Raw genomic sequence first — 144,179 nt, forward strand, 5'->3', positions numbered from 1 at the left:
TCAGAAGGTGCTGAGTAATTTTCTACAAAAGCATCTGAAGAAAACATTGCAGAATTGCAGGTTAACGTGCAATCATTTCTGGAGTAACACTTCAGTCATTGTAGTGAGTGTGTGTGTATTCATGTGTGTGCTATGATTTGTTTAGCTGTGTCTGATTTAAAAATCTTAGTAATCAGTTTATAAAGTTTTGGTTTTTTTACGTTTTTTATTTAGAGTGAAGATCGCAAGATTAACCCTCAGGTGTCCCTCTACCTGCTGTCCCAGGTACCCCGAACTTTAACCCTTCTCTACTCTAGTCTTTAACATTAACACTCAGAAGATCCTTTCCTCAGAAATAGTCAAATAGAACCGTTTTCACATTTTGTTTTAAAAATAGTCTCAAAATTTTGTAAATTTCCTATTGGGATGAATAAAGTATCTATCTATCTATCTATCTATCTATCTATCTATCTATCTAAAAAACGTTTGACTGGTTGTAAGACACATCACTCCCTTTATATAATTTATTTGTTTTTTTATTTATTTGTTTTGTTTAATATATTAACCTACTTGCAGTTTATGCATTTTTTTAATTACTTTTGTTAAATTAATGCTTAATATCCACGTCTGTTAGAAAGTTTCAGCTGTCTGCAAGGTCTTGGTGCTATAAATGAAAGCGTTTGGACTCGTATAAAAAATTCTGTTAGCCAAAATTAATATTGATATAACACACAAAAAATATAAAAATAGCATCTTAAAGAGATTATTGTTAATAGAAATAATACGTTAATAATAAGAACTGAGTGTGTGTGTGCACCTGCGTTCTTCTGCTCCTCAGGTGTTCCTCATCATACACTACCAGCCCCTGGTGAACGCTCTGGCAGACGTTATACTGAACGGAGACCTGTCTGTGTTCATGCCCCAGACAGAACAGAACACACACAAGAGCTCAGTGAGTCTCTCTCTCTCTCTCTCTCTCTCTCACACACACACACACACACACACACACATATAGCTTACACACTCATATAGCACACACTCTCAGATGCAATATGTTAACATAGTCGCACATACACACAAACAAATGCACCTACAGCATGTATACGCACACAAGATCTCAGTGAGTCACACATACATACAGTAACACACACACACACACACACACAGCATGTATAAATACACCCATGTTCTCAGTGAGTTCTACATACATCCATACATACAGTCCAGAATAATCCAGAAAAAAATATGATACGATACAGATGTTATAAATTGAGTTGCATTTAAAATAATTATTTGATCTCCATGCAAAACCTGACTTAGAACTTGGTGGAGAAACCCTTGTTTGCAAGCACAGAGGTAAGACGTTTCTTAGATTTGCACACATCTCAGGATGGATGTTGGTCCACTCTTCTTTACAGATCTGATCCTTACAGATAAGGTCTTTACTAGTGCCTTGTTACCTTGGTGGTATGTTTTGGGTCATTGTCATGCTGGTAGACCCATCCACTGCTCATCGTCAGTGTTCTGGCTGAGGGAAAGAGGTTCTCATCTAAGATTTTACAATACGTGGCCCAGTCCATTAGCCCCTCAATGCAGCAAAGATGGCCTGTACCTTTAACCGTTACGTTTCCACCTCCATGCTCTACTGTAGAGGTGGTGTTCTTAGTGTCATAGTCCGCATTTTTCTTCCTCCAAACATGGCGAGAAAAGTTGATGCCAAAGAGCTCAATTTTGGTCTCATCTGACCACAGCACTGTCTCCCAATCCTTTTCTGAATCATTTAGATGTCCTTTAGCAAACTTCAAACGCTCCTGTACATTTGCCTTCTTGAGGAGGGGACCTTGTGGGTGCTGCAGGATTTTAATCCATGGTGGCGTATTGTGTTACTAATGGTTTGTCTGGTGACTGTGGTCCCAACTGCATTGAGATCATTCATAAGCTCCTCCGGTGTAGTTCTGGGCTGATCCCTCACTTTTCACATGATCATCCTTACCCCATGAGGTGAAATCTTGCATGGAGCTCCAGACCGACTCGGTGGTTATTTTCGTATTTCTTCCATTTGCGAAAAATCAGTCGTCTTCTTCTCACCCAGCTACTTGCTGATGGTCTTGTAGCCCAGTCCAGCCTTGTGCAGGTCTACCATCTTGTCCCTGACGTTCTTTGACAGCTCTTTGCTCTTGCCCATGGTTGTGGTGAGGTTTGATTAGAAGATAGAGGTTCTGTGGACAGGTGTCTTTTATAAATGTAACGAGTTGTCGTTCTTAAATTGACAGGACTAATCTGTGTCTAATTTCATTGTGAGTTGGCAAACCTCATAGGTTTCAGCAAGGGATCAAATACTGATTTTCCCCATTGTATACACTTTACTGTGTCACTGTGTTTGTGTGTGTATATATGTTAATGAATATGCACACACACACACTCAGCTAAATCACACACACACACACGTATACAGTTTTTATATGTGCATATAAACACAAACGCGGCAAATTGCTTTGAAGAGATGCTCCATGTATGTGTTCCTTTAAGTAGCATGCTGACACGATTACTTATATGGCTTAGTACACTAACACCAGTCCATCACACACACACACACACACACGCACACACAGTGGAAGAAAGAGCCCTATTATAGAGTCCCTCAGGAGTCATTTAACACTGGTAGTAATTTAACACTGATGAAGTGCTTGTGCCGGCTGAGTTCTTCGGATTGTTTCTGCTTCTGCTGAATGGATCTTTTTCTTTTTTTCTTTCTTTTTTACAGTTAGTCACACCTCCAGGTATTTGTGGTAGAGGTTATTAAATTTTTTGTCATATTGTCATTAAGTGTGCACCCACGACCCACATTTCCCTGCAGTAAATGGAGGGAAAATATGATATCAGTCTCGGAATGTGTCAGCACCTTAAACCACGCACAATGTATAATCACTAACGTCTAATTACTCTGGACTCGCTCATGTCTACTTATTTAATGTTAGTGATCAGCTTAGCTCAAGTTTCTATCACACATCCATATCACAGTCTTAGGACACCTTAGAAACCATGTGATTTGAGATATTATCCTTTGTTAGATTTGCTGATTAAAGTGCTCAGGACTGATGGCATAAAAAAGACAGGAACATGACCAATTCCAGCGTTCCAGGTGTAAAGAGAGTATGGAAAAGCAACAGCAAAATAATCTAATGTATAGCACAATAATAAAATCTGTGTACTCGGGAAGTGGCATTCAGGAGAACTAAGAAGGATGTTTTATTTTTAAGTGATTCTACATCCATTAAAAAATATGAAAATAATGATAATAGCACCCTTTTTATATAATTCTTTAACAAATCGCCTGCCACATGGCCAATATTTTCATTGCTCGAGGTGTTTGAAGGGATCTGCATGCTGATTGATGCAGAATCATCAGCACTTTGTTAAAAAACTGTTTCATCTTTTTAGGTTATGTTTTCTTTGGACACTTTGGGCCCCATAACACCGATCTATCATCATGTAAATACCCGAGTCTATTGGAGTACCGTTTCTGACTGCGCACCTCAGTTCATGACCACAATTTACCTTCTTCTGACTACTTCCTAGACCAGTATCCAGTTCAGCACCTTTGGGATGCGGTAGAAAGAGAGATTCACAGCATGAAAGCTGAATCTGAAGGATCAGCAGGATTACTGTTGTGTGTGTGTGTGTGTGTGTGTGTTTTGTTTAATTAGCTAAATCTATCCCTAATAGTAATCCATCACGTTCAAGTGCCACGTGGAAGAAACTCACCGCTGCTTCCAGACAGCAGGAAATGAAATCAGGCTTGTGGCTTTGTGTGAGCTTTTGTTATTCTCCAGAGCGCATTTACATTGAGGTAACACGAAGCTGCTCTGATACCGTCGGCTGTTTTTTGTATCTTGCCTCACCAAACTGCATGTAGGAGGCTTTGAAAGTGGTCATGTGGTGCCGTCCCAAAGTGCACGGGTTGTGTTTTTCATGCATATGCAGCTATGCAAATCGTGCAGTCGAGCTGTCCCAGATGTTTCATGTAGGCTGAAGACTCTCTAGCAGAATTTAAATTGTCTGTTTATTTGTATGAAGTGGAATTTTTCTGCAAACCTGCATTGTTTATTTCAAGCAGGTGCAGTATTCAAAATACTTAGCTTATTGCCTGGTGTTAGACTGTCATGCTTCGTGCTGTATGTAGATTTTTCTTAGGCGTGCAAGCTAACTGAGAAAATGTTCATCATCGTTACTACTGCACTTCATTTTGAAATCTTCACCATTTTACCAATAAAATAGTTGCACTTTATTTTCACTTCGCCTCTTATAAACTTTAACGTTCATTGTTTTAAAATGTTCCTGCATCACAGGAATATAACCAACGAGGTGTGATGAAGCAGAGTAACTGATCTTCCTGAAAGTGTTTTATTTCTCTTAAACTGTTGTGTGTATTATATATTGTGACAATGATTACACTTTTTTATCTATTAAATGATGACACCTTGGACTTTTTTCCTCCGCTTATTCTTATATTAATGTTGTGAAAGGAGTTAGTTCCTGTATTCACTTACGATTATAGCAGCTGTAAACAATCCTTCCCTCACCAGCTTCTCTTTTTTCCCCTCTCCTCTCTCTCTCTCTCTTTTGAGCTTAAGACTTGTTGTGTTTCCGAGAAACGACAGATATCGGACCTGAAGTGTTTGAACTCCTTCTTTATTATATATGTAAGGCTTTGAACCCACTGTATAACCTTTTTGTGGGCAGGTTTAAAAAAATACTCCAGAATAGGAAATGTGTACCACTGAGAAATGATTGTGAGAATAATTAAAAAAAGAAGAAAAAAAATTAAGAAATTGTTTACTGATGTAAAGGATGACGTGTTTACTTTTGTTTTGTTTTTATTTTTAACTGGGTAAACTGTAGTAAATTATAAAGAAAGGCACCGCAGTGAATGTGTATTCATGGTCTGTCTCATGTGTGTTTGTATGCAATTGTGTCATGGGCTTGTGTCACTTGGGCAAGCTTCATCCTGCTGGTTAAAACAGGAGTGAAAGGAACTGGGGTTTCTCAGAAACCACCTCATTTCTGGGCTGCTTCAGAGACACTGTGATCAGAAACCTCTTCCCTTTTCCTGTCTCACCGCCTCAACCGCAGCAGCCTCTGCCGCGCACTGCTCTCTGCCTACCAGGAACCCGTGAGTGCGCCCCAGTTCCTCAACACCCTCGAGAAAAATCTGAAGAATAATAATAATCATATTAATAATAATAATAATAATAATAATAAAGCAGATGTGTGTTTGACACTCGAGGAGTCAGGATTGGGGGAAATAGGAAAAAAAAGCTTTCTTGCTGATTCTAAAAGTCAAATGGAAACGTGTTTACAATTAGCCTCGTCATTTTTCAGCACACGCCAACATGCTTGTGATTTACTGTCTGTTTTAGGGCGGAGCTTATTTCAGGCAGCTTTATTTCAGGCAGCTGAGTCATACATGATTTAAGGTTGTGAGAATGTTTTGGGATTAATCCGTTGCCAAAAATAAGAGCAATGTGTGGAAAGTGCTTCTTTTCCCCGTAACTCCAATCATGTCCAATTGTCCAATCCAATCTTTCACAGATCGCTGTGTTGTTAATCGAGTAAGTCTCTCAGTAATTACATTTTATTTATTTATTAAGGAGTTTTGTGATGATGTCAGAAAATGTCCAGCTTTCACACTGACTGTTCTGAAGCGCTGGCACTAGTGACTCCTTCCATCCTTCAGTGTTGAATAACCCTACAAGTAAACCTCACCACCTCATTATCTCTCCATCATTATATATATTGCAGATAAGCTCTTCTATAGAACGAGGATGAGCCTCTAACGTCCATGCTTCTGTTATTGGAATCTAATCAACACCTTCTGACCAATTAGAATCCCGAAATAGACGTGAGATCTGAACTTGTGAAATCAGGCTGTTGATTTCAGTTCTGCTTGTTAGTTAAGAGAAGCAGCTGCTGAGGAAATGTGTGCATGCATGTTCATGTGTGTGTGTGTGTGTGTGAGAGAGAGAGTTGGAAGCATTCAAGCTTTTTTTTTTCTTTGTCGCTCTGCCTTTTGCTCAGATCTCAGCAGCTGAATGCAGCATAGCACCTCTAACCTACTTTGCCTTTCCCATAAGAAGAAGCAGATGCTTCTGTCTGCCCAGCAATCACACACACACACACACATCATGTGACTATCAGTACCCGTGATGCTTTGTAAAGTTCTGTACACCAGAATTTTTATTAATCATCACTTTAAGATAAACACAGGAAGCATGACTTTTTAACAAGTGTGTCTGCTTCGTTTTTTAACCCTGTACACACAATCCGGCGCTACAGCTAACAGCTCTCGCATATCTTCTGTCCACGAGTCTCACACCTGCTGCCTGGTTTGCTGGAAATGTGCTTATAGCCCCCTGACGTCACACCCCTTACTAGTTTCTAGAATAGATTGGTTCAGTCTCGGGTTATAGTTTTAGTTTGACTTTCCTTCATGAAACGAGAAGGTGATGTGGTCTGTCTCACAGACTTCTAGCAACTACGCTGCAAGTCTACATCAGATTAGCACACCTACAGAAGCCTTTTTTAATTTTCTTTTTATTTATCAGTCACCATCGTACTGAAAAATCAGTCCTTCATCGCTATTAGGCATGCTTAAGACAAACTGCCGTGACGTCAAAAGATAAAAAGAAGTTTAAAAACAAAAGTGAACCCTTGCTGTGGTGTAAATGGTATAAAAAAAAAAAAAGGGGAAAAAAAGATCAGAAAAGTTTCATCGAGACAAGAGATCAGCACATACCCCTCCGTGGGTGTGATCTCACTTCCTTAGCCAGTGCATATCTTCTTAAAAATCTCTCTTGCTGGTAAATAGCTTTGCCACCTGTAAAGGAGCAGAGCATTAGATGTGTGACCGCATTCGAGCCACAGGTAGCTGTTATGAGTGAAGTGTTGCACTGTTCCATTTCCACCGTGTCATCATGACCCATAAGCTTGCTGCCTTTGGTTACCGAGCTCAAACACCTCAAACAACACTAACGGCTGCAACCACAAGCTGATTTTTATTTATTTACTTACCTTTACCTTTTCTTTTTATTGTTAAAATACAGGTAGATATAAATTTAACACAGTTTTAAACAGGATGCGGACTTTTTACCCGAGTGGTTGGTGGAGTGGTCAGTGTTTCATTTTTCTCTAACAGCAGTTCTGACATTAGTGCATCTCATGCATGCTTTACATTGTGTTAATATAGTCAGTCTAGCAAATAAAATACGTGAGGAGTATGGAAGGAGTCTCCAGGGTATATATATGTATATATGTGTGTGTGATATGTATATATACATATATACACACACACACACACACACTTCCAAGTGAACTCTGTCGGAAAAGTGATTTGACTCAGAACTCACCTCTGTGTGTGTGTGTGTGTGTGTGTGTGTGTATATATGTATATATATTTCCTGGCAAAGATTTGGAGTTTGCATGCATACAGGTGTGTGAATTCTGCTTTTTACCCCAGCGTGGAAAATCTTTTCTATTGCACCACCACAGCAATGCTCAAACTTTTGTCACGGGTCCCCGTGCACTTTTATTTCTCTCACCATTTCACCGGTGACTTCCTTTTCCTGTGAAGGCTTTTGAAGTGTTCTGCGAACAGCCAGACCCCACGAAGTCCCGTGGGGGCTGCTGCGTCTGCCCCCTCGTCTCAGAAGGACTGTCAGATTTTCAGGGTGTTGTGAGGCGGGGTCGTTCTCCATCACCGCTCCATGCCCTGATCCTCATCCCCATCTGCTTCCTGTTTTCAGATCACACGCGTGCGTGTTTCTGAGAAGCCAGTAGCTGGGTTCCTAGTACCGGCCCTTCATGTGGCATTGCGCTTATCAGGGCTGCCACTGTCATTTACAGTGCGGTTTACAGAATTTCGGTTTCAAACACTGTTTTTTCAGGTCCTCGGCCTATTTCAGTGGACCGTTTTTCTTTTTTTTTTTTTCTTTTTGCACTCTGCCTTCTCTCTCTCTCTCTCTCTCTCTCTGTGTTTGTGTGTGTGTTTGTCAGGAAGAAAACAAAGGAAGTGTGTACACGATAAAGATCTTACCTTGATTTTTTTATGTGTCTTTGCAGAAACAATAAGAATTAGACATGATGTGAACCAGCGTCCAGTACGATTTTTCATGGTGTGATTGAGGTCATTGCAGAATGTGTGTTTTGTTTCATGTTGTGCTAGAGATTTATTATTACACAGGGAACAGTCCACACACTCGGTCTGTACAGGATCAAAGGAATTATTTTTGCACATTTTGTGCTTTCATCTCCCTTTATGATGTGCCTTTATGAAGTCGTGTGTTCAGGCAGTCCTGTTTTATTCTGCTGTTTGTTGTTGTTGTTGTTTTAAATATATGATGTTACTTTAAAGTACATTGATCTTAAATTCCATTTTTGTCCCATGAGCCACACAACAGCACTTGATAAGTGCTTGACCAGTGGGTTTTACAGGCATTTAGCCTTCACTCATTTCAGTCTGTACCCTGACTCAAACTGAAGGTTTTTTTTTTATTTGTATGTTGAATTGTCTGTCATTGAACTGTACTTTGTGTATTTTGACGTGTTTTCAGACAGACATGTTTTCTGTTTTGTTTTTCTTTATCCAGTCCAGTGCTGCAGTGCGACGCTTCACCAAGCCACCAGAGAGTCTGGAGCGCTCGCTGGAGATGAGTCGGCATCGAGGCAGGAAGAAGGCACAGAAGCGACCCAACTACAAGAACGTGGGCGAAGAGGATGAGGAGGAGAGGGGAACCGAGGAAGGCCCTGACGAGGAGAAGGAGAAGGCTAAAGGTACAGAGGCTAGCTCAAAGGCCAGCAGGACAAGTGGGGACACGGAAGGTGAGTGGCCCCGGATGAATGTCCCACTATCACTGACTGACCCTCTGTTCTCCAGAGCGCCCCCTACAGCTCTCTGAATTGGCCTCGGAGTTACGCTAACACATCTGAGTCTCTGCAACTTCACACGTTCACCTTAACCCAAGTTGAAGCCTTTACACTTTACACCTATCTGAGGTCACTATTTAGGTAACTTCTTAGATCTTCACGAACATTTAGGACCCCTCCAAATTTTCATATTTGTTTTGCTCAGGACTTCCTCCATTTTGGACCGTTTTATTTTTCCTTAATTACTGTTTGCAGACATTTCATTGGCCGTCGTTAAGATTTAAGTCAGATTTTGAGTTTGTCGAGTTTAGATGTTTGCTTGTTGAACCTGAAATCAGAATGTAAAGCCGCTTTACTGATGCCACTGTTACACATATGAATTGCAGAACCTTCTGCAGAAGCTCCTCCTGCTTTAATTCACCCTAACAAGGGTATAACACGATGGGCAGTGGACTACATGTCCACTATCTATATGAAAAAGCAGCAGAAAGTGGCTGAATAAGGTTTTTTTTTTTTTTAAAAAGTTAGTTTACATGAATATTACCAAACACTTCTTACTTACTAATGTGTGACAAGTCGCTTGTGTACTTTTGTCTCTTGAGGGAGTGGCACAATGGTACTTTTGTCACTTGTGGGCGTGTCCTGTGTAACAGTGTAAGCTTAATATATCACTCTTTTTTTTCCTTTTTTTTAACACAAATTAAATAACTCACTATTCAGTGTGAAAAACACGTTAACCTTGTTCGCATTTTAGATCAGTAAAGGGCCACACTGATCTCGCCATGATTTATTTTTTTCTTTTTTTTGCCTCTATATTTCCTGTAACAGGATATGATTAAAAGAAAACATGCTTATAAATTTTCCTGCCGTTAATTATTAGAACTGAGAAGTACTGACTCAGCACTGCTGCTATTCAGAAATTATAATGGGAATAAAAGTTGTGTAATCTCCATCCTGTTCACTCAAATAGTTTGCTTAGACCATCAGAATAACCAAATTCAGAAATGTTTTAAAATTAAACGTTCCTCCTAATTCACCGTGACCTTTTTTACGTCACACACAAGTGTGTGCTGCACTTTGCTTTCCCAGACTTTATAGATTTCTCAGTTCCACTAAATTTCCCAGTAAGAAACATGTTTTTGATTTTCACTGGAACTCTTCAGAATTGTGTCCAAACAGAGTCAGTTCCCATAGCTCTCCTGCACCAGTATGCTCCATCCTGTCCATGTGCCAGTGGTCCACATTCATTCTGTGCTGTCCACCTCATCGTCATGCTCATGATGTCTTGATAACATTCTGAGAACTGTGTGTGTGTGTGTGTGTGTATATATATATATATATAATGTGTATATGTGTGTGTGAGAGAGAGAGCAGAGTATTTAGATAAAGAAATCTTCCAGCTGAAAACACCAACATACTGGTTTCTTCTGTGTTGGATAGTAAGTCAATTTAAGAGACATTTTAAATAATAGTTAGAAGGTCATGTTTGAAAAAAGGTTTGTGGTTGACGTAGTGGGCACTCTGACCTGTTGATAAACAATATTTTAAGGTGAGGCTGTTGAAGATGTCTAGACTGTCTATGTCTGTGGTTTGTACTGTGGGAGTTGTGCAGAAATAACACCGTAGTGAAGCAGCACCAAAGTTTCATAATGACATGTCCATCTCTGTCCTGCTGCGTGAACTTTACTGGGTTGTTATCTGTTGTTTTTTTCAGTAGTGATGTACATTCAGCTAGTAAACAAAAATCCGGAGTGACGTTTTCTGCAGTGTGGTGTGATTAGCCTGTTTATTCGTGTGTGTGTGTGTGTTTGTGTGCACAGAGATTGAGATGGTGGTGATGGAGAAGTGCAAAATCTCAGACGTATCCACACTCACGGAGCAGAACATCACGGACGAGGAGAAAACCGCCGCAGCTGCTGCAGGAATGGAGGGACAGAGGAGCAGGTGCTCCATGTTAATAGTGAATGTTCACGAGCCTGAGGGACAGAGCCTGAGTGGACCTGTAGCTGTGGCACACACAAACAACTTTGTGTTTTTATAAATGAATCAATGGCTAAACATGAGCTAAGAAATTTGTTAGGATGTATAAATGAGTTTGTAGGTTTATAAATATCATCCTGCCCCTTCCCAGACATTCTTATCACAGTGATTAAATAACTTGGCTTGCTGAATCCCAAATCATTTCCTGTCTACTGTACTGTATGTGCTCAGTACTGACAGAGCAGCATATCAGTGTTGTTCTATTGACTTCCAGTCATCATGCCAGTGTTTTTTTTTTGTTTTTTTTTGTTTTTTTTTAATGTTATGGTCAGAAACATCATCACAGGAGTCACACAGATTTTTAATTACCTGGGTCTTGATTAGACCTGGATCTGTCTTGTTAAACAGTCTCATTGTTTATTTATTTGTTTATTTTTTTAGAAATTAGTTCTGTCTCAAGAGTGATGTTAGACAGATGGTCGAGTTTCTCATCTACATTCTTACATTCGGTTGAATTATAAGCTGATAAGAGAAAGTTCTGGATAAGGTTCAGATATTTGGATGATTTTTGTGTCTGATGGGAAGAATATGTGAATGTGTGTGTGTGTGTGTGTGTGTGTGTGAGGCAGGCCCTTCTTGGACATGGTGTACAATGCTCTTGACTGTGAGAAGGAAGACTACCATGCCCTTTTTGTTCTCTGCCTCCTCTTCGCCATGTCTCACAGCAAAGGTAGACACACACACACACACAATACATACAAGGGTCAGTCATAACATTATGAGCAGTGCCAGGTGAAGTGAATAAGACTGAGTATCTCCTCATCATGGCTCCTGTTAGTGGGGGGGATATATTAGGCAGCAAGTCAACATTTTGTCCTCAAAGTTGATGTTAGAAGCAGGAAAAATGGACAAGTGTAAGGATTTGAGAGAGTTTGACAAAGGGCCAAATTGTGATGGCTAGACCACTGGATCAGAGCATCTCCAAAACTGCAGCTCTTGTGGGGTGTTCCCGGTCTGCAGTGGTCAGTATCTATCAAAAGTGGTCCAAGGAAGGAACAGTGGTGAACCGGAGACAGGGTCATGGGAGGTCAAGGCTCATTGATGCACGTGGGGAGCGATTAGAAGGCTGGCCCGTGTGATCCGATCCAACAGACGAGCTACTGTTGATCAAACTGCTGAAGAAGTTAATGCTGGTTCTGATAGAAAGGGGTCAGAATACACAGTGCAGGACGGGTCAGGATTGTTTTGGCAGCCAAAGGTAGGCAGGTAGTCATAATGTTATGCCTGTGTATATATTATATTATATTATTATCATTATTTCTTTGAATAGTTTGCGCCTAATCTGCAGCATGTTTTTCCTGTCATTTTCACTTAACATTTAATTTCACTGTTTTAAATTGTCTTCATTTGTTATGAAACACTGTCTCATAACTCTGTAATAGAAATAATAGCATTAACATCATAATAATAAATATAAATATTATAATGTACATGCATTTAATGAAACATGAAACATCAACAATGGATTATGTGCCTTACCTTCATATAGTAAGGAACTCTTACTAACCTTTGACCTCCAGTGGAGCTGACCTGCCGCTGATAAGGATGGTTTCCGAGTTCCTATGATCAAATTATCTACAAAAATAAACTCCAGGATATAAAAACCACAGAGTGTGTAGGGCAGGGTTTGATTAAACTCGCATGATTGTGTCCTGCTGACATGTTACAACCTGGATCATCAAACAAGAGTGAACACTAATCATTTAAGCCAAATAATCAATCACTTCTTATATACACATTAACTGTCTAGAAAATGGCCTCAGAACATTTACACATCAAGTATGAGAGCGTTTATAAATATGCGTGCCTATACAAATTAGAAAACGGAAAACAAAAAAAAAAGCCTCTTTCTTGAATAAACATGAATTTTTACATTAGTAACCCTACCAGTAACCCTACTTGTCCTGACTTATACCTGTGTGTGTGTGTGTGTGTGTGTGCAAAACCCAGGTATAAACCCAGAGCTGCTGGAGAAGATCCAGCTGCCAGTTCCAGGTCAGGAGCGGAGCAGCTACAGTCATGTTCTTGTGGAGAGACTGATCAGAGTCATGAACCACGCTGCTCTCCCAGGTGCACACAAACCTACACACACACACACAACAAAGAAAGTTAATTTAACACATGAAGACATTTTGTATGTTAGATTTTAGATCATTACCAGAAGCTTGGAAAATGTATTTTTATTTTATTTAGTTATTTAAAAGTTAAAGCTAATAACACTTATAGTCACTTTAAAATAGAATAAACTGCCTTTAATAAAATGCTACAACAATGAACTATGTGGCTCTCTTATAGTAACGTACTTTCCCTAAGGCTTGTCCTTCACTGAATCTGAACCACTGCCTCTGCTCTTCAAGAAGAAAAAACTTTGAACTGGATTGATTAGTGATTTTTAACATGAATATTTTCTGCTTTGTCGCTGTTTCTATTTCTCATCTGTCAGACGGGAGGGTGCGTCTGGCCACCCTGGAGCTGAGCTGTCTTCTCCTGAAGCAGTCGGTGCTGTCCGGCTCTCGGTGCATCATCAAGGACGTCCATCTGGCCTGTCTGGAGGTAGGCATCCACCCCGAACCGCTCCTGCAGGAAGTGGCTGTCGGGTAACCTCAGGGCACGCTGCAGTACAGTTTCTGAACAGATCACTACACAGCCTGTGTGTGTTACATACACAACTAGAAAATGAGTCACTGAGTCTACTTTAAGGTAAAGCAGGAATTTTTCAACCTGAATTTCTTGATCCTGTAGGGAAAGTCCCCCTGATTTTAATGACTTCTTTTACTTTTACTTTTTACTGGTAAGAAAACGGGTGTTTACAGGAAGTTCATCATATTTCTTGCAAAAGTCTTATGCAGATGTAGTAAAGCACCTTTAATAATAGTGAAATTGAACATTTTCTCTCTTACAATAAAGAGCAGGGAATAAATTAGACAAAAATACTCTCAAGCAAAGGACTGAATTAATCTCTGTTTAAAATAATTACTTTGTATATTACAAAAGGTATGGATATGGGCAGTATATAAAATTAAATAAGATAAGACAAACCTTTATTCGTCCCACAGTGGGGAAATTTCCATGTTACAGCAGCAAGAAAAAATGTGCAAATATGAAGCAAATATATATCTATATATATATATATATATATATATATATATATAATATACACAGTGAGGGGAAAAAATGATTTGATCCTGCTGATTTTGTACGTTTGCCCACTGACAAAGAAATGATCAGTCTGTAATTTTAATGGTCGGTTTATCTGAACAGTGAGAGACAGAATAACAACAAAAAAATCCAGAAAAACACATTTCAAAAAAGTTCTACATTGATTTGCATTTTATTGAGTGAAATAAGTATTTCAGTCAAATATCATTCAGAAAGATTTCTGGCTCCCAGGTGTCTTTTATACAGGTAAGGAGCTGAGATTACAGTAGGAGCACTCTCGGGGAGTGCTCTTAATCTCAGCTCGTTACCTGTATGAAAGACACCTGTCCACAGAAGGAAGCAATCAATCAGATTCCAAACTCTCCATCATGGACAAGACCAAAGAGCTGTCCATGGATGTCAGGGACAAGATTGTAGACCTACACAAGGCTGGAATGAGCTACAAGACCATCGCCAAGCAGCTTGGTGAGAAGGTGACAACAGTTGGTGCGATTATTCCCAAATGGAAGAAACACAAAAGGACTGTCAATCTTCCTCGGTCTGGGGCTCCATGCAAGATCTCACCTCATGGAGTTTCAATGATCATGAGAACGGCGAGGAATCAGCCCAGAATTACACTGGAGGATTTTGTCAATGATCTCAAGGCAGCTGGGACCACAGTCACCAAGAAAACAATTGGTAACACACTATGCCGTGAAAGACTGAAATCCAGTAGCGCCCGCAAGGTCCCCCTGCTAAAGAAAGCACATGTACAGGACCATCTGAAGTTTGCCAGTGAACATCTGAATGATTCAGAGGAGAACTGGTGAAAGTGTTGTGGTCAAATGAGACCAAAATCCAGCTCTTTGGCTTTAACTCATCTCGCTGTGTTTGGAGGAGGAGGAGGAATGCTGCCTGTGACCCCAAGTACACCATCCTCCAGGTGACAGGACAACTGCACCGCATCAAAGGGACGATGGACGGGGCCATGTACCGTTAAATCTTGAGTGAGAACCTCCTTCCCTCAGCCAGGGCATTGAAAATGGGTCGTGGATGGATATTCCAGCCTGACAATGACCCAAAACACACGGCCAAGGCAACAAAGGAGTGGTTCAAAAAGAAGCACATTAAGGTCCTGTAGTGGCCTAGCCAGTCTCCAGACCTTAATCCCATAGAAAATCTGTGGAGGGAGCTGAAGGGTCAGCCACAAAACCTTAATGACCTGGAGAGGATCTGCAAAGAGGAGTGGGCCCAAATTCCTTGAGATGTGAGATGTGTGCAAACCTGGTGGCCAACTACAAGAAATGTCTGACGTCTGTGATTGCCAACAAGGGTTTGGCACCAAGTACTAAGTCATGTTTTGCAAAGGGGTCAAATACTTATTTCACTCAATAAAATGCAAATCAATGTAGAACTTTTTTGAAATGTGTTTTTCTGGATTTTTTTGTTGTTATTCTGTCTCTCACTGTTCAGATAAACCTACCATTAAAATTACAGACTGATCATTTCTTTATCAGTGGGCAAACGTACAAAATGAGCAGGGGATCAAATCATTTTTTCCCTCACTGTGTGTGTGTGTATATATATATATATCAAACAAACAATTGCAATAGGTTATAATCTTAAATTGTTATTGCACAAAATCTAAATGATTGTAATTGCACAGTGTATTATGTTGCACAGTGTGTATTATGGCGACTGGTTGACTGAGAGCAGCTCTGATTGTAAAGTCCAATAGCAGTAGGGAGAAAAGACCTTCTGTATTGCTCCTTCAGACATTTAGCATGGAACAGTCTGTCATTCAGAATGAATAAGCAATCTCAAAAGAAAGGATTTGGTGAGACGAGAAGCATGATCAATTTCCTGTAAGTTCCCAATTTCCTGCTAGGCAAAGTGAAAGTAAACAGAAATCCATCTAGAAGAATCCCATAGACAATCCAGTAATTCAGGTTTGTATACAAAAATAAGCTAACAAAGAGCTTTTGTTTATGTTAACGGGAATTGTAAAGCACATGTTGACCAAACACGTGAAAGCATGCATCATGCATTAGAGGAAAAGTACTAAGATAGTGTGATGAAGCACTGTTCCCACCCTGAAGTGGATTCTTTTTCTCATTTACTGTAATCAGAGTGACACATTATACTGTCACCCCATACTAATGAACCAAAAAAAAAAACAAATCTGCAAAATCATAAACTCCTCTGTCTGGAAAAACTTTGAAAAATTTACATTTCTGCCTCTGAAAGCTCTGGTAGTGGAGAGTACTTCCATAAACATTTAATAACCCCTTATAAAAAAATTCTTTTAAAGATTACATGCTTTATAAATAAATATATATTTATTAGTAATGACATATTAGAACAAGTGCAATAATATAAACCCTCACTGCTCTCAGAGCTGCTGTTATAGAAGAAAATATTCACCACTTTCTGACCAATCAGGATCCAGAATCCAGCAGTGCGGTGGGATAAATTTCACAATACCATTACTCTTTTTTTTTTTTTTTTTCCACTTCTCAGTTTACATTGCCAAGTTGTCTGCTTCCATTTCCTCAACAAAAGCTATGAAAGGCTGCCAGACATTATGAAATGTCCCAATAGACCCTCTGACTGTCTAATTTTAATAATAATAATTTTAATAATCCAACTTAAGATGACCCATGACTTCCCTTATCCAGTGGCTATGTGTTAGTGGAACATGGTCCTTCCATTTAAACAGTCATTTTAATGAGTCTCCTAGCCAAAAAGAGAACCGAAGGCCAGCATGCTAATTTCTCTTTTGTTGAGAAGGGTGTTTTCTGGGGCCATACCAAACAACGCAATAAAAGGGGATGGTTCTATTACCTCTTCAAATACCTCAGAAAAGCGTTGGACTTGTCCAGAACACGTGCAGCAGAGTGGTGGGAGCCTGCTTACATCGATCACACAGGGTCTGTGTCGGCCTTCATCTTAGAAAGTCTGACCTTAGACCAGTGCAGATGGTGAATAGTTTTGAATTGTATTACAGCATGTCTAAAGGCATATTGATGACGAGAAAATTCCCTGTATCATTTTGTGCCAAATGATGAATAGCCACACACACACACACACACACACACATACATTTTACTTACACAAGTTCTGTTATCTTTTCCAGGGTGCGAGAGAAGAGAGTCTTCATCTTCTACGGCGATTTTACAAGGCAAGTGTTTTTGTTTTGTTTTTTGCCGAACATGCTTTCATTCTAGAAATAATAATAATAATAAAATGATTTTAAAAATATTTTGTTTTGTCAGTCACCTCGCCTGGACTTCTTGTATTTTTAGCAATAATAATAATATTTAATTCTACACGCCTCAGCACATCTCCTCAATGCAATTCTTTTGATTTCGGTTTGGATAACCCTGACAGATCGCTGTCCAAACATGTAAGATCAGCAGCGCCCATTCCTCGAAAAGACAACACACACTGCTCATAGGTGTGTGTTAGTCAGTATATATCACTATGTATATACACTATATTGCCAAAAGTATTCGCTCACCCATCCAAATAATCAGAATCAGGTGTTCCAATCACTTCCATGGCCACAGGTGTATAAAATCAAGCACCTAGGCATGCAGACTGTTTTTACAAACATTTGTGAAAGAATGGGTCGCTCTCAGGAGCTCAGTGAATTCCAGCGTGGAACTGTGATAGGATGCCACCTGTGCAACAAATCCAGTCGTGAAATTTCCTCGCTCCTAAATATTCCACAGTCAACTGTCAGCTGTATTATAAGAACGTGGAAGTGTTTGGGAACGACAGCAACTCAGCCACGAAGTGGTAGGCCACGTTAACTGACGGAGCGGGGTCAGCGGATGCTGAGGCGCATAGTGCGAAGAGGTCGCCAACTTTCTGCAGAGTCCATCGCTACAGACCTCCAAACTTCATGTGACCTTCAGATTATCTCAAGAACAGTGCGCAGAGAGCTTCATGGAATGGGTTTCCATGGCCGAGCAGCTGCATCCAAGCCATACATCACCAAGTGCAATGCAAAGCGTCGGATGCAGTGGTGTAAAGCACGCCGCCACTGGACTCTAGAGCAGTGGAGACGCGTTCTCTGGAGTGACGAATCGCGCTTCTCCATCTGGCAATCTGATGGACGAGTCTGGGTTTGGCGGTTGCCAGGAGAACGGTACTTGTCTGACTGCATTGTGCCAAGTGTAAAGTTTGGTGGAGGGGGGATTATGGTGTGGGGTTGTTTTTCAGGAGCTGGGCTTGGCCCCTTAGTTCCAGTGAAAGGAACTCTGAATGCTTCAGCATACCAAGACATTTTGGACAATTCCATGCTCCCAACTTTGTGGGAACAGTTTGGAGCTGGCCCCTTCCTCTTCCAACATGACTGTGCACCAGTGACCAAAGCAAGGTCCATAAAGACATGGATGACAGAGTCTGGTGTGGATGAACTTGACTGGCCTGCACAGAGTCCTGACCTCAACCCGATAGAACACCTTTGGGATGAATTAGAGCGGAGACTGAGAGCCAGGCCTTCTCGTCCAACATCAGTGTGTGACCTCACAAATGCGCTTCTGGAAGAATGGTCAAAAATTCCCATAAACACACTCCTAATCCTTGTGGACAGCCTTCCCAGAAGAGTTGAAGCTGTTATAGCTGCAAAGGGTGGACCGACGTCATATTGAACCCTATGGATTAGGAATGGGATGTCACTTAAGTTCATATGCGAGTCAAGGCAGGTGAGCGAATACTTTTGGCAATATAGTGTATATTTCACTTTCAGCTCATGGTTTCAAGTATCATGGTTTTATTAAGTTTATTAAGGGCCCCATGGTGGCAGTTTGGCAGTGCTGGGGCTTGAACCCCTATCTTCCAGTCAGCAACCTAAAGCCTTAACTGCTTGAGCTACCACTTCCCCAATTAATTCTGCTTTGCAGAACAGGTTTACTGAAATCTGGGTCTCGAAACAGTAATTGTAAACCAAAGTCCTTTTATAATCATCTCCAACTGATAGCTTGACCTTTTACTCTTTCACTTTCAGTGCATTTCATTCTCACAAAACTCATCTTTCAAGTGTGGATATACAAAGGAACTGTGAAGTTTTGTTGTTGTTGTTGTACTGGACATGTTTGTGCTCTCCATTATACAAAAACAATACAAAATATCTGTCTTAAGAATGCAAGCTGGCAGAGTGTAACAGAATATTGTGCCTGAAGCGATTCATGATGGTGTGATCCAAGAGCAAGCCCGGGCCATCCATTTTTAAACGTGTGCTGCTTTTCAGGGCACAAAGGATTTAAAAACGAAAGCATGTATTATGTGCTAGAACACACCCTGCTTACTATGAACACCTCCTTTAGACTTGCCTGAAAGTCTACTGCTGGCAGTAATTATACTTTTATATCTACAGCATTTTCCTCAATTACTGAAGACACTCCCTATTCCGCTGTTGAATGGATTCTGATTGGTCAGTAGGTGGTCAGTAGCATGGCTTCAAAACTGTACTGTAGGTTTATATTAATGTGATTGTCCTGTTATATTATTTCTAAGGTCATTTAGAGGTCTTGAATTGGCACTGTCAGTATTCAGTATTATTTTTTTAATGTGTTAAACAATACACATTGCCACAAGATATCTACACCGATCAGGCATAACATTATGACCACCTGCCTAATATTGTCTTGGTCCCCCTTTTGCTGCCTGAACAGCCCTGACCCGTCCTGCACTGTGTATTCCGAAAGCCATGCTGTTCTCTCTATCAGGAATTATCGGATCTTCTTGTGTTGCATTTTCTTTTTCAACAATCCTTGTTCTCTGGAACTGTGTTATTCCCGCCCTCAGGGTGAAGAGATCTTCCTGGATATGTTTGAAGATGAGTACAGGAGCATGACGGTGAGTCAGTTTTGTTTGTCGTATTTTAAAGCCAGTCACTCGTGACTGTGGGCTTCTGGTGTGTACATCTAAACTGCTACAAATAAAACATTTGATACCTGTTAACTGGACACAAACACTGTTTTCTTGAGACCCTTGTTTAGTCATGGATGTGTGCGTGTTTGTGTGTTTAGAGCAAGCCTCTTAATGTGGAGTATCTCATGATGGATGCGTCCATACTCCTGCCCCCGACTGGAACGCCACTGACCGGTATCGACTTCGTGAAGCGGCTTCCGTGCGGAGACGTGGAGAAAACACGTAGAGTGAGTGGGACGCCGGAAATCCACCTACAAATATCACATACTTTGCATATTTTACATTCTGTTCTAGATCATTTATTTTTAGTATGCAAAGCACGCACTGTCCGATTAGATTCAACACGAATTCCATATAATATTCTCTACAATTTTTTTAGGCACAGTCGTATTATATCACCGCAATAAGGATGTTTTTTTTTTTTTTACATCTGCTATGTTCAGATCACTGTTGAAAATTTTTGAAAAAATAATGTTTGTCGACAACGTTTAGAAAAATACATTTTTAATGAAATTGGATAATATATTTAAAAAGCTCATAGACTACAACTAAAAGGTTAAAAGGTATTGTGTTATAGTGTTCTATATATAGGGCATCAGTACACTGGCAAATCCAGTCCAGGAAGATTTTTAGACTGATGAGATTTCGTGTGCTTCACTGTCTTGTGATGTGAAAGAGGCGGAGCTTGTAGCAGATGATGGACAATGCCAGGACAGTAATAAAAAAAAATCATGGAAAATGAAAATGTGTTTATACTAAACATGGTCAGTTTCACACACACACAGTTTAATTTCACAGTTCTTGTGGGAAAAATGAGACATTCTCCATTTGCAGAAATCCCCGGAGATACCGCCGTGCCAGGTGTGATATCAGACATCTAATCTGCCTGCTCTTGTTTCTGTGATATTTCCTAGTAGTTTCCTTCTCGTACAGGATGAGACTGGGTGATTTATTAATTTTATTTATATTTATTTCTGTCCAGACTGTTGATATAACCTGAGGTCTCCAGACTTTAGTTGGAAATGTCATAACATATTAAATACTTCTCAACACAATCCCAGCTCAAGTTACAGGGTTTTTTGGCAATGTTATGCATAAACATGGCTCAGAAATCATCGTTGGATCTGGTGCTGATTTTGTTGCAAGCTAAAAAATTACTTTATACACTGATCAGCCATAACATTATGACCACCTGCCTAATATTGTGTTGGTCCCCCTTTTACTGCCAACACAGCCCTGACCCGTCGAGGCCTGGACTCCACTAGATCCCTGAAGGTATGCTGTTGGATCTGGCACCAAGATGCTAGCAGCAGATCCTTTAAGTCCTGTAAGTTGTGAGGTGAGGCCTCCATGGATGATTTTGTCCAGCACATCCCATAGATTTGGAGGAATTTGGAGGTCAGGTCAACACCTCAAACTGGTTGTAGTGGTCATCAAACCATTCCTGAACCATTTCTGCTTTGTGGCACGGTGCATTATCCTGCTGAAAGAGGCCACAGCCATCAGGGAATACCGTTTCCATGAAAGGGTGTACATGGTCTGGAACAATGCTTAGGTAGGTGGTACATGTCCAAGTAACATCCACATGGATGGCAGGACCCAAGGTTTCCCAGTAGAACATTGACCAAAGCAGGACACTGCCTCCACCAACTCGCCTTCTTCCCATAGTGCATCCTGGTGCCATGTTACCTAATGATGGTCATAATGTTATGCATGTTTGGTGTAAAGTACAGTAAAAAACTACTCTTTCTCTTTTCTAAAAATAACAGACTTTTTTCCTGACCTGACGTTTATACACTCAGTAATGCTAAATCTTCATTTGTTGAGGATTTGCTGTTTCTAAACCCATGATACAGCAGCTTGAACTTTTGGAACTTGGCACAAAGGGTAACTTTTGGGCCAAACCCCTCATCACATTTAAAATTATATAATATAATATAATATATAAATTATATTATATAATAATTCCCAGATCTTTACATTATTCAGGACTAATTTAACGGTCTTTAGAGTTTCAGGTACATATTTATTTTTTGTACAGAAGCCAATTAGCAGTCAGGAAGTTATGTGTATTGTGGTCTGGGGCAGTTAAATGTCACAGGAAATTTATTTTTGGGTTTAACAATACACATCACATTTGGTTATGCTCAGTCGATCTTTTTTCCGGAACGCTGTCCCGAATTTGTTTCGATATCTTTTGTTCTTTTTGATAATTTTTCTTTGGCCATGTTGGCTAAGGTTTATGCCCTGAAAAAGAAAAAAAATAATAGAGCCTGAGGAGGTGAATGAGCCCTTTGTCTGCAGTGAGTGTAGAAACCAGTCTGTTAAGCCCTGTTTATGTATTTATGTGTTATGAATTTTCTCTACGTTTCTCCACCCTGTCTTGTCATACAATTAACAAGGAAGGCATTCAGAGGTCACTTTCAACTCTTTATTTATTTGCGCTTGTGAATGAATTGATAAAAATAATTAAAGCTCTCTGAGCCTTCAGAGAGAGCTTTGAAGATTAAGATCTTAAAATTTTAATAGAAGCCATAATTCTGCATCTTGGTGATAAATCAAGATGTTGCTTATGAGAGCGGTGATGTTGAGGAAAATTTTACTCGAGATGTTGAAACCAAGAATCTGACATTAAACATTTCTTATAATGAAAAGGACTGGAAAATGTCAGACCGCACACGCCATAGGAATCATTTGGGTTCAGCACACCATGACTAATGTGCTTAGAACATTTCAGTGAGAATATGGCTTTGTCCACTGATGTATTGTAGATGGATTTGTGTTACGTTTCTGTTTTTTTTTTTTTCCTGTCTGCTTGCTAGAAGTGTCTTGTTTGCTGTGTTAGCAGCTCTCTGTTCTTAGGAAAACTAACAGAGACGTTTGGTAGGAATCCATCCTTTGGCTTTTATTTCTAGCTATTTATAAACACAAAGGTGAAAATGGGTCACTACACGCTGATTACAGAGAAAAAGGAGCAGCTTCAGGATAAACCTGTCTGGTATCTGAGAAACACAAGTACTAAACAAGCAATTAACGCTCAACGGTGAACAGCCCGGTCATCTCCTCCCCTGTGGTCTGAGCTAATTAATCCAGAGGCTCAGCAGCAGAGTGCAGCGTGTCCCTGAAAAGCTTCCAGAGAACTCCGGCTATAATTTAGTTCTGAGAATTGTAAGCTGCCGGAATTCCTGATGGGATTCATTATGTTCACTCTTGAAGGCTCTCACGTTATTGTGTCTCCACCTGCTTACAAAATTTGGCTTGGCTTGGCCCTTTACTTCCAAGGAAGCCATCAGGAAGGCTTTTAGTTTCTCCATAAAAATCCATCAGCATGCAGCTGAGAGAGCGTGTTCATCGTCAAGGCATGTCTATTTATAGAGCATGTTTAAGTCCTGTACAGGCATAAACTTTCAGCATAAACATACAGAATCCCCCCGAAGGAAAAGTAAACATAGGAATAGTAAGAAGCGGAGATTAGGACGAGGGGAGAAATGTGCTTCTAAGTGGAAAAAATGTACAGACTGTGAGAGAAAGTAAGCTATAATTACGTTCCGTAACACGTAACTGATTCAGAGCATGTCTGTCCTCTTCCACATACCTAAATTTCACAGACGCTCACAATTGGTTAGTGTTGCTGTGATGGACAGGGACAGAGCGTATGCCCCTCCCACCCTGAGAATGCGGTTTATTTTGCTCCTCAGATTCCCAGGTGGTTGCGTATTTATATCGAGATTTGATTTGATGATCTCTGGGTCACAGGGTAAATTCTTTTCTGTTGAGGCACTTAAGAGCTAACACTTATGCTTTATTTAACTGTTTTGTTTTCTCCCCTCCACAGGCCATCCGTGTGTTCTTCATGCTGCGGGCTCTGTCTCTGCAGCTGCAGGGGGAACCGGAGACACAGCTGCCTCTGACACGCCCCGAAGACCTCATCAAAACCGATGATGTCCTCGACCTCAGTGAGTCTCGCAGGCTTGTGACCTAGTTTGTTTACATTTTTCCAAATTTAGGTGCCAAATCAACAAGTCCACAGAGCAATTACATTATTAACATATCATTTGAATATTCAGATACAAATTAGAGATGTTTCAGAACCGTTGAGTTTATCCCCGCCTCCTCAAATCATTTTAACCCTCAGGTCACTTTATTTCTGCAACATTTTGTGCTCGGTTATGCACTTGACATTTTTTTTTTTTACACTATAATTTAACTCCTTTTGTCCAGATTGCACGTTGTAGGAGAAATCACAGAGCTCTGATCTCTGACCCTGTTTTCAGCCTGATACTGATCAGAGCTATCAGATCAGTGTCCTTATCTTTAATCAGGTCTTATCCACTTTATCCTCTCATCACTCAGGCAGATTTCTAAGGCAAGCTTTTCTTGATTCTCGATCTGCAAGCTGATTTATAAGAAATCATTTCTGTAGATTATTTTGAGACTCTATATCATCTGGTAATCTGGTACGTTCCGTCGCAAAACGTGCCAGAGAGACGCCTACTTTCACAGGAAAGGAGCCATTTGCGTGCCAACTGTTTTAAATGTATTCCAGCCCTTGATTTAAAAACAGTCATTTTGTGATTATTATCTTGCATGAAATAGATCATTCTGCCACAGTTCTGAACAATCAGTTGGAAAGGGTTCGAAAGCTCGTAGCCAGGTAAGTATGAGATGTGAGCAGAGCCTCTGAGAACCTTCCAAGAACGGATTCTTTTTCGATTCCCAAACTTCCTTTTCCTTGTTAAAGTATGTGGAAGTAAATTGCCATTTCTTGATTGAAATTTTCCCCACACTTTGGTCTGATCGCTATTCCGACTCGCAGTAGATTACGGGTCGAGTCGTAACTTATTTATTTTTGTGCTTCTGCTGGAAAGCCCACACCTCCATCCACCACCTCCATCTCCAAGCCACTGTCTTTTTAGTTTTATTTTTCTACATCTGTCATCACCTCTCTGTGTCTGTGGTGTCTCTGAGATGTATAATATTTCTTTTTATATCTGCGCACCATCATTTTTCCAATTTAGTCAATGAACATTTCATACTGTACACCGCAAACACACCCACCTCTCGCATCCCCTTCATTTATTTCAGTCCTCAGCTGAGGCAAATTGACCCAAGGACCTTTTAAGGAGTGTGAAATGTGTAGCAGGCAAAAAGGAAGGGTGTTTTTTCCCTCTTGTACCTGAAAATGAACCAAAGACAGTGAGTTCCAGGTGGAAAAATGGAGGGATTTGGATGGAGTTCATTGTGTATACGAGTTTACATCATAATTTGTGTCCATGCTTTTCAACTTCATAGCATAAAAATAAACATGTAAATATTTTCATTTGCAGATGACATAATTTACTTATTTAAATATAAGCAATATATAAATTAATATAAAGTGAATACTGTGACATAAATCCAGTCCACTTAACACAGTGAGGCTCTCTCTGTTTGTTAACCCTTTCTGTTCCGCTCTGTGTCACTTCCTGTGAGGTATTCAGGTGTGGTGCCCCCTCAGACACTCAGCTCTCACTCTTACAGGTAGCGAGTGGGCGTGTGGGAGAAATGACTCACTGCTAGCGTCCCACACCAAGGGGCTCGCTGGATTTAGCATTAGCTCGACAGGCGCTGTCGTGGGCAGTGTTAGCATCGAGCCTTTTTCCTGTAGACCTCAGTCCTCTAACAGTAAAAGTGCTAAAGCTGCACCTACACACACTAAAAAAAAACTAACCATCTCAGCCAATTTTTGTTTTCAGCTGCTGATGCAGACTCCTCCTTTGACTTCACACACTTGACAGTTGACTTGATGGGGTGATCGAGTCAAAATAACTTCTTTTTACACCAGAGTGCTGTTAATTCATTCTCTAAAACAAGGTCACAGGTTTACATTAATGCTCTTGTTTTCATTTGAATCTTTGGCATAATATTTTATTTATTTTTAATAGTTTTACAGCATTTTAAGGAGGCATATGTAATAATAATAATAATCTGCACATTGGCGGTAAGAGTAGCTCAGCTTCATTACACTCTGAATGTTTTCACCATGTTGCTGTGTTTTATTCCTTCCTTCCTTTCTGCATACACTCTTTAAAGCCCACACCTAAAATATTAACTATAATTCTAGAGGCTTCTAAGAAATCGTAGCCTCCTTAGGCTCCTTGAAATGTAGCAGGCCAGTCGTCTGAATTGTTATCATTAAGCTAGGACTTTAGAAACGTTTAGCTACACAACATGTGTCCTAAGCTAATTTGCATATTAAGCATGATTGGTTCACAGCCCTGGTGTTTATTTAATGACATCATACCCCATGCTCAGCCATAGCTCCGCCTCCAAATCAGTGTATTACAGAAATACTGGTTTTTGACATCAGTACTTTAATCGTTTAATTATATGTGACTTTTTTTTGTCGCTGACATCACATTCCTGATAAATTCTTTGACATTAAAGAGGCTGAAGTCATTGTACTAACTGTTTGAGGAACCAGGAAGTAATTATTTGATATCATTTTCTCATGAACTAATAATAATAATAATAATAATAAAAACCTTCCACCGAAATTACACAGTTTTTTTTGGTGTGTGTGTGTCTGTGTAGGTGTCCTTTTTTTCACTTGCTGCCTTTTCTTGAGCATCTGTTGCATCACAGACTGCTGTGTTAAAGAAAGAAAAAAGAAACAGTTATCAGATTTCCATTTCTCAAAATTACAGCGAGAGCTGATCCCCTTCTGATTGTTCTTCACCACTTCAGTGCTGTCTTTCAAATCAGATCTGTTATGAGGGGTGTGCATTAATATACACGCCCCTGAGGACCTCCAGTAATGGGCACGTAGATGGAAAAAGCCCTTCAGTGACTGAGCAACACACACACACACACACACACACACACACATACAGGCAGATGCAACTGATGTCATCTGTACTATTTATATACTTGCAGGAAATGTCACTTTATTTCTGTCTCCTGTGCTCACACACACACACACACCTAGAGTGAAGCCTATAGCTAATCAGCATCTATTGTGCATTTAACATAGTTTTAAATCATCTATATAAAATCTTATTTGATTAAAGATTTTTTTTTAAGTCTTTAAGTGATATTTTAAATTGTTAAAATAATTTGTGTTTAAAAACATTTTTTCTTTAAATTGCTTCACTTAAAACATTCAATGTTCATTCTCGTTTTTCATGTGAGAAGCTAATAATTGGGATGTGATGGCAAAGTGGTTAAGACATTGGGCTAATGATCAGAAAGTTGCGAGTGCGATTCCAAGGACCACCAAGCTGCCGATGCTGTGCCCTTGAGCAAGGCTCTTAACCCTCAGTTGCTCTGTTGTATAAATGAGATGTTCTGGATAAGGTCTTCAAAATGCCGTAAATGAATATTCATTATTAATATCCATGATTATGGAAATTAGCTAAAAAATGACCCCACATGCTCTCCTGTGATCCGAATCTTATAATCTCTGTTACCATGGCAACCATCATCTGCTGATCACTATCATCAGTTTAGTTAGCTAGCCGGGTCATCTCCTACTTAGATTAGCTTTAAGATTAGCTTTCTCCTCTAAGCTAGCGGTTGATCAGATTATCACTCACTTGTTTGGTAAACTTGTTTTTCCACTAGGTTTATTTTTTACTTGATACGCTAGCTTTCGTTTGCTACGTTTCCTTCTACTCAATAGGGTTGCTTTATGCTTGCCATGTTAGCTTTCATTTGCTAGGTTAGCTCTCTATGTCCTGGGATTAGTTTCTATTATGTTTATTTTTGCTCACAGCGTTGGTGTTTCTGTGCTTTTTTGGATTCTGTGTTTTTAATCACCAGGTTATTTTTACTCACAAGGTTAGCTGTGATTTTAGGTTAGGTTGGGTTCTCTTTGCTTGCTAATTTAGCTTTTGTTGACTAGCTTAGCTTAGACTTCTTAGATTTCTCTCTTGGGTAAGCTGTTGTGTGTCAATTCAGGTTTCAAGTAAGCGCTTAAACAAGAATCATGAGACCGAACATCACTCCTATGGCTGGTGAAGCTGGAAGGTTAGCCCCGCCCACTTGACATGATCAGGCTAGCAGTTCTAGTGAAATGTAGTGACTTCATTTGAAAGTGATTTGAGTCTCGACAGAAATCACATGATCAGCCTGACGTGTGAGGAAGCGATTCATTTTATTTCCCTTTTATTCAGAAACATGATTATTATAAATGAAGTTCTCCCCCTTTCTCTCTGTCTCTCTCTCTCTGTCTCTCTCTCTCTCCCCCCTGCTCTGTTCCTTCTCACAGCTCCACAGAGCTTCACTCACTCGGAGTGTTTAGGTGGCTCTCGAGGAGAACACGCAAGTGTTTCTGTGAAAAGCGTTTTATGACTCAGTGGAGTGTTTAGAAAACTCCTTGTGTTTAGCGTGACCCAAACCGACCTGAGCTCAACTCAGACATCTGACATCATCTTTGGGGGTGGGGGGGGGCTGCGGGGGGGGGGGGGGCTGCGGCTGTGTTACTTCGAAATAATGAATTTGTTGAAAGTTTACAGGAACATCACAAAGTACGTGGAAGTTCATGAGATATGTTACCATGGTAACATTCCATTTAAAATACAGACATTATGTCGATAAGGTATAACGTCATCGCAACCTTGAGATCACTTCTGACTTTAGGTATCTCTTTAAAGAAGAATCGGATATATAAATCTAAACCCTGTCATCAAGGTGGAGGAAATTGTTTTTTATGTACTTATTTACCTGCCCGGTTGTTTGGTTATTTATTGGTTTATTTTTTTGTTCACTTACTTATGTATTTAAGTGTTGCTGCTTATTTACATATTTTTTTTGTTTTACCTTCTTAAATAATTGTTTTTCGTTAACTTATTTATAACCTGATTATTTGTTTTTCTGATTGCGTACTAAGCTACATACTTTGTTTCATGGTCTATTTGTTTGTTTTTGACTAAGACATTGTCATTGTTGTTTATTCTGACACAAATCCAGCACACGCTATTCCTGAAGCGAAACACAAGTGAGCATGATGAAGAGTTTACTTTTCACTTTGGCACATTTTCTCCACGTGGTTATTGTATGAACATGCAGAGTCACCTTCGGTTGCGTTTCATGTTATTCTACTCTAAGAGTCATCTTTTGTTTCTTTGTTTTTTTTTTGTTTGTTTTTTACGTGACCTAAATTCCTAGGTCTAATTTCATTGAGTCATGTACACACAGCGTCTTTGACTGTATGCTGTATGTAATTATCTGAGCTGAACTTCCTGTGAATCCTCATCATACATCATACTAACAAAACAAAACAAAAAAAACCCTCTAGTGTTTGTTTTTGTTCACAGATAACAGTGACCTCATCGCTTGCATGGTGGTGAGTAAAGACGGCGTTCAGGCGCAGAGGTTCCTGGCTGTGGACGTCTATCAAATGAGTCTGGTGGAACCCGAGACCAAGCGCCTGGGCTGGGGGGTTGTCAAGTTCGCAGGTCTTCTGCAGGTAAACACTCTGACTTTCACCGCTGCAGTTACGTAGGTTTAAGAAATGTGTGGTGAAGTAGATGTGTGTGTGTGTGTGTGTGTGTGTTTTTTTTGTTTGTTTTTTTATGGCAGGACATGCAGGTGTCCGGTGTGGAGGACGACAGCAGAGCCCTGAACATCACCATCCACAAACCGACATCCAACCCTCATGCCAAACCCGTACCCATCCTGCAGGCTTCCTTCATCTTCGCCGATCACATCCGCTGCATCATCGCCAAGCAGCGTCTGGCTAAAGGACGCATCCAGGCACGAAGGATGAAGATGCAGAGGATAGCAGGTCAGTCCGTCACCTCCAGCATGTCTTTGTTATTAAAAAAAAAAAAATAGCTTTGGTCATGTTTCAGGATTTACTTTGTTATTCATCTTTCACAAACTGTTTGTGATTGAATTATAATCTATTTATTTAACTGATTTATTTAATACACTGACTTATTAACAGGCTCAAATGGCTCTTAGGATGTGTGAAAAAAGTTTCAGTTTTGAATTCTTCTTGATCCCTGATTCAGATCAGTTTGTTGTTTATTTGCTTAAACCCTATTTTTAGCATATGAAGCCACTTTTTCATGTCATATAATAAACATCAACATCCTTGTATTGGGACACCCCTCCAAGTCACTGAGTTCAGGTGTTGTTTTTCAGGGGTTGGGCTCGGCCCCTTAGTTCCAGTGAAAGGAACTCTGAATGCTTCAGCTTCATACCAAGACATTTTGGACAATTTCATGCTCTTTGTGGGAACAGTTTGGGGATGACCCCTTCCTGTTCCAACATGACTGCACACCAGTGACCAAAGCAAGGTCCATAAAGACATGGATGAGTGAGTTTGGTGTGGAGGAACTTGACTGGCCTGCACAGAGTCCTGACCTCAACCCCATAGAACACCTTTGGGATGAATTAGAGTGGAGGCCTTTAGAGGGACGTCTGCCTTTACATGCACATAAATGTAATATGGAGTTGTCCCGTCTTTTGCAGCTATAACAGCTTCAACTCTTCTGGGAAGGCTTTCCACAAGGTTTAGGAGTGTGTTTACGGGAATCTTTGACCATTCCTCTAGAAGTGCATTTGTGAGGTCAGGCACTGATGTTGTGATGAAGAGAAGGTCTGGTTCACAGTCTCCACTCTAATTCATCCCAAAGGTGTTCTATGGGGTTGAGGTCAGGACTCTGTGCAGGCCAGTCAAGTTCCTCCACACCAAACTCACTCATCCATGTCTTTATGGACCTTGCTTTGGTCACTGGTGTGCAGTCATGTTGGAACAGGAAGGGGTCATCCCCAAACTGTTCCCACAAAGAGCATGAAATTGTCCAAAATGTCTTGGTATGAAGCTGAAGCATTAAGAGTTCCTTTCACTGGAACTAAGGGGCTGAGCCCAACCCCTGAAAAACAACACCTGAACTCAGTGATTTGGAGGGGTGTCCCAATACTTTTGGCAATATAGTGTATATATGTTTTGTGCGAATGAATTAATCACAATATTGATATGAGCTTTGAAGAAACATCAGTGTGTAGAGTCAGTGTGCTCTTCTGTCCTGGTTGTTTTTAGATAATACACAGCTTGGTGTGTAACAGTATGGATGTGTTATAAAGTCATGTTATACACACTTGTATTATTTCCTAGAACAGCGCCTTCTTTAGTGTTTCTGATATCAGCATTTTGTCCCTTGTTCATTTAGCGCTTCTGGATCTTCCCGTCCAGCCTTCATCTGAAGTGCTAGGTTTCGGCCAGTCCTCTTCTTCTTCCTCGTCCTCGTCCACATCCCAGCTACCCTTCCGCTTTTACGACCAGGCAAGGCGAGGCCCAGCGTTCGCCTCCGTAGATAAAGTTCCAGGTAATCTGATTAAAATGGCCTTCTTTGTAAAAGCTGCTCTGCTTTGTTTGTGTGTGTGTGTGTGTGCATGCACATGCTCCTTTCTAACACTCAAAGCTGTTGTACAATCTGTATAATTTAAAAATAAAAACATATGTCAAATTTATCTAAATAAAAACTGTGAATATTGTTAGTTAGATTCACACACACACACACACTTATTTTTGTGTTCAGTATGTTTGCCTTTTTCAGTTTTCTTCTTTCAAACATTTTTCAGATCCTATTTTCTCTTCTACCTTTACTGTGTCCTAAATTTTACCCATTCCTTCAGATTCAGATTTAAATGATTGGAAAAATACAGATAAAAAAAAAAACTCATTTCAATCATCCTTTGGGTTTTTATTCTGTTCTCTGGTATGTTAATACTCTTCAGAGAAAGCTTCACATCCTAAATTTAAACACTGACCTCGTTCAGACAGTGTGATGTCCATTCCACAAATTCTACAGCAGTTGTTTTTATTAAGTAAATGTGAACCGGTGACCTGTCCTTTTCCAGCAATTACGTCTTACTGCAAGCTTCATCTCTCTTCCTCTCAGACTCCAAACAAGTGACCCACTGTTTTAGATTTCTCCAGAATTTCTGAAGCACTTCTCCATCTCTTGCTTGTGGTTTTCAGCGTATTGTTTCACGGCTTCCTTCGAATCTGTCTCTGGCTTCACAGGCTACTGAGGTCCCCTGTATTTACTTCACACTTCACATTTCTTCTTTTTTAAGCCTCAGAGCAGTGAAGTAAAAAAACAAAAAACAAAAAACCACCCTGGTTTTTAAATGGCAGTTTATCTTGAAGCCTTCACAAGGGAGCATATTTTACTTATGGAGATTTAATGATTAGCAGAGACTTATCTGTTGGTAAATCTGTATTTAAGAAAGTAAATAGATAAAAGGCATCTTGATTATATTTTTGTTTAAACTGAATCGATAAGAGGTATCTCTCTGACTTTATTAACCGATGCGTATCTCTGTGACATTCTTCACCGATACCGATCTGGTGTTATCAAGTTTAGCCATTGTTTCAGTTTTGGTTAAAATAATGCTAAGAAATGTATCGATACTTTTGGTTTGTGGTTTTTCTTTTTTTTTACATTGACGTAGACATTTGGCGTAGGGAAGTCCTCAGGTTTTTGGCTTAACATCGAAATAAAACACTGATTCATCTCAGGAGTGACGTGACACCTATCATTACACACACCACATGTTCACCACCAGCACCAAATCACCAAGAAAAAGTACCAGCATGAAGTGAAAAAACCCCATCTTCCTGTGTGCGTGTGTGTGTGTGTGTAGTTGGTTTGGTAATCTGCCCTGGTTTTTACCTTTACACTGTATAGTTATATAGTGCAGGGGTTCCAAACATTTTGGGCAAACAATCCCAAATGCCAAAGTATCACCTCTACGCTTCACCCACTTCTCCCCCAGATCACTCGCTCTACTGGTGTGACATAACATCTGTGTGTTCATCTCAGACATGTAGACAGTTAACATCTGGTTTAACTCCAAAAGAGGGGAAAATAAACGTTTAACCGAAGAAGATTAAAGGCTTCTACCATGCCAAGTCAAACACTTTACCAACAGCATCAGTGCTGATAGTTTTATTATTTAATACTGTTGTATTAGTTGTATTAGCAGAAATAAACATCTGGCAACCCAACAGCAGGCTAGAATCAACATTAAAAAGTCACAATTATGGTAGTTTTGCAGTTTTGAAGATGATGGGTCGATTCACTTAATGGTTTCTTTGGAAATTCAATAGAGTTGCCTGAGGTTTAGTAATCTTTTGCTACTGAATAATTTCTGCAAGAGACCGATGTGCAGAGCGTGTAAGAAACTCTGCAGCGAATCTCAGATTGTTTTCAATCATTTTGTGCCATTTATTCTAAGCCTTTAATAAAACACAGTGATATAATTTGACTAGAGTGTACCAGTTTCTCACGGCTTGTTGTGTGTAAATAGTGGGAGCTACCAACCGTTCCAAGAAGTGCTAGGCCTCATTCCAGTTTATTTGCATGAGTCTTACTAATGAATTACCACTGTAAATGGTTTTTTTTAAAAATGTGTGTGTGTGTGTGTGTGTGTACGCGCAGGTTTTGCAGTGGCCCAGCAGCGCAGTTCCTCCCTGAGTTCCAGCTCCAGCATCACGGCTCAGTCAGACTCCATCAGCACCAGCGGCATGTCTACACACACCACTCCAGGTAACACACACACACACACACTAGTTGCCTCAACTGCCACTTTCGACTCTTTGCACTTCCTCAGATCTATTAGACAAACACTGTTTCCACACATTTCCCACGGGTTAAAATTTATTTTCTTTATCATCTAACACATAAACAGGAATTTTGTGTGATTAGTTGGAACTGTTGTGGCAGCAAAATATACCTATTTACACCGTAAACGCCCCGCTGAACACACTGCATTGTGTACAAAGTGGTGCGTGTGTGTGTGTGTGTGTGTGTGTGTGAGAGAGAGAGAAATGTCCTAAAGCAATCAGCAGATTTTAATGAAGCTGAGCTCAGATAAGTGCAGCTCTAGTTCCAGTGGCCTTATATTATTAATATCTTTGTTCAATTTAACATTTTACTTTTTTAAAGCAATTAGAAAATTAAATTAGTGTAATTACTAAAATAACAGACAACAGTAACAATTTTCTGTTGTGATGTTTTTTGTGGGCAGAGCTTAGGTGAAGGCAAAATGATTTTTAGAAGAAGAAGAACTGAGGGCATGAAGCCTTTATCACCACACATACGTTACAGCACAGTGAAATACTTTTCTTTGCATATCCCAGCTGAGGAAGTTGAGGTCAGAGTGCAGGGGCAGCTATGAAGCAGCGCCCCTGGAGCAGAGAGGTTTAAGGGCCTTGCACGATTGCCCAACAGTGGAGCTTGGTGATGCTGGGGCTTGAACCCCGATCCTCCAAGCAACAATCCACAGCCTTAACCACTTGAGCCCCCACCGCTAGTTATCAAGTTTTGTTAGTTTGTTTTTAAACAATGACTGGTCAAAATCCCAGTTTATCAAGGACCAAGAATGTTATTTGAAAAAATGAACTTTAATGGACGGAACCAGATTGTCCGACCCGTACACGCTCACTCGATGGATGGACGATGTGACCGGATGACCTCAGGTTGAGTGACCTGACATCTACTCCTATCTGATAGAAAAACCCAGCACTTCTGGCAGCTGTGGAGAGGGAGATGACCCAAACAGTTTCCTTTGTCTAGTCTCCGGTCGTTATCTACCAGTTAGCTAACTTGCACGCTAAATAGTTCCCCAGTTTCTGATGAGGTGGACATGCATAAGAAATATTTAGACACGTAACCACACCATAAACCACACCAACCAAAAACAATAGTTTCTTTAACTTTATCTGATATAAAGTGTGCGCTGCAAACACCAGCATTTTTAATAATAGTTTCTGTCCAGTCCACTCGTATTATTGCATTTGACCACAGCTGTGGTCGTTTTTTGTCCGGCAGTGGCAGCAGGTATGTAATAAAACTTCAAATTTGACCCTCTGTCGATTCTGGCACACAACAAGATAACATTTGTGTTCCTCGTGTAGCTGGACTCTGTACTGGCCTCCAGTTTTCCCTTTGTTCTGCCTCCAGCTAGCGTTGCGACATCATCGTGACGTCAGCCTGAAAAGGGTCTATAACACTGACCGATTAAAAGAAAAAAAAACTTAATTTCACAGTGAGGCCCGGAGTCGTGTCGAGAGTTGACCCTGCTCTTTGTTTGTGCTTCAGTGTGTTCAGCTCTCCGTCCAGATTAATTTCATGTCATGCATGGGTTTTTTTTTCTTCACATTTAGTCACTTTGCCAGTTTTCCACCCTGAGACATATCCAAGTCCATGCCCTGTGGTCATTATGGGATGTTAATTCCTGCCAGATGCTCTTTCCAAGGATTCCACAGAACAGCGCTGTTACAAGACAACAGATGACTTTTTTTTCCATTTGTGTATTTATAATATTAACAACAGAGAAGAGTACTAAATATATCTAGAAATGCAATGAAATATCTAGAAAGAAAGAAATCCATGAATACTGATCATATACACGGGAATTTTGGACCTGCATTTGAAATAAACGGCTAGCATACGATCAGCTAAAATATAAAATAGTTAAGCGTTATACCTAAGCATTTTAAAAAAATAAATGTGTTGATCTTAGGAGAAATGTCACCATTCTGAGGGTGTTTATTATCTGCTCCTCTCACACTGGGTCCTAATGTGTGTGTGGTTTTGGAAAAACCTGAAAAACCTTCAAGCATCTAGACACTGCAGGTCTCCAGGAGAAGACGTTTGATGAGACAAGGCAGCATGTTGTGGCTTCTGTCACGTCTCCTACACAATTTCAGTCTCTGAACCAGGAGGCGTTTGACTAATTCACACATCTGGTTTATTTCGTTGGTAATCTTTCTTTTTTAAACCTTTGTGTAGACATGACAGTTAGGCTTAACAAAAAAGCAGAGTGACCTTTAGGTAAAGCTTGAGGCTCCTCCTCCTCCTCCTCCTCCTCCTCCTCCTCCTGCCTGCTTTCTCAGGAAGCTCTTTCTCTGAAGATGAGTTCACATAAACACAGTGCTGCTGCTACAACGATGCATCACCATGCAACCGATTTATTTCTTTTTTCTTATTTTTTCTTTGCATGATAACTTTGCATGCTAAACCTACACCATGTGTCCAAAAGTATGTGCACCCCTGACCATCACACTTATTATACTTCGGTTCTTCTCCAAACTGTTACTGAAAAATGGAAACAGACAATTGTGTAGAATGTCTCTGGTGCTCTAGCTTTACAATTTCACTGGAACTAAGAGAAAAACAATGTTCCAGCATGACAGTGTGCACAAAGAGAGCTCCACGAGGACATGATGTGTTATGGTTCTTCAGCAAATCCAAATCCAGCAACACCAGATCAAAATCAAGGGGAAATAAATGTGATATGGGATGCGTATGAGCAGATAAGGGTGTTGTCCACATAATTTTGGGCATATACTGTAGTGTTTGTCCTGATTAGTTTTCCGCTTGTCTTTTTTCCATCTGTTTTATGATTTCGTTCTTTCCCATCCTCTGTTCTCCTCTAGTCAGGTCTGGAAGTGAGGGCCGGAGGTGTACGTTTTCTCTCTCGGACGATGCCGGAGAGTGGGTTTAGACCTCCGCACTCAGGCATGTCGGCATGCCGCTTGCTACCTCTATCTGCCTCAGCACCTCAGCAGCGTGTGCATTAACATCCTGTAGACTTCCTCAAATTGCCTGTGGTGATACTCAATAAAAAAAAACAAAAAAAACAAACAGACTCTCATTTCCTCTCAGATTATAAAGTATATCATTGGTGTGACTGGAATGTGTGCATGACCCGTTCACAATTAAAGGAAATAGATATATAAAACGAGAGAAATATTTCCCAGAACACATGCTCACTAACGCTTTAAGAATTTTCGCATTGGTTAATGCCTTTCTTCAGTACTGTTTCACCCTAACTATTAACATCAGATCAGCCAAGATGTGCTGAAATATCTGAAATTTGCTTCCTTAGTTTTCTGACATATTTTCAGAGCTAATGTTAGTAACAGGTCATGCAAGCTCCACCAGTTTACCCGTTACGACCAGTTTAAAATCGTCACACATCACCGATGTAACCGCTGCTACCGTTTAGCCCTGTTCAGACGGTGTTAATTCTCCATGCAGAGGTGGAGTAACATCTTTATTACGAGTATCTGTGGGACTTTACAGTATTATTTTGAACATCTCTTTTCCACATAGAACGTCTGACGCCTTCGTAAACAGGAACAAAACAAAGATAATAGAGAACAATTTTATCTCTTAGTTGTATCACTTTCTGTATCGCTCTCCTCAGCACATCGAGATTAGACCGTAGGTAGGAGTCGCAGCCTGGAGTTTAAAGACCAAGCTTTACCTTAGAAATGATTTCGGAGATAAGTTTCGGTAGCCGTTTCATGAGAATGTCTCGGCTGATTTTTTAATTTTTTTCTGTTTCCTTTTGTATTATTACCGTTTTAACCGTGTGAACAGCTTGCATGGGCTTTACTTTAAACTGAATTGGATAGTTGGATCTGATTGATTTCTAGGAAAGGAGAGAAAAAGAAATTTGCTTCCAGACATGTCATGTCAGTGCCACACTGAGAATATTTTAAGCCCATTTCTGTATAAATTATGTTGAAACATTTTCAGCATTTGACCTTTCACCACACACCAGTGACTAATTTACCAAATAATACCTCCATCTTCTGTGAAAACTGCATTTCTAGGAAAAAACAGTCAGATGAGTTCAGTTGTAGTAATTAATAAAATCCAGAATTATTTTTTGTTGTTAATAAATGCAATACTTTTTAAAAGCATTAAGCAGCATGGCTTCCAATGTTTTGTTTTTTTTCTGCTGTGTCTGTGGGCACAGACCCATTGTACATATCCCATGTTTCTAACCGGACCTGCTCTAACTGTTTTAGTGCCGGCCGCACCCCTGGCCCCGAGCCTGACTCCTGCGGCTCAGCCCACCATCTCCCTGCTATCAGACACCAACACAGACTCGCTCAGCGTCGACTCGCTCACCCTGCTGCCTCCGGCAGACCCTCCCTGTCTGCGCCGCTTCAGCCGGGATGAGGCCGCGCCCGCCGACACCGACGCTCGTACCACGCCCGACCTAAAGAGCGCAGAGGACAGAAAGGACATCTTGGCAGCCCCGGAAGAGCATGGAACTTACACCACGAGAGAGAAAGACAAACCCGATCATCCCGATTCTGAACCAGCAAAAGTTTCTGAACCCGATGTAACCTCAAGGTCAAGAGAGAAGGTCGAGACGGAAATTTCTGCTCCAGACCCGGAAGAAAACCTGGATCTGGAGCAGGAGACGGAGATAGACTGAGACACTTTTTTTTTCCTTTTTTTTTTTGTTTCTTTTTGTTTGTTGAGAAACCAGCTGAAACCTGAATGTCAGATTTCTGTTTGTTCATCACAGCGGTGGCTTTCATCACGTTCCGTGCCTCCTCTTTGTTTAAGAACATTCTTGAATGCAACATTTTTTTCGCCCCACAACAGTAGGGTTATTGATCGTATTTTTCAAAGCACATCATTGTGTCTGCTCTAAGCACCATTGTGTGTGTGGTTTTTTTTTCTCTCTCTCTCTCTGCTGTGGTGCTGTGTGCAGGAGTGAGTTCTGAGTTATGACTGCATGAGTGATTGAGTGGGATTAGTCTGGATATGTGTATGTTGTCTGATTGATTGTGTGACTGAAGTGAGAAAGAAGGAAAGGGCGGAGAAGGAAGAAGAGTGTGGGTTTGTTTTTATAAACATGTGGGTGAGGGAATACCCGCTCGCTTTTATCAGTCTTTACACTGAGGAATGTACCATGAGCTCTGGGTCTGTCCGGCGGTGCTCTCTCCTGGACGGCTCTCTCGCTTTGACTGAACACACATTTGCACTTAAAGAGCCGCGATTTTTTACTCTTTTTTTTTTCTTTTTTCAGACTGTAAGTGGAAATCCGGATGTGAACACGCCGTCCGCGCGGTCAGGAGAACTCGGAAAGCAAATTTACTCACCTGTAATGGTGTATGCAAACGCAACGAATCCCACACCATCAAAAATGTTCAAATCTGGTTCTAGATCATTACACACAGCAGTGTTTAAACACACTCGAGTCTCGGCACTCAGCTCGACCTCGGTTACGCAGTTCTGTTTTATTGTTTCACATCACGAGGATTGGTGTATTTGATCTAACGAGCTGTATGTGATTTTTGGAGCAAAAGGAAAATGTAGATATTCTTCCCAAACTCAAAACTCAGCCTGCTGAAAATGCTGAAGATGTCAATAAAAAAAAAAAAAAAAAAAAAACGGTCACTTTGATTAAAACATTAAAACAGTGCAGATTTTATATAAACACGGCTCGTTTATTATTTTCCTCAATATTCTGACCTCCATCTTTTATCGTTCATACCACAGATTAGCACTTCATCAGGTTTCCTCTGTCACAATGTGGCCCCAAGTTAGAACCCTATCTCAGAGGTTTAGAACGCTCCGTAAGTGCACCAAGTACCAAGAAATTAAATGTTTAAACCCCTGACCAGTATTCAGAAGGAAAAAAATGACCATTCATTTAGAGTTTGTTTCAAGGTTTGAAATTTATTTAAAAGTTTGTTTGTTTGTTTTTTAAAATAATGCACACAGGAAAAAATTGCAGGGAATAAACTTTAAAAAAAAAAAAAAAAAAAAAAAAATTAAATTTGGTCATCAGGATAGTTTTGATTTGATCGTCATTTTTATCGGTTAATGTTTGTTGCTTTGCCTTATGTTTATCTCTGTCTGGTTTCAAGGTCATGAATATTAATTAAGCAGTGCACACAGCAGGCACGTGATTGGCTGAAGAGAGACTGCGATTAGATTACATCAGGTTTAATTACAAAAGGAATTTATTTATTTGCATTGCTTTCTTAATAAAACTACACCTTGTTTTGCGTATTTGTGGTATGAATTGTAACTGATGGGATAAACACGCTTCATGTTTTTACTTAACACACGATCTGTACATTTATTGCTCCAGATTCCACATACAGGACTGACAGTGTGCTCGGTGTGGGCGGGGCATACGCTCTCTCTCTCCTGTCAATCACAGAGCCACTTGCAGGGTTGTAGGCATGATTATGGATAGCACGCTTCTTCGTAAAACCCGGATGGAGGCTGGGAAAAAATGGCGGACATTTTATCAACACATCCATTTTCAACAGATTGTGACACTTTATCGCTCAGCACCACAACTGGTTTTCTCCTCACCACCATCTCCGAAAACCCTCTGAAAAATGTTTTTTAGAGAAAAGCGCAGCAGAAGTTTTGTACGGCCGTGATTGATGACTTACTCTTTGCTACCTTTAATTTACCTTTAAAAGTTTCCTTTTTTTTGTTTGTCTGTACAGAAGGTTTTTCAGTCTCGCTAACACCACGTTACGTTGCAGCAGGACGACCAGCTCACGATTCCTCTCATGAATAACCAGAGAAGGTTGGGCGTCAGCTTTCAGCTTAGATCTGCAATAACGGTAATTTATATTTTAAGGAAAAGAAATAAACAAACTAATTTATTTCACTCTAAGGTCCTATTCTCTCAAAAAGAACAAAAAATTGTTTGGGATTTTTATCACTTCTTATAAAGCAGCATATAGACATAAAGGGTGTTTTCTGTTCTTCTTCGTTCGATATATTTTCTCTCTGGGCTTATTTTTAATTTTTAAAAGGTTGCCTTTAAAGCAATACAGTAAATGGTGTGCAGTATTTTCACTGTCATGTAAAAAAAAAATGTCATGTCCATAAATAAGGAAAAAAACAATTATCAGATGACGCGTTTCTACGTTGTGTAAGCTGCAGATTGCTTTTAAACTCTTATGATTGCTTTACAGATAAATATAATAGACATGCAATAAATTATTCTGCATATATAACAGCCGCACGTTTTGTACTACTTCACTTTCGTGGTTTTTTGTTTTTTTAAAACTCTTTATCTTTGTTAAAACCTCATTACAGCTGCACTTATCTGAACTTGTGCTTGTGCCCAGATTTCCCTTCACTTCCACTGAACTGCTGAATAACTGTTTACTTCCGAGTTCTTCAGATTCTGTTGAATTGCACAGCAGTTTTTTTTTACAGCAGTTTCCCAAAACCATTGCAAAGTTAAGATACTCTTATCTGATAGAGAGAGTTCAGTTCAAGCTTTTGAGTCTGTGAAACATCTGTTTTTTTTGTTTTTTTTTCCCGTAATTCATTTCAGTTTCAGTGCAAAAATAAAAAGCCAAAACGAGTGCAGGTGCCAAGCGCCGAATGTCACGGACCTTGTGTTAAGCGCGGCTAGTTTATTAGTTTCGGTAACAAACCTGAGATGATTCATATCCCTGTCCTGTCCTTTTCTCATTGTATATATAACAGTAAAAGGTGGAGGAGTTTCTGTGGAGGTTGTTTAGGGCGAGGACCTAATCGAATACTAAATTATAGCTATTGCTTATTCTGTGTCAAAACTGTCGCTGTTCTTCATGAGGCATCCAAATGGAAAATGTGATTCTCGCTCTACAGTTAAACAAAAGCTTTAGCCTTCCCTGGAGATCCTCGTCGAATCCTTCGTGGAGTAAAACGACCCCTGAAAGGTGGAGGAATTTCTCTGGAGCTTGTGGCTGCTGACTAATTGATTAATTAAATACCATTTAAAGCCGTAATTACCTCCCTTTATATTAAAACACAAGACACAGCAAGATGAAAGGGTACGATATGAAGCGTACGATCCTAGCAGTGTCCTCTGATCAGAAATAATGATCATGTAGTGAAGTACTAAAGAGATGTAGAAGAAGAACTGAGGACATGAAGCCTTTAGTATTGCTACACATACGTTACAGCACAGTGGAATATTTTTCTTCGCATATCCCAGCTGAGGAAGTTGGGGTCAGAGCACAGGGACAGTTATGATACAGCACCCCGGGAGCAGAGAGAGGGTTAAGGACCTTGCTCAGTTGCCCAACAGTGGAGCTTGGTGATGCTACAGGGCATGAACCCCGATCCTCCCATCAACAACCCAGAACCTTATCAGCTTCAGATTCAATAAAAATAAAGAAATAATAATTGTTTTATGATTGGTAGTAGAATGTTGGAGCTGCCAGGCAGGAGGAAAAGAGGAAGGCCAAAGAGGAGGTATATGGATGTAATAAATGAGGATACGAAGCTAGTGGGTGTAAGTGTTGAGGATGCAGAAGATAGGGATAGGTGGAGAGAGATGATTCGCTGTGGAGACCCATGAAGGGAAAAGCCCAAAGAAGATTGATACAGCAACCCAAACTGGGTTATAGGGTGCCAATACTTTTCATGTTTCGTTATGATTAAAATGGACATGTTTGTTAAATCATTACCCACGGCCTTCAAGTGACCTCCAAGCCATCTTCACTCGAGCTGACAGTCCTGCTGTCCTGGAACAGCTTTTTGTTGGCAAACAAACAAGGATGTGTTTAAAAAAAATACTGCAACACAATTTCATCTCTGTATCACTTCCTTTTAAAAGCAACCATAGTGCTTTTTCTAGGTAAAAGCATCCAGGAAGTAAAAATCTATGGATAAACCCGGACTAGATTTGCAGAACCCAGCAACTCGTTTGGACACGTCTGTTCTCATGCCTGCAACGGCCTTTTCAGTTAAAGGAAATTCATATGGGCAGCTCCCACTTCCAAGCAGGAAAGAAACTAGGATTTTTTTTTTTTTTTATGTGGCAAAGGAAGTGCTGCTCTTAGCACATGATTCATTAAACATCCTACAGACATGTTTGGTTTTCTTTTAATAATACTGAACAATGTTAAAATTATGTCCATATTTCACAATTACTTTTAATTACAGCGTTTCCATAGCACTTTTTAAGCAAATAAAACGTTTTTCCAAGATAATAAAATAAGTTTTATATATCGATTAAAATAAAATTTTAAAATAAAACTTTAACTCCAAGCTTAATGCTCCGATGTTATTTACATATATATTATTATATTATACACTGATCAGGCATAACATTACGACCACCTCCTGCTTAATATTGTTTTGGTCTCCCTTTTTTGCAGCCCTGACCCATCCTGCACTGTGTATTCTGACCCCTTTCTGTCAGAACCAGCATTAACTTCTTCAGCAATTTGAGCAACAGTAGCTCGTCTGTTGGATCGGATCACACGGGCCAGCCTTCACTCCCCACGTGCATCAGTGAGCCTCGGCCGCCCATGACCCTGTCTCCGGTTCACCACTGTTCCTTCCTTGGACCACTTTTGATAGATACTGACCACTGCAGACCGGGAACACCCCACAAGAGCTGCAGTTTTGGAGATGCTCTGATCCAGTGGTCTAGCCATCACAATTTGGTCCTTTTGGTCAAACTCGCTCAAATCCTTACACTTGTCCATTTTTCCTGCTTCTAACATCAACTTTGAGGACAAAATGTTCACTTGCTGCCTAATATATCCCCCCCACTAACAGGTGTGTGTGTGTATATATATATATATATATTCTTCTCTTTCTAAAAGAAGAATAGGAATTAACATGTGATGTAAATGAGAGACAGATCATTTCAAATGAGAGAAATATGTTTCTGCTTTAGTAAGTGTGACTTATGAGGTTTTATAAAGAAATTGACGTACGTAGTCTAATGACACATCATTGACAGACAGAGCCATGAATATGTTTTGTAAAATGTTATTTTTGTAAAAGTGGGCGGAACCTAAAGCTTCTTCAAAGTTAAGTTTCCAGCTGAGGTTGCAGTTCTGTAAAAACAGAGAATAAACATATTTCTGCTGACTTTTCATATTCTACTACTGCAGCGCAAGAGACGATAATGTCTCACCCTCCACAGAGCTGGCCTCTGTTAGTAAAAAGAACAATTATAATGATGTTTATAACCGGTGCATGCTCATCATGGACTTAACCACATGTTTGGAAAGATCTTCATGATTGTAACATGGAGTGAGCAGATCACCATGCAGGTCAAGATCCTAATCGTCTCCATTCACTGGAATCTCTATCAATTACTTGTTATGAAGCACGAAAAGGCCTCGAGACCCAAACGCTGGGCTGCATGACTCAGAGCTGGTTCTGTTCCAGGAAAAAGTGAGATGGTGAGAAAACCCTGCAAGTGCTATTCTGTGAAACAGAGAACTTGAAAAGAAGATGCTTGCTTGAAGAAAGCTCATGCCATTCCTCGAAGATCGAAGTCTTCTCACCACAGCACAAAAAATGTGTGGTGTCTCATGTTCTGATGATGCTTCATAGATCTAGTTCTTCTTAGAAGTTTATTTTTAAAAATGAAGAGCCTTATATAGTCTGGACATCGCTAAAACCAGTTACTTCCTGTTTTTGCTGACGTTGCGATTGTTGTTTCTTTACAAGCCTCTCTCTCTCTCTCTCTCTCTCTTGACTAAGTGACATACAATAGCTGAAGTCCTAGTCCTGAATCTGAAGATAAACCTGTGATATGGGAATCAATCATGACCTTCTGACCATGCAGACAGCGTTTAGTCATAATGTTGTGAATCTCATAACACAGGATCACCTTACAAACTGTACAAAGTGCATTCCTGCATGTAGAATGGGAATGTGAGATCAGTGCCATTCCCATAAACCTCCAGTTCCATGGAGAAATTTAATCTGTTCTACACACACAGACAAACTGCTAAGTGGTCAGCCAGAGCCAGGTGCCTTTGTCTTTTACTGACCAGCCATCAGAGATTCGGAACAAAAACATGTCTGTTGATACTTCTTTTTTTTCTTTTCTTTTTTTTTCTTTTTAAATACAGTGTAGACTTTGACTCTTAAAAGCAGATGCTGTTGATCTGAAAATGACAGAAATACGTCTGTTATCTTAGACCAACTTCTTTTAGCAGACCTGGAATTCTAATATAAACTATTTAAAAGCTGGAACTTTTACATCTACACCGATCAGTCATAACATCATGAGCAGTGAGAGGTGAAGTGAATAAGACTGAGTATCTCCTCATCATGGCTCCTGTTAGTGGGGGGGATATATTAGGCAGCAAGTCAACATTTTGTCCTCAAAGTTGATGTTAGAAGCAGGAAAAATGGACAAGCGTAAGGATTTGAGCGAGTTTGACAAAGGGCCAAATTGTGATGGCTAGACCACTGGATCAGAGCATCTCCAAAACTGCAGCTCTTGTGGGGTGTTCCCGGTCTGCAGTGGTCAGTATCTATCAAAAGTGGTCCAAGGAAGGAACAGTGGTGAACCGGAGACAGGGTCATGGGCGGTCAAGGCTCATTGATGCACGTGGGGAGTGAAGGCTGGCCCGTGTGATCCGATCTAACAGACGAGCTACTGTTGATCAAACTGCTGAAGAAGTTAATGCTGGTTCTGATAGAAAGGGGTCAGAATACACAGTGCAGGACGGGTCAGGATTGTTTTGGCTGCAAAAGGGGGACCAACACGATATTAGGCAGGCGGTCATAATGTTATGCCTGATCAGTGTATATACTGTATTATAACTCCCTGTAAAAGTGTGAGATAAATTAGGAGATAACGTTTTTTTTTTCTAGATGAATCTGGTCACTCTTTAAACGCTGGAACAGGCGGATTGTGTAAGATGGAGGTTATGTTAAAAACAAATATTTCTACACATTTGTGACTAATTTATAGTAAAAAATAATAAATATAAAAAAGGTTAAGGTTTTAATCTTAATCATGAAGTTATAATCACACCGAGTTAGTCTTGAGTTTAGGAGCAGTGACCTCCATCAAGTGTTTTCAGTCAGTATATTTGGGCTGTCAGCCCTCTTCTGGTCATATCTCAGCATCTGAATTGGGTCAGAACTCTGGCATGGCTATTTTGGTTTATTGTCTTGTTTCATCACCCAGCCTCTGATAAGCTTGAGGTCACGTACTGTCGCCCTGACGTGCTCCTGTAAAATGTTCTGAATGAAGCAAAGCAGCTCCAGACCATGATGTTCCCTACACTGTTCTTCAGAGTTATGAGGTTCTCAGTGCCTTATGTTCCTCCAGAGCATTACACATTTTTTCACAGAACATTTTGTTCAGCCTGCAGTTTGTAGAGTCTTCTGCAGAGCTTCTGCTGTTACTCTTGGGTCCTGTTTTATATGTTTCAGGATTGCTTATGTTCTCAGTTGTAATCTTTGCAGGACGCCTGCTCCTAGGGAGTGTAGCAAGACTTCTGAATCTTTCTCCATTTCCAAATAGTTTGTCTTGTCATGAATTTTCTTTCTAGAAATGCGGTTGGAGCGCTCCACGTGGAAGTTTACACATTTAACAGAGGTGTATACGTCATCTCTAATGAAAGTGCTGAGATGTAATCTTTAATCCCCCAGAGTATGACCTACAGTTGCCAGATTGTCAAGATGGCTCCCTCACTGAGAACATTCCGTGTTCAGAGTGAGGTTTAGTTCTTCTTTATAGATAACAGGAAGTCCTGCTGTCTCCTACACCACATCACCATGTCGACATTTGTGACATCACTGAAGAAATAAAATGAAGAAATTAAAAAAAAGACAGCATCAGACACCCAGCAGGATGATTTGGGGTACACACACACATTGCTGAACTCTTACTGTCCTGCAGCAGAGCTTTAACCTCACCGGACTCGTGTATTCTTGGTTAGAAAGCAAGTTCTTTCCACTTGGGTTAAACATATCATCAGTGTAACATGTTTGGTAAAGTGTTCACACTGTGTGAATGGTGTGAAAACCAGGTCCTGAGAAGTCTGAAGCTCTGATGCGTCACTAGCAGCGGCGGCATCATCTTTTAGAAAATGATGTAACTGGATCCAGTAAAGCAGCGTACGGTCATGAAGATGTCTGAGAACCAACATCCTGAGATCTTACTGTAGCTCTTTCTTTCATGAAGGTTCATAATAAGAACGAAACCTCGTTGGTCGTAGGTGAATGAAACAGGAAGGTGGTAGTGTGTGTTGCCTTCCTGGAATTCGCTCTTATGGTCTGAATTATAGTAGGGTGAAAAGTACTAATCCCTAGGGGTCTTCAGTTGTGGTTAGAGCAAATGGAGAAAAAGAGGTTACAGTGTCGAAGTGTGAGTCAAATGGTACAGTTATGTATTTCTTCAGAGTGTGTGTGTGTGTGTGTGTGTGTGTGTGTGTGTGTGTGTGGAAAATACAGCTATTTAAATTTCACTTGAGTTTGAACTGACTGTTAAAAAGTTCCTATCGATCACACTAAACCTTCCACAGAAGGAAGTTTATTTTTTGATTCTGATTCAGTTTTCTGAACGCAGGGATATTTATAACAGAAATGTTTTCTCTGTGCATGTGACGTATAGTAACGATATTAAGCTTGCAGCCAGATTGAAGCTTCATAGCGAGGTTATACCTCAGGTACCTTCGGTGAGGCGTTCTTAAAAGTCTTTACATACAGTAGTGAGAGACACAAAAAGAAAGTCATGAATAATTTATATTTTTTATCACGTATGTGCTTCGGGTAACACCTTATCTGAGGCTTCATAACGTATTCATATGCACTGTGTAAATATTTTACATTGGATATTTTCTGCCTTTAAAGGAAGCAGCATGGGTGTAACGTTACTGTTATCACACTGTTACCATGACGATGTGTTTTCATGCACAATTTGCCGGCGTAATTGTTTGTTATTAAAACATACGTTTTTTTCCGTTCTTGGTTACATTTCGGTTTGTTCTGAGAAAGAAGAAGTTTATGTAAGCTCCGAGTTACGCTACAGCAGATGTAAACAGATGTTCCCTAGACACGCTCTGTTTCTTCTCTCCGGATGTTTTATTTCAAGGATACGATCGTATGATCCCTGTGATTTACAGGAGCACGACTCGACTGACTGAGCTGCCATTAAATAAATTAATCAACATCCTTCTCACCAAGTGACCTTCAGGCGAGTGATTACGGGCTTCTTAGTGTTTGTGTTTTATTGTGTTTATGTAACGTGATTTAAATTCAGTTTTTTGTTCAGGTGATGGTGTTAGGAATAGAACACACACACAGAGAAAGAGATCCAGTATAATAGCATGAGTACTTTATTTTGTGTGTGTGTGTGTGTGTATGTGTGTGTGTGTGTGTGTGTGTAAGAGGTTCTTCAGGGAAACACAGCAGTCTTCTTTCCTGGAAGTGATTTTGCACTTTCATGTCTGTTCTTCACCGTGAGCAGGTAGAGTGATGCCTCGATTACACACACACACACACACACACACACACACACACACACACACACACACACATACACACACCTACAAAGTGTATCTTGGGGCTTGAGAAAAGCTTTAAATTCATTTATGTATTCATCTGTGCTTTATACAGTGAATAAAAAGGTAGATTTATTTTCTAAATATTTTAAGGTTCAATCCAGAAGGTTGTTTTTCTCAAGGCCTCAGTTTCCTGAAAACGAAATGTAATTATATTTGGAAATTAAACTAACCGGTGATGTAAATGAAATCAATTTTCTTTATTCTAATTGACCTGTTTTTTTTTTTTTCTTTTTTGTCAGAATGCTGTGGAAAGCGTCTGCATTCTCACAACTCCACAACTCTTTGTTCCCCCTGTTTATATGATTATACTCAGAAATAAAATCCGGCGAGTGTTAAACTAAAACACCATCACATGCCCTTTCATCTGAATTCACTCTTCGTCTGAAATCTTTCACCAGAACTCTCACATTCGTTCGACTTCTTCGGAAGATACCAATCCAGACCCTGAAAGATTTGAAAAAGATAACTCACAGCTGCTTTGTTCTCAGGCAGATTTCCGTCATGGGCCACCACACTTAGTTTCACCCCGGGGTGCTTCTCAGTAAGCACTTACGCTTTCAAGATAGTGTGGTGATTCAGAAAAGAAAAAAAAGAAGAAGAAGGAGAAGAAGCAGGAAGCTTTCAAGAACTCATTCATGAGTCACAAGAAATTCATACACTGTCATTATGTGCAGAACGTGTAAGTAACATCAACTCAGAGGGAAAACAATTCAGGAAAATAAGCTGCGTCTTATAAATCATTCGAATGGATGGAGTTGTTGATGTCAGGATGTTTCACAATGAAAGAGGAAGATAAAAAAGCTAAAAACAAATCTTCCTCATAAAGATTTACTTTTATAACTTGAAAAATATATGCTATTTTTTTTTTATCTTGTACAACAAAAAGACTTAAAATTAAATTCTCTAACTGTACAGTATATTGTACAGCTATAAAATAAATTTTTATAATTTTTAAAAATACTACAAAACTTTAACCATTAGATTAAAATATCTATTTAAAAAAAACTGTAAAAATGACTTAAAATAAAATTCTCTAACTGTACAGTATATAGTACAGCTATTTGAAAAAAAGAAAAGAAAAGATAATAATAATAATATACATATATATATATACATATACTTCTTTGTCTTCCATGTACACAGCAAACAGATCTGAGTGAAAGAAATCACTTCCTCCTGCGTCAAACACTATTACCACTGATCAGCTAGAGTTTACGGTACGGCAACACCCAAGACACAAAGCCTTATCTCGATCTTACTCACTTTCTGAGTAAAGCAATTTATTGCCACTGTGAGTGTGTGTGTGTGTGTTCCTTAACAGGCTCCGCCCGCCCTCTGTTTCTTGTAAATGTGTGTCTGAGCCATGAAGAGATTACGGTCACCGAAGCTCTGCCCCTTAAACCCTGCTTCTACTCAGATGAGTCAGTCTAGCACGTGTGTCATTTCAGGAATGCAGGTACATCAGGAGACGTAATCTAGACGACGAGGTTGTTTTAAAAAAAGCAACAGAGTAACAATGACATAGTGAGAACATTTCCCTATTCTCGGGAAGGGCTAGATCCACTTTCAGTTGAGTGACAAAATTACTAAGAAGGTCATCGAATATAGACCAAATACACTGGAACCAGTAAAGCTTACTGAATGGAATTGTACTGTTCCAGTCAGATTCGTTTTTTGATTAGTTTTTGCCGCGCCGTGGGTGACAGAGCAGTGCCTCTGGGTGACGAAATAACGCCTGAAATGTTCTTTTCCTCAATGAACTTCAACACTGCGGGATAGTGTATAGGGTTTAAACAGGAGAGATTTTTACTCTTCTCTATGTATCTGTAAAAGCATCAAGATTCCGCTCGTTCGCTTGGGAGGGTTTTAAGCTTCCTGAAATTCCGGGCAGCACTCCTAAAAGATCCTTCAAGAATAGCTTTGTTTTCAAAGTGAAAGTACAACTTGAGATGTTCATGATCTGAACAATGTTCATTGTGTGCTCTTTTGGTTGTGAGGGGAAAATCTAACATTCCCATATTTGTTTGTTTTCTCCCCTCCCATTGCAGACAAAGTGAATGAATAAAAAAGCCAGATGTGTTTTTCAATGGTTTAAAAATACATTTATTATTATTATTATTACTATAAAAATACTGGTAGAGAAATGGATGTTTTTGCACAGCAAAAATAGAATCACAGGAAACACTCAAGGCCCCTGCATAATAGTGTAAACATTCAACGACGTTGTAAACTTTCAACTGTTCAAGTCATTCCAAAATGTGCTACAAAGTGCCTGTTCGGAACCGTCAAGTATGGCAAGCATGTTTCCGTAGCGGTGCGTTAATGCGTCCGAGCCTTCAGAGCCGATACGGAAAAGAGCGGAGGAAGTCTTTGACGATGGAATTGACCGGAAGCTGATCAATAGCCTGCGCTCCGGACGTTTCCATAATCTGTTTGCGGCAGAGTTCCTGCAGTGAGCGTACACGCTGCTTTCTGTACGGACAAAGCAGGCTCTTCTTTGTCGAGCTGGAGTAGTGTTCCAGCAGCTGGAAGAGCGTATCGAACGACTCCTTGCTCCCCATCAGACTGAAGCGCGAGCTCTGGAAGTGTATCCGAACGCTGACTGGCCCTGGAGGAGCCCTGTAGCTCAGTGTAAAGAAAACGTCCCTCTGTTGGCTGTCCCGGATCAGGAAAGTTCCCACAGGTTCCTTTTTGAGCTTATGGTGGGCTTCTTCGACCGTCATTGGCCCCCAGTAGAATCCGCTTTCCTCCAGCATGGATGTGGTCTCGACGATGGTTTTGAAGTCGCTCTCACTCCTGAAAGACCGGAAGTGAGTGTGGTTTTCTGTGTGCAAGTGCGGGGCTCGGCGATCCGCTGAAGTGCCTGACGTGTCTTCCACGGCGCCGTGCGCTACCATCCTACAGGGAAGACCAGCTCCTGGCGCTGTCTTCCATAGCGTAGCGTCATAAAGGTCATCTAGGCGAGGAGGTCTGATGGGAGGGAGGAAAGAGAAAGTATGTGAGTCAGCCGATCAGGACTGTGATTTCAGACATTTAACAGCCGTGAAGTCAAATTGGAAATCTGCTTTTCATATTCAAGTCAAGATGCAGAATAACTCCACGGATCTGAGGTCACTTTCTGTTTCCTTTAGTTTCAGATCAGGAGCAGGAGCAGTGCTGGAGTTCCCATTTCACTGGAAATGGAAAGGATTTGTTCTTGAAATGTAGCTGATTCTCATTAAATGACACTTGGAACTGAATAAGATCATCAGGATTTAGATATCTGGCAGCACTCTGAGGTTTGGATGGTAGCTAGAGGCCAGTAACTGTAATTACACTGTCTGAGAAAAAACGCTAAAATAATCATTTCCATCCTGACTCCTACAGACATAAAACACTCTTATTTTTATTAATTCTTTTTTTTTTTTCTTTTTTATACATGAATAATTCCAACCACGTTCATTACATCTATAGGAACAAAAGGATTGTAAGCGGAACAAAGCATTCTTATGCACAATTGACCTCAAATCTGGGTACAGCTCAGAACACGCCAGTCTAAATGGAGATAAAGTTGATGTTGGAACATCTCACAGTGTCTGAAATTTCATCTGCGGTGTTTAGAATCCGTCCCATCGTGGGAACAGACAGCATTCTATCCCCTAAAGAAAGGGGTTTAGGTTTCATTAAAAAAAAACTTCCAGGAGGAACTCCTCAAAGACTTTTCCAGGAACTCGCAGGAGAACGTTTTGTTTTCACGGTGAAAAGTTCTTTGCGGTGAGACTCGACTCTAACAACTAAGTCATCTATTAACTCGGTTTATATTAACAGTGATCGATTAAAATCGGATTCTAAACTTGTGCTAAAACTAGGCGCACACACATACACGCGCGCGCGCGCGCACACACATTCACCGCGGCTCCCTGGCTTCAGTTACTCCTGTCTAGGCGATTTTTATTGTCGGGTTTTCGGAGGGGAAAAAATCATCTCAGCGCTCTTACCGTTCACAGCCTGAAACAGTGAGCTGGAGACCGTGGAAGCATGGCGTCTGATCGGCGTGTGTATGAACTCCACAACGCGCTGAGTTAATTCCATTAGCTTTTCAAGCCTGCGGTCCTCGCGTGAATCTGATCTTGGGAGCGTAGCAGCGTTATAAAGCAGCCTAAGCGCCACCCCTCCTCACCCTCCCTCCTCGCGCTCTCTCGCTCTCTCTCTCTCCCTCTCTCTCTCTCTCACACACACACACACACACATGTACACTGCGTTTCCCGGAAAGTTTGCTTTCGCTTTAGCTTGAAGCTCTTCTCTGAAATCGTCAAGTTCTACTTCAAACCGCAGTGCGCGCGCCACTCTGACAACACGCGATCCCTGGTTGCCATAACGACCGAGCGCGTGCGCGCGCCTGTGTGTTAGAAAAACATGTTTCTTGCTCTGTGTTTATGCATGCACGGATATACCTTAGACATGGCCAAAAGTTTGTGCACCCCTTGACTATTGCACTCATATCTGATTCTTCTTCTCCAATCTGCACACAATTCTATGAAGTATTTCTGTTTTTCTGTTGAATTTCTCTTCAGTTCCTTCACTGAAACTAAGAGGCCTGTTCCAGCATGAGAAAGTGCACAAAGGAGCTGCACAAAGACATGGCGTGGAGGTTAAGCTTTAGGTGAAAGAGCTGTGTCCTGCACAGAGCCCTGGATACCTGGAACACAGACTGCTGAAATCTGGTGTGTACTGTTCTACAAGAACTCAGGGGTGCACTGGCCATATAGTGCGTGTGTGTGTGTGTGTGTGTGTGTGTGTGTACCTGTTGGAGCATACATACAGTATGTTAAATCCTATGACCCTAAAGTAGCTCCTAAGTAGCATGAAGTTAAGAGTAAAAATAACACCCATAATAAAATATGAGCCTCAGAGAGCTGCATGTCAGATATTCCCAGTGTTCTTTAACACTGTGCTTTATACACCTACGTAGACGAAACATCTTCACCACGCTTTATTATCCAAGTTTTATTTCATCTCATGTTGTGTCACTGCAGGAGATAATCGAATGTTTCTGTATCTGTTTGTGCATCATGTTTATTCGAGCGGATATTTGTGCAGAAATTCTGTGAAGTTCACACTACGTTGTGTCGCCAGACTATTGCGTTATAACGGCTAAAAGTGCTGTAATGAGAACAGAGCTGCTGTTACTTTCATTTCTTTTTCCTTTATTTTCTTCTTTTGTCACTCGCTGTGTTTTCAGACCTCTCCACCCAAACACGCCACAGTAAATACAGGTTAATTATGGACTTGGCACGCCACACAGTAAGATGAACCTCCAGGCGTGTGCATTAGGACGTGTACATACATGAAGTTAGTTCTCTTTTACAGCTGCTTCTAACAATGATTTCATTGTGAAACTGAAATGCCTCACATACACGCATCTCTAGTCAGTTTGAGTCAATTTGCCTTACTTCATATAGCTGCTTTCATTTCTGTCGAGTTTCTCAGAAATGCTCATGTTTACTTGGTGCTGGATTGGACATCCCTCTTTTACATATGGCGTATGAGATTATATCTCAGGCACAGCAGGCATCGCATGAGTAACTGCAGTTCCTCTGAACATGTGGCTCACTTCTAAGCAAATGGGCCTTTCTGGGGAAATCGGGATTTTTGTCATTTATTGTATTGTGTTTGCATATGAATTAGTTTTAAAACCCCACATGTTGGATTTATTCTGCATTCAAGAATTATTATTATTTATTTATTATTTAGAATTATTATTAATAATAATATTTTTAACAGAATTTACTTTTACAAAGCATGCAGGTTAGCTCTTAAATATTTTTTGTATCCTCCTTTCTTTTGTTTTGTATTATTATTATTATTATTATTATTATTATTATTATTATTATTATTATTACTACTACTACTACTACTACTACTACTACTACTACCAAGGTGAGTGCAAACCTAAAAAAGTGTGAAATAATTTTATAAATTAAATTTTTTTGATAGGTTTCTCACCTTAAACCTGATGCACTGCAGCTGTGACAGCTGTTTAAAAAGGTTTTTATTTGATCCTTGCATTAATTATTCAGTTAGTTAGTTAGTTAGTTAGTTAATTTTGCATGCATGAACCTAACTAAAGGAAGAAGTTACTGGGTCACAGTGCGGATAAAAGCTGTGTGTGTGTGTGTGTGTGTGTGTGGCTAAGTTTGCGTGCTTGTGTGTATATATCTGTGTGGTCTCTGTCTTATCATTTCACACTTATTTTACAGGAAAGTGAAAGTGAAAGTTCAGCTGTTCTTCACCATGTTACCAGCAGATGTCAGTGTTTCCCGAAATTCCCGATTATTATTATTTTTCTCTCCTAATCGTGTCTGTATCTGTTCGTACGCCATTAAGATCTCAGATCAGATCCTTTAATGCAGAGCTGGTGCAGGAGGAGGAGGTAGATGCAGGAAGTCATGTGCAGTTCATCCCGTGTGTCGTGTCACCAGACCATTGTGTTATAACACATGCTATAAACAGGCTATAATGAGATCAGAACCGTTGTTAGTTTCATTTCTGGACAGCAGAGACGTTTAGTGTTTTTTCTCCTTTGTGTTCAGATGTAAGTTTAAAGCTCCACCCAGACAAGACACAGCAAACCGACTTTAATGATCGTTAACCGGGTTTATTCTCAGAAACGGATAACAAATCGCTGGTTGAGATCTTACACCATTGGTCATTTTGATTCTCTGCCTGGATTAGCTTCCAGGAGTATTTCTGTCATTTCCCCCAAAAAATGAAGTTCAGCTAAACTTCTACTTAATCCAGGTTTAAGTGTTTAAATATATTTATTGTCTACGTTTCTGAAAAGATTTTTCATTTCATTTTGTTTCTTTTAATCAGCACAGTAGGATGCTTTATTTAGAATACAAAGATAAGATTTAGATTCAGTTCTTTGTCTCTTTTCCTTCGGTCACTTTCACATTCGACAGAGTTCCCACAAGTCACATGACCTACCTTCAACTCTCAAACCATAAACCACGTCTGCGCTCTTCCTTTATTGTAAAGCTCTACCTGTTACACGTCTAGAACACCAGATAGGCATGATGGATTGTTATGTAGAGGAGCCTGGTGGAGTTTGACCTCCATCTGTGCTTTGTGTTTTGTTTCCTTTAACTCAAGTCAGTGCCTGGAAATTCACAACACCGTGAGAAGGTCCAAAGTCATACCACATAACACATACCCTGAGCTGCTTTTACTTTTTATTTCTTTACATTTCAGACTTTAAATCAAGAAGAAACTAGAAGCCCGGGTGCAGCAGTGAGTTAATTTCATTTATTAGTTAACACGTCCTAACCTGTCCTTCTGAGGGAGGGGTGTAAAGGATTTTTGGTTTCTAGGTGGAAGAGCTTGTGCATGTGTTTTATAGTTTATCTACAAAAACAGAAGAAAATTTCCCTTTTTTTCCAGGGGCTGCTTCTGAATATTTAAAGGCCTCAAGCAACCACAATCATTTTATTTTAGATGCAAGAAAGAAAAGAATTAATACTTCATTCGCTTGGACGAGGAAAAACAGTGAAATAAAATACAAGCAACTGAACAAGAACTGTATATCCACAGAATTAAACCTCTTAAAGTAAATGAAATAAACAAACAAACAAACAAACAAATAAATAAATAGCTCTGAAAATAAAAAATACATAAATAAATAAAAATACATAAATAAATAAATATGTATCAGCACTTTATCATCATTTCTTCATTGGCTGTACTCCGATGAGCTCGGGTCCTCTGATGTTAGAACCCTATTTAGAACCCTTTTTCTGACAGGATGGTTTTTACACTCAGTTTCTGGGTTTGACATAGAACCTCTAATGTTTCCCCAGAGCAACAACCCTTTACAAGTATTTAGAGATTGAAAAAAAAAATGGTTCTTTACGGGCCCATCAGATGAGTGTTTAACTTCCAAATAGGGTTCTACTTAGAACCCGTTCTGATAGGAAACACTTTGCTGTATGTCGAACAGTTCTTCAAACCAAAGGACATTTAAAGGTTTTCTTTTCTTTTAATATTTGGAGCCTTCTCTGTCAGGGTAACACTTTGGGTTCTACAGAGAACCTTCTCCATTTTTAAACATAATAGACTCTAAGGGCGCTTTAATGGTTGACTTTATGATTACGGATTATTGAGATGCTTTCTGATAGCAAATGAAATTTAGTCAGACAAATGAAGAACTTAAGTATAAGGGTTCTAAGAGGAGAAGTGAGGAGTTTGTCGAGCAGGTTGCTTGGTGCATTAACTTTTTACTAGTTGAGTCGCTTCATGTGAAGAGGTGTTCTTAGAAAATAAAAAAAGTTCCTTAAGGGTTCTTTGGAAAAGGGTTCTGTCCTTGATGTAGAACCTTTTAGGTCTCCCCTATTGATGCAAATGAAAGTGTTGTATTTTTTTTTTTTCACTCTGCTTTTCAGACTGCGACAGGAAGAAGAGTTCTGAGAAATTCAGGTGTGTGCAAATAAAAAGTCTTTCCAGGAATTTAAAAAGACGATGCAGTCCTGTTAAAGGGACGGTTACAGGAAACACAGGAAGTGTCTTGAAACCACATGACTACTTCTGCTACTCAAAAACAAAACACCAAACCAAATCACCAAGTGACAGGCAGTGATCAGCACCTTCTGACCAATCACAGTTCAGAATCCCCACACCACACTGGAATGCTGAAATTCCGCTGAAATCTGGGAAATTACTTCTATGCTCTTGAAAAGAACTTCCAGGAACATTGATATTTAGGAATGATTTTGTTCTTGCCATAAAAAATGAAAAAATTTCCACCTTCAGCATAATTCTCTAAAAGTGTTTTCAATCCAAATGTTCCTGAGCGGTTCTTCTGTGACTCTGAGGAACCATTTTTTGGTATTGTTTTTATTAAGAGGAATATTTCAGCCCTTTCTGTAAATTACTCACTCAGAGTCTTCCTGCTCTGTGTATTACAGTATATACCGGCCATCACGTGACTTCTGGCTTCTGTCTGTTTTTGCTGATTGAAAAGATAAATTATCAGAGAACTCAGGTGTCTCACACACACGCATAAGGCAGGATGATGTGGTCATGAGTTGTACAATGATTTATAAAGGATTTCTTAACAGTTTACTGGGTGATTTATGTTTTTGGGGCCACATCAATCTGAGAGTCTGAACAGTTCGGGGATGACCCCTTCCTGTTCCAACATGACTGCACACCAGTGACCAAAGCAAGGTCCATAAAGACATGGATGAGTGAGTTTGGTGTGGAGGAACTTGACTGGCCTGCACAGAGTCCTGACCTCAACCCCATAGAACACCTTTGGGATGAATTAGAGTGGAGACTGTGAGCCAGGCCTTCTCGTCCAACATCAGTGCCTGACCTCACAAATGCACTTCTAGAGGAATGGCCAAAGATTCCCATAAACACACTCCTAAACCTTGTGGAAATCCTTCCCAGAAGAGTTGAAGCTGTTATAGCTGCAAAAGGCGGGACAACTCCATATTACATTCATGTTCATGTGAAGGCAGATGTTTCAAAACTTTTGGCCAGACTTCCATCAGGAATCCTGTAAAAACTGGGAGAGAAGGAATATCTGCTGTATTTTTATACCTAAATTCTAATTAATTACTGATTATTCTGTGTATTAGGAGAAAAATCCTTCCAAATTTTCACACTTCCTGTTTTTGAAGATTCTGACTCATCCATGTGCGGTTTTCTGGAAGTTGAATCATGTCAGCTGGACTTATTTCTGGTTAAAACAAAACATTTCACTACTCATCCAAGCAGCTTCTTCAGGGAAGTCGGCCTCAAGGACACCTAAAGACCCACCAAGACTTTTACATTCTCTGCCTGTTACCCCACTTTACTACACTCTCTCTCTTTACTCGCCTTCTCATTACATCCTAACAACTTCCCTTACTCCTAACACCTCCCTCAATCTCACCTTCGCCTTGTTCCCTTAACGAGGCTGTCCAGGGAAGGGGGGGACCCTTGACCCTGAAGGATGCTCGGATGAGTAGTGAAACTTAACTAGAAAGAAGTTCTATGAATGACCCAACTTCTACACAAATACTGTTGCACTGTTGCGCCACCTGCTGGTCATTTTTTCACAGAATCCTGTGCAGTCAAGTGAACAAATTTGCATCCAAATGCTATTTGTTCAGTTAAATAAAATACTTTTATATGCATTCTTCATAAATAAATAAATAAATAAATAAATAAATAAAACCCAGAAACTTCTTTTTCTATTGATCATGTACAGTGTAATCTATATATTTCTTAGGAGGATTGTCCCACAGTGTCCCAACAATACTTGAAAGAAGTAGAGAAATATCTGTATTTTTCTTCTTTAAAATAATCTTTTTTATCTTTTGTGAACCTCCACAGGAAGAGATGTGTAAACCCCCCAAAACTCTGCATGAGTCTTTAGTTCCCACCCAAACTCCACTCTTATCTCCTGCAGCTTGTTATCATGGACAAAAGGCTACAGGGGGGAAAGCGCGCGTTTTTTCTTGCAGTATCATTTAACTTTCTTTGACCAGAGTGACTGCTGGGGTCTCGACTGGACACACAAGTGAGTAACCTCATCTAAAATACTGAAATATTGCACTCTCTCATTGTTTATTATGGGTTATAATGACAATTAATCGGAAAATGCAGTAGTTTAGTAGTATTTTAATATAACATGATACATTTTAGGTCATGGTGAACCTGTGTGAAACATTTTCTAAGAAATTGTGAATTTACTTATGAATTTAAACCTAAAATATTATGTAAAGGCGTCTTCAAATATATATAGTACAGTACAGTATAGTACAGTATATATTAAATTTTTAATTACAGTAACACTGAAAGGTATGTAGTATAAATTAGTATATAAAGTATATATTATAATATAAATATAAAATAAAATATAAAAAAGTATATATTATAGTATAGTATAAATTAGTAGTATAAAGTAGTATAAATTAAAAGAGGGCAAAAAATTTTTAATTTAAACCTTTATTTTGTATTCCTATTATTTATTCGCATATCTAAGCACATTTATACTGTATTAAAACTATTGCCGGAACTCAAGTTTTGGAATGTTGTTTTATCCGGCGCTTGTTTTACGACGCACTCTTTAACAAAATGGCTTCGGGTTGTAATACAAAAAGTCTGCACGTTTGCTAAGTAGGTGTGCTATGTAGGGTACAAGTAGTAGTTCTTACCGCGTTAGCTGTAGTGCACTTGAGATTAATAAGGGAGGCATTTGGGACGCTGCATGGTTAGCTGTTCTGAGTGTACACTCAGCTCTATAGCATGTTAAATTGTATTTAACTTAGCATTTAAAGCTAATGTCTTACTGAACGGTTAGAAAGTTGGCTAACGTGTTAAATTAGCGCTTTTAGCTTGAATGCGTACAACCGCCTCCTCTCTTTATTTTCTACTTAAATGTGTAATATTTTTAGGTTTTTGTAGCAGGTTAGTTCAACAGCTAGGAGAAAATCGATGGCACTTTTGCTGGAGGCTTCTGGTTTCTATAGAAACGGCTACAGGACCCAATATGTGAAGGACAAAAAGGGGACATTTGGGTAAACACTTGATTTTTCTTTAAAATATATATATGTGTATAGAAAAGAAAACCATAAAGTGTGATGTTTTTGGTTGCTTAATTGCAAATCAATCATCTGTCTGTAATTATCGGTGTGAATATGTGACTTTTTACGCTACGTGAAAAATATCGCGGTTTTTTACGATATCACGGTATGAAGAGCCAGCTCGGGTTATTCATAGTTAAAATAATTCATAATAATGAATCATTTAAACTGCTGACTTATTGTTAAATAACTTGTTAGAAGGACAGGAATTTATGACAAAAACTACAAGCTAATCATTGTTGCTGAAACATGTGAGTTTAATGTTAAAGATTTCTCCTGAATTTTTATTTCAGATCGTTAAAAGTCAGTCAATTAAAAAAAAAATAGACAAAAGTGTAAATGATAATTGACTGAAATCTGTTTCCGTTATTCACCAGAACTCATCCAGGTACCTTTCTGTGTTTCATCAACAGGTTTTAGTCACTTGGAGATTTATTTTTTTAAGTGCAGTCATGGTGCTGAAGATTTTCTTCCCGCGATGCTGCAACATGGCTGACAGCGGTCTGCTGGTGGGGCGCTGGATCCCGGGCCAAGACACTGCCGTGGTTCTCGCCGTCGTTCACTACCCCTTCATACCTGGCCAGGTGAAGAAGTACCTGAGCGATTTGCGCAGCCAGATTCAGGTGGATCTGACCGTTCTGGGGTCGTGGAGCTTATCCAAGGATGGCCAGAAGGAAATGGACAGCTTCTTGAAGGACCTCAGCACCATCTTCCCTCACTCACGCTGGCTGCAGCTGAGCCGTGAACCCGGTAAGAGAGGCTTCGCTTGTGAGGTGGTGTGCAAAAACGGCCACGCGCCGGCAAGTGACGAGGAAGACAAAATCATCTTTGTTCATTATGATCAGAGGAAGGTTATGCTCTCGCAGCTTCATCCCGTTCTTGAAAACGGCGCCGATGTGGAGTCTTCAGAGCTACGTGCGGTTTTTCACACAGTTTCCCGAAGCGAGCCGCTGTTCCTCCTTGACAAGTACGACGACGGGCCACTGAAGCTGACCCACTGGCAGTCGGACGGCAGGGAGGCGAGCATCATCATGGAATTGGTCAAGCAGGCCTCCGTTCCCATCTGCATGCTCCTTACCATGCTGGTGTGTTGGTGGAAATGGCTGTGGAGCTTAAGGTGAGCCGGGATTAGAGAACACTTAGAGAGGGTTAGTCACGTGTACATGTTTTTAAACAAAGATGTATCACAATACAACACATACCATACTTAACAATACACAATATTTAGCACAATTATTTATTTATTTAGTTAGTTAGTTTATAGTGTTGCCGCCAACATTTAATTGTTTTAATTAATAGTGCCTTGGTTTTGGACCAGAAATTTTAACAAAGTTCTGAAATAAGAAAACTCGATAGATACTTTGCATGGAACTCACAGATTTTAATGTGTATTATCGAACTGATTTATTTATTGCAAGTCAAGAAATACAATCATAAATTATAACTTGCACCTTTATTATTACTTTAATAATAATAATAATGTAAATATTAATCAGCTGGCTAAACTAATGAATGAATCAGTCACTTTTTGTTTTTTGGTAATGTGCTGTTTTAAGAGTAATTTGTTGTTTTTAGTGCCCTCTGATGGCCATGAGGTGAATTGCACTGGATTGCTTTGGGTGGAAATTAAGACACTTCAGATTATCAAGTTTTTTTTGGTGTATTTATAATTTTACAATTCATTCAGGTCTATAAGCATTTTGAAAAATGATTGTTATTTTTGATCCGATCTAATTTCCACTCTGACGGTTGTATTATGATGCTACAAATGTGAACCCCATTTTTTTTTCATACAGACTTCTGAATATTTGGCCAGTCTGCTTTATTTCGAGCAAGCTGTCCACCTGCGTTCAGGCAGGATACAGAACCGATCATTTCCAAACCGTCTTCTCGACCCGGAAAGCCACGACGCACATGGACTTCATGAGGTCCGAGATTCGAACCCTATATTTTTGTATTTTTTTTTTTAAAAAAAAGTCTTTTATACACAATCTAAACCTCATGTTTGTGTTTTTCTTCTCTCTGTAGGAAGGCAAACATGTTTGTGTCCTTCTTTGTGGACATAGCTCTGGGACTGCTCCTGATCTCGTGGCTCTACAGAGAGAACCGTATCAGCCAGCTCGCTAACACCTTAGTGCCGGCTGCTGATGTGAGCACTGTTTACACTCGCAACACAACACACAAAGATAGAAAGAGCTTGTTGACGCACCGCTACACCTGATTGCAGTGTTTAACGGCTGTCTTGAATCAGAATCAGGTGGGCGGGGTTTAAACATCAGGTATGTAGGCATTGACTGACGAGAAATCCTGCCTCGATGATACAGAACTGATGTCGTAATATAACGTATCACCTGTCAGACAGAGTGAAGAAGGCGTGGCCTCACACTGTATATGTCAGTCTCGTTGATGGAGGTGTCACCTGTATACCTGTCACTCGCACTAAAGGAGGCCTTATTGTCATAGAGAATTTTATCCCACGTGTACAAGTTACATTACATTTAAATCAACAATCTGCATGTCCTACACACGGGCTGTTATAACGTGTTTAAGTTATAGACTATTTGTTTCTAATCAGATTTTATTAAGATCTAAATGTACAGGAGCAGCGTTGGGTTCTGCTGCAGGTGGAAATGAACTCTGTAGATGTTATAAACATGACGGTTTACAGTAGAAACAGTATGCTTTAGATACTAAGCCGCATGCTGTGTGCAATATAAACAGGTAAAGCTGTTTGGTTTTGTCTTCCAGCATGTGGCCAAGGAGCTGCAGGAGTTGCTGGAGTGGCTGATGGGCGCCCCCGCTGGTCTGAAGATGAACCGCGCTCTAGACGAGGTTCTGGGAAGATTCTTCCTCTACCATATCCACCTCTGGATCAGTGAGTGATGGCTGTTCTTTCACAGAGAGTAGAGGTTGAATTAGAGCGGAGACGGTGAGCCAGACCTTCTCGTCCAACATCAGTGCCTGACCTCACAAATGTGCTTCTAGAGAGGAACGGTCAAAAATTCCCATAAACACACTCCTAAACCTTGTGGAAAGCCTTCCCAGAAGAGATGAAGCTGTTATAGCTGCAAAGGGCGGGACAACTCCATATTACATTCATGTGCAGGTAAAGACAGACGTCCCAGTTTTGGCCTGGCTCACAGTCTCCACTCTAATTCATCCCAAAGGTGTTCTATGGGGTTGAGGTCAGGACTCTGTGCAGGCCAGTCAAGTTCCTCCACACCAAACTCACTCATCCATGTCTTTATGGACCTTGCTTTGTGCCCTGGTGTGCAGTCATGTTGGAACAGGAAGGGGTCATCCCCAAACTGTTCCCACAAAGAGCATGAAATTGTCCAAAATGTCTTGGTATGAAGCTGAAGCATTAAGAGTTCCTTTCACTGGAACTAAGGGGCCGAGCCCAACCCCTGAAAAACAACACCTGAACTCAGTGATCTGGAGGGGTGTCCCAATACTTTTGGCAATATAAGTGTATTTTAGCATTATTTTATCCTGTTACTACACTGACCTTTTAGTTCCTTAAGAGCTCGTGGTCGCTGTTGTAGAATGGACATTATTTACATTTACATTATTTACTGTCCAGTGTCACCCAAATGAGGATGAGGTTCCCTTCTGAGCCTGGTTCCTCTCAAGGTTTCTTCCTCAGATCATCTCAGGGAGATTTTCCTCACCTCTCATTATGGATAAAATAGGGAAACAGTAAACTAAACAAATTATTTTTACTGTTACTCGATCCATACTCAGAGGCTGGAAAATGGTTTAAATAGATTTTTATTTGATTAGGATTTAAAAATAAACTCTGACATCATGGTTCAACCCTTTTTTGCGTCCTCAGGCTACATCCGTCTGATGTCTCCCTTTATCGAAATGATCCTGTGGTACGTCGGACTGTCCGCATGCCTGGGCTTGACCTTCGCCCTTTCCGTGCTGTCGGACATTGTGGCGCTTCTGACCTTCCACATCTACTGCTTTTATGTGTATGGAGCAAGGTAAGGCATGGCATGATGACATCTACATAACTTACTGTTGGCAAAGAGACAATAAAGATGGAGGATGTACAGGAAGTCCCACCCTGAAACTGGACACAAAAGAGCTCTCAGATACAGGAGACTGCAGAGACATTAGTGTTTCATTTAAAAATAATTTAATTTAAAAGTAATAAAGCAGCTAGAGTTAAATCCAGGAGAGGGGAACCACATCAGTTCTGGATGAATCTATACAACGAATCCTAAATACCCTGCATAGTGCACCGAGAGAGAGAGAGAGAGAGAGAGAGAAACAGAGAGAGAGAGAGAAACAGAGAGAGAGAGAGAAACCATTTTGGGATTTGGTTTTCATTCTGTAAAGAACTTCAGGAATAATGACCATATAAAATGTCAGTGATGGTATCCTCACAACTTTTTTGTGCTTCCATGGTGGTAAGGAGATCAGAAGATGTGGTAGATCCTGGTGGTCTCATTATTTTAGCAACAATTTAATGGCAAAGACAAGGCCGGGTTAGAGTTTATAGGTGTGTTCTTCTTTTAGAAACATAAAACCCTGAGCTTATATTGCTAGAAATATTATCTGGTAACATTATTTATAGGTTCTATTTCAGCTGTAATTCAGTTTGAGAAACACAGATCAGCCATAACATTATGACCACTGAGAGGTGCCGTGAATAAGACTGAGTATCTCCTCATCATGGCACCTGTTAGTGGGGGGGATATATTAGGCAGCAAGTGAACATTTTGTCCTCAAAGTTGATGTTAGAAGCAGGAAAAATGGACAAGTGTAAGGATTTGAGCTTTGAGTTTGACGAAGGGCCAAATTGTGATGGCTAGACCACTGGATCAGAGCATCTCCAAAACTGCAGCTCTTGTGGGGTGTTCCCGGTCTGCAGTGGTCAGTATCTATCAAAAGTGGTCCAAGGAAGGAACAGTGGTGAACCGGCAACAGGGTCATGGGCGGTCAAGGCTCATTGATGCACGTGGGGAGAGAAGGCTGGACCGTGTGATCCGATCCAACAGACGAGCTACTGTTGCTCAAACTGCTGAAGAAGTTAATGCTGGTTCTGATAGAAAGGGGTCAGAATACACAGTGCAGGACGGGTCAGGGCTGTTTTGGCTGCAAAAGGGGGACCAGCACATTGTTAGGAAGGTGGTCATAATGTTATGACTGATCGGTCTATAAACAAGTCTGAAACATCAGAATCTGAAGCTTTTCTCCAAATGTGTAACAGGATTAATAAACACTACAGCTGGGGTGTATCATGCCTGTTGAACATTTACGTGATATTTTATACCGAAACTCTCGCTCTATATTGTAGACAAAGTGTGAAAACTGGAGCATTAGGAACTATTGATGCTGAAAATCCACCAGCAGAGGGCAGCATTGGTTCTTTTCATGTTGGAGACTCTTCGACTTTTACAATATTAAATATTAAAAATAAAGAATGCTGTGGAATTGGAATACGATTGTACAGTATTCTTGGTGTACATCTAAAAATCTATTTCTTTGGCTGAGGAAGATTTCTAAGTAAAAGTCCTCACATAGTCTGTATAATTCTAATGATCAATGTGACATGCTCACATGTTGGGTGTCAGCGGTGATGACACTAATTTGCTGTTTAATCATTTAAGGCATGAGCTACCATCAGCCAGGCTTAGACTATTAATAATAAAACACTTCCTTGACAGTTTGACTAAAAAAATGACAATAAGAAGCTAGTAATAGAAGTGAAATGACATTTTCTCTCATAAAACCAGGGCTACGATTCTTTTTCTCCTCCTGCAATAGTTTGTCGATTGTCACGTCGATGTCTCGCTGTGTAAAACAGGAACCGGGTCAGTACATGATTCTGATTGGTTAATCCTGTTTCTTACCTTAGCAGCCGGGAGCGGATTAAATGATTAAATGCTAAATCAATTGTAATGCCTTCATTGACCTCTTCTGGACATTATTATAGCACAAAAATGTTATTTGTGCAATAAATCTTCTGTGACGATCTTGATAACATTCAAAGAACCTTGGTATGCTTTTTAAATTCTGCATAATAAAGTTAAGAAAGAAAAGATCTGTATGTTGTGAGCCGTCTGTCTCTCTGCAGGCTCTACTGCCTGAAGATCTACGGCCTGACGTCTCTCTGGAGGCTTTTCCGTGGAAAAAAGTGGAACGTCCTGAGACAGCGTGTGGACTCCTGCTCCTACGACCTGGACCAGGTAACATACACCTTCTTTGCACTATTTTGCACCATGGAATAGAAAGGACTTTGTTCTTTATAGGAAGTTATTTATGTGATAATTGCTCACACAGCACAGTAGCTCAGCACAGAGGAGGTTAAAGCTATTGCACTTTCTTAGTAAAATTAAATTAAAAGAAAATAATCAACTTTAGAAGGTAAAAGTTAACTCTGCTTCACCCTTCGTTGATTATTTTCCTCTGACAGTCGGCCCCGAGGGTTATTTCTGCGTTTCAGGTCGTATTTGCTTTATTGTGGTTTATATGCTTTTGTTTTTTATTCTGTTCTTCTTCTGTAGTTGTTTCTCGGGACTCTGCTCTTCACCATCCTGTTGTTTTTGCTCCCCACCACCGCTCTGTATTACCTGGTTTTTACTCTGGTGAGTGAAACAGATCAATACACGAGGAAATGTATGTTTTATTCATAAAGCTGCGATGTGGACGGTGGAGTCGGTGGACTCATGAGTGCTGCTGTTTGTTTGTAGTTGCGGTTGTTGGTGGTGATGTTCCAGGGTCTGATCCACCTCAGTGTAGACTTCATCAACTCCTTCCCTCTGTTTGCCATGGGGCTGCGTATATGCAGGCCGTACAGACTGGCTGGTGCGTCTCACACACGCATACACACCTGCATTGTGCACGTTACCTTCACTTCTTATATTTTTGCTTATAAACCTTGTTTATCCAGAATAACATTAACACTCATCAATCAGCTAGGCTTTTTAAAAGACAGATATATTTTATATTTCCTTTCTACTCAATGTTCACTCTGTTTATGGCAGTATAACATGCACTAATTAATATTCATTACACTCCTAAATATTCATTATGTACTTAGTATTCACTTTACACCCAGTATTCCCCACCGTATGCTATTGTTCATAGTACATTCGTTAGTGTTAACGTTATTAATGTTTCTTATACCTTTGTTATTGTTCATTATACACTTGTTAATGTTTATTATTCACTTATTAATATTCAATCATGAATATTTGAATACTGTGTGTATGTTTCAGAGGGCGTGAAATTCTGTGTGCTGCATGAAGAACCCGGTGCTCCACTTCACCTGCTGATGGAGGTAACACACTTATAGCATACATACTGCTCTTCACTCTACATGCTCATATTCATGTTTCCTGTCTGTTTGTCTTACAGTTTGTCTGTGTTTCTATCAATATGTCTATCTATCTCTTTATATTATGCACCAATGAAGCATAACATTAAGACCACCTGCCTAATATCGTGTCGGTCCCCCTTTTGCTGCCAAAACAGCCCTGACCCGTCCTGTCCTGTGTATTCTGACCCCTTTCTATCAGAACCAACATTAACTTTAACAATTTGAGCAACAGTAGCTCATCTGTTGGATCGGATCACACGGTCCAGCCTTCTCTCCCCACGTGCATCAATGAGCCTTTACTGGTCATAATGTTATACCTGATCGGGGTATCTAAGTAAGTGTGTGTGTGTGTGTGTGTGTGTGTGTGCAGATTAATCCTCTGCAGTGCAGTACAGTGCTGCAGTGTTATCGCATCGAGACGTCTGGCTGCTCGTCCAGAGACTCGTGGCTCACTTTGTGTAAGAAGCTTTTTGTAGGAGAGCTCATTTACCCCTGGAGGCAGAAAAGCACCAAGACTGATTGAAACACACCTGAGCCTCTCCTGAACTCTACTACACACCCCATGACCCCATGAGCAGCCTGATAACACACTGACCTCCTGCACTCAGTGTCTGTTTAAGGTGGAATCGGAGGTGTACTTTTTTTTCTAATTAACTGAATGACCTTACTCTCATGGTCTGGAATTTCTCACTCAGGCATCAATAATTAATATTTTAATCCTAGTCTTAATAAATACTAAGAAAAATCAAGATGTTTTATATTATCTTATTGATTTATTGTTGATTATACACTATCTTGGTACATTTACTAGATGTGTTCTATTTTTGAGAAGGTGCCATTTGTAACAGTCAGCAATTATTACATTTCCACATCTACACTTCCACAGATACAAATAATCTCAGCCTCTTCAGTGTACAAATAAAAACCTGAAACAATAATGTAGTGATTTAGTGATTACTCGTCTGTATCAGGTCAACAAAACAAATGACCAGTCCAGATTCATTCAGTTTTAGTGATTTGTTCAAACAGACTGAATTGTTTATAAATAAATCATTTCTGCTTCACACACTCCTCCTTTAAAGCTCACGACTCGTGCCAAGTTCTTTAATTCTCTTTGTTGTGTTAATTAGAGACTCATTAGCATATTAATAGAGCTGAACAAATCAGATTGTAAGAAATAAATTCCCAAGTGATTTATGTTTGCATTATAATATTATCTTTATAAAGCAATCATGCAGCCATGGTGTGTTCGAGTTATTGAGTGCCTTCCATTTCGCAGGTGTGTGTGCGCGTGCGCGCGCGCGTGCACATTTTGCAATCTGTTAAAGATTTTAGTTTTCATTCCTGCATGATCTTGCTGTCTGTATGTATCTGTCTGTTTATTGGTCTGTCTGTCTGTCTGTCTGTCTGTCTCTCTCTCTCTCTCTCTCTCTCGCTCCCCCTCTGTGTATTCTGTGTCCTTTAACGGCACTCACATTATTGAATTATATACAAACTTCTATTTCATAAAAATGATGGAGGTGGTGAGGCTCTGCTTATTAAAGCAGGCCATTAGAACCTCCGTTGTGTGTGTATGTGTGTTAAAAGCTCTCCAGATGTCCCCTCATGCCCCATGAGACGATCACGTTTCTCTTATACAGACACGTTCCAGGCACAAAGGCTTCATACAGCAATTTGCATTTTTAATCTCTTCCCTGGAAAGTGGGAGCATGTTTGTGCTTTAATGTTCCAGGTGACCTTTCACCTCTCGCTGGCCTCTTAACCCTCTCCAGCTGTCGTGCATGAAGTGTCTGGAGACCAATGGAAACGAGGAACTGATCTTTGTGTTATTTATTTATTTATTTATTTATTTTGTGTGCTTATCACAGAATAGTGTTACTGTAATTCTATAATGCTGAGAAAACAGATTTAATCCTAATGGCTAATAATTCTTCAATCTGTTCTACATTTTTATCTCTTCAGTAGATCTAAATCCATCTGCCTGCCTTCAGTCTAGTGTGGTGAATGTGGCAAATTTAATTTCTGGAATGTGTGTTTAGATAAGGAAGATAAATAAGAAATGCATGACTTGGAAAAAAAGAAACAGTGGATGAAACTGAAAATGTATGTGTGTCTTGTATCTGTTCCATTTTATTTTATTTTGATCTATCTTTCTATCTATCTGTCTATCTGTTTCCATAAGTGTGTCGTTCTCGTTATGTCTGTTTATCTGTCCAGATATCTGTCTGTCTTTCTGTCTTTTTATCTGTCTATCTCTCCCTCACTCTGTCTGCATGAGACGTAAGATGTGTGTATGGCGTGATGGGAATTCCGGCTCTTATCAGTGAGTCAAATCATTCCATTCCATTCAGTTCGCGTAAGAGTCGACTCTTTAAGGTCCAAAACGGCTCATTGCTATTTTTCCGGCTCAACCTGACAGATTTAGCTCACATATTTACCCCGTGATATTTTCTTTAAAATTAAGGCAGGGTTTTAAACGTTCTAATAAACAAGATAACAATACTGTGCGATACAGATAGATACTCCCTGATGGTTAATGCTGATTCATAAACACAGCTGAGCGACAAACACAGGGCTGGCTCACTGTTCACGCACTCACAGTAATGACCAGAAAACAAACAGGGTTCCGGGGAAACACTTTTGATTAAAACGAGAAATCATTTACAACCTAGCTGCTTTAACTACCTATTTCTACACTGATCGAAATGCATGACTCGCATGTAAGTCGGCTCTCGACGTAAAGGAATCGATTCAAAGACTCGGCTCATGGGAATCAACACAAGAACCTGACAGTGCAGGCGAACAGACGGACGCACCGAGTCGAGTGATGGATATTTACGTCATTAAACCGGACATTTCCGAGATTTAATAACAGAAATATAATCGTGGATATTTTGGAGCGACCTGCAAGATTTTTCCATACATTTGGAGGTGACATTTGTGGACATATTCCCTGGAAAACACCAACGTATCCAGGTTCATTTGCTACGTTGAATCCTGTGAGCTCCACAGATGCTAGCAATATTAGTCAGCTAAGCTAGTTTATGCTAACCTTATATTAAACCTGACAACCTGTGAATGAGCAAATGTAGCTAACTGTCCGCGTTGTCTTTCAATGAATTATTATTATTTTTACTAAAAAAAAAATCACTAGTTCATCATTGAGTCATCGACTGCACAGGAGGATAAGTGTCTCGCGCATTTATTAATTTTGACAGCTAGTTAGCAAGCTACAGGAAGATTAGCGTCGCTATAGAACCTCAATTAGCCCAATATATATATATATATATATATTTTATAGTTTAGACCTGATTTCTTGTACTTCCTGTATAAGACAAGGAATTCCGATTTTATATATATATATATATATATGTATGTGTTTAATATTATTGTAAAAAAAAAAAAAATCTAAACGACAGCATACTATGTTCTTTGTGAAATGCGTTTGTTGGTTAGCTAACAATGCTTAGCGAGTGTGCTAGCTGATTAGCAAACAGACAAATAAGCTGTTTCATTTCTTCATATTTAATCCGCCTACATAATTTAGGGTGCATATGTTGGGGTTTATATTATAGTTATAATAACAACAACAATAATAATAATAACAACAGTAACATTAATAATAATATCGTAGTGTTATTTCCCAAGCCAAGTAAGTAGTATGCGTGTAGGCTAGTTAAAGCTAATAAACGGCGCTAGCATAAAGGAGGCTGTAACGTTAAAAATAAAACTTGCAGTGTTGGTGACTATTTCGTTAAGGAAAGTGACTTCTCCTGCAGATATCTTTGTTTCTAGGCTTTGTGCTTTGTTGTTTCTCTGGACTTTAAATATAATCAGAAGAAAGGAAGCGCGAAGCTAATGTGAGCTAGCTGGAGTAGCTAGCTTGTACGCTGTTGGTTCTGGATGAATTTAGTCGGTTTTATGACACACGGTGAACATCTGGACGCTCGCGGAGGTTTGCTGGACCTTGTGGCTCTGATGTGAGCAGGATGGGCTCTCAGGGCAGCCCGGTGAAGAGCTACGACTACCTGCTGAAGTTCCTGCTGGTGGGAGACAGTGATGTGGGGAAAGGAGAGATCCTGGACAGTCTGCAGGACGGATCTGCGGAGAGTCCATACGCCTACAGCAGCGGTGAGTCCAGCAGCACCACCACCAGGGTTTATTCATACACAAACAACACTCTCCACAAGGTTGTGGGTTCAAGCCCAGCAAAGTTTATTCTTAATATTCTGCATAAAGGTGTGGGTTCATGTTCAGCTTCACCATCAAGGGTTGCTTTTGTACACAAAAACAAACAGTCCTCCAGGTGAATAAACCGTCTCCTTTGTGTTCATGCTCTCCGTTCGTTCCAGTAAAAGGGCTAGAAACCTTTTCGAGTCCTTACTGTGTCTGGACATGCTGGCAGGTGTGCAGTTACAGAAGCGTAAAGAGAAGATGCAGTGGCGCTTTAGTCTTTTAGTCCGTCCTGCTCTGTCCACCTACTCATCAGTACTGTACGCTTTTCAGAAACGGGTCACCTTCTAAAGCTGTCCATCACCGCCTCGTAGACCGCTGACTAGCCGAGTAGAGGTGATGCCGTAACTCGTCGTATTCCAGCTGTGTTGCGTTTTAGGACTTCGTGTAGAGAGTTTGCTTTGACGTCTCGAACTGCTTCTACACTGGATTTCTCTTTGATGAAACGAAGAGTAACCTGTTCACGCAAAGTGACGTCACCACGAGAATCGCTAAAACATCAGAAATATTCCAGTATAAACACAAGTATTGTGTTTCAGGGTGGAGGTTTGAGTCCTTACATTATAATATGGCTTTAATGTTACCAGTCTAACGGCTGTTTTATGCTTAGGACTGAGTTTGGAGTCACTGGTTTGTTTTTTTCCCTCCAATCCCAAATTCTTGTCTGTGGTCCAGTTGGAAAAATGCCGGAGTTTTCCTTTAGACAGTGGTCACATTTTCCAAATCTCAGTCTGCAGAGTGGTGACGGAGAAAACGTTGTGGTTCCGACACTAATATTAAATCGAATGTGGTTACTTATTTTGTGTGTGTGGAGTGACTTTCCCCAAGACGAAACATCCAGCCGTACGTTCTGAACTCTGAGTCTTTGTGCTCCTGTAATAATAAAGAGTTTAAGCTGCTGTGTAGCGCACTACAGATTTAATGTGCTTTAATGTTCGTGAAGAAGCGTCGTGGACGAGTCTCCTGCTCAGAACGTCGTCTCCTCCGACAGAATCATGAGCTGAACCTTATCTAATCTGACAAGGGTTTGTTTTGAACCTGCCCGTGTGTGTGGCTGCGTTGCGTAACACACTTCGGTGCGCTGCGCTCTTGTGGGTTTCTTTTATATGCAAATTTTTTGTTTAGCAATTAAAGGAAAAAGGCAGGAGTGGAGGACAGTGATGTGACAAAAAAAATCCTGTCACGAAACCTGAAAGCATTTCTGCGGCATACGTTATATCTGCAAAAATTAACTGGTTTAAAATTTTAGTAATTTGAATCTTTCGTAATAATAAAATAATGTGGCAATTTTAAAGGTTTCTTTAACATTAAATTGTTTTTAACATTAAATCGGTTGAGGTTAAAGCTTTTAATTTATATAAAAATATCCATCCGATATGATACAATGATATTGTGATAAATGTTACAGGGTTTTTAGGGTTTGTTTTTACAATAAAGTGTGTGAACGCTGGAGATAAAGGCTGCAGACCCAGTTCCACTAAGAGTTCAGTCATTTTTTTTAATGCCTGGATTTCTATTAAAAAAATGCAATAAATGATTTAATTGAACAGAACAGTTTAAACCAGAAATAATGAAACAGGACGATGTTTGATCAAATATTACTGTAATTCTGCTTCTTGGCAATTGTTTTGGCATTGTTCTGTTGATTACAGTGAAGCATATCTTCAGATGAATTCAAATCTACTAAGAAATTTCTTTACCAATGAGAATTTACTGAAATCAAGTCATTTTGCAGCGTCTGATTTTGCCAGAGAGCGAGAGGTCAGATAACTGGCTCTAGAGCGAATGTTCATTTGTGTTAAATTTTGATGCAAAAAGCGTCATCACTGGATTATATCTTTATTTTGGACAACGCTGTCTAGCTTCCATACAGAGAAACGTCCAGTAGAATCTCACTGGGAATTTGGACAATGTTAGCTCGTTAAATCCCACTGGTGTTACGATGCAGGAGCAGTTTTTTTTACAGGAAGTAAGCACACATGTTCACTTCCTCCAAAATCTCAGCACCGCATTCTGTCTTCTGTTTTTCACACTTCTGATTTTCAGTGTTTTCCTAAAACTTTAAAATCCTTTAAAGAGGAAGCGGACCACCTTTCTGCACGTGCTCGCATTTAGTGAACTCTCTCCGAGTGTCTTTCTGATCCACGGCTGTGTCAAAACCGTCTAGACAGACGGACAGACAGATCTGATTCGAACCCCTGAGCCTTCATTAAAATCTGCAGCGAGCGGCGTTTCTGTGGCGTGTTTACACTCCGAGGCTTTCTTGGGTTGAAAGAGCGCGGCTGTAAATATTTAAAGAGCCGAGCTGCTGCAGCAAACAGAGGTACTTTAGTGAGCTACTGATAGACACTGAGTTTCTGAATTTTCATGTGCTGTGAAGTTCTGGATTGTGATTGGCCAGAAGGTGTTGATTAATTCTCCATGACAGCAGATACAGCTTTACGTTAATGCACTCCTTCTAACTGTCATATATTATCATCGTTTCTATAATAACGGCTTGATTGGGAGGAGTCTCCAGTGTTTGTGCTTTCTCATTAAGAAAAGAAAAGTCTCTATCTATTTAGTTATTTGGTTTGAGAGAAACAGAAGAGTGAGTTGTTTCACATTGATATGACTCCGAGGTTTGCAGCTGCATCACTGTCAGATCTGCTGTTATAAAAAATGAATCGTTTCAGGATTCAGCAGCGATGTAGTGTATTTGTGTAAAATAAAATCTCTCTGCACTCTCTGCTGTTGGTTCCTGGGAGCGAGGCGTCTGGAGGAGCCCAGATTGAGCCGGTAATTACAGCGTGCCACCACCCACGGAACGGACCGTGTCTCCGTACAGACGTGGCGTGTCGATTTAGTTTAGGCTCCAAAATGTAAAACAGTGAGCGATCTAGATCAACTCCTCTCATCTCTCAGGAGCGTTAATAATCAGTTAGAATCAAAATTAAATTTAATCTTGGTGAAACAACTACAGACGTCCTACATACCCACAATTTCAGGTTCTGTTTGTGAGGGAAACGTCGTTTAAGGTTCTATATGGACACTTGAACATGGAGTTACTGCAGATGGAATGAGTGTGTCTGTATATTTATCCTGAATGTATGAATAAACATGATTATGCAAATTCGGAAACGCCTCCATCTCCAGATGCCCTAATTTATCTACCTTAACTCTGCAATCAGCCGCCTAGCTCACGTTTAATTATGGGATATCACGTTCCCAAGACAACCAACATCTGTTCATCACTAAAGTAGCTAAGCTGCATAGTTAGCTGGTTAAGCTTGTCATGCTAAATGTTGTCATTTTCATATTTCAGCAAACAGAGGTTCCCCCAGATCAGTTTTACACAGAAAGTGTTTAATTTCTAAAGTGTGATTTTATTCTGATCAGAATAAGAACAAGCACACAAAGATTTCAGAGAGACATTAAGATTTTGAGCCTCCGAGACTCGAGGACGAGCAAAAAGACTGAAGGTTCTCGTCATCAAAACTTTATGAAGCCTCTCCAAACCCATCTGCTCTATTTTTCCCTCGCAGACTCTATCTGCTTAAAAGCATGTCACTTCCTGTCTGGACGTTAAACGAATGCCAGCACAGTGTAATTTTGGAGTGAATGAACTTTGCAGATGTCGGCCAGGAGACGGGCGGTGTGACACATTCACGCTGTGTGTCGTAGACCATCTGGAAATAAGACACTGTTACAGCCCTGTTCCTGTTCTCTTTAAAAAGAAAGCTTGAAGGTGCAAAGCAGGCCAGAGCGGCTCCTCACGTCCTGCCGTGTGACCGAGTGTCCTGTACATCTGCATTTTAAACTCTCGTGTTTATAGCAAGAGTTCGAGCTGAGATTAGATTATATTCTGACTTCATCCAGATCCAGAATGGCCGATTTCAGCTCCGGTCTCAGGAAGTGTTTTAGACTGATAAAATTAACCCGAGTGCTGGAGGAAGTGGAGTCACTCTTACAGAACACTACGGCACTTAACATCAATATTAATGACCCAGAGAATGACAACAAAATCTCTTCTTTCATCCAGACGCTTTATTTTCTCTCGTCTTATTTTTTGCTCAGGAATCGACTACAAGACCACAACAATCCTGCTGGACGGAAGGAGGGTGAAGCTTGAGCTGTGGTAAGTCTGTCAACAGAACGCACACACACACAATTTGAGAACAGTAATGACATACATCTGGTGCAATGTCAATGTTTTTGCACGTGATACACAAACGTGTAAGCTGTAGTGGGCGTGGTCAGCGGGAAACCGTGTCACTATGGAGAAGTGTTTAGTACTTCTGTAAATGCTAACTGGTGGGTGACTCTGTAAATGTGTTATTGGAGCAAAACCAACTGACCACACGTGGAATTTGTGGTTGTAGAAAATAGTCACACGTGTGAATAAAAAAAAATCACAGAAACAAATGCTTTAGAAGTTTTCAGCTTTTTTCTACAACATGGTCAAACTCCTAAAGCATTATAGTTCTATACATTACTAATGTCTGATTTTACCTTGAGAAATTAGTGTCAGTCATTTTCATTCAGAGAGAAACTACCAAAACAGACACTTTCAACATCAGAGAAAAATAAAGTGTCATGAATCCAGCTTTCACCTGATCATCTTCAGTACTTTGCTTGTCAGCTAATTTGCATCTCTCATCTCCACCCACTCTGCCCCCCAGTCTCCACCCACTCTGCCCCCCAGTCTCCACCCACTCTGCCCCCCAGTCTCCACCCCATTCTCCAGCCACTCTGCCCCCATTCTCCAGCCACTCTGCCCCCCATTCTCCACCCACTCTGCCCCCCAGTCTCCATCCACTCTGCCCCCCAGTCTCCATCCACTCTGCCCCCCAGTCTCCACCCACTCTGCCCCCCAGTCTCCACCCACTCTGCCCCCCAGTCTCCACCCACTCTGCCCCCAGTCTCCATCCACTCTGCCCCCCAGTCTCCATCCACTCTGCCCCCCAGTCTCCACCCACTCTGCCCCCCAGTCTCCACCCACTCTGCCCCCCAGTCTCCACCCACTCTGCCCCCCAGTCTCCACCCACTCTGCCCCCCAGTCTCCACCCACTCTGCCCCCCAGTCTCCACCCACTCTGGCCCCCAGTCTCCACCCACTCTGGCCCCCAGTCTCCATCCACTCTGCCCCCCAGTCTCCACCCACTCTGCCCCCCAGTCTCCACCCACTCTGCCCCCCAGTCTCCACCCACTCTGCCCCCCAGTCTCCACCCCATTCTCCAGCCACTCTGCCCCCATTCTCCAGCCACTCTGCCCCCCATTCTCCAGCCACTCTGTCCCCCATTCTCCATCCACTCTGTCCCCCATTCTCCATCCACTCTGTCCCCCATTCTCCATCCACTCTGTCCCCCATTCTCCAGCCACTCTGTCCCCCATTCTCCAGCCACTCTGCCCCCCAGTCTCCAGCCACTCTGCCATCCACTCTGCCCCCCATTCTCCATCCACTCTGCCCCCCATTCTCCATCCACTCTGCCCCCCATTCTCCATCCACTCTGCCCCCCATTCTCCATCCACTCTGCCCCCCATTCTCCAGCCACTCTACCCCCCATTCTCCAGCCACTCTGCCCCCCATTCTCCAGCCACTCTGCCCCCCATTCTCCAGCCACTCTGTCCCCCATTCTCCAGCCACTCTGTCCCCCATTCTCCACCCACTCTGTCCCCCATTCTCCACCCACTCTGCCCCCCAGTCTCCACCCACTCTGCCCCCCAGTCTCCACCCACTCTGGCCCCCAGTCTCCATCCACTCTGCCCCCCAGTCTCCATCCACTCTGCCCCCCAGTCTCCACCCACTCTGCCCCCCAGTCTCCACCCACTCTGCCCCCCAGTCTCCACCCCATTCTCCAGCCACTCTGCCCCCCATTCTCCAGCCACTCTGCCCCCCATTCTCCAGCCACTCTGCCCCCCAGTCTCCACCCACTCTGCCCCCCAGTCTCCACCCACTCTGCCCCCCAGTCTCCATCCACTCTGCCCCCCAGTCTCCACCCACTCTGCCCCCCAGTCTCCACCCACTCTGCCCCCCAGTCTCCACCCACTCTGGCCCCCAGTCTCCACCCACTCTGGCCCCCAGTCTCCACCCACTCTGGCCCCCAGTCTCCACCCACTCTGCCCCCCAGTCTCCACCCACTCTGCCCCCCAGTCTCCACCCACACTGCCCCCCAGTCTCCACCCACTCTGCCCCCATTCTCCAGCCACTCTGCCCCCCATTCTCCAGCCACTCTGTCCCCCATTCTCCAGCCACTCTGTCCCCCATTCTCCAACCACTCTGTCCCCTATTCTCCATCCACTCTGCCCCCCAGTCTCCAGCCACTCTGCCCCCAGTCTCCAGCCACTCTGCCATCCACTCTGCCCCCCATTCTCCAGCCACTCTGTCCCCCATTCTCCACCCACTCTGCCCCCCAGTCTCCACCCACTCTGCCCCCCAGTCTCCACCCACTCTGCCCCCCAGTCTCCACCCACTCTGGCCCCCAGTCTCCATCCACTCTGCCCCCCAGTCTCCACCCACTCTGCCCCCCAGTCTCCACCCACTCTGCCCCCCAGTCTCCACCCCATTCTCCAGCCACTCTCCCCCCCTTCTCCAGCCACTCCGCCCCCCATTCTCCATCCACTCTGCCCCCCAGTCTCCACCCACTCTGCCCCCCAGTCTCCACCCACTCTGCCCCCCAGTCTCCACCCACTCTGCCCCCCAGTCTCCATCCACTCTGCCCCCCAGTCTCCACCCACTCTGCCCCCAGTCTCCACCCACTCTGCCCCCAGTCTCCACCCACTCTGCTCCCCAGTCTCCACCCCATCCTTCAGCCTCTCTGCCCCCATTCTCCAGCCACTCTGCGCCCCATTCTCCAGCCACTCTGTCCCCCTTTCTCCATCCACTCTGTCCCCCATTCTCCATCCACTCTGACCCCCATTCTCCATCCACTCTGTCCCCCATTCTCCAGCCACTCTGCCCCCCAGTCTCCAGCCACTCTGCCCCCAGTCTCCAGCCACTCTGCCATCCACTCTGCCCCCATTCTCCATCCACTCTGCCCCCCATTCTCCATCCACTCTGCCCCCCATTCTCCATCCACTCTGCCCCCATTCTCCATCCACTCTGCCCCCCATTCTCCAGCCACTCTACCCCCCATTCTCCAGCCACTCTGCCCCCCATTCTCCAGCCACTCTGTCCCCCATTCTCCAGCCACTCTGTCCCCCATTCTCCAGCCACTCTGTCCCCCCTTCTCCAGCCACTCTGTCCCCCATTCTCCAGCCACTCTGTCCCCCATTCACCAGCCACTCTGTCCCCCATTCTCCAGCCACTCTGCCCCCATTCTCCATCCACTCTGCCCCCATTCTCCAGCCACTCTGCCCCCATTCTCCAGCCACTCTGCCCCCCATTCTCCAGCCACTCTGCCCCCCATTCTCCAGCCACTCTGCCCCCCATTCTCCATCCACTCTGCCCCCCATTCTCCAGCCACTCTGCCCCCATTCTCCAGCCACTCTGCCCCCCATTCTCCAGCCACTCTGCCCCCCGTTCTCCAGCCACTCTGCCCCCCAGTCTCCACCCACTCTGCCCCCCAGTCTCCACCCACTCTGGCCCCCAGTCTCCACCCACTCTGGCCCCCAGTCTCCATCCACTCTGCCCCCCAGTCTCCACCCACTCTGCCCCCCAGTCTCCACCCACTCTGCCCCCCAGTCTCCACCCACTCTGCCCCCCAGTCTCCACCCCATTCTCCAGCCACTCTGCCCCCATTCTCCAGCCACTCTGCCCCCCATTCTCCAGCCACTCTGTCCCCCATTCTCCATCCACTCTGTCCCCCATTCTCCATCCACTCTGTCCCCCATTCTCCATCCACTCTGTCCCCCATTCTCCATCCACTCTGTCCCCCATTCTCCATCCACTCTGCCCCCATTCTCCATCCACTCTGCCATCCACTCTGCCCCCATTCTCCATCCACTCTGCCCCCCCATTCTCCATCCACTCTGCCCCCCATTCTCCATCCACTCTGCCCCCCATTCTCCATCCACTCTGCCCCCCATTCTCCAGCCACTCTACCCCCATTCTCCATCCACTCTGCCCCCCATTCTCCAGCCACTCTGTCCCCCATTCTCCAGCCACTCTGTCCCCCATTCTCCAGCCACTCTGCCCCCCATTCTCCAGCCACTCTGCCCCCCATTCTCCAGCCACTCTGCCCCCCATTCTCCAGCCACTCTGTCCCCCATTCTCCAGCCACTCTGTCCCCCATTCTCCAGCCACTCTGTCCCCCATTCTCCAGCCACTCTGTCCCCCATTCTCCACCCACTCTGCCCCCCAGTCTCCACCCACTCTGCCCCCCAGTCTCCACCCACTCTGGCCCCCAGTCTCCATCCACTCTGCCCCCCAGTCTCCACCCACTCTGCCCCCAGTCTCCACCCACTCTGCCCCCCAGTCTCCACCCACTCTGCCCCCCAGTCTCCACCCCATTCTCCAGCCACTCTGCCCCCCATTCTCCAGCCACTCTGCCCCCCCATTCTCCAGCCACTCTGCCCCCAGTCTCCACCCACTCTGCCCCCCAGTCTCCACCCACTCTGCCCCCCAGTCTCCATCCACTCTGCCCCCAGTCTCCACCCACTCTGCCCCCCAGTCTCCACCCACTCTGCCCCCCAGTCTCCACCCACTCTGCCCCCCAGTCTCCACCCACTCTGCCCCCAGTCTCCACCCACTCTGGCCCCCAGTCTCCACCCACTCTGCCCCCAGTCTCCACCCACTCTGCCCCCCAGTCTCCACCCACTCTGCCCCCCAGTCTCCACCCACTCTGCCCCCATTCTCCAGCCACTCTGCCCCCCATTCTCCAGCCACTCTGCCCCCCATTCTCCAGCCACTCTGTCCCCCATTCTCCAGCCACTCTGTCCCCCATTCTCCATCCACTCTGCCCCCCAGTCTCCAGCCCACTCTGCCCCCCAGTCTCCAGCCACTCTGCCCCCAGTCTCCAGCCACTCTGCCATCCACTCTGCCCCCATTCTCCAGCCACTCTGTCCCCATTCTCCACCCACTCTGCCCCCCAGTCTCCACCCACTCTGCCCCCCAGTCTCCACCCACTCTGCCCCCCAGTCTCCACCCACTCTGGCCCCCAGTCTCCATCCACTCTGCCCCCCAGTCTCCACCCACTCTGCCCCCCAGTCTCCACCCACTCTGCCCCCCAGTCTCCACCCCATTCTCCAGCCACTCTGCCCCCATTCTCCAGCCACTCTGCCCCCCATTCTCCATCCACTCTGCCCCCCAGTCTCCACCCACTCTGCCCCCCAGTCTCCACCCACTCTGCCCCCCAGTCTCCACCCACTCTGCCCCCCAGTCTCCATCCACTCTGCCCCCCAGTCTCCACCCACTCTGCCCCCCAGTCTCCACCCACTCTGCCCCCCAGTCTCCACCCACTCTGCCCCCCAGTCTCCACCCACTCTGCCCCCCAGTCTCCACCCCATTCCCCCGCCCCTCTCCCCCCATTCTCCAGCCCCTCTGCCCCCCATCCTCCCGCCACTCTGTCCCCCATTCTCCAGCCACTCTGTCCCCCATTCTCCATCCACTCTGTCCCCCATTCTCCATCCACTCTGTCCCCCATTCTCCAGCCACTCTGCCCCCCAGTCTCCAGCCACTCTGCCCCCAGTCTCCAGCCACTCTGCCATCCACTCTGCCCCCCATTCTCCATCCACTCTGCCCCCCATTCTCCATCCACTCTGCCCCCCATTCTCCATCCACTCTGCCCCCCATTCTCCATCCACTCTGCCCCCCATTCTCCAGCCACTCTGCCCCCCATTCTCCAGCCACTCTACCCCCCATTCTCCAGCCACTCTGCCCCCCATTCTCCAGCCACTCTGTCCCCCATTCTCCAGCCACTCTGTCCCCCATTCTCCAGCCACTCTGTCCCCATTCTCCAGCCACTCTGCCCCCATTCTCCATCCACTCTGCCCCCATTCTCCAGCCACTCTGCCCCCCATTCTCCAGCCACTCTGCCCCCCATTCTCCAGCCACTCTGCCCCCCATTCTCCAGCCACTCTGCCCCCCATTCTCCAGCCACTCTGCCCCCCATTCTCCAGCCACTCTGCCCCCATTCTCCAGCCACTCTGCCCCCCATTCTCCAGCCACTCTGCCCCCCATTCTCCAGCCACTCTGCCCCCCAGTCTCCAGCCACTCTGCCCCCCAGTCTCCAGCCACTCTGCCCCCCAGTCTCCACCCACTCTACAAGTTTATCAGAGTTCTGTAACTCACTCGCTCGTCTCCTTTTCATCTCTCTGCCTGCTGAATGTCAGATCAGGGCTTTAAAGTGATTAGGAGTGATGAATGGAACGTCTTAGAGCTTTTAGTGGTGATACAGAGCCGAGATGGACCTCCTGTCAGACCGCAACTGCGGTCAGACTTCAACATCCCCATCAGTCTGCCGGAGATGAGGGGGCGGGGCTTCGGCGCTATAATAGAAAAACGGGGCATGTGTTGATGTTCAGTATGGAAAAGTAACATTCTGGACTTCCTGTTGATGGAGAGTGATGAGTAAGGCTCTGTGAGAAGGAGTGGGAAAGTGCTGATGGGTTTCTCAGTCAGGAAGGCAGTGCACTGTAGTGTGTGTGTGTGTGTGTGTGTGTGTGTGTGTGTGTTGCTCTGTAAGCCATTAGAGCTGAGCATTTTTAGAGATGGTGTTAATGTGCTGCAGAGAGAGAGAGACAACATAGCATTAAATCTGTCACTCAACACCACCCCCAGGAACAAACCGCAGTCTTTTCATGAACAAGTTTCTGAAGATAATCATGTCTTACAGACCCATAGAACAAAAAAGATGATGAAATTCAGCCAGTATTTTTTTTTATCATCACAACTGTCCAGAAATTCCAAATATCCCTGAGATCTGCTCTGTTCTAACTCACGAGTGGCTCAGAGATCACAACGTGTTCTTGTGTTTTGTCTTGTTGCAGGATTTACCTTTTTAATGTAATTTCTGTTAAGTGTGACATGAATGCTGGAACCTGATTGGTCAGTAGGTGTGCGTCATGTTTAGGAAAAGCAGTTTCAGTAGCTCTAATATGAATGACAGGTTTATTTTAAGGCATTCATAAATATCTTTTGACATTTCTGGGTGGTTTTGGTTGTAAGGACTTTGTGAGAGTCTCAGTTTTCTGGGCAGAGGAATTTATCTCGGTGTGTGTGTGTGAGGGAGAGAGACGGACAGACTCTCGGGCGTGTCTGGTCCTCGGGTTCACAGTCAACACAGCAAGTGTTTATGTGCAAGCATTTTACATATTTCCCATCCGTACACTTCGTGTGTGTGTTTTTGTCTGTGTGTGTTTTTGTGTGGTCCCAACACGACCTAGAAGGCTGTTAGACTGGTTTTGTGACTGGTTGTGAGTCGCTGAGTCATTATTTAGAACGAACCCCACTGCTCTGTGCAGGATCGAGAACATTCTGTCAATATCATGACGGTGAAGGAGAAAAGGCTGTGGGAGTGTTTCATGCCCTGACATGTCCTGTCTGTGTTTACAGGGACACTTCGGGCCAAGGACGCTTCTGTACCATTTTCCGTTCCTATTCCAGAGGTGCACAGGTGAGTGACCCAGTGCTGGTCCTGCTCCAAATGTAATAGTGCGAAAAAAGATTCTAAAAAGCTTCTGAAAGATACGTTTGAAGGAGCAGAAATCATCCACATTGTCTAAAAAAAAATTAAATGTATGCAATAGAAATAGCCAAAAAAATTAAATTACACATAGATAGATACTTTATTCATCCCAATGGGAAATTAACGTCTCGTATAGTGATCAGTTTATATACTAATCTGTTTGTTTGGGGCTGTGCCCATTAAACCTAATCATCCAACAGTCCATCCTTATATAATTCAACTTGATTGAAGTTCCACAAAGGGCTAAAATTCTTTTTAAATTTCTTTTTGTTTTTGATAAAACATTTAGACTGAATACCTTAAGTCTTTTCAACTTTTTTTAAGTAGATTAGACAGAATCCCTTTTAATTTAGATAATCATCTTGACCTTAAAGATTTTTTTAACCTGTCTAGAAATGTCCTCATGAAACATTGAAAGAAAGAAATGTGAATTTAAACATTACTCAAACCCAGAGTCATGGTTTTATCCTCTGCAGGGCATCCTGTTGGTGTATGACATCACTAACCGCTGGTCCTTCGATGGCATTGACCGCTGGATTCGAGAGATCGATGAGGTAAGATGCTAACCGTGGGGGTCAAGGGGCTTATTTTCCCCAAATAATGTAGATAGAACAAAGATGTCATGTTTATTATTTAAGTTTCTGTGGAAATGTCTTAGTTCACCACTTCCAGTGTCCATGGTTACTCAAAGAATGACAATAATTTAAATTAAACTTCATTTCATTTCAATTTTCAACCCAAATGATGTTAGATGTGCAGCCTATTGTCATTTGTGTTAAAGTATTGGCACTCTTTGTGGCTCTCACATTTGCTTTTTATCATTAGAGAAAACAAGTTATGTGTTTAGTTTCATGTCCAGGAAAAAGAAAACAACTTGAAAATGTTGAGTAGAATTTTATTTATGCGCCAGGATTGCAGCCTGTGCTTATTTATGGCCATTATTAGGGGTGTGTGTTTGTGCTGCTGTTATGTAGAACAGATAACACACACAGACACACACACACACACTCCTGATCTTTCACCATTTCCTGTAGCAGTATTGTGTTCATGTATTTCTTCATACGGACACCATGAGCCTGAGAAATAGAGGACAGGAATTTCTCTTTCCTGCACTATGTCCCACACACACACACACACACACACTCTGCTTCTTTCATTTAAGTGTAGTAAAGTTTTATTTGTGTTGCCACTTTGTAAAAGATGGTGATCATGTGGTGCAGTATATCACTTAATCTTTCTTTCCTTTGTGTCTGAAGCATGCTCCTGGGGTTCCTCGGATCCTGGTCGGGAACCGGCTACACTTGGCATTCAAACGTCAGGTTCCCACAGAGCAGGCTCGCTCCTACGCCGAGAAGAACGCCATGACATTCTTTGAAGTGAGTCCGCTCTGCAACTTCAACGTCATCGAGTCGTTCACAGAGCTGTCGCGCATCGTGCTCATGAGACATGGCATGGAGAAGTTCTGGAGGCCCAACCGAGGTGAGTCTCTGTCTGTCTGTCTGTGTGTTAGAAAGAAAGAGGGGCACAGATTGATATGTCTTTAGACCACGCCCCTAAAATTTAGCCATCATCTTATATACTCAACCTCTGCTTTATTGGGAACACCTGCTCATTTCTGTAGTTCTCTAATCAGCTGCACCAGGTATGTAATCATGCAGATACATGTCAAGAGCTCCAGCTAATGTTCACATCAAACATCAGAATGAGGGAATCTCTGTGACTTGGAGATCATGGCATGGTTGTTGGTACCATGTGGGTTGGTGTGAGTGTGTTTTTTTTGTTTTTTGTTTTTTTTTGTTTTTTTAAGAAACTGCTGATCTTCTGCTAGGATTTTTACACGCAACAGCTGAAGGTCACATGGTCTTGTTCCAGACTTCAGCTGTCCAATGTGAGTGAGTCTGTGCCCATGACGGCCTCAGGTTCCTGCTCTTGCCTGAGGAGAGGCAAGCTCGAGCAGTGGAATTTGATGTGGTCTGTCGTAGCTCTGTAAACAGATTAGTTGTCTTACCTTAGACTTCCTGTCAGGTATGTTAAGTATAAAGTTCTGTATAAACTCTAGACACTGTAGTGTGAAAATTCCAACAGGAGATTAGCAAAAAAAAACCTCCAGACCAACCCAAGTGGTATCTCCAACCATGCCATGATCTCCAGGTCACAGAGCCTCATTCTGATGTTTGATGTGAACATTAGCTGAAGCTCTTCACATGTATCTGCATGATTATAAACTTTGTGCTACTGCTACATGATTGGCTGATTAGAGAAGCACAGAAACGAGCAGGTGTTCCTAATAAAACAGAAGGTGTGTGTATAAGATGGCGGCTCTATCATGGGCCATGGCCTACAGACATGATGCCAATCTGTGTAGCAAAGGGGGGGAGATGCATACATCTGTTCTCAAAGTGTACTGCTCCTGTGTTGTGCTGTTCTGCTGAGGTACAGAGTATGGAGTCGTGGGATTCAGAGAAATAGGAGCGTGGTTGGATGAAGTCGAGTTTCCGTCACCACCCTGAAGTTGATCATTTCCTGTAACTGCTCGAGCCACAATTGTTTTATTCCTCTTATACTACAGAATTCTGCAAATTGTTTCAATTTTTATTAATTACAGAACACCACCATTTTTTTGTTTATAATTACAGTTAATTTTGTGGAACATCAGGGAAAGAAGTTAGTTCCTGTTCTCTTACATGTTTGCAGTAATAAACAGTTGTTTCCTCACCAGTTTCTCTTTATTCTCTTTCAAAGATTATTAACGAGACAAAAGAACACTGCTTGGAGAAATCACAAAGTGGAAACGCCTCTGTCCTAAAGTTATCAGGACACTTTGTAAAAATTCCAGCTTTAACTTCTGTACATGTTACTGAGAATAAACTGAGAATCTTCAGAAAGCTTCACCATATCAACATCCCTGTGCATGACTGGTCACTATACAGACCATGACCTACTAGATTCTACTGACTATTAATACATTGTTGTTTCTACAATAACAGATCATTCACATCCAGTTATCCACTGTATATAAGTTCGAGCTGTTATTAAAGAAACGATGGTATACTAGATTGTTTTTATTGTAACAGCTTGACAAGGTGAAGGTCAGCATTCTGTAACAGTCAGATGTAAAGCTGTAACTTTGGCAAAAATAAAGTTTCGACATATTCAAGGTACAGGAGTTTACAATTTCCGATTTCTCAGTAACAAACAAAGCTGAGCTGAATTCTTCAGTCTCATTAACTCTGAGAATAAAGGCTGGTGAGGGAACCACTGTGTATAGAATCTCTAACAAGTGAGAACAGGAGCTAAATTGTTTCACTGCTGTTCCACAAGATTAAATATAACCATAAACAACTTAAAAAAAATCAGAAGTGTTCTTTAATTAATAAAAACTTGTAATGTTTGGAACATTTGTGGACATTACAGGAAAATGATCAGCTCCAGAGTGGAGTATTTTATCCCTCACTGAAGTCTAACAACTGAGTGATGAGGCTATTCTACTCCACTTTCACTTGGAAATCTTGGATAAGAGATGTACTTATCAACACATTGTTCAGACTACAGTACAAATCATTTCCAGAATCTGATTAATGGTGTTACAATAGCCTCATAACTCACGTGTTGGACAAGTAAGCAATAAAAGGTTTTCACTTACCTTTTTTTTGCTCGTGTTGAATCTTAATCACTGCATCTGTTTGGACATTAAAATATAAAACACGTAAAGATTACCCAAGTCCCTCCCCCTTTCAGCCCTTCACTGGAAACAGGAGACTTGGTTTATACAACAAAGTGTGTTGATTAGTTTATCATTTAATCTGTTTGTTTTTTAACTTTAAAGACCTGTGTTGCCACCATGATGACTCTGTTCTCTATTTACCTTTCCAGTGTTCAGCTTGCAGGACCTGTGCTGTCGCGCCATCGTCTCCTGCACTCCGGTGCACCTGATAGACAAGCTGCCCCTTCCCGTAGCCATCAAGAGCCATCTGAAATCCTTCTCCATGGCCAACGGGATGAACGCTGTCATGATGCACGGACGCTCCTACTCGCTGGCCAACAGCGGCGGCAGCAAAGGCAACAGCTTGAAACGCTCCAAATCCATCCGGCCACCACAGAGTCCGCCTCAGAACTGCACCCGAAACAACTGCAAAATCTCCTAGCCTGGAAAAGGCGGGGGAATGATCCAAACCCCGCCCCTAAAACGCTCCCTCGGAACTCTCGGTAGGATACGGATCACATCTGCTGCGGTCGGTCATACTTACTACAACATGTACACCTACACATAGAGCTTTCTGAACACCTCCTGCGTCTGTCTGGTGGAGAATCTGCAGAGCGATGGGACATCGTGAGATGGTTAGGTTCTTCAGTCAGCTTGTTAAGCTTTGGTTTGTTAACAGCATGTTTTTCAGTTCCTGAAAAGAGTTTGAACAAACTCGCCAGAGATTTCGCTTCTTTTGTTCAACGGATGGCTTTTAATTATCACGGCCATGCCACGCATGCTACGTTACACCACGGTTTAGAAGTGCTAGCATATCTGTGAATTGCACTGTGAGGTGGTGGTTCGCATGCACTATGATGAACATAGAGTGTGTGACTGCATTTCGTTTGATTTTCTTCTCCTAATGTCAGTCATTTCTGGAAAACCACACATCACCTTGAGCACCTCCTCAGGGGACCGTTTTTGTGTTGACCCCATTCAACTGTCTTTATTCTTCTACTTCCCAAAAAAAAAAACCCCAAAAAAACATTGTCCTGCATTATTATTATTTTTTTTTTTACTGGAACACGTCCCTTTCTGGATTTTTGCCCCTAAACAGCCCTTATGCCAAACCCTCTCTAATCCCGTCTTACGTAGTTGACGTTTTTGGTTTAGTTTAATGCTCCAGTGCATTTGAGTTCAGTCTCTCCAGTGTTTCTGACTCTAGTGTTTGTGTGATTGACACATAAGTTTCAACATGGCTCCCTAAATTAAAAAAAAAAACAAAAAAAAACTATTACAGTAAGGTCTAAGGGTAGTTCCGAACCTTTGTTCAAAACTAATATTGGCTTAATTCTAAAACCCACTTTTCGAGATCAGCTGGAATAATACATTAGACGCCGGTATGTTACACTTTCCTCAAGGTTCGTCATATCCGTACACCATCAGAGACACACCTTTTTGCAGAACTCTTCCTTGTTTTTTTCAGAAGAAAAATCTGCGGAGTAAAAAGTTCACTTACAAACATGTTTTGCTAGACGTCTAGATAAATTAAACAGGTTTTATGGGGATTTTTTTCTCCCTTACAGCAGGGAATCGTGTTGCTTCTCGTCTTTAATAATCACACACTCGGGTGCGAGAGAAGAAGCGCTGGAGTATTTCCTTAAATGCACTGGATCAATCTGATGTTTTATCTTAATGTGAGCTGAAACAGTGTTTCTGTAGCAGTGTTACTCTAAAGATCAGTTCTCTTCACTCTGCACCACACGGTTTTCATTCAGTTTTCTGAGGAACATAAATACGGCGATTTCATGATTTGATTAAAAAACGCAGAGCGAAGATCTTATGAATATTAAGCACAAACCTTATATCAATATCACCCTCTTTTTAAAAGAGCAATCAGAAAAAGACCCCCACTACGAGCCTATTCCTAATTATTGTGATGAATTATTTACGAATCTAGTGAAAGGAGCAGCGACTTCTTTTTAATCCTGATGAATAATAAATTCCCCATTTTGCAAATCTGCAGATCTTCAAATCAGCCTTGAAAACACTGCATGGAGTCTTCAGGTTCTCTCTCTCTATAGCTATCTCAGGGATTTTGCTCATACCCTCCCCGATGGATAACCGTGCCACGTCACAAATAGAACCTTTGCTTTTACCTTTTAAGCTATATGCACCTTACGTGCTCGTGTTTGGAGAGAAACAAAGTGAAGTAGGATCCTGCGCTTGATCCGTCCGCTTTAGCTAGGAAGTGACAGAATCCGGTGTGAGAATGTAACCCGTTGTATATTATTTAGTGAATTTAAAATCAATCTACAGTCACCTTTTAGTCTGTAACGTTCATTCTGGAGGACTGTGACATAGTTAGGAAAAATCCTTGGGTTTTGTAAGGTGAGTCTTGGTTTTATTTTGTGATGCATCTAGTTTAATCTTTGTCTTTTCTGAACCTCTTTGTTTGCTTTTAAAATGAGAGATTGTTTTCCCCACACAGATTAAACCTATAAGTGAACAAATCAATTCACATTTATTACATTTTACTTTATTTTAATCTGGTTTAATCTGTGTGTGGAAAATGTTCCCTGATGTCCTGTGGGTTTGGCTGAATAAACTGAAAGGGATGAACAATGTGAATGCAGTCAGCACACACAGTTGTAAACACTATTTTTTTCTCCTTGGGTGTAAGCTAAAAGCTGCTGAGTAATTTAAGGAATCATAAAAATGTTCTTGGAACGATGAAACCGAACCATTTTTAAATTATTGACTGTACAGTTCTTAGTGTATGGGAAAAAAATGACACCTTTTTTCACAATAAAAAAATGGACAGTATAATTTTGTTGTTTTATTTCTTGGTGGTTACGACCACGCATAAACATTTTAATATTTGGAAACTAAACTTTTTTACAACTTTACATAATGTGAAATGATTTTAAGTGTATGAGCTGTGTAACGGAACGCTGCCACCTACTGGACAGGATTCTGTATGACAATAAGGAGTCTCCACCCTGAACCACAGTTCCTGTCCTTATTTTCTCTAGAGAAGAGATGAAGTTTGTAGAGTAACCGTTAAGTCAAGCAGCAGGCCGGTGCTGGAACACACAAAAGGCCAATAACGGACTTCCGTATCTGGCGGAAATCAGGTCCGAGCCTCGGCTCATCGAGGAGTTCGTGAAGAATCTCGTAATTACTCACCAACACAAGGCCAAAAGTGTTTAAAACATTCTCACATTTCCAATGGCAAGGTGTTCATCCAGTTTTGATTAAAGTATGTCCTCTCTGTGTATTCCTGAAAGAGGGGAAAATGTTTTCTATTTAATTTAAAAGTAGACCAAGCAAACAGCACTTTGTGATTGAAATCATTAGCATGTTTAGGTACTTTTCACCGTTCAGTCCGTCTGCTCATATTTAAATTGGTGATATTAAATTGGCTTCCATTTTGGACCCACACAGAAAGACGCTTCTGAAATTAATTCTAAAAACTGTAATTAATTTGACTGATTTCTTTGTTAATTTCTGTGGCCATGGCTGTAAATGTGTAACAGTAGCATATCTTTAAGTAAAAGGTGAAAGTATCACCCCTCCTATAGGACATCTTATATTAGTTATAGTATTATATCCATGACTTAAAAAACCCTAGAACAATATTACACACCACTCTTATTATTTCTTAATGTCCAATTGTTTTATTCATTTATTAAGATTCGAAGCCTGACCTCTGTAGTTTAATATTTCATAAACACGTTAGAAGGAAAGTCAACAATGAACGTTCTCTCCCTTCTCAGCAGGGCTGCATGTCCTACAGCCCTCTCAGTATTATAGTGTATTATTCATGACTGGTTCGTCTTTCTAATTTGCCCTGACAGTGTTGTGGAAATGCACACAAGGCCATCAAATCCATTCAGCACAAAGTCTAAAATAGCGTTGGAGATGTGTGGTGATGGAGGATATGAGTGTCTAACCTGGGGACTGAAGGCTGCGGTGGCTCTCCTCTGTTTCTGAATGCTCTGTAATCTGTTCAGTAGGAAGGTCTTGTCTTTACCCTCCTAACAAAAATGCAGAAGGTAAATGGTCTATAAATAAAGGTATATCCTATAAGGAAATCTCTTTTGCACAGTATGTCAAACAAATAAAAAAATGCCCTCACGTTGACAATCTGCTCACGTAGAGTCCGGATGAGTTGCTTCCTGCCTTGAGTGACTTGCCACAGGAAGTAAGTCAGAACTCTAAATCAGGAGAAAGATATTTACACTGGTTTTGGAGGACAAATGTCTCTACAAACCTGTATACTTTGTGTGTGTCTCAATCAGTCCCCTAGTTCAGTAGTCAGAGCACTGGTCAGTGAGTCGGCCATTTTAAGGGCTGCCTCAACTGCAAAATCCTTCCAGTATACTAAATGGTTTAAATGACTTGGCTTTGTTATTCTGTTTGCTGATTTGTTGTTGTTATTGTGTTTTGCACTTCTCAGCCATCGTAATAAATGCCAAAGGTAACATTTTACAACCCGAGTACAGTCATGTCGCCCGAACTGTGTACACGATTCACTACCTAGGTGATGCACCCTGTAAAGCTTATCCTAGGCTAGTGTACTTTATGATTTAACATCATAAAACTGCACTTAAGCATCATAAATCCTTTATCTTCAGACTTGCATTAATGAAGCATACTTTTCAGACTGGACTGAGATTCAAAATATTCAGTCCGTTCCAGCTGTTTTCATGCAGGCTGTGAACGTGTGTGATGACTGGAAACAGTTCATTTGGAAGAAAAAATTAAATTTTTCATCTGATCAATAGTGTAAAAGAATGAACATTAAAAGCAACTCTGTGTGCAGGTACTGAATGAGACCCGAAGCTCTGATATAACAAAGAAGAATGAAGCTATAGAAGAACGACAACTTCTTCAGACCTTTGACCTTGCTCCTGTCTGAATCAGTTCTAAAATCTCATCACTTCACCTGCTGGATGTTGTGATAATTCACATAAATCCTGTAGAGATTCAAACACTTGCTCTTGACATTTAATGCTAATGAGAATCTTGGACAGGCGCACGGACAACATGAGAACATAATGCCTGCAGCACTCAGGGCAGAGGAAGAAGAAAGATAAAACAGGACCAGTTCAAATGGAAATCTAAAAAAATATCTAAAAATATCTAGAAAAAATAGTTAAAACCCCACCTCTACACTAAAACAGAAAAGGAAACCCCACCTATACACTAAAACAGTAAAGGAAACCCCACCTCTACACTAAAACAGAAAAGGAAACCCCACCTATACACTAAAACAGTAAAGGAAACCCCACCTATACACTAAAACAGTAAAGGAAACCCCACCTCTACACTAAAACAGAAAAGGAAACCCCACCTATACACTAAAACAGTAAAGGAAACCCCACCTATACACTAAAACAGTAAAGGAAACCCCACCTATACACTAAAACAGTAAAGGAAACCCCACCTATACACTAAAACAGTAAAGGAAACCCCACCTATACACTAAAACAGTAAAGGAAACCCCACCTATACACTAAAACAGTAAAGGAAACCCCACCTCTACACTAAAACAGAAAAGGAAACCCCACCTATACACTAAAACAGTAAAGGAAACCCCACCTATACACTAAAACAGTAAAGGAAACCCCACCTCTACACTAAAACAGAAAAGGAAACCCCACCTATACACTAAAACAGTAAAGGAAACCCCACCTATACACTAAAACAGTAAAGGAAACCCCACCTATACACTAAAACAGTAAAGGAAACCCCACCTATACACTAAAACAGTAAAGGAAACCCCACCTATACACTAAAACAGTAAAGGAAACCCCACCTATACACTAAAACACTAAAGGAAACCCCACCTATACACTAAAACAGTAAAGGAAACCCCACCTATACACTAAAACAGTAAAGGAAACCCCACCTATACACTAAAACAGTAAAGGAAACCCCACCTATACACTAAAACAGTAAAGGAAACCCCACCTATACACTAAAACACTAAAGGAAACCCCACCTATACACTAAAACAGTAAAGGAAACCCCACCTATACACTAAAACAGTAAAGGAAACCCCACCTATACACTAAAACAGTAAAGGAAACCCCACCTATACACTAAAACAGTAAAGGAAACCCCACCTATACACTAAAACAGTAAAGGAAACCCCACCTATACACTAAAACAGTAAAGGAAACCCCACCTATACACTAAAACAGTAAAGGAAACCCCACCTATACACTAAAACAGTAAAGGAAACCCCACCTATACACTAAAACAGTAAAGGAAACCCCACCTATACACTAAAACACTAAAGGAAACCCCACCTATACACTAAAACAGTAAAGGAAACCCCACCTATACACTAAAACAGTAAAGGAAACCCCACCTATACACTAAAACAGTAAAGGAAACCCCACCTATACACTAAAACAGAAAAGGAAACCCCACCTCTACACTAAAACAGTAAAGGAAACCCCACCTCTACACTAAAACAGAAAAGGAAACCCCACCTATACACTAAAACAGTAAAGGAAACCCCACCTATACACTAAAACAGTAAAGGAAACCCCACCTATACACTAAAACACTAAAGGAAACCCCACCTATACACTAAAACAGTAAAGGAAACCCCACCTATACACTAAAACAGTAAAGGAAACCCCACCTATACACTAAAACAGTAAAGGAAACCCCACCTATACACTAAAACAGTAAAGGAAACCCCACCTATACACTAAAACAGTAAAGGAAACCCCACCTATACACTAAAACAGTAAAGGAAACCCCACCTATACACTAAAACAGTAAAGGAAACCCCACCTATACACTAAAACAGTAAAGGAAACCCCACCTCTACACTAAAACAGTAAAGGAAACCCCACCTCTACACTAAAACAGTAAAGGAAACCCCACCTATACACTAAAACAGTAAAGGAAACCCCACCTCTACACTAAAACAGTAAAGGAAACCCCACCTCTACACTAAAACAGTAAAGGAAACCCCACCTATACACTAAAACAGTAAAGGAAACCCCACCTATACACTAAAACAGTAAAGGAAACCCCACCTATACACTAAAACACTAAAGGAAACCCCACCTATACACTAAAACACTAAAGGAAACCCCACCTATACACTAAAACAGTAAAGGAAACCCCACCTATACACTAAAACAGTAAAGGAAACCCCACCTCTACACTAAAACAGTAAAGGAAACCCCACCTCTACACTAAAACAGTAAAGGAAACCCCACCTATACACTAAAACAGTAAAGGAAACCCCACCTATACACTAAAACAGTAAAGGAAACCCCACCTATACACTAAAACACTAAAGGAAACCCCACCTATACACTAAAACACTAAAGGAAACCCCACCTATACACTAAAACAGTAAAGGAAACCCCACCTCTACACTAAAACAGTAAAAGAAACCCCACCTATACACTAAAACAGTAAAGGAAACCCCACCTATACACTAAAACACTAAAGGAAACCCCACCTATACACTAAAACACTAAAGGAAACCCCACCTATACACTAAAACAGTAAAGGAAACCCCACCTATACACTAAAACAGTAAAGGAAACCCCACCTATACACTAAAACAGTAAAGGAAACCCCACCTATACACTAAAACAGTAAAGGAAACCCCACCTATACACTAAAACAGTAAAGGAAACCCCACCTATACACTAAAACAGTAAAGGAAACCCCACATATACGCTTAAAAATGAGTTTTGACAAGGTGCAGGATACTCTACCAGGCTGTCTCTTGAGCTGTGTTCTAGCTTTTGCATTATGGATGCTATCTCTTTTTTAAGAAAAAATGTTGCACATTGTTTCAGTCTGTTTGTAAGAGGTTTAGAACATAACCAAGATATAAAAATAGTGGCCTGATGTCACCGTTAAAGAATAGTTATGTTAATTAAATAACTATAATCACATATATAGAGTGGATGAGACTACAATACAAAAATGTTTCACTCTTTGAAATGTTCACATAAAGCTGTCCCGGAAACACGAAACAATCATCCATTATCCTTTCATCACCTTCCCTGTATCTGGATGTTTGATGTAAACACTAGAATGCTTAAATGCTGAGCAGTGAGCAAAAGATCTTACAGGACAATGAGAGTGATGAGGTAGAAGAACAACTCGTTCCTCAGCACATGCTCGAAAATCCACCAGGCCCACTCAGATCCTGGGATGTTGTGCACCGTGTCCATCCACTGGTGGACAGTCTGGAAAGGTTTGTCCAGACCCTGGAAAGGTCCACACTGCTCAGAAGGCTTCAGGCTACAATATAAACACAAGGGCGGTGTTCAGAAGCGTATACGTTATACTATAAACCGTATACTGCACCATATATACTGTATAATTGACACTACTGCATGTTGTCTACATTTCTCTACTGTTTTAAGACACAATAAAAAATGCATTTTACTAATATTAAATGTGTTAATTTGCTGCTAGTATTTATTTATTTATCACAGAGAGAGAGAGAGAGAAGAGAGAGGGAAGAACTGTTTATGGCAGCTGTAATGTAAGTGACAACAGGAATTTATCTCTCTAAAATTACACAACATGAAATCTAACTTTAAACTTAAAATGTTGAATATGGAAAATGCCGGAGCCAACAAGCACTGCAACTCGTAGATTAATACACTAGTTAACACTAAAATGTTTTTATATAAAATCTTCATTAATAATAAACAAATGCATTATTATGTATAACGTTCCAGCACTCTACAGCAAACCTGCATACCATATATTCCTAGGTTTTTCTTTTGACCCCTTTATTTTAAACAGTAGCCACTGGTCCGGGTCATATAAGGTCTTTCCCTTCATTAATGCATTTGTTTCTTTGTTTATTTAGAGAGATTATTACAGAGAGAGAGGGTACACTGTAATGTACTGTTGTAACAAGACACAAATCAAAACACATTAAATATTAAAACAGTCCGCTGGAATAACCGTGTTTTGTTCTAAGTATAGAGGAGTGTAGTATATCTAAAAAAGAGGAGGAACCCAAGGGCCACTGAGAAAAGACAAGACCTGCTCTTATTGTTTTGTTTAAATATGTCCAGGTAAATTTTCCTTCAGTAAAAGTGAGTGGATAATCTTTAGTGTGCTTGATACCATTGTGAAGTTCATCAGCTCATATATATCGGCTGCAACCATTATACAAACACATGGTGGGAAAAAACTATACATTCATTTCATTTTAATTAAGTAACGTAATTAATTAAATATTAGATAAACTATTAGAAAATACAAGGTTTTTTTATATAAGATTTCCATTAGCCACAAGTACTACTGGGCCCTGTTAGAGTAGGCACCCAAACCCAGACAACTGAAATACCTGGCACAAGGGCATCAGCTTATGGACAAAGAAAATCTGGGTTTATTTGTTTGTTTGTTTGTTAGTAAAAGAATAAAAAAAGATTTTTGGACATCTTCCTACCTCCATACGGTGTAGGCCACTAGGGAGAGGGCTCCGATGAATGAGGGGAAAAACAGAAGCGCTACGTAAACCGTCTGCATCTGAGCGGCTCTGCCGGTGTGCTTCGGCGGCTGGCAGTTCATACTCAAACTGACCTGCAGATCAGAGCCAGGAAGACATGGTCAACCTTCACACTCATACCCCTACACATACAGGGCATGCTGAAAGGATGATGACCGCATCAGGTGACGTACCCTTTTCAGGTAGAAAATGATAAACAGCTTAATGACTTGGATGATGGGAAGCAATGGGGAAAAGTAGATCCCAATCCTACAATGAAGAATAAATTTTAAAGCTGAAAGTTTTAAAATGTGGTTAAAATACTGGAACTGGTTAATGCTTTAACACAACAATGATGATGTACCATGCTAGCGTCTGAGCGTAGATAAGATTGAGCACATTTGTGGCGATATCAAACTCGGGAACGCCAAGGCTCGGGAAGCATTTTGTTCCAATTATGCTGTAAGTGAAAAATAAATAAAAAACAAGGCATAAAATGTATCAACATTCTAAAGCAACCGTTTTAATAAATTAAGTGCTTAATAAACAGAGTTTAATTGTGAAAGACACGACTTACTTGCGAAGGAACTCTCCAAAGAATGAGCCAAGAAGGCAGAAGATGAAATCGACTAGCACGAGGCGATACACGCTCTGACCCACAAACGATTCCCAACACTAAAAAACAAAGCACCGGAAGCGTTTTCTAGTAAAAAAAAAACTTTCTACACTATAAACCCTGACATTTATGACAACATGTATTTTGACTGTCAGGAGTAAAAACGTTTGCTCATTATAAGAAATGAATTCCATCCGGCTTATCAGAGAGGAGTATTTTCCATAGTCGTGGAGTATTGATGTTAATTAGACTTACTGAAATGGTATAGGGAACCTCACTGAGCCAGTAGAAACACAGTATGCCCAGGATGGACATCTTCAGCAGAACATTTCTGAAAAGTTAGATTAGAAGAGCATGCCCTCTAGATTCATCAGTAAGGCTAATTTAAAACATTCACTACTCAGTTACTACAAATGTGACATTATAACTACGGTATATTAATAAAATGGACGATTACATAATAAAACTATTTAGTTTAACCATAGTAAATGGATAATTACAGAGCTGTCATTGTCTTTGACTTATCCAGTTGGTAATTATAGAGCTGACACTGCCTTTGATCCCATTTACGGTAACGTGAGATCATTTACGTTTTGTTTTGAATGGCTGTAATAGCGTTATAGAGCTGACCTCATGATACCGATGTAGATGTTGGTGCGGGGGTTGGTGTAGTGCTCCATTTTATTAATGAGGGAGAAGGTGAGCGGGATGATGAGATTGATGAGGGACACGACAACAGGCAGGATCAGCGTGGACGCCTCTGCATTTAAATCATCTGCCAACCCGGAAACCTGAGTCATATGGTGGAAAAAAAATCAGTACTTATTCATCTTTTCCCATTAATATTATATATTATCATTATTATTATCATCTCTAACTATATTTAAAAAAAAGTCTTACATAACTAAACAGACACAAAAATTTAATATGACTGATTATATATGCTGATATGCTGATTGTTTTTCAATAGAGCTGTGAGAAATAGAGTGGAGTAAATGTAAAAGGTCACCAGTCGGCTCTGGTCTGACTGCAGGAAGTAGATGCCTGCACAGGAGCCGATGGCGAGGAGGACACACAGCGTCCAGGCCACCAGAGAAAGCGCAAGCCGTTTCAGAACGGTGGATACAGACACTCTGGCTTTTCTCTGAAACCGCTCAGATAAAGTCTCCTGCAGAACACAGATGAGAATGACAGGGTTGTGAGGTCCAATCCCAGGACTTACACAGAGCCAGTAATTAATGGTGTCTCCAATATGACATCTTTATGGTCTTTTACAAGCTTATTTATGTAAACCTTCAATACAACCGATTTTATTTAACTTAATAGATTGTTGCTCACATGTTAACGCTCATACTCATGTTTAAAATAAGAAATGTTGGGTATCAGAAAAGTGTGTCCAAAGAATTTTTCTATCACATCTCTGACCTGTACTCCTTATTCAGTGTACAAATTTCTAAACAAGCTCATTTGTGGTGACATGACATAACAGTAGCAGGAACAGGATATAGAGATAATAGGTGTAATATAGAGCATGATGCCATGTCTTTTCTTGTTTGCACCTGTCAAGTTTGTTCTCACCTGTTTCCTGAGACTTTTTTTTTATTTGTGTTACTTTGGTTCTCCTAGTTAAATTACAACATCTACACCATCCTGTGTGCTCAGACCTTTAACTGGACGCTCAGATTGTTCTTGTGGTTCTGGATGGCCTTCTCATTAACCACGCTGAAGTCCCAGCTACACAAAAGACGCCATGCGCCTCCGTAGGCAGGGCCCGATACCAACACAAAGTTCTTTTGGAAAGATCTGGCCATGCTGAAGACACAGAAAATACAGCCAGGCATCAGCATACGCTGCTAACAGTGAACCAACACCTGAAGATCACGCTCAATAAAGCAATCAGTGTTTGCTTAGTGGTTTGTTTGCCGTTGCAGCGCTGCTAGTAATCTATTATATATTTCACATCCTTTAATGTTTCTGGTAATTTTCATCACTGAACATAATTAGGGATGTCACACTACATTACCTGTAAATAAGTGACACTCCACAAAGTACCATGTAAGCTGCTATGGTGAAGAAATAAGCCAGCTGCATGTTGTAAGGAGGCTGATTGACAATAACTTCACCGTTATAGCCGCCGTAAAAGAACACCGTCTGGTTGAAGTAGCCCTGTCACCACGCACGAACACACAGCACTGTAATTCCACAATTCTTTTTTGTTGTTTTTGCAAAAATAATAACATGGAAGTTATTTATCACCACAGCTATAGAGGAAAAAGTGCCACGTTACAAATATCATGCATTTTGTAAATATTGAAGGTTAGGTAAGAAAATTGACAGATTTCGTGTCATGAATACAATCTTTACAACAGAACTACTGTTTTTTGGACAGAGAAGAAATGAACTCACAGCTCCTGTGAGCAGCTCTAGACCTCTGAAATTCACTGTGTGTGTGATGTTGGGGCTGTGGATGATCTGTGGGATGGTGATGAAAGAGAAATTGATGAGTAGCGAGATGATGTTGAACAAAAGAAGCCATTTCACAAAGCGGAAGTACGAGAGGACGGAGGTGCCGAAACGGCCCCCGATCTCCTTCAGGGCATCCTGCCATATCACCAAGCGCTTCCGAGCCGTGGTCACACCAGCACCAAACCTGCGGCAAAACTGACGAGAGAGGGGTGGGGTGGGGTGGGGTGGGGGGTTTTGGGGGGACAACGACAATAAAATATGTATATTTTTATTTCAGTTTGTTTTGTGTTAAAGGTCTAGGGTTACTCCAGACCTAATCCTGAAAAAAAATCTCTTGGTTGAGTTTCTGGTTAAAACCTTGATCTGAACTGGAAGCTAAAATAAAGGCAAATACAAAAGTACAGTGGAGGAGTTTAAGTACTTGGGGTCAACAGTCCAGAGTAATGGAGAGTGTGGGAAAGAGGTAAAGAAGCGAGTGCAGGCAGGTTGGAATGGGTGGAGAAAGGTGTCGGGAGTTCTGTGTGACAGAAAAATTTCAGCGAGAATCAAGGGGAAGGTGATACAGGACAGTGGTGAGACCGGCCATGCTGTATGGTTTAGAGACAGTGTCACTGAGACAGAGACAGGAGTCAGAGCTGGAGGGAGCAGAGCTGAAGATGTTGAGGTTCTCTTTGGGAGTGACACGGTTGGACAGGATTAGGAACGAGGACATCAGAGGGACATCTCATGTTGGACGTAACAAAGTTAGGGAGGACAGATTAAGATGGTTTGGACATGTCCAGAGAAGGGAGAGTGAGTATATTGGTAGAAGAATGTTGGACATGGAGCTGCCAGGCAGGAGGAAAAGAAGAAGGCCAAAGAGGAGGTATATGGATATAATAAATGAGGATATGAAGCTAGTGGTGTAAGTGTTGAGGATGCAGAAGATAGGGATAGGTGGAGAGAGATGATTCACTGTGGAGACCCCTGAAGGGAAAAGACCAAAGAAGAAGAAGACTTACAAAAGTACAGTGGAACCCTGGATTGTGAGTAACATGCTTTACAAGTGCTTTGCAAGATGAGCAAAAATTTGTAATAAAATTTAACTTGGTTAACAAGCGATAACTTGCAAGATGAGCACCGCGCCATGAGCATCAACGCCATGAGCACCGCGCCATGAGCATCAACGCCATGAGCACCGCGCCATGAGCACTGCGCCATGAGCACCGCGCCATGAGCATCAACGCCATGAGCATCAACGCCATGAGCACTGCGCCATGAGCACCGCGCCATGAGCATCAACGCCATGAGCATCAACGCCATGAGCATCAACGCCATGAGCACCGCGCCATGAGCATCAACGCCATGAGCATCAACGCCATGAGCACCGCGCCATGAGCATCAACGCCATGAGCATCAACGCCATGAGCACCGCGCCATGAGCATCAACGCCATGAGCACCGCGCCATGAGCATCAACGTCATGAGCACCGCGCCATGAGCATCAACGCCATGAGCACCGCGCCATGAGCATCAACGCCATGAGCACCGCGCCATGAGCATCAACGCCATGAGCACCGCGCCATGAGCATCAACGTCATGAGCACCGCGCCATGAGCATCAACGCCATGAGCACCGCGCCATGAGCATCAACGCCATGAGCACCGCGCCATGAGCATCAACGCCATGAGCACCGCGCCATGAGCATCAACGCCATGAGCATCAACGCCATGAGCACCGCGCCATGAGCATCAACGCCATGAGCACCGCGCCATGTGAGCACCGCGCCATGAGCATCAACGCCATGAGCACCGCGCCATGAGCATCAACGCCATGAGCATCAACGCCATGAGCACCGCGCCATGAGCATCAACGCCATGAGCACCGCGCCATGAGCATCAACGCCATGAGCACCGCGCCATGAGCATCAACGCCATGAGCATCAACGCCATGAGCATCAACGCCATGAGCACCGCGCCATGAGCATCAATGCCATGAGCATCAACGCCATGAGCATCAACGCCATGAGCATCAACGCCATGAGCATCACGCCATGAGCATCAACGCCATGAGCATCACGCCATGAGCATCAACGCCATGAGCACCGCGCCATGAGCATCAACGCCATGAGCACCGCGCCATGAGCATCAACGCCATGAGCACCGCGCCATGAGCATCAACGCCATGAGCACCGCGCCATGAGCATCAACGCCATGAGCATCAACGCCATGAGCACCGCGCCATGAGCATCAACGCCATGAGCACCGCGCCATGTGAGCACCGCGCCATGTGAGCACCGCCATGAGCACCGCGCCATGAGCATCAACGCCATGAGCATCAACGCCATGAGCACCGCGCCATGAGCATCAACGCCATGAGCACCGCGCCATGAGCATCAACGCCATGAGCACCGCGCCATGAGCATCAACGCCATGAGCACCGCGCCATGAGCATCAACGCCATGAGCATCAACGCCATGAGCATCAACGCCATGAGCATCAACGCCATGAGCACCGCGCCATGAGCATCAACGCCATGAGCACCGCGCCATGAGCATCAACGCCATGAGCATCAACGCCATGAGCATCAACGCCATGAGCACCGCGCCATGAGCATCAACGCCATGAGCATCAACGCCATGAGCATCAACGCCATGAGCACCGCGCCATGAGCATCAACGCCATGAGCATCAACGCCATGAGCATCAACGCCATGAGCACCGCGCCATGAGCATCAACGCCATGAGCATCAACGCCATGAGCATCAACGCCATGAGCACCGCGCCATGAGCATCAACGCCATGAGCATCAACGCCATGAGCATCAACGCCATGAGCACCGCGCCATGAGCATCAACGCCATGAGCATCAACGCCATGAGCATCAACGCCATGAGCACCGCGCCATGAGCATCAACGCCATGAGCACCGCGCCATGAGCACCGCGCCATGAGCATCAACGCCATGAGCATCAACGCCATGAGCACCGCGCCATGAGCATCAACGCCATGAGCACCGCGCCATGAGCATCAACGTCATGAGCACCGTGCCATGAGCATCAACGCCATGAGCACCGCGCCATGAGCATCAACGCCATGAGCACCGCGCCATGAGCATCAACGCCATGAGCACCGCGCCATGAGCATCAACGTCATGAGCACCGCGCCATGAGCATCAACGCCATGAGCACCGCGCCATGAGCATCAACGCCATGAGCACCGCGCCATGAGCATCAACGCCATGAGCACCGCGCCATGAGCATCAACGCCATGAGCATCAACGCCATGAGCACCGCGCCATGAGCATCAACGCCATGAGCACCGCGCCATGAGCATCACGCAATGAGCATCACGCCATGAGCATCACGCAATGAGCATCAACGCCATGAGCATCAACGCCATGAGCACCGCGCCATGAGCATCAACGTCATGAGCACCGCGCCATGAGCATCAACGCCATGAGCACCGCGCCATGAGCATCAATGTCATGAGCATCAACGCCATGAGCATCAACGCCATGAGCATCAACGCCATGAGCACCGCGCCATGAGCACCGCGCCATGAGCATCAACGCCATGAGCACCGCGCCATGAGCATCACGCAATGAGCATCACGCCATGAGCATCACGCAATGAGCATCAACGCCATGAGCATCACGCAATGAGCATCAACGCCATGAGCATCAACGTCATGAGCACCGCGCCATGAGCATCAACGCCATGAGCACCGCGCCATGAGCATCAACGCCATGAGCATCAACGCCATGAGCATCAACGCCATGAGCATCAACGCCATGAGCATCAACGTCATGAGCATCAACGCCATGAGCATCAACGTCATGAGCACCGCGCCATGAGCATCAACGCCATGAGCACCGCGCCATGAGCATCAACGCCATGAGCATCAACGCCATGAGCATCAACGCCATGAGCACCGCGCCATGAGCATCAACGCCATGAGCATCAACGCCATGAGCACCGCGCCATGAGCATCAACGCCATGAGCATCAACGCCATGAGCACCGCGCCATGAGCATCAACGCCATGAGCACCGCGCCATGAGCATCAACGCCATGAGCACCGCGCCATGAGCACCGCGCCATGAGCATCAACGCCATGAGCACCGCGCCATGAGCATCAACGCCATGAGCACTGCGCCATGAGCATCACGCAATGAGCATCACGCAATGAGCATCAACGCCATGAGCACCGCGCCATGAGCATCAACGCCATGAGCACCGCGCCATGAGCATCAACGCCATGAGCACCGCGCCATGAGCACCGCGCCATGAGCATCAACGCCATGAGCACCGCGCCATGAGCATCAACGCCATGAGCACCGCGCCATGAGCATCAACGCCATGAGCACTGCGCCATGAGCATCACGCAATGAGCATCAACGCCATGAGCATCACACAATGAGCATCAACGCCATGAGCATCAACGCCATGAGCACCGCGCCATGAGCATCAACGCCATGAGCACCGCGCCATGAGCATCAACGCCATGAGCACCGCGCCATGAGCATCAACGCCATGAGCACCGCGCCATGAGCATCAACGCCATGAGCACCGCGCCATGAGCATCAACGCCATGAGCACCGCGCCATGAGCATCAACGCCATGAGCACCGCGCCATGAGCATCAACGCCATGAGCACCGCGCCATGAGCATCAACGTCATGAGCACCGCGCCATGAGCATCAACGCCATGAGCATCAACGCCATGAGCACCGCGCCATGAGCACCGCACCATGAGCATCAACGCCATGAGCACCGCGCCATGAGCACCGCGCCATGAGCATCAGCGCCATGAGCACCGCGCCATGAGCATCAACGCCATGAGCACCGCGCCATGAGCAACAACGCCATGAGCACCGCGCCATGAGCACCGCGCCATGAGCATCAACGCCATGAGCACCGCGCCATGAGCACCGCGCCATGAGCATCACGCAATGAGCACCGCGCCATGAGCATCACGCAATGAGCACCGCGCCATGAGCATCAATGTCATGAGCATCAACGCCATGAGCATCAACGCCATGAGCATCAACGCCATGAGCACCGCGCCATGAGCATCAACGCCATGAGCACCGCGCCATGAGCATCAACGCCATGAGCACCGCGCCATGAGCATCAACGCCATGAGCACCGCGCCATGAGCACCGCGCCATGAGCATCGCGCCATGAGCATCAACGTCATGAGCACCGCGCCATGAGCATCAACGCCATGAGCACCGCGCCATGAGCATCAACGCCATGAGCATCAATGTCATGAGCATCAACGCCATGAGCATCAACGCCATGAGCATCAACGCCATGAGCACCGCGCCATGAGCATCAACGCCATGAGCACCGCGCCATGAGTACCGCGCCATGAGCATCAACGTCATGAGCACTGCGCCATGAGCATCAACGCCATGAGCATCAACGCCATGAGCATCAACGTCATGAGCACCGCGCCATGAGCATCAACGTCATGAGCACTGCGCCATGAGCATCAACGCCATGAGCACCGCGCCATGAGCATCAACGTCATGAGCACCGCGCCATGAGCATCAACGCCATGAGCACCGCGCCATGAGCATCAACGCCATGAGCACCGCGCCATGAGCATCAACGCCATGAGCATCAACGCCATGAGCATCAACGCCATGAGCACCGCCGCCATGAGCACCGCGCCATGAGCATCAACGCCATGAGCACCGCGCCATGAGCACCGCGCCATGAGCATCAACGTCATGAGCACCGCGCCATGAGCATCAGCGCCATGAGCACCGCGCCATGAGCATCAACGCCATGAGCACCGCGCCATGAGCATCAACGCCATGAGCATCAACGCCATGAGCATCAGCGCCATGAGCACCGCGCCATGAGCATCAGCGCCATGAGCACCGCGCCATGAGCACTGCGCCATGAGCATCACGCAATGAGCATCAACGCCATGAGCACTGCGCCATGAGCATCACGCAATGAGCATCAACGCCATGAGCATCACACAATGAGCATCAACGCCATGAGCATCAACGCCATGAGCACCGCGCCATGAGCACCAACGCCATGAGCACCGCGCCATGAGCATCAACGCCATGAGCACCGCGCCATGAGCATCAACGCCATGAGCACCGCGCCATGAGCATCAACGCCATGAGCATCAACGCCATGAGCACCGCGCCATGAGCATCAACGCCATGAGCATCAACGCCATGAGCATCAACGCCATGAGCATCAACGCCATGAGCATCAACGCCATGAGCACCGCGCCATGAGCATCAACGCCATGAGCATCAACGCCATGAGCATCAACGCCATGAGCACCGCGCCATGAGCATCAACGCCATGAGCATCAACGCCATGAGCACCGCGCCATGAGCATCAACGCCATGAGCATCAACGCCATGAGCATCAACGCCATGAGCACCGCGCCATGAGCATCAACGCCATGAGCATCAACGCCATGAGCATCAACGCCATGAGCACCGCGCCATGAGCATCAACGCCATGAGCATCAACGCCATGAGCATCAACGCCATGAGCACCGCGCCATGAGCATCAACGCCATGAGCATCAACGCCATGAGCACCGCGCCATGAGCATCAACGCCATGAGCACCGCGCCATGAGCACCGCGCCATGAGCATCAACGCCATGAGCACCGCGCCATGAGCACCGCGCCATGAGCACCGCGCCATGAGCATCAACGCCATGAGCATCAACGCCATGAGCACCGCGCCATGAGCATCAACGCCATGAGCACCGCGCCATGAGCATCAACGCCATGAGCACCGCGCCATGAGCATCAACGCCATGAGCATCAACGCCATGAGCATCAACGCCATGAGCATCACGCCATGAGCATCAACGCCATGAGCACCGCGCCATGAGCATCAACACCATGAGCACCGCGCCATGAGCATCAACGCCATGAGCATCACGCCATGAGCATCAACGCCATGAGCACCGCGCCATGAGCATCAACGCCATGAGCACCGCGCCATGAGCATCAATGCCATGAGCATCAACGCCATGAGCATCAACGCCATGAGCATCAACGCCATGAGCATCACGCCATGAGCATCAACGCCATGAGCATCACGCCATGAGCATCAACGCCATGAGCATCAACGCCATGAGCATCACGCCATGAGCATCAACGCCATGAGCACCGCGCCATGAGCATCAACGCCATGAGCACCGCGCCATGAGCATCAAAGCCATGAGCACCGCGCCATGAGCATCAACGTCATGAGCATCAACGTCATGAGCATCAACGCCATGAGCATCAACGCCATGAGCACCGCGCCATGAGCATCAACGCCATGAGCACCGCGCCATGAGCATCAACGCCATGAGCACCGCGCCATGAGCATCAACGCCATGAGCACCGCGCCATGAGCATCAACGCCATGAGCACCGCGCCATGAGCATCAACGCCATGAGCACCGCGCCATGAGCACCGCGCCATGAGCATCAACGCCATGAGCACCGCGCCATGAGCATCAACGCCATGAGCACCGCGCCATGAGCATCAACGCCATGAGCACCGCGCCATGAGCATCAACGCCATGAGCACCGCGCCATGAGCATCAACGCCATGAGCACCGCGCCATGAGCATCAACGCCATGAGCACCGCGCCATGAGCATCAACGCCATGAGCACCGCGCCATGAGCACCGCGCCATGAGCATCAACGCCATGAGCACCGCGCCATGAGCATCAACGCCATGAGCACCGCGCCATGAGCACCGCGCCATGAGCATCAACGCCATGAGCACCGCGCCATGAGCATCAACGCCATGAGCACCGCGCCATGAGCATCAACGCCATGAGCACCGCGCCATGAGCATCAACGCCATGAGCCCCGCGCCATGAGCCCCGCGCCATGAGCATCAACGCCATGAGCACCGCGCCATGTGAGCACCGCGCCATGAGCATCAACGCCATGAGCACCGCACCATGAGCATCAACGCCATGAGCATCAACGCCATGAGCATCAACGCCATGAGCACCGCGCCATGAGCATCAATGCCATGAGCATCAACGCCATGAGCATCAATGTCATGAGCACCGCGCCATGAGCATCAACGCCATGAGCATCACGCCATGAGCATCAACGCCATGAGCATCACGCCATGAGCATCAACGCCATGAGCATCACGCCATGAGCATCAACGCCATGAGCACCGCGCCATGAGCATCAACGCCATGAGCACCGCGCCATGAGCATCAACGCCATGAGCACCGCGCCATGAGCATCAACGCCATGAGCACCGCGCCATGAGCATCAAAGCCATGAGAACCGCGCCATGAGCATCAACGTCATGAGCATCAACGCCATGAGCATCAACGCCATGAGCACCGCGCCATGAGCATCAACGCCATGAGCATCAACGCCATGAGCATCAACGCCATGAGCACCGCGCCATGAGCATCAACGCCATGAGCATCACGCCATGAGCATCACGCCATGAGCATCAACGCCATGAGCATCACGCCATGAGCATCAACGCCATGAGCATCAACGCCATGAGCATCACGCCATGAGCATCAACGCCATGAGCACCGCGCCATGAGCATCAACGCCATGAGCACCGCGCCATGAGCATCAACGCCATGAGCACCGCGCCATGAGCATCAACGCCATGAGCACCGCGCCATGAGCATCAAAGCCATGAGAACCGCGCCATGAGCATCAACGTCATGAGCATCAACGCCATGAGCATCAACGCCATGAGCACCGCGCCATGAGCATCAACGCCATGAGCATCAACGCCATGAGCACCGCGCCATGAGCATCAACGCCATGAGCACCGCGCCATGAGCATCAACGCCATGAGCACCGCGCCATGAGCATCAACGCCATGAGCACCGCGCCATGAGCATCAACGCCATGAGCATCAACGCCATGAGCACCGCGCCATGAGCATCAACGCCATGAGCATCAACGCCATGAGCACCGCGCCATGAGCATCAACGCCATGAGCACCGCGCCATGAGCATCAACGCCATGAGCACCGCGCCATGAGCATCAACGCCATGAGCACCGCGCCATGAGCATCAACGCCATGAGCACCGCGCCATGAGCATCAACGCCATGAGCACCGCGCCATGAGCATCAACGCCATGAGCACCGCGCCATGAGCATCAACGCCATGAGCACCGCGCCATGAGCATCAACGCCATGAGCACCGCGCCATGAGCATCAACGCCATGAGCACCGCGCCATGAGCATCAACGCCATGAGCACCGCGCCATGAGCATCAACGCCATGAGCACCGCGCCATGAGCATCAAAGCCATGAGAACCGCGCCATGAGCATCAACGTCATGAGCATCAACGCCATGAGCATCAACGCCATGAGCACCGCGCCATGAGCATCAACGCCATGAGCATCAACGCCATGAGCATCAACGCCATGAGCACCGCGCCATGAGCATCAACGCCATGAGCATCACGCCATGAGCATCACGCCATGAGCATCAACGCCATGAGCATCACGCCATGAGCATCACGCCATGAGCATCAACGCCATGAGCATCACGCCATGAGCATCAACGCCATGAGCACCGCGCCATGAGCATCAACGCCATGAGCACCGCGCCATGAGCATCAACGCCATGAGCACCGCGCCATGAGCATCAACGCCATGAGCACCGCGCCATGAGCATCAAAGCCATGAGAACCGCGCCATGAGCATCAACGTCATGAGCATCAACGCCATGAGCATCAACGCCATGAGCACCGCGCCATGAGCATCAACGCCATGAGCATCAACGCCATGAGCACCGCGCCATGAGCATCAACGCCATGAGCACCGCGCCATGAGCATCAACGCCATGAGCACCGCGCCATGAGCATCAACGCCATGAGCACCGCGCCATGAGCATCAACGCCATGAGCATCAACGCCATGAGCACCGCGCCATGAGCATCAACGCCATGAGCATCAACGCCATGAGCACCGCGCCATGAGCATCAACGCCATGAGCACCGCGCCATGAGCATCAACGCCATGAGCACCGCGCCATGAGCATCAACGCCATGAGCACCGCGCCATGAGCACCGCGCCATGAGCATCAACGCCATGAGCACCGCGCCATGAGCATCAACGCCATGAGCACCGCGCCATGAGCATCAACGCCATGAGCACCGCGCCATGAGCATCAACGCCATGAGCACCGCGCCATGAGCATCAACGCCATGAGCCCCGCGCCATGAGCATCAACGCCATGAGCACCGCGCCATGAGCACCGCGCCATGAGCATCAACGCCATGAGCACCGCGCCATGAGCATCAACGCCATGAGCACCGCGCCGTGAGCCCCGCGCCATGAGCATCAACGCCGTGAGCCCCGCGCCATGAGCACCGCGCCATGAGCGTCACGCAATGAGCATCACGCAATGAGCATCACGCAATGAGCACCGCGCCACGAGCATCACGCAATGAGCACCACAATCCAAGGTTCCACTGGAAACTGTCTTCAAATTTTGCTTTCACTGAAATCAGTCACTCCTGAAATGTCTACTCTCTCAACTATACTTACATTCATTATAATAAACATACCTTTATTTATTATACATTTTAAGAGGGAACTACTTTTTTAGAGAGAAGTAGCTGTACAAGAGAAGTTACACGTCTGATGATGTATGGATTCCACAAAACCTTGAACCCTGGAACTACTTTTTTGCAGAAAGCTGATAATCGTCCATAGGTACAGCTCAGTGAAATCTTTCTCTCATATCAGTGTCATCCTCATGGCTCTATTGTTCCAGTAAAAGTCTGCTCTTAGGCCTTGATTTATCAGTGAGTCTCTGAGTACAAGGAAATATGTTGAAATGAAAAAAGCTCAGTCTTGTGCTGCTCGGGTTTAGCGCTCTCATTACCAGTGAGGTTTGCTGATGGCAGTCAGTGCAACACGTTGGGAGCAAGTCGTTCTTCTTGGAGTGCTTGACTGACATCACTCTGCTCCTGAAATTTTGAGGAAAAAGTGTGTTAATTAAAATTAAAAAATAAATAAATCATGTAAAAATACTGAGTGATGAATGATTATTCACATACAGTGAATTCTTGAATGAATTGAGAAAAAAGTATTATAACCTGACATATCTCCGCTCGTGGAAACTCAGGGGCAGAGCTCGCATGGCCTGTATCCTGGCTCTGGTTGGGAGATTGACGAGCTCAGACACCAGCTCACGTGTGTCTGAGAAAATACAAGCGATGTGAGTGAGTGCTGATATCTATTTCTACAAATATCTGCAGCAAGAGATTTTTTATAATATTTAAACTTCATATCTTCATACTTCAGTTTAATTGGGAAGTGCTTCAGGTTAAAAAAACAAAACAAAACAAAAAACATACAAATAGACAAATAAGCATGGGTTAATATATATGACAACATAATATATATTATAACTTAATATAAAGTTATAAAATACTACAGTTTAATTATCTACTGAGTAAACAGTGTGATCAAGCAACTCAATGAATTCAGAATAATTATGTATAATTAATTTCTAACAATTAAATAACATTAGTCACTAGGAATAATTATTTGTCTTGCTTTTCTGTGTAAGAAAATGTTACTTCCTCTGCTCAAAAAAGACAAAATTAAATATTTATCAAACTAACACAAAAGACTCACCATTTTCAAACTCCTTTTGGATCTCGTCACTGGTCAGCTCCAGGTTTCCCAAAGGAGCAGCCTGGTGTGGGAACAAGCTCATCCTCCTCATCATCTTCTTTTTTATAAGTTTGTCCTGACAAAGAGAAAAAAATCTGCCTTTTACTGAGTTATACTCAGCATTACAGTATTGGTTGAGAGACAGAGAGAGTGAGAGAGAGAAAGAGAGGCAAATATTTGACTGCTTTGCAGGAACAAGGAAGTGCTAGTTTAATTATTGAGTAGGAGACAAAGTACACAAGGGTGTAGGTTATCCTTATCTTTGTATATAGTTGCCTAGGTGACAGTCTTTCATTAGCCAATGCGATGGAGGTAGTGTTTTACAGATAGGTATCGAATAGCACAGATGGGGGGGGGGGTGAGAGAGGGAGGGGGGCTCATTATTTGTGCATTAACTGTGTTGCAGTGTGTCAGAGAAGGCTACTAGAAGGCCCTAATATATATATATATATATATATATATATATATATATATATATATATATATATATATATATATATATATATATATACACACACACTAGGGATGCCTAGTATGTATGTATATATATATATATATATATATATATATATATATATATATACACACACTATATTGCCAAAAGTATTCGCTCACCTGCCTTGACTCGCATATGAACTTAAGTGACATCCCATTCCTAATCCATAGGGTTCAATATGACGTCGGTCCACCCTTTGCAGCTATAACAGCTTCAACTCTTCTGGGAAGGCTGTCCACAAGGTTTAGGAGTGTGTTTATGGGAATTTTTGACCATTCTTCCAGAAGCGCATTTGTGAGGTCACACACTGATGTTGGACGAGAAGGTCTGGCTCTCAGTCTCCGCTCTAATTCATCCCAAAGGTGTTCTATCGGGTTGAGGTCAGGACTCTGTGCAGGCCAGTCAAGTTCAACCACACCAGACTCTGTCATCCATGTCTTTATGGACCTTGCTTTGGTCACTGGTGCACAGTCATGTTGGAAGAGGAAGGGGCCAGCTCCAAACTGTTCCCACAAAGTTGGGAGCATGGAATTGTCCAAAATGTCTTGGTATGCTGAAGCATTCAGAGTTCCTTTCACTGGAACTAAGGGGCCAAGCCCAGCTCCTGAAAAACAACCCCACACCATAATCCCCCCTCCACCAAACTTTACACTTGGCACAATGCAGTCAGACAAGTACCGTTCTCCTGGCAACCGCCAAACCCAGACTCGTCCATCAGATTGCCAGATGGAGAAGCGCGATTCGTCACTCCAGAGAACGCGTCTCCACTGCTCTAGAGTCCAGTGGCGGCGTGCTTTACACCACTGCATCCGACGCTTTGCATTGCACTTGGTGATGTATGGCTTGGATGCAGCTGCTCGGCCATGGAAACCCATTCCATGAAGCTCTCTGCGCACTGTTCTTGAGCTAATCTGAAGGCCACATGAAGTTTGGAGGTCTGTAGCGATGGACTCTGCAGAAAGTTGGCGACCTCTTCGCACTATGCGCCTCAGCATCCGCTGACCCCGCTCCGTCAGTTTACGTGGCCTACCACTTCGTGGCTGAGTTGCTGTCGTTCCCAAACACTTCCACGTTCTTATAATACAGCTGACAGTTGACTGTGGAATATTTAGGAGCGAGGAAATTTCACAACTGGATTTGTTGCACAGGTGGCATCCTATCACAGTTCCACGCTGGAATTCACTGAGCTCCTGAGAGCGACCCATTCTTTCACAAATGTTTGTAAAAACAGTCTGCATGCCTAGGTGCTTGATTTTATACACCTGTGGCCATGGAAGTGACTGGAACACCTGATTCTGATTATTTGGATGGGTGAGCGAATACTTTTGGCAATATAGTGTATATAAAACCAATATATAACCTATATATACCAATAACCAATACATTCATATTTTTATATTAGAATTTTCATATAATCTGCATTTTTTGCAGCCAGGAGAATAGAAAATCTAAGATGCACTGATTAAACTGATATTTTAGTAGCTCTGGCCTAACTGTAATAACAAACATCGGTCCTGACTCTACAGATGTTTTTATTTTTTGTGTAAGGCACTACAATAAGGACAAAATAGTTATAAATTTTTGAAGATAATCTGATGACATTTCAGAACTATGAAAGAACTATGGTTTGTCTGCAATTAACAACTCATTAACAACAAATTTATATTCAAGTATTTCATACATAAAGAAATGCATCTATTCAACCTTTTTAGTGCATGAGGATGAGGAAGGTATATAGACCTTAAGTCACATGTTTTTCAAATATATCATAAATAACATGAAGTGACATTTATCAATCTTGAAAAAAAAAAGAAAAACAAAAGTGCATCCTCTAAAAAAATAAAGTGCATAAGGCATGGTTGAGATGCCTGCTGAACGGGGACATCGATGCTCTGTGTTTTAGGCCTAGCACTAGTAGCTGCTGCTGCTGCTTCATATTCTTTTAATACAGTTTGGCTGTGATGACGACCCTGAGAGTGAGATGTAAGATTTGTTGTGTTAAAACTTGACACCTTTTTTCCTCCTCTCGGAATCCTTGCTGAATATGCGCTGCAAATAGCAATGGCATTGTCCTCCGCTGCAACTGAGAAAAACTTCCAGACCGGTGAAGATGATGTTCACAGATGATGACCTAATGACCGCCACACAGTCTGGGAGTCACTGCAGGTTAAAGCTGCAGTCACGTGCACTCGGAAAGTGGATGAATCTCGGATAAATCAGACTGATTGATTGATTTACCAGCAAGCGTACATCATCAGATCTAGTTATCAGATTTTATTTATTTATCGGAGCAATAAAAATGACGTCATTTTCACCCATATCAGCCGATAACTAATATCGTGTATCCCTAAAATATACACTACTGCTGAAAAGTTTGGGATCACTTGCATATTTTAGCTTGATTTCAGCTACAGAGGAAAACTCCATCAGCCAATCCATCTTGTGGGAGATGCTTCCAGGAAGCATGGGCTCCAGGAAGCATTGACCGCTAGAATGCTAGAAAGTTTGAAGAAAACATTCATCATTTCCATCAAAATCATTATTTCTAACTCTGACATGTCAGCATGTCCTGTTCTTTTGCTATATTTTCTATTCAGACTAATTTCGCGTGTGTTTCCTTGGAAAACTATAAACTTTTTGAGTGATCCCAAACTTTTGAGCGGTAGTGTGTGTATATATGTGTGTTCTATGGGGTTGAGGTCAGGACTCTGTGCAGGCCAGTCAAGTTCCTCCACCCCAAACTCACTCATCCATGTCTTTATGGACCTTGCTTTGGTCACTGGTGTGCAGTCATGTTGGAACAGGAAGGGGTCATCCCCAAACTGTTCCCACAAAGAGCATGAAACTGTCCAAAATGTCTTGGTATGAAGCTGAAGCAGTAAGAGTTCCTTTCACTGGAACTAAGGGGCCGAGCCCAACCCCTGAACTCAATGACTTGGAGGGGTGTCCCAATACTTTTGGCAATGTAAAGCAAACACAGAACTCATCCCTGCATACGTTATTGGTCATTATTTCTATACATCTCTCTGTAGTGTCCATCAGTCTGTGGAGAGGACGACACACCGTCCTTCCATTACATCATCAATACGAGGAAATAAATGTCAGTCCTGAGTCCATATTTGTTGTTGTTTTGGTGTAGGAAGAAAATGGGATATGTATAACGTCAACTATATATAGTATAGTACAGTAGCACCATTTATACAAACATTCAAATTTAGATGTTAATGTAATAAACGAACAGGAATATTGGTATAGAGTGTGTTCAGTCTTCACCACTGGACCTGACAGGTTCTACAACATTCCTCTGCATTAGCCCTGACTAGCCAACCTTTAAAAAGAGCTAATATATCAATTGACCTAAACTGCTAACATTATTACGTCAAAATAACGTAGCTCTAACCCAAACGACAATATAATTTAAAAGTTAGCTAGGTTAGCAACGACAGTTAGCCTAATTCGTTAGCTTGTTAGTTTTCCAAACCGTGTTGCTTTTAAACGCGATTTTTATGATACATAAATTACATTTAAACATTTCTCCAGTAACCTTAATATCCACCCAAAAATATAATTGCGGCTAAAGTCTGTTAAAATCTGCTAAATATTAATAGTAATTTAAAATTAGCTAGCGAAAGTTTTATTACCTCAAGAACTGTCCGTTATTAAGCACGTGCAGTACAAAACAGATGGCTTCATCCCAAATGCATCGCTGTTTTATATAAAGTGCACTATAAAGGGTGTAAAGGTCGATAATTACATATGATAGCATCCGCACGCTACTAACATCGTGCACTAGTGAATAGTGAGCAGTGAGTATTAGGATTGAGCCCAGTTCAATTAACAGAGTTTCAGAGCCGGTGGTCCTGTGACTGCTACATACTGAGAAATACATGATTTACAAACAGATAAATAGAATAGATACACCAATAGAGAATTAATTAATTACTATGTACTTAAAAATATAGGAATAAAAATAAGTAAAGGCTAAATCAATCAATCAATCAATCTATCTATCTATCTATCTATCTATCTATCTATCTATCTATCTATCTATCTATCTAAAGTGGAGTACAAACATTTACACACTCATTTTTCTGTTGTTTCTGCATTTAAAAAAGGTTTGTCTTGTTGCACGAAAGACCCCGACTTTATTTTCAACTTTCTTTCTTTCGTTAGTTAGTTAGTGTAGATGCAAAAATGTTACTACTTTCCTTTCTTTTTCCCCCCTGCACCAGTATCCCTCTCATCCATGTGAATTTTCTGTAGTTTGTTTATTTTGTGTGTAGCCACATTCCCTGTCTGTAGGTGGCAGTGTTGCTACACACTTCACAGGTCTTCAGCACCTCAGCAGGAGGCTGAAGAAGATCTAACACCATCCTACCCTGCAGAAACACACTCCTGTATTACACAACACATTTTACTGCCATCCTCTTACATAAAGCAATGTTCATTCATTTTAAAAAAGGAAATAAGTTTTATAAGATTTGATGTCATCTTCTTAGTAAATGCACACACTTTGAGTGAGTGGGTGTGGGGGGCTCGAATGTCTGCTGAACCCTGAGTGTAGTTGATCAGTGATGTCTGACATGTGATGTAGACATGTGATGCCTGAAGATTGCTGCACTATAGCTGAGAGGCTAACAGATATTCTACAGGTAGTTCAGCACCGTGATCCACTAAATCACGACCTTTTGTTATAAATGTGGACAAAAGGACGTCTCAGAGTTATAAACAGAGTTAATTAACAGGCATGGGCCAAAGCTCAAAGAGCATCAGTGCCTGTCTGAATATTTTTCACCTTGATATCAAGGCTTCTCAGTGTGAATGTATGTTTAATCCAGACAGACCTGTCACCTTTTCCTCCACTGCAGGACCCTGAAGCTGACAGCACGATTCTGACCTCAGACACTGGGCTAATTAGAGGGTGAGAACCTCTCCACACTCACAGCCTGAGGACTACAGCTCTGACCAGACCACGATGGCTCTTCACGCCAACGCATGTCAGCCATCCACAAATACCAGCAGCCTGGAAGGTCACTGTGTCAGAGCTAATCTGTTAGGGCTGAATCTGAATCTGTGATCATACTACACAAACAATCAGCTTGAACAATTCCTCTTAATCCAATCCTATAACACTTGTGGCCCAACATTTCTTCTTTACTTTACTTCTAACCTGAAAATAGTTTCCATTTAATGTTTAATCTTATCCTGTAATACACCACTTCTCATTAAACATGATTAGAGGCTTTACGAAGAAAAATGAAGCAAGGCTGTAGCAGAGATCGCTGGTGTGTCTGGTGAGTGCGCATACCTAGCATACTTTGCTAATCTGAGAAAGAACCTAGAACAAAGCCAAACGTAACGTAAATCAAACAGCGGATTTATTTGATTTGCCTTTAACTAGTTAGCTTCAGAAGCCGAATAAAGCTTCTATCATTAAAAAAATGATAAACAGGCCACGCCCACAAGAGACAAACTACAGAGGGTTTTTTTTTTTTTTTTTTAGCTTGCAAGTGTTGGATCGGGTATCAGATAGAGACCGTGGCCTAACACTGACTTTCAGATGATAATATAGTTCCTTTTTAAACACAAAAATCTCCAGTACTTCTTAGTACTTAGTACTTAGTACACTGTGCACTTTACGTGGCTAAGACAAACTTCTGTCCTAGCTCTGTGGTGTTGTTTGTTGTTTAGTATTAAACTTGTTGTTGTATGTTTATGTAGCACCAGGTCCTGGAGAAACGTTGTTTCATTTCACTCTGTACTGCGCCAGCTATATGTGGTTGAAATGACAATAAAAGCTTCTTGAATCTTGAATCTTGAAAGTAACTCCAGTGAAAAAACTAAAGAAGCAACAGGGTAAGAAGTGATAAAGTGTGAATGCTGACTGCAGTAGGATTTGGGTTATAAATATAACCCTGTGTAAATGTTGATGTGGAGATGATGTGGAAATGCCCCAGCTATGACACGAGGTCCTGATGGACAGGAGAGTGAGGGTACGGTAAAAGAAGGCACTAGGACGTAGATGTATGGCCTCAGTGACTCTGTCAAAAATGACTCATGAAATATTTATGGCAGTAATGGGGAGGATTATTCTTGTGCGGCGAAACCCGATCAGAACGAGTAATAATATCTACTGCAGAGGGAAAGCTGCTGATCCGCCTGTGGGGGGTGAGGAGAGGAGGGAACGGAGACGAGCGTCTAAATCAAGCATCAAAATGAATAAAGGCCAGAACACACACACACACACACTCACACACACGCTCACCACAGTGTAATGCAGAGTCAGGGATGGACGACATCTCGGTGTAATTAAATGATGTGGCAGACTGCTTCGATTCCCTGTTCCATTGTGAATCGCGTTCCTCTCGGTATTTGCCTGCATGAGACTGTAAAATGTGGCACGCCCACTCTGCTTATCAAATGGAAAAAATGCAAATCTGTGAACTTTTTACTTATTTTATTTCATTATCTCACACACACCCACACAGCCCTAAAGGCTGAATAAATGTGCTTTCACATCAACAGAAAGGAATTAGTGTTCAGTCCTGTAGAGTTGAGCAAAAGTGTGACAAAAATATCATGTAAAAATATTTGAATTATATATATATATATATATATATATATATATATATATATATATATATATATATATATATATATATAACCTCTTAAACAAACCTATATATATATATAAAACAATATTTAGGTTTGTTTAAGTGGTATTAGATGAGTAACAGTAAAAATAAAACATCAAATCAGTTATAAAAAAGATATCATGATACGACATCATAGAAAATTGTACTGCCACCTAATTTATCATGATATATCGTCACATCACCCAGCCCCAAGAGTCAGGAGGATGATTTATGAAATATCATGACATGCTAGAACTGGTTTAGAAATCCAAAAATGCATCACAGGATCTGTTGGCTCTGTTTTCATCATTTAACTAGTGAGAAATTTATCAGAACCACACGGTCAAATACAGTTTTAGAACATTAAGCACCCTTAAGGTTCCTTTTTTTGTCTCTCTGTGGAAGACTGTATGTAGAATCCTATAACAGTTTCAATATATGAACACATTCCAAGCAGAACCATTCTAGGAACCCTCAATGAGCCAACAATCCCATAGAGAACCTTTTAGGAACCTTTTTTTCTAAGACTAGCTACACCTTAAACACCTGAAGGTTATGACACCTAAACATCAAGAGCAAAAACTGCTATTAGAAAAAAAAAATTGGGCTCCAGATCTCAGCTAATACACACACTCAGGAAAAATGGGATGGTTCTTCTTAGGTTCCAGAAAAAAGAGGGTTCTACTTGGATTGGAATCCTTTTTGTTGAGTTCTACCTATAAAAGTTACACAGTGGCTAAATGTTCTTCAGTTGAAAATTAGAGCCCTCACTGTAACCATATTTATGAGTGAGCACCTTGAGTATCACCTCATGAATTCCAGGGACCTCCTGGATGAATTCCATCCTGGAGATTTTATTTCATGAAGAATTCCATGAATTAGGATTTTTTTTCCCTTTCCACAACCATTCGCTGAAATAGCTCAGAGTCCACATGCTGAGGAACTCATGATGTTTTGGTTAATAGAGAAGCCAAGCCTTCACCCTACTTCCTGTTATTGTCTCAGCTTCAGCTAACCTGATCCCGTCTGCCGAGCCGCCGGTCCCTGATCCCTGCGTCATGTCCGTCATGGAGCTTAAGCACAGACTCTGCGTGATATGAAGCAGAGCGTACTCCGAAGCCATGGAGGTAATTCCACATGACCATGGACCATGTTTAAAACAGAATCCGGCTTCGAGTGCCGATTCAGCTCAGAGGATAATGTCCAGGGTAGTGTCCGAGACATGACCACACAGCGATGGACTCCAGAACATGGAATCTGGGACATCTGGGGAAAAGCTGTGATCTATTAAACAGCAAAAGAACAGTCAGTTCTCTAAGTTGATGTGTTGGAAGCAGGAAAAATGGCCAAGTGTAAGGATCAGAGTGAATCTGACCAATACCAAACTGTGATGTCTAGACAGCTGGGTCAAAGCATCTCCAAGACAGCAGGACTTGTGAGGTGTGATCTGTGGTACTATGTGGTACTTTGTAGTTTTAGTACTTGAGAATGTGCTGAGGAACAGTTTATGTTCAGTGACGTACTCCAGCCATCCCAGCATCCTCCGTTTTCCATGGCGGGCAAAATGCTGGGGGTCAGTAGGTGAGGACGGTTCTGCTCTCAAATGTCCATCAAGTGTAATTTGAAATTTGTGGGCAGTATAACCTGTTCGTCTGGCACGCCGTCATTACTCAGTGTGTCAGGTCGAGCAAATATTTATTCTCTGCCTTCAGTAATAAACGGAACGTCAGAGCGTCTGTCACTTTGGCTTTAGGAGATGAGTAAAGGAGCTGAGGACACGGAGAACCTCTGTGCTGTGTGGATCTCTTCTTATATTAAACACTGAGTCTCCGAGTGCGTCAGGAGCTCTACACCACACTGAGTGTGTGTGTGTGTGTGTGTGAGACAGTCCAAAACTAATATAAAAGTCTGTAATAAGGTGAATTAATAAGGTTTCACTCCACACCACATATTTATTTAAACCTTATAGCCTGAGCCTACTTTCAGTCCCCACTCGCTCCCTTTATTACTAAACCTCTAACTCTGTATGTCAAAAACTTTCTTCATGTGCTTATTAGCAATGCCATTGATGTTCTGTGCAATTAACAACACAATTACACAGTACACCTTTTTTAAACAAGTTCCTTAAGGGAAATTAGCCTCATTTACTGTGCTTGGAGCCATAAATAAAAAAAAATAAAAAATATATATATATATATATGTATATATATATACACACAGCACATGATTTTTCCACCTTGTGAAAAAGAGGATCTAATGGCTGCCAAAATAAAAACCCGAGTGCTGCATGCTTCACAGTGGCTAGATGTTATGCTTTGGGGAAGCTAATGTGGCGTGCGACTGTAGGTCGTTATGATAATGACCCGTCAGTGGTGACGCCTCGAGCTGCCTTTTTCCTTTAAGCCTTTTATATCTCAAGTGTTTCTCAAGTACCTTTATTTATTTATTCCTGCCTCTGCTTTTCTTTTTGCTCACTGTCATCAAATCCTGCTCCAATCCCCCAGCAGCGCTCCATATTTCCTGTCCGAGCCGTGATGGTGCGACGCTAACAAAGCAAATGGGTGCTTCTGTCATCATGAAAGAACGCGTCGCTGCCAAATGGACTCCGAATGGCCTCCGGAGCTGCATCATGGGCCGAGTCTTTAACCTTGACACGGTTCGTTTGATGCCGTCCACGAGATAACCAACTCCACAACCCCCCCCAACAAACATTCATCACCGCAGCGCAGGGTTCGGCCCCAGGACTCTGTATCGTGACTGATCACGCAGACGCTGTCATACCGAGCGGCGTGTCCACGGGTGAAAACGTACGTTTTCATTCATCAATTTATTTTTCTCACGTCCGCTCGAGCACTGGACCCGCAGGGTTAGTTTTATAGATGTGTTCGTTACTCTGGTAACGCCGTCACAGTAGATGAGAGTTTCTTTCTGTTCTTAATTTTGTAAATGATCCAGCACAATCATCAGAACCTACTCAGAATTATGTGAAAAGTGACTGATGATTAGTTTTGTAGAACAGCAGCGCAGCTAAACGTCACAGCTGTATATTAATGTACTCGCTCTAAATATAATAATAATGATGAATATAATAGTAACAGCTCAATCACAGGGACACGGATACGATGATTTTTCTAACGAGAAAATAAGAAGTTTGTATAACAATTATGGAAGGAGTCTCCAGTTGCAGCACACTATAACAGTTAAATATACAAGTTTTCTTCAGGACACAGGAGTTTACACTTTAACGCATCATTTCTCACAAAGGGCCTGCAACTTAAACGGCATTCTTTAATTGCTTTAATTATTGCTGTGGTATAAGAGGAATTAAACACTTGGGGACGTCCTGTTAGAGGGACAGTAACGGTAACTCTTCATCACACCACTTGTTGATTATTTATCCATAACATCTCCCAACAGAAGGTTTTATTTCTTATTTAAACAGTCAATGTTTTGTACACTAACTCAGAAAATGTGCCTTCTTTACAAAATGCTAAAAATCCTTGTATATGGAACTAGTTTTATTTTGCTCTATGCGACGCTCAGCTGCGTAATTCTCTCACAAGTGCATCCTCGAGTGTGTGCACGCCATCACACAGGCATCTGTTCTGCGCCGGCTGTCGATGCGTCAAGTGCAGAGCGAAGACGAGGGCCTCCGGATAGCGCAGCACTCAGGAGAACACCGGCGCGAACAGATCAGTCGCTCGCGTCCTTTTATGATCCTGATTAGCATTAAGTGGTTTTAAAGGCAGAGCTATGAGGTACTTCTGCAGCGTGATGGAACTGCGACATTCCTCAAAAAAACACAACACACACAGATCCGTCCAGCTTCTCTCGCTGTGGCGACTTCAGCACTTTCAGCTTTAATTGAATCTCTGCTCATTTATCCCTCGCAGATGGAGCCGAAATGCCACGTTAATAACGAAAAAATGTTTCACTCGTAATTTTTATAGCTCCTGAAGGAATGTGGCTTTGGCCTCTGATGTGGAACAGTGAATAGGTTTAGCAGGTAGGATGGACCACGGCTTCTTTACGAACACTCGCGTAACTTACGCTGGACACAAAGTATAGATGGATAGATTATGCACCTCTTTTAATAACCTGTTCTATGTATTATTTGCAGAGTGTCTGCTGTTGAGCTGTTGCTATGGAAATGATACATCATTATATCTATGAGCATGCAAATATAAACCTGTGATTTGTGTTACAGCTGGAATGACAATTCTGACCAATCAGAATCCAGTACTCAGCAGCGCTGTGGCATAAACCTGGAAGCTACGCACTTCTTACTGTTATTTCTGCATTAAGAAGATAAACGTCTGACACCAGGCACGTCTTGGCTGATCGACTTCATTCGACCGAGTGAATAATTGTGTTGATTAGTTATCAGTCAAACGATTTCTTGAAACTCTCGATGCTATTGGAGTGCTGACGGGGAAACGCCGCATGTGTTTGTTTGGAGGATGTTCATCTCCACTTCAGCTCATTAATCTATTAATCTCATTCCTTTTCCAGTCCACATCCCCATCAGCGATAACCCTGCTGGAGCTTTGAATCAGATTAGCACATCATTTGCAAAAATGTGAAGATTAAATAAATCGGAATATTCCTTTCTGAATGATTGCGCGCACACACACACACACACACACAGGTTTTCATCAGTCTGTGGTCAGCTGTGTGTGTGATATTGACTCAGTCCCTATGAATTATTCATCGACCTAATTATAGAGATATGCATATCAGATCCTGTGTTTTTTATGGCTCCTGGCACCTCGCTAAACCTGATGGATGTGGCCTGTCGTTTTTAAAGATCGTCCCTCGCTACGCCGCACCCAACACCCACCCCACCGCGTCATCGCTGTCACTCCGCTTTACGATAACGCCAGCAGGACGATGACGCTCCTGACAAGAGAAGGGTACTCGAGATCAGAGCAGGTCTCGGGTCGATGCAGAACGCGCCACATCCTGCTTTTGGTTTTGAGAATTATAAGCAGATTTTTTTTTCTGGTAAAGAAAGAGATGCTAATCCTTGCACATTTCTGTCAACGATCCTGAAAAGAGACACAAGGTAACATGACAGATTAGCGCTGTTTATCCTTTGCTAAATGTCAAGACGTCGAGGGGACGTCATTAAAATGCCATCCGGACACAAAGTTCAGGACAATGTAAATAATACGCAAATAAATAAATAAATAAATACATAGTTTAAAGCTTTATACAGATTGCGTTTCCACATCTGAGTTTCAATGCCTTCATAAGTAATAAATTCCTCTGGGCTTCTTTCTGTTAAATTCGACACAAAACATGGTTTTCATACTCCCCCAGGAGAGTTATCTCTCTGCACTGGTCACTTACTGGTTTCAGTCATATTTTCCTTCCCAAACTAAGATGGGGTGAAGTGAAACGGAGTTTACACGCACAAACTAGCACTTTTACACTTTTCCATGCCAGAGAACTGGATATTCATCAGAAAACAATCAAGAGTTTACTAAATAAATGTAACTATATATAAATAAATATAACTATAGTAAACTATAAATAAATTTAAAAAGTATGTGCGTTGTTTGCTCATTACTGTCACCAAACTTCTCCCTACTTGTTTCCAAACCAGGGCAAATAAATAAATGAATAAATAAATAACTGGAGCGTGAGCTATGTTTGTGTGAATTAAAGCACTGAAGGCAGCCGAGCTTCGTCCTCACAGAGCGAATAGATCATTTTCCTCATTTCTCAGGCGCTCATCTGTCTTCTTTTCCTATTAGGTGGCTAATGTTGGCTCACTAATGGGAGCGGATCTGTCCACATCAACGAGCCTAATGGAAGGTTTTCCTTTTATTTAATATGACTGTCGAGTCGACATCATCGATTCCACATTTTATGTGAAAACGCAAACAGCCAAATTGTTCACGGGCTCACAGACGGATGTCCTGTGTCGCTCTGCGATTAGTCGAACGGTGCTATAATAACGTGGCACGCGCAACTTATTCATTTCAGTTGGTGTTATTTTTTCTCTCTGAGCTGTAGGATGTGCTGCGGTGTATCGTTAACCAGAGAAGGAGGAGGAGCATATAAGAGAGAGGTGTTTCTAATTAGCATATTAATAAAATATTTGATGATGCAGGTAATGATTTATTATGGAGGCATCACATCGAGAAATTAATCAATAATTAATAAACCCAAAAAAACCACATTATATATATATATATATATATATATATATATATATATATATATACATAATATGTGTCTATGTGCAGCTTGTGTGTGTGTGTGTCTGTGTGTGTATATACAGTGGCTGTCTGACAGATGTTCAATAGAACCTGATGCTCTGCGCCTCTAATGGAACATTTATCTTACGCAGCATCTTATCAGCAGCACTGGGAAAACGTCCGGCATTAATCACCTACATCAGGTTTTAAAGCTGCCCTCTGCATCCTACGACCCTGACCTAAACACACACACATTATACAACGATCAGCCATAACATTATGACCACCTGCCTAATATTGTGTTGGCCCCCATTTTGCTGCCAAAACAGCCCTGACCTGTCAAGTCATGGACTCCACTAGATCCCTGAAGGTGTGCTGTTGGATCTGGCACCAAGATGCTAGCAGCAAATCCTTTAAGTCCTGTAAGTTGTGAGGTGGGGCCTCCATGGATGGGACTTGTTTGTCCAGCACATCCCACAGATGCTGGATTGGACTGAGATCTGGGGAATTTGGAGGCCAAGTCAACACCTCAAACTGGTTGTAGTGGTCATCAAACCATTCCTGAACCATTCCTGCTTTGTGGCACGGTGCATTATCCTGCTGAAAGAGGCCACAGCCATCAGGGAATACCGTTTCCATGAAAGGGTGTACATGGTCTGGAACAATGCTTAGGTAGGTGGTACGTGTCCAAGTAACATCCACATGGACAGCAGGACCCAAGGTTTCCCAGTAGAACATTGACCAAAGCAGGACACTGCCTCCGCCGGCTCACGTGCCCATCGTTGGTGCATTCATCAGTGCACAGGGGTCAGCATGGGCATCCTGACCGGTCTGTGGCTATGCGGCCCCATACACAACAAACCCAGATGCACTGTGTATTCTGACCCCTTTCTATCAGAACCAGCATTAACTTCAGCAATTTGATCAACAGTAGCTCGTCTGTTGGATCGGATCACACGGTCCAGCCTTCTCTCCCCACGTGCATCAATGAGCCTTGACCGCCCATGACCCTGTCACCGGTTCACCACTGTTCCTTCCTTGGACCACTTTTGATAGATACTGACCACTGCAGACCGGGAACACCCCACAAGAGCTGCAGTTTTGGAGATGCTCTGATCCAGTGGTCTAGCCATCACTATTTGGCCCTTCGTCAAACTCGCTCAAATCCTTACACTTGTCCATTTTTCCTGCTTCTAACATCAACTTTGAGGACAAAATGTTCACTGCCTGATATATCCCCCCCACTAACAGGTGCTATGATGAGGAGATACTCAGTCTTATTCACTTCACCTCTCAGTGGTCATAATGTTATGCCTGATCTGTGTAGAGCTGTGTGTCAGTGTGAGAAATGATGAAAAGATGCTATGTGTGTATGTATAGTTAATTTTGTTGATTTGTTAAAGTTAAACCCAAATAACCAAAAACACTAAAAACAATGTCACAAGAGGAAGAAGAAGAAGAAAAAGAAGAAGAAGAAGAAGAAGAGGAAGCTCTCCTGAATTCACACTTGGCTGCAGATTGAACACAGTTGTGTAGAAGTGTCTGAAGTTGAGTGTTGAAGTCTGGTGTCTTCTCCTTCCTCTCCATGATGTTAATCATGATTCAGTTCTGGGCTCGGGCCGTACCATTTTTAACCGGGCGTGTGCGGAACACGGAGACAGAGACAGAGTACCGCTGTCCGACGTTCTGTAACTCATAATCCTTTATAGCAGCTGTACGAGCGCCTCTGCTGCGCTCCAGATTAATGCCTCCACCTGGCTGTGAAATGTGTTCGTCTGAATTATTCATTCCAATTCCATCCTTTCTTCCTCACTTCCTTTCTTCCCTACTTTTTTAGACGCAGAATTAGACTCTCTCTCTCTCTCTCTCTCTCTCTCTCACACACACACAGACAAAACACCCCACAATCCTATATTTGGAGGAAGTGAGCAGCTTTTTTTTATCCCATGTAGTGAACTACAGACTTTTGTTCCTGACTTCAATTGATCACAAGACGTGACTCCACCGCGGCTAATATATCCCTCAATCCCTCGCTTTTTTCCCGCCAGGATTAGCGGCGACGCCATGTAAGCGTGTGCAGATATTACATTTTTAATATGATTTCTCAAAGCTTCATCTCACAGCTCAGGTAGCTTCTGACACTTCGGGTGCTGGTGACGAGATCATGAAATAAACAAAATAATAATAAATAATAAATGTATTGCTCTGAATAGTTTCTGTATAAAAACACTATGATGGATTTTTTTTTAAAAAAGTTTAAAAATCGATTTTTAAGCATACCACAGTACAGTCAACTCCAGAATTACTGGCACCCCTTAGGAAAAATATTATTAGATAAAATATATTTCTTCTAAACTGCAAACGCTTCATGAATTCTAATAAACTCTACCGGTTGGTTGCCTCTGCCAGGAGGTGAGGAGTCGGCTGTTGACTTTAGTGTTTATTTATTCTTTCTAAAAGAGGAGTTACCAGTGCTACTAGGGAGGGATGCCAATCATTCTGAAACCAGCATTATGAAGAAGAAATGTGCTACTTACAGGAAAAAAGTTTTACTTTCAATTTTAGCTGTTTTTTATTTATTTATTTAAAATATTTCGGTATTAGAGTTGTAAAGTGGGCTGTATACTAAATCCTTATTTCTTTTGTCTTTATTTCCTTAATTTAAAATGTAGAATATATGGACTGCTTAATCATGAATGTAATATTTATTTAAAATGTGGTAACACAGTCTGTCACTTATATACACTATATTGCCAAAAGTATTGGGACACCCCTCCAAGTCACTGAGTTCAGGTGTTGTTTTTCAGGGGTTGGGCTCGGCCCCTTAGTTCCAGTGAAAGGAACTCTTAATGCTTCAGCTTCATACCAAGACATTTTGGACAATTTCATGCTCTTTGTGGGAACAGTTTGGGGATGACCCCTTCCTGTTCCAACATGACTGCACACCAGTGACCAAAGCAAGGTCCATAAAGACATGGATGAGTGAGTTTGGTGTGGAGGAACTTGACTGGCCTGCACAGAGTCCTGACCTCAACCCCATAGAACACCTTTGGGATGAATTAGAGTGGAGACTGTGAGCCAGGCCAAAACTGGGGCGTCTGTCTTTAGATGCACATGAATGTAATATGGAGTTGTCCCGCCCTTTGCAGCTATAACAGCTTCATCTCTTCTGGGAAGGCTTTCCACAAGGTTTAGGAGTGTGTTTATGGGAATTGTTGACCATTCCTCTAGAAGCACATTTGTGAGGTCAGGCACTGATGTTGTGATGAAGAGAAGGTCTGGCTCACAGTCTCCACTCTAATTCATCCCAAAGGTGTTCTATGGGGTTGAGGTCAGGACTCTGTGCAGGCCAGTCAAGTTCCTCCACACCAAACTCACTCATCCATGTCTTTATGGACCTTGCTTTGGTCACTGGTGTACAGTCATGTTGGAACAGGAAGGGGTCATCCCCAAACTGTTCCCACAAAGAGCATGAAATTGTCCAAAATGTCTTGGTCTGAACTCAATCATTTGTAGGGGTGTCCCAAAACTTTTGGCAATATAGTGCATCAATCTAGTTTTTAAGTTTTCTAATTATGTTATTAATTAAACAAACATTGAACAAGAACATTTGCATTTGTATATGAGACATTACAGCTGTGCTGATTTTGTATAATATTTATTATTAATCTCCAGATGTGTGTCATCTATGATCCACATTTGAATAAAAACATGATCCTGTGATAACGGTGTGGAACTGCTGCTTCTACTCGATCACACAATGCTGTGGTGTTGGTGTTTGGTCTCATGTCTGCGATGCTGCTGTGTCAGTAACGGACTGCTGAATAAAAGCGAGTTTAGCATCGACCCGCGCTCTCCAGGATGAGAGAGAAGAGAAAAGCGGTGTCCCTGCTGTGAAACAGGTTCAGAAACATCGAGGAAAAAACACCCTGGAGGCACAAGATTGCCTTCCTAATGCACCGTGTCCCTACAGGGAGCAGCGACACGGTGAGTGTGTCACAGCCGGCGTGTATGTGTGTGTGTGTGTGTGTGTGTGTGTGTGTGTGTGTGTGTGTGTGTCAGTGCTACAGGTCGTATATAATACACAGTGTGTCACAAAGCTACAGGTAGAGCATAAAGAAAAGCAGCAGTTTTTTTTCTTGTCCTTGGCTTACAGAAACACGACTCATTTAACTGCTCTAAAACATCAGCCCTGGATTAAATGTTTATAAATTAATAAATAAATAAACAAACAAACAAACAAAATCTCATCACCAATCGTGTCTGTAATAAATCCTTAATTAACTGCACCCATGTTGACAATGGAGATGAACCATGTGGGCGGAGCTACATCACTGTTCTCTGTCAGATACCCGCTTTACCCAACCACAGAAACGAAAACTCAACATAAACAATTTGTACACACTGCTTCTTGCTTTCTTTTCTCCACTGCTGAGTCAAGGAAACACAACTGTCAATCATTATGTGACCTGACACGCCCACACACTTCTGACCAGGCGGAAAATACAAGTGTGTACGATATTTAACTATAAAAACACAGCAGCCGAGGGTATTTAGAGTTGATGTAGTAATTACTGGTTAAGAATGATTCTGTAAACATAAATATTTATGAACTTAATTATTTCAATTGAACACACTTAATGAAAATTAAAACAAAGAAAAGTAATGGTTTCCTGTAACAGGAGGAAGCGTTAGTGTGTCTTTATGGTAGCTGATGGGTGCGTGAGTATGAAGAAGATCCGCAAAACTTTTGAAAACTCGATGGAATTATTTTTAGCCGAGTTTGGCCACAAAAACAGTAACACACAACTTAACAAAAGGCAAAAAAAGAAGAATGAGGCCCAGCTTTAGAAATTTTGTAAATCAAACAATTGTGTTAGTCTCCAGAGGAATATTCGAGACACACTGTATTGCCAAAAGTTTTGGGACATCCCTCCAAATCATTGAATTCAGGCCAGTCAAGTTCCTCCACGCCAAACTCACTCATCCATGTCTTTATGGACCTTGCTTTGGTCACTGGTGTGCAGTCATGTTGGAACAGGAAGGGGTCATCCCCAAACTGTTCCCACAAAGAGCATGAAACTGTCCAAAATGTCTTGGTATGAAGCTGAAGCATTAAGAGTTCCTTTCACTGGAACTAAGGGGCCGAGCCCAACCCCTGAAAAACAACACCTGAACTCAATGATCTGGAGGGGTGTCCCAATACTTTTGGCAATATAGTGATTATGTAAGTCATGGGGTGCCAATAATTTTGAAAATAGGAAAGGTTTTGTGCTTAAATAAAGCTACACAAAGTCCCCAAGCTGTTAATGTTTAAGCTCAAAGTATCACTAACTACACTTTATTAGTGTTATAATAAATTTCACTATAATAACTGTGCAGAAAACAATAATAACTTTAATAATGTTAACTGTATAAATGTAAAACTGTTTTTACATTTTACACAAAGAGCTGAAAAAATTAATTTATTTATTTATTCATTCATTTATTATTTACTTATTTACTTACTTATTTATTTATTTATTTACTTTATTTATTTATTGTAATTATTTAATTAATTTATTAATTTATTTATTTGGCTTTTATCCAGGATGTGCTGAGTAAATAATCCCTCTGCTTAGTTTGCGTTCTGTTCAGAAGATGCGTTATAAAAATAAACCCCAAGCTTTTAACGATTGATTTATGAATTTACGCAGGTTAATGATCGCAGCAACTACAGGCAATTAGTTTTATTTATCATTATTGTTATTCATAGAGGAGAGCCGTAAGGTTTATGTGCTGCATTCCGTTCTACTAGTTGTGTAGAGTTTAAAGTGCTGGCAGGAAAGACATTTTAACCCTGACCTCTGCACACGGCTGTGACAACAGAGCCATGATTTAAATCTACAGCGCTGAAACGGCTCACGTTGGTTTGTTTTTCTCAGAACAGAAAGGTCATTTGCTGTTTCAGAGATTACACCATCAGGACGGAGAACAGGAACACCTCCACAGCGTCCCGTAGGAGTCAGAGGTTGTTAGAGGTAAAAACCTCTCGGAATTCATACGCCACATTGAAGACGTGGAATTTAAACCGAAAGCTGTGGCTTTGTTTCTGATTCACACACGATATCAAGCCATAAATAATCTGAATACAGCTGTGCGGTGAAGTAACCGTGTCCTGCCACACCATGTCAGACATTTTCTTTTCCTTGGAAATTCCTGTATTTTTTCGTCTGTAAACGAGGCGAGAGCTGATTTTTCAGGTCACACAGTGTGCAACTGTAATAGCTCCTGATTGGGGCTATGAATAGACACAAAGCTAATATTAAAGAAATACTTCAGAGTTTTTCAACCTAATCATCCTCCACTGTATCTGCAGTGTGTGTGTGTGTGTGTGTGTGTGTGTTTTAAAAGAGAATATGAGGGGCAAATGTTAAACTTTTATAAAGAGCTGTATATATTCTCTGTGTGAATCTGTGTGAATGACCAGTGTGGTCATGTGGCAGTGGTGTGAACCTCAGAACCATCTGACTCAGATTCACACTTGGGCTGATTTATAAAACTGTTTCTAATAAAATCTGAAATCCTAATGCACACTGATTCTAATTCTATAGATTTTATAGTTTAGATCAAATTTGTTTACCTATATTTTTTCTAATCACACTTCACTAGCTAGTGTGTCTAAAACTAACAGTGACTACTGACTGCAATATTTGAATAGGTTTGGGCTAATGGTAAGAAATCAGAGAAATCAGACTAGTTTGCTAACAGTTGGCTAACTGGCTAGATTTTAGAGTCAGAGATCGTTCAGGGCGGACTTTGGGAAAGATGTGGGGGTGTGTCCAAATTTGCATATTCATAAATGCATATTTATATAGATCCTGGAATGTGAAGTATAAGATGTTTGTGGAGATGTTCATAGCCGTCAAAAAACACAACAACTCAATTTAATAATCTGCATGAATTCTGGTGTAAAGTTCCTAATGTTCCCGGTGTTTTTCCCACCTGACCGCTTCGGCTTTTACATTTTCTGCAGAGGAACGCAGATGTGTTTTTTTTTAAATGCGCATCATTGGAAGATGTTCTCTCCCGCTGCGTTCAGTTTCCATCCTATTTAACACAATGCCGATGCTAATCACGGTCTTCGCTAGCGCTTGAAAAATGACTTGCAGGTGTGTTGATTAAAGCCGGCGCACATCCTCTAGATGCGGCAAACCTTTTCTGGGGTTTTTTTTGGGATAAAAGACTTTTTTCCTTACAGCTTTTCTAAGTAGGAAAGAAGAACCCTCTCGACCCTGCACATGCTTGGTTTAAGAAACATGGGCAATTGTGGAGGAAATTAATTTTCCGTGGCGAGCCGCTGTAATAAAGTGAGGATGACTGAAATTGACTGGGCTGTAAGAGCAGCAGCAGAAGAGTTCTTTATCAATATCGGGAGCGAACTCTATTAGCATCCGGGTAATATCTTCAGCTTCCTGACAATCCTTTATGCTAGCATGCACGCCTGAATAGAGACTAGCAATCCTCAAATCTTTCAGCATTTCTTTCCCGGAGTCGGATTTATTTATTCATTTTTTTTTCTTTTCGGTGTTTGAAAGTTGAAATGTTGAGAAGCTGAAATGTTAAAGTGGGAAAGTTAAGCACCGCCGCCTGCGCTGAACACAACGGAAACTCAGCTAAAGCATGAATCACAGAACGGCTGTTTATTATTTTATCGCTAAAAAGCAGATAATCAGATCTCAGGAATTAGACGTGTGGCTGATCTGCAACAGACTTAAAACGCTGTATGATGATGCTTGACGTTGGACCTCGAGTTTCTCGGCTCTATTTTCTCAGTCGGAAGCGTTGGAGTGCGGCGTAGCCGGGTCGATTATTCTCCTCACTCTGCTGTTGATCCTTACTATGTTTGGTGTTGCAGCGCTCTGAGATCCTTACATTATATATTCAGGTCAAAGCGAAACCCACAGACTGGCGTGTATTAAAATGTTGAAGACATTAAAAAAGCAGCTCAGCTTCAATAGAGCTACAGATAAAATGTCACGGGTTATAAATATCCAGGTCTCTCAGTGACGAGTCTTTAAGCAGAAGTAGATCACATTAAGAATATCTGCAAACTTGAAACTCGTCTCTGAAACACAATAAATATGTTTATACTGAAACATCTCGGGGGTGTTTAGAGATTCCGGTGATAATTCCTCGGTTAGTCGCTGCTGTATTTTTTTCCCCATTTTCCTGTGAGACGTTTTGTGGAGTTAGAATCAAAGAAAAAATAATGTTTTTTTCCTCTCGCTTTTCAGTGATGATGAACTTCATATCAAAGAGAAATCCAGGGTAGAAGTTGTGGAGAAGTTGGCACAAATACCGAACTCAAAGTCCCAGAATGCAATGCAGCTACAGTACACAAAGTATGTGTACTATGATCTATGATTAGTGATCTATGAGATGATGTAGATGGTTGATGGCACAGATGTACAGATGATCAGTAGATACAATAATGCAGTAAAGCGCTGCTGCATCGCTCTCTTTACGTAGTATAGCGAGGGTTAAACACGACTGCACCGTTATCAGAAAGGCATTGTGGGTAGTGTGGGAGACTGTTATACGGAGAGAAAACAGAGCAACGTGTCGATGAAAACTAAAAGACAAATAAATCCTGCAAGCAGGTGAAGGTGTTAATTATGTGTTAATTATGGAAAGTAAGCTTCAGGCAGATTTTTCCTTTAAGATCAGAACAAGATAACTGCTGTAAAATGATTGAAAAGTTAAACCAACGGTGTTAAAATAAATCGTCTTCTCTCGGGAGGAGGGGCTACGTAAGACCTCAGTTATGATGTCACAACCTGATCCCATCATATTCAGTATGCAAATAATTTCATGAATAAAATCTTTATTATCAGCTGGCGATCCTGCACGCTACGCTAACTTACGCTAGTACCTAACATGTCTAATGTTACTGATTAATAAAACTGTTGCTATGGTGATCATATACTTTTTTTTTAAATTGTGATGTAATATTTATATAATTTAAATTAAAATCCCAGATGATAAATACGAGCTATTTTACTAGCAGTTAGTTAGCCGGCTAGCTAGGATTGGAATATTGTTGTTAGTAATATTACACAGGGTTTGGAGTGGTACAGATTTGCATACTCGTACATATTCATAGATCCTGCCATGTTCTTATCCTTTATAAAGCAATAAGACGTGAGATTATCATCACTATGCACGTGTCGTTCTGTAACGGTTTAAAATGACACGTACTCTCGAGTTAATTTATTGTTTGTAACTTGTCTGAATCACTGTCACTCCTTGGAGTGAGAAGGCGGTGTGAGGTAGTTTTGCGCCTCGCACGGCCTCAGTCGTGCAAAACCAGCGTGACTTAAATGTGACTCAGTGTAAATTCAGTGTCACCTCGACTCAGGCGTGAATAAGCGCTGACATTTCTGCATCGGAGTCGAGAGTTGCTCTTTTTCTTCCCATCTGTTATGAGGAGATCGGTGGTGGCGGTTCTCCGGAGAGGAAAAGAGAGACGCGGCGAGGCGAGGGGAGACAAGGCGAGGCAGGATCACGCTCAGGTCCGATGTCCCTCTGTATGTTCTGGGCAGCGGTGTGACTGGGATCTCTCTCCCCCTTGGGCTCGGCTCAGGCTCGGCAGGCCCCATTATCCTCCTGTTATCCTCTTATTTATCTGACACCGTCGTTAGTAGAGGTTTAATGATGGGGAACAGGCGCAGCTTCTCGACAGCACGCTCGTCACTCCGTTACCACTGATGGGCTTCTGTAATTAACACTGGAATTAGACGAACACAGCCTATGGAGTTTAAAAGCTGGAGCATTACACACATTGTGTGTGTGTGTGTGTGTGTGTGAGAGATAATCTGCAGAGATCTGACAGAGCCGCTGCATTGTCACCTCATGTTAGACTCTCAGGTTCTCACATTCTCACTCTGATAATAAACAATAACACACACTGTGTTGTGAACTTCCAGGAAAACTATCAGTGACTGTGTGTGTGTGTGTGTGTGTGTGTGTGTATGTGTGTGTGTGTGTGTGTGTGTGTGTGTATGTGTATGTGTGTGTGTGTGTGTGTGTGTGTGTGTGTGTGTGTATGTGTATGTGTGTGTGTGTGTGTGTGTGTGTATGTGTATGTGTGTGTGTGTGTGATGGAGAAGAGATACTTTCACCTACCTGAAGATTATTTTTCCATAACAGCATGTCTGCAGGTGTTTTATTTCTCTCACACCACAGCAATCTGTCAGAGATTAGAGTTTTTAACAAAACGACACATCATACTTTATGTACCTTTTTTTGTCACTTTTCTGTCTCTCAAAGTTAATAAGAAAAAAAAAACTACAACAATGCAGCTTGTCATGTTACCAGGAATCCACAAAAAAACATAAAACCCTCGGTTCTGAAGATATCAGAAAAAGCCACAGCATCACCTCTCGCACTGGAGACTCCTTCCCTAAATGTCCAATACACTTTCTTTAAGAAATTTTTATTTTAATTTCTAAATCTATTTATGTTCAGTGTGCGCTGTACGAGTCAATGAGCTTTTACTATACAATAATGTATTATAGTTTTGTGAATCACTGGTCATTTTACCTCCAAACCTAATCTTTCAGCCCTGCTTCCTGACCTCACCTCACACTGATAATCGGCCACACTAACGTGGATTTCACGTCTACGCTGGGGGCAGATGGAGTGATCGTCACCCTCATCACAGAGACGGCGTGTCTATTATTCAAAGATTTGTCCTTTTTTCTGTTGGTTTCTTGGTCATTTTGTTTGGTGAGGAAGTTCTTCCCACTGCAGCTCTCTCACTTCTTAAATTCAGATGCTAATGACAGCATTAATCTAAAAAAAAACCCCAAAAAGACAGAAAAAACATTTCTTCCGCCCACACGGGTGAAATCTCCACTGCCTCATTTCAGGGAAGAAAAAAATGCCCGGCGGTCCAGACTCCTGCTCTTTTCCGCTTGCTTATTTTTAGCCGTTTATGCACCATTGGTCAGTGGAACTGCCTGCTTCTGGCTGTAGAAGAATCCACTTCCATCTACACGCGCATAAATGTGCATGTTCTTTATTTATCACGTCTCAGAAGCCGCGAATATCCTGCAGGTCGGGAGGAATATTTCCTGACCCGCAGCCTGCACCTCGGCACTCTGAAATAAATATGAAGGATAACCTCGCTGGCCTCCAGCACAGACGCCATTTTCACATTTTCGCAGGCAGAAAAAAATCTGAGCAATAATCTGGACTTGACACGTTCCAGCTGCTCGTTTCACACTGAGGTTATTTTACACTTTGTTCTCTGATAATAATTTCATGCAGTGACACTTTTAATATAAAAGCACTTCCTCATTTATTGTAAAACTTCACGTCAGTGCAGTTAAGCGTTAAGAAAGAAGTTTACATACAGTAGAAAAGGTCAGTTTGCCTGATTGATTACTGCACCTGCTCGCTGAAAAGGTCAGGGTTAAGAACCGGGACTGAGAGACGCAAAGATCATGAACTTATCCACTAAACAGTTCAGGTAATTTATTACAGCTTTAAACGCTTGACTCTCTTGTTGTTTTTTTCTCCTTTTCCCATCTGTCTGATTCGAGTTAGATCACTCTCACATTTAGCCGGCTCTACTGATTCACAAGGGGGCGCTATTTCACATCTATCATTTGGTGCTGTCCAACATTGCTGAAAATAAGGAAACTGGTCAGAAGGACACACACACACACACACACACACATCTATAAGAGAGACCAGAAACACAAGCGGTTTCAAGTTACAAAGTCTACCTCCATATTTAAGGTTTTTCTTGTTTAAGGAAAGAGAGAAGACATTATTATGATGTAATGCATTCAGAAATGTTTTTATTTACGATGTAATGCAGTAGGAGGAGTTTCAGTTATGATGTAATGCAGTAGGAGGAGTTTCAGGTATGATGGAGTGCATTAGGAGAAGTTTCAATTACAATGTAATGTAGTAGGAGGAGTTTCAGTTTTGATGTAATGCAGTAGGAGGAGTTTCAGTTATGGTGTAATGCAGTAGGAGGAGTTTCAGTTTTGATGTAATGCAGTAGGAGGAGTTTCAGTTATGGTGTAATGCAGTAGGAGGAGTTTCAGTTTTGATGTAATGCAGTAGGAGGAGTTTCAGTTATGGTGTAATGCAGTAGGAGGAGTTTCAGTTTTGATGTAATGCAGTAGGAGGAGTTTCAGTTATGGTGTAATGCAGTAGGAGGAGTTTCAGTTTTGATGTAATGCAGTAGGAGGAGTTTCAGTTATGGTGTAATGCAGTAGGAGGAGTTTCAGTTTTGATGTAATGCAGTAGGAGGAGTTTCAGTTATGGTGTAATGCAGTAGGAGGAGTTTCAGTTATGGTGTAATGCAGTAGGATTAGTTTCAGTTTTGATGTAATGCAGTAGGAGGAGTTTCAGTTTTGATGTAATGCAGTAGGAGGAGTTTCAGTTATGGTGTAATGCAGTAGGAGGAGTTTCAGTTATGGTGTAATGCAGTAGGAGGAGTTTCAGTTTTGATGTAATGTAGTAGGAGGAGTTTCAGTTATGGTGTAATGCAGTAGGAGGAGTTTCAGTTATGGTGTAATGCAGTAGGAGGAGTTTCAGTTTTGATGTAATGCAGTAGGAGGAGTTTCAGTTATGGTGTAATGCAGTAGGAGGAGTTTCAGTTTTGATGAATGCAGTAGGAGGAGTTTCAGTTTTGATGAATGCAGTAGGAGGAGTTTCAGTTTTGATGTAATGCAGTAGGAGGAGTTTCAGTTATGGTGTAATGCAGTAGGAGTTTCAGTTTTGATGAATGCAGTAGGAGGAGTTTCAGTTATGGTGTAATGCAGTAGGAGGAGTTTCAGTTTTGATGAATGCAGTAGGAGGAGTTTCAGTTATGGTGTAATGCAGTAGGAGGAGTTTCAGTTTTGATGAATGCAGTAGGAGGAGTTTCAGTTTTGATGAATGCAGTAGGAGGAGTTTCAGTTATGGTATAATGCAGTAGGAGGAGTTTCAGTTATGGTGTAATGCAGTAGGAGGAGTTTCAGTTTTGATGAATGCAGTAGGAGGAGTTTCAGTTTTGATGAATGCAGTAGGAGGAGTTTCAGTTATGGTGTAATGCAGTAGGAGGAGTTTCAGTTATGGTGTAATGCAGTAGGAAAGGTTTTATTTATGATGTAGTGCATGAAATATATGATTAATCACAGAAAGTGTGTGATTGATGGTGATTAATAAACCTGATTGGCGGCCCTGGATGGAGTGTATTAGTTTATTATTAAATTATTTGTCTATTAAATTGTTTATAGAGGAGTTTTGTTTATGACATCACATACTGGTGTGGTTTGGGATATGACCGGGTCTGTAATAAGGGTTTTATGGAGATGATTCCTGTTGGTATTTGATGTTAATTTAATTAAACAGTGATAAAGTTTATCCAGTTACTGTGATGAAAATTCAATATCAGCACAGCCAAAAATGCAGACATGCTCATTTTTTATATGCGTAGGCTGTGAGTGTGTGTGTGTGAGTGTGTGTGTGTGTGTGTGTGTGTTTGTCAGGGCTTTTAGCCCCTCGTGACAGGGAGGAGGTGCAGTAGTCGAGGTGTGAGATGAGCTGCTGTGCCCGCCGCTTCAGCTGCAGGGGTGATGACACTTGGCGCTGAATAATTGCCCGCGGCTCGGCTGTGCCAGCTCCCGCAAACTTTCCTTAATTAGGACCACTGCCAGGCGTGACAGGCGCGTGGGAGCAGGAGATAGAGAGGCTAAGGAGAGGAAGGCCAAATATATTTTCACAATTAGACTCCTGGATCGAGGATTCAGCTTTTGGAGTGAAAAAACGCATGTCATTTTAGAAGCACAAATTAGAGCTGTTTTGCGGAGGGATGGAACGGGTCACTGACCTCAGAGAGATGTTTTCAAACCGAGCTCACGCTACGTTTGTAGGAAACCTTGTGGAGGCTAACCACGCCCCCTCGCCCTTACATTAAAGAGATCACAAACATTTAAACATCGATCTCGCTCGATTAGCCGAGACTAATCCCACACTCCATGCAAAAAAAAAAACATGGCTTGTATATGACTTTATTAGAAGTCAGAATCATAAGGCTTATTTAAAATATTTTAAATATACTGCTGAACTAGATCATCATCTGTAAACGGAATGTAGCTAAAAGGGGAACTGAAGAAACGTTGGACCTCATGCACTGCGGGATCGATCCGAGGAATTCGTTTGCTTGGATTTGTGGGTTTATAGCTTCCTATTTAATTTGCACAGAAGTGAGGAAATCTCCATTGTCTGTTTACTGATAGCAGTTTGTCAGGAACCACATAAATAAATAAATAAATAAAGTAAATCTGTACTCTTTGGCATTTTTTGGGCTGAATTATCAATTTAACCGTTACCATTTAATACATTAGCAATCATCTGGCAGTGCTAATGTTTTAGAGAAAACAAATTTCTCATATTAATTGCTATGCTCGTGAAAGCAACACCATCTGGGAGTTGTTTGCTCAGAATTTATTTCTTCAGCGTGTCCATTAATTCTAGAGTTAATGTTTCATTATAAATGCTCACACATGAACGATCGTTTAAATCTTAAAGCTCAGACTGTACATTTCTCTCATCCGCATGCCCAAGGTTACACTAACACCATCTACGCTTTATTTATTTATTTATTTTTCATTTAAACAGACAAGTCATTAAGAGCAGATGATTATTTACGCTGGCAGCTCAAGAAAAAAAACTTAATGTAACAAATACTATAAATAAAGAAAAAAAATCTACATGGAAAAATCTGCAATAAATTACAACATACAGAATATAAAACTCTGTGCCGTGATGATAAATGAATGAATTCAGTGACTAATCCCCAGCACATCAGGAAATAATGAGGCGTTCACCTTAACGACCAGACGATTAGGCATTAATAAAGCTAATCGTTAAGTATCTGACATCCTGTTAACAAATCCTCTTAATTAATAACGTCACTCGCGCTGTTCATTAAGATCAATTATTCATTACAGAGGAAGTTCAGGTACACTGAAGCTTTAGATCTGACACCGGAGACTCCTTCCGAGACGTAATTCCATAATTCAAAGGTTCATGCTAATCTCTAATCAATCTTTCACTGATCAGAAATTAGCATGGCCTGTACTAAATTCTCGTTTATTTATTTATTTGTATGTATTTAGTGGATATTTCTGGACATTTCTATATTTTCACACACACATCACTCACTATTCTTTTCTTTTTCTCACTTTCACCACCAGAATAATAAAGTCTTTGCTAGTAATTATATAAAGAGACTTATATTTGGACTATTAAAGAATTTCCTATGAGACGGAAAGGGAGAAAAACATATAATGCATTTGTGTAATTGGCCGTAAACAGGAGTGAGAACATGAGAATACTTTTCCTCATCGATCTTTATCACACAATGATAAAACACCGTGCTAAAGTGTAAAGATTCCAACATGTCTTATTCCTGGGCGATAAACGGTTCCTGAGTTATGAAGCTGCAAAGAGAGCGCAATATCCCTCTCACATTGTGTTCATTAGGCTTTAACGCTTTAATTAAATAACAAAAAATGAGATAATTGTGTGCTGCTGTATGTGTTACTCTAAATTAGGTCTTTAGCCTTGTGAGCAGTGGAAGGGAAAAGTTAGCATGAGAGAGCACAATCATCATCCTCCTCCTCCTCCTCCTCCTCCTCAGGGTGTGTGATATGACAAAAAATATTGTTACACCTGAAGACATTACAATGATAAAAAAAGAATACTGTGAAAAAGAATACATAATTTATCACCTATTGTCACACTGTCCAGCCCTACATTATCATCATCATCATCATCATCATCATCATCATCATCAGAATCCCTCCTCTAAAGTCACCCAATCTCCAGTCCCAATCCCGCCCCTGACCCTCACCTGCTCGTTAGCCTCCTCAGAACCCTGCGCTCCACCGTCCACTGCCCAGCATCGTCTGTACACCTCATTAGTACACTGACAGACCAACGTCTCTGACACTCGGAACCCCACACACTCTCCGTATCTGACATTTTCCATTCTGTGTCACGCGGTGGAGTAAATAAGCGGTTAGCCTGTGCATTACAAGTAATTGCGCTATACAGGAAGTAAAAATGGCTAGCTAGTGCGCAGTGATAACAATGAGGTGGTGAACAAAGCACAGACAGCCTCATTTGTCTGCTGGAGCTCCATTGTGTTGAGTCTATAGAGAGGTGGAAATGTAGCGGCTCTTCTGTTTCCCCGACAACAAGCCATGAACTTGACTTGACATCGGTGAGTGCACTTATTTTTTTCCTGCCTTCTGTTTTCGTTCTTTCTTTATTTCTTTATACCCGTGTGCTGACTCTGCAGTGCTGCTAGAACCTCGAAACGCAGCACTCCAAACATTTCACTCTGAAAAAAGATACATGTACGAATTTTAAATAATGTAAAGTGGTGTGTTTCTCCTTTAGATGTGAAAGTGACAAATATGATGAACACACAGGCCACGCCTCCCTGACTGAGACTGAGGTAGACAGGCCACGCCTCCCTGACGGAGACTGAGGTAGACAGGCCACGCCTCCCTGATGGAGACTGAGGTAGACAGGCCACGCCAAACTTTTTTTTTTTTCCAAAACATAAAAATATGTAAATTGCCATATTACGTTAAATTAAGACTTTACTGCAGAAAAAAATAAAAATTAAACCTGTTTTTTCATCAACATAAAACTGTAACACAGAAAAATAAAAGTGCTGGGACACAGAGCTCTAAAATAAATCCTAAATCCTGGTTAAACCCTGATTAAAACTTTTTAAGCAAAATGAGATCGTCTCGCTTCAATCTAACATTCTGATTGATTTATAAAAATAAACATTTACATATTTCACGCTTTGATTGCTTTATAATCGGTAAATCTCCAAACTGACACGGTGCACATTCACGCAGCGGAGAAAAGCGATGAAATGATGAAGCAGCGAAAGACGAGCTGTTTGTGATGTTTGATGAATGTTTCAGCAGAAACCACTGTTCATATTTCAACACAGAAAAACCTTCGACTCTTAGCAAGGATCCATTACTGTTAGGAACAGTCGCATTCGGGCAAATACGGACTAATTAACGGCCCGCCGCTGGTGGACTGCTAATGAGCAGAGAAGGAAGAGGCCAGGTTGTGGAGCGTTTCGACACAATTACACCATGTTGGCCTTTTAATGCTTTATTTTGCGGTCGTCCTTGATCCCGCGCCCTCGCTCTGAAATGACGTTATGGACGTAGCACGCCAGCGACGGAGGGTTAATGCGGCCCATCTGTCTGGACGAGCAGAAATCAGGCTTTCGCTAATGGTTGGGCGCTCACACACACACACACACACACACACACACACACACAGTGTCCTGCCTTAATTGCCTCTGATAAAGAGCTGGTGTGTGTCAGGGAGGCTGTGGTCCGGAAAATCAGCCTCGACTGTCAAAGTTAGCTCTGCGTTTTAGGTTCTAACAAACTCTCAGCAGCTTAAGAGACACTTCAAGGTGCTTCGACACTGATAGGGTGTTGGGTATCGTTCTGACATCGTACTCATTCACTCGTAAAACCTCTCAGACACAACATGATAGCATGTGATGTAATCCCAGTGACTCTACTGAAACACACTACTGATTTAAATCATGGCTTCATTTTCTAACTGAAAAGAATTTTAAATAAATAAATAAATAAAATTCTCCTCGTTCTCCATTAATCATCAGGGTTTTCTCTTTATTCAACCCGTTTTCTCCTCCTTGTCATCACTGCTTGCTGCTGCCCTGGACGTTTAAGCCTCTTTGCAGCTTAAATACACTCCGCAATTAAACTCCTCCTTTATAGATGAAGTGAAAGAGAGAGAGAGAGAGTCTCTACAAAAGAGACGGCTCATTAACTGAAAAATACAAACCAAAAAAAACAGAAGAAAGACTGAATCTTTGGCTGCTCAGTCGTTATCTTCCACAGAAAGCAGATTTCTTCTTAAAATTATTTCTTCTTCACTATAAACGTATAAATCATCCCTCACTACTGATCAGTCTGCACAGCTCATCCTTATTCTTCTCTTTTTCTGTCTGTTGTTTTTCTTCTCGAGTGTTTGTTCCCGATTTTGCTGATGTTCACATCTATATTATTTATTTTTGGATTCTTTATCAAAATATTTTAAAGATAATATTTTTATTATCATTTTGGAGTTTGATGATTGTTGATTAAATGAAGATGAGAGGAAAGTTAAATATGAATAAATATAAATAACATGTTCTGCCATCAAACTCTTTTGATTTGTGGAGAAGGAAATTATTAAATATTAAATATATTTATTAATTATTAAACATATAAATCTAACATTAAATGTGTATTTATCATTTATTTATAGATTGTATATTTCTTATTTTTATTTTTTCCCCTATGCATAACATTTAAAATATATTATTTCTATTTTCATAAAAAATTTTTTGTTAAATTTCCATTTCTTTTTTCCTCTTTCTAAACTGTACAAAATATGTAAATAAATATATAGCCAAAATATGTCTCTCTGTTTGCATGAGGAGTTCCAGCGAACATCGGTGAGTTTTTATGAGATATTATTATCTCCGAGGTCAACGCTCCTGGTGAATATGTGAGACGTTCTAAAGCGGCGTGGGTGAAAGTGTGCGGCCCACACAGTCGTCTCGCTCGTCTACGTCTCTCCGACTCCGTCTCACAAATCAGACCTTCGGTGTTATAATCAGCAGATCCGTTCACGGAGGGTCCTCACCGTCGTCCTGGCAACATCTCAGGAGGAACAAGAACTCAGAAACCATGATGAATCTGAGCCTGAAAACCTCAGGGTTTCATCGATACCCAGATAATCTACAGCTGAAAAAAAATACTTTCACACTCTTTTACAGATCTTCCTGTGGGAACATGGCCGCTTTTAAAAAGTGCTTAACAAGTGCAGAGTGAGGGAGTGCCTTTACATCCCAGCCAATCAGAAAGCAGCTGAGGGACCGGGAGAAAAATCATTATGATGATATTTTTTTCCACCCTGGATGGTGTATAATCACTGATGTCTCACACACTTTCTATTAAAATACAAGTAATCACTGGTGTGTGTGTGTGTGTGTGAGATTAACTGTTCCTAGCCTGAAGTTGATTATTTTCCTCTAACAGCACACCCTGAAGTGTTTTATTGCTCACACACCTCAACAATTACAGTTAATTAATTAATTAATTCCACATCAGACTATTTATCTGTAGTTTGTTCTCAGCAGCTATAAAATTCTTTCAGACTTTCCCTCACCGCCTCAGCGTCTCGTTTTGCTCTCTTAAATGTAATTAGAGAAAAACAACAAAATCTCAGTCATGAGATTCATGAGTTATGACTCGTGATGGAAAATCAATCAACTCCATCTGACCAATCGGAATCCAGAGCTCAGCCTCCTGCATCAAAACATCCTGTGCTGCTGACCACACTGTGAATCTTCCTGCTCTCTACTTCTTGTGCTTTGAGTCACAGTCATAGTTCGTTCTTCAGTCCGTCCCTCAGAGTCGGATGCTGTGGGTTAAAGAACTGAGAGTTCTCCCGGTTCTCCTCTCTCGTGTTACTGATACAGATCTGTGCATCAGAGGGAGAGATTACATGATTACAGTTTTTTTTTTCCTGAGCAGTATATCTATAAAACTCATCCAGACTCATGATCATGTTTCAGCTGTCATGCAGCGGTGAGTATCTAAACACTGTGGGAGGAAAAGGGGCGGCGACTCACTGGAATCGTTTCATCAGGATTTCTTCCAGCAGATTTTCTGTCATGTTCTGAACAATCGAATTTCTCAATTCACAAAATGTTTTTATCTTTATTTTTGAAACCCAATCGATCGTGTTGTAGCTGTAGATCGCTAGACAAGTCTACTCTCTTCGCTGTTCTTTAAAAATTATTTGCGACACTGAGAGAATATTTTTGACACGTTTCTATTTTTTTTTCCATTTCTCTTTTCCATCAGAGCTCGTAGCTCTGTCTTCCTGAAGTCCTCGACTG

General features: G+C 42.3%; 5 protein-coding genes and 1 long non-coding RNA gene across 12 annotated transcripts in view; 4 read left to right on the forward strand and 2 right to left on the reverse strand.

Annotated features, from left to right (window-relative positions):
- clec16a (C-type lectin domain containing 16A) overlaps window positions 1–39,604 on the forward strand; it is a 50,485-nt gene extending 10,881 nt beyond the window's left edge. For 2 of the 4 annotated variants that reach the window (XM_058408307.1, XM_058408317.1), the window contains exons 8-23: window positions 214–264; window positions 818–931; window positions 8,625–8,856; window positions 10,722–10,845; window positions 11,511–11,611; window positions 12,892–13,011; window positions 13,385–13,494; window positions 17,216–17,260; window positions 19,894–19,944; window positions 20,118–20,246; window positions 23,855–23,975; window positions 29,316–29,467; window positions 29,581–29,785; window positions 31,179–31,334; window positions 33,456–33,563; window positions 37,841–39,604. In XM_058408307.1, the coding sequence (XP_058264290.1) occupies window positions 214–264; window positions 818–931; window positions 8,625–8,856; window positions 10,722–10,845; window positions 11,511–11,611; window positions 12,892–13,011; window positions 13,385–13,494; window positions 17,216–17,260; window positions 19,894–19,944; window positions 20,118–20,246; window positions 23,855–23,975; window positions 29,316–29,467; window positions 29,581–29,785; window positions 31,179–31,334; window positions 33,456–33,563; window positions 37,841–38,256 (2,235 nt within the window). In that variant the 3' untranslated portion in view covers window positions 38,257–39,604. Of the gene's footprint in view, window positions 1–213; window positions 265–817; window positions 932–8,624; window positions 8,857–10,721; window positions 10,846–11,510; window positions 11,612–12,891; window positions 13,012–13,384; window positions 13,495–17,215; window positions 17,261–19,893; window positions 19,945–20,117; window positions 20,247–23,854; window positions 23,976–29,315; window positions 29,468–29,580; window positions 29,786–31,178; window positions 31,335–33,455; window positions 33,564–36,457; window positions 36,540–37,840 lie in introns of all 4 variants that reach the window. The other 2 variants (XM_058408334.1, XM_058408326.1) reach the window with 2 other exon arrangements.
- A 3,359-nt stretch (window positions 39,605–42,963) lies between these two features.
- On the forward strand, window positions 42,964–52,821 carry LOC131365263 (uncharacterized). 2 transcript variants are annotated; one of them, XR_009206585.1, is made up of 4 exons: window positions 42,964–48,033; window positions 48,370–48,809; window positions 49,274–49,347; window positions 52,684–52,821. It is a non-coding gene; the product is annotated as an uncharacterized LOC131365263 (long non-coding RNA). The 2 variants fall into 2 exon arrangements; XR_009206584.1 differs by lacking the exon at window positions 42,964–48,033 and having other exon boundaries at window positions 48,121–48,809.
- On the reverse strand, window positions 50,210–52,266 carry socs1a (suppressor of cytokine signaling 1a). The gene is made up of 2 exons (XM_058408966.1): window positions 52,108–52,266; window positions 50,210–51,100 (listed from the first exon to the last, which is right to left on the reverse strand). Exon 2 carries the CDS (start codon window positions 51,025–51,027, stop codon window positions 50,467–50,469), a length of 561 nt encoding a protein of 186 aa, XP_058264949.1. The 5' UTR covers window positions 51,028–51,100; window positions 52,108–52,266; the 3' UTR covers window positions 50,210–50,466.
- A 5,720-nt stretch (window positions 52,822–58,541) lies between the features above and the next one.
- On the forward strand, window positions 58,542–68,156 carry pigq (phosphatidylinositol glycan anchor biosynthesis, class Q). 3 transcript variants are annotated; one of them, XM_058408935.1, is made up of 12 exons: window positions 58,542–58,676; window positions 59,554–59,676; window positions 60,156–60,859; window positions 61,539–61,670; window positions 61,771–61,891; window positions 62,491–62,617; window positions 63,578–63,731; window positions 65,831–65,942; window positions 66,261–66,341; window positions 66,447–66,561; window positions 66,975–67,036; window positions 67,446–68,156. In XM_058408935.1, exons 3-12 carry the CDS (start codon window positions 60,195–60,197, stop codon window positions 67,596–67,598), a joined length of 1,722 nt encoding a protein of 573 aa, XP_058264918.1. In that variant the 5' UTR covers window positions 58,542–58,676; window positions 59,554–59,676; window positions 60,156–60,194; the 3' UTR covers window positions 67,599–68,156. The 3 variants fall into 3 exon arrangements, with proteins under 3 accessions (XP_058264918.1, XP_058264926.1, XP_058264908.1); XM_058408943.1 differs by lacking the exon at window positions 59,554–59,676 and having other exon boundaries at window positions 58,544–58,676; XM_058408925.1 differs by lacking the exon at window positions 58,542–58,676 and having other exon boundaries at window positions 59,354–59,676.
- A 1,663-nt stretch (window positions 68,157–69,819) lies between these two features.
- rab40c (RAB40c, member RAS oncogene family) lies at window positions 69,820–89,427 on the forward strand. Its single transcript, XM_058408954.1, has 6 exons — window positions 69,820–71,206; window positions 75,365–75,425; window positions 82,781–82,841; window positions 83,390–83,467; window positions 84,170–84,392; window positions 86,787–89,427. The coding sequence occupies exons 1-6, from the start codon at window positions 71,065–71,067 to the stop codon at window positions 87,056–87,058; spliced, it is 837 nt and encodes a 278-aa protein (XP_058264937.1). The 5' UTR covers window positions 69,820–71,064; the 3' UTR covers window positions 87,059–89,427.
- Window positions 89,425–111,020, reverse strand: tmc5 (transmembrane channel like 5). Its single transcript, XM_058408914.1, has 17 exons — window positions 110,793–111,020; window positions 110,249–110,351; window positions 110,035–110,119; window positions 99,123–99,188; window positions 98,740–98,882; window positions 98,381–98,528; window positions 97,726–97,884; window positions 97,347–97,507; window positions 96,972–97,047; window positions 96,678–96,775; window positions 96,465–96,560; window positions 96,295–96,370; window positions 96,062–96,195; window positions 94,720–94,893; window positions 90,740–90,818; window positions 90,555–90,638; window positions 89,425–89,881 (listed from the first exon to the last, which is right to left on the reverse strand). Exons 1-17 carry the CDS (start codon window positions 110,884–110,886, stop codon window positions 89,819–89,821), a joined length of 1,839 nt encoding a protein of 612 aa, XP_058264897.1. The 5' UTR covers window positions 110,887–111,020; the 3' UTR covers window positions 89,425–89,818.
- Window positions 111,021–144,179: the final 33,159 nt, after the last annotated feature.

Source organism: Hemibagrus wyckioides, linkage group LG02 (assembly GCF_019097595.1).
Source record: "Hemibagrus wyckioides isolate EC202008001 linkage group LG02, SWU_Hwy_1.0, whole genome shotgun sequence".
NCBI lineage: Eukaryota > Metazoa > Chordata > Actinopteri > Siluriformes > Bagridae > Hemibagrus > Hemibagrus wyckioides.

Excerpts from the sequence above, each read along its gene's own strand:
- tmc5 (XM_058408914.1), bottom strand. The coding sequence starts at position 110,886 with ATGATGAGGAGGATGAGCTTGTTCCCACACCAGGCTGCTCCTTTGGGA. Across the intron at positions 98,883-99,122 it reads TAGAGCTGCTCACAGGAGCT|GGCTACTTCAACCAGACGGT; the intron begins GTGAGTTCATTT and ends GCGTGGTGACAG. Across the intron at positions 90,639-90,739 it reads TACGTGAGCAGATTGTCAAC|GAGGGTAAAGACAAGACCTT; the intron begins GTGAGGGCATTT and ends CATTTTTGTTAG.
- socs1a (XM_058408966.1), bottom strand. The coding sequence starts at position 51,027 with ATGGTAGCGCACGGCGCCGTGGAAGACACGTCAGGCACTTCAGCGGAT.
- rab40c (XM_058408954.1), top strand. The coding sequence starts at position 71,065 with ATGGGCTCTCAGGGCAGCCCGGTGAAGAGCTACGACTACCTGCTGAAG. Across the intron at positions 71,207-75,364 it reads TCCATACGCCTACAGCAGCG|GAATCGACTACAAGACCACA; the intron begins GTGAGTCCAGCA and ends TTTTTTGCTCAG. Across the intron at positions 83,468-84,169 it reads GGATTCGAGAGATCGATGAG|CATGCTCCTGGGGTTCCTCG; the intron begins GTAAGATGCTAA and ends TTGTGTCTGAAG.
- pigq (XM_058408935.1), top strand. The coding sequence starts at position 60,195 with ATGGTGCTGAAGATTTTCTTCCCGCGATGCTGCAACATGGCTGACAGC. Across the intron at positions 61,892-62,490 it reads CCTTAGTGCCGGCTGCTGAT|CATGTGGCCAAGGAGCTGCA; the intron begins GTGAGCACTGTT and ends TTTGTCTTCCAG. Across the intron at positions 66,342-66,446 it reads ATTACCTGGTTTTTACTCTG|TTGCGGTTGTTGGTGGTGAT; the intron begins GTGAGTGAAACA and ends GTTTGTTTGTAG.